We start from the raw sequence: 144,179 nt of genomic DNA on the forward strand, positions 1-144,179 counted from the left end.
AGCTTGGGGCATTTTCCTACGTCACTACCAACCAATTTCAGCTATGGTTTTCTATGGGTCACATGTTTTAAAAATGCAACATTATCCGTGGTGCAAATATGTATACAATGGAAATAGATCCTTTGCGTTCGAAAAGGGGATAATAGTAAAAACCCACTGGTCACGGTCGGAAAATAGAACCTACTTATAGAACCATCCTTTCCCAATACGTTTTAAAAATAAGAATAAGCCTATATACATTATGTACAATATTTGATCTTTAATTTTGATATTATAAATTATCATAACATTACTCTAGAAGAAAGGGTTGCGAGAATCCTGATGAATTATCGTTGCACACCAAATAATTCTAGAAAATCACCAGCATAGATATTTGCAATACAAACTTATTTCCTTTAAAAGACACGGTAGATAAGGATAAAAACAAAACCTACTACAAGGCAGATGATCCTGTATAGCTGTTAGAAATTTAGGAAATGAACCCAAATCGATTGAAGGTGTTGTACGAAATACAATCGGCAACATCATGTTTTAAGTAAACAAAAAGAAAGTAATTCTCAGAAGACATCGCAACCAAATGAGACCGTTACGGAACAGTCCAGATAAACCAATAAACACAAGGATTCAGACGAGAGTTATCACTGTGCCAGTTCCTACCATTACAAAAACGAATACGACAGTAGTTACAGTACCGCAACCAACGGGTCCACAAGCTAGAGCCAATCTATTAACAATCGCAAATCCACCAGAAGTTAGTCAACCACAAGCGAGAGTTCAGTTCCAGTGCAGAAGCTACAGAAGCGGAGAGACCCAGGAGAAACAGAAAACCCCCGTCAAAGTTACAAGATTATGTTGTAAAATAAATGTGAAACAATTAATGCTTGAAATATTGTATAGACAGCTGTCTAGTGAATTTCCTCATACATGTATAGTATTATGTAAATTTTATGGGGAAGGTATTCCTACCGCTGGGGAATGGGAGGAAGGGGTTAGCTGGGATTGAGCCGGCACCAGGCGCGGTTCTAAAACATTATTCTTAGGTAGGCCCATACTTCAGGAAACAATAGGGGGTGGGGGAGGAAATCGTATGGAAGTTTATATAAATCTTAAAGTTTTGGGTGGGCACGGGCAGTGGCGGCGCCAGGAATTTTCGCGAGGGTAGGCAAACCAAATAAATGGGCCCCCGACCCGGGACCCCACTTTTCTCAACGAAATGCTTCAATAAAATAAAGTAGTGATGTATATGACGAACAAAAAGTTCTAACAACAGTAAAACGAGTCCAAATATAACAGAACTGGTTTTATTTACTAGGAGATACCTAAAAAATTTCTAAATTCATTATCGACAATTGTTTCATTGTTATTTATAAATAATTTTATCTCGTGGGACAATTTTGAGACCCTTTCTAGATCAATTTGGGGCCCCTTATAGGGTGATTTTGGGGCCCCTCAAAATTTTAAGGTAGGCAGTGGCCTACCTGGCCTACCCCCTAGCGCCGCCACTGGGCACGGGCCAACTGGGCCACCCCCTAGAACCGCGCCTGTTTGGCACCCATCATGTAAACATATGTAGTCGGAGTACGTAATAAATATTATTGTACATTTAACTAACGAGTTATTCTAAGTAACAATTAAACATAACGATAATATGTAAAAATATTTCCACATTATCTTTCGTGGAATTCATTCCAAAATTTGGGGTCTCTGGAACACAGTGTAATGGTGTCACGCAGTGGCGGCGATCCCCGTGCAGTAAAAACAAACGGAGCAGAGCCCCCACAGAAATAAAATTGAGGATAAATAGCATTTTAAGTAAATGCCATTATTAATAGAAACAATAGGTCGGGCCCCCACCGCAATTTTTCCGATCGCCGCCGCGGAGTGTCGGTGTAAAACTCTGGACTTAATGAATCCAACAATCCGCCTTCAAGTCATGGTGGAACTGTGAGAAAGTGGATAACATCAACGGTCGTATATCTACTATAAACTCATTTTAGCCCAGTGCATTACTTCAAGTTCTTACACAGACTTATATCAAATACGAACTTTTTTTAGACTAGTCAGTGTTTAACTTTAGCACAGCAGTTTATATCAGTTTTGAGTGGGTGGACATAGGTTCTATAATCTAATGGTTAGAACTCCTGTCTTAAAATCCAGACTATTGATACATTTCGTTTGTCTACTAAGGATTTTTCTAAACATGATAAATAACACAGTAATTTATAAGTTTGCCAGGTTCCATGGTGTAATGGTTAGAACTTTGGACTTTGAACCTACCAATCCCATTGAGCTTGAATAATAGTTGATTGGCTAGATCCAGTATCAGTAGGAGTTGAAGAGGTAGAGTTACTTAATTTTCATTCATATTATTCTAACACAATTGCCACCTTTTAAACATTTATGGAAGTAACAAGATAATAAATTTTTTCTTGTTATGATTCTTTGATTTAAAAATGTTTTTTTATTACCTTCAGTTAAAATTTCCCGATATTGGTTGTATCACACATTTTTTGGATTTGGTCACAAGACTTAAAATATTGAATTACAAATTTAATACAAAAATATTTAACAGCACAATGCACAATATATTAAAATTTCACCAACTTAAATAAAATGAACATAGCTATTCAGAATCCGAAAAATCTGGCATAGATATTTCAATGAATTGTTGCTGTATGTCACTTATATGAGGTAATATGGATGTTTCGAAATTGAGTTTAACTTCACATAGTTGACGGATTGGAGATTCCGGGATTAGGGCAATGGTAGGACTATTAGGAGGACTACGTTCAAATTTTTCCGCAGTCCTTGAAAAAAATCTCAAGTCCCAATCATCGTCTTCTAGAAAAAAGCATAGCATAGTTAAAAGTCAAAAAATTACATAAGTGGAAAGGTTAAACTCCCAACATTACGAACAATAACATCTATGCTTCCACTGCACCATGGAATCAAAGCTAAAAATTATTGTTTTATTAAAGCATTCTGTTCTCGCTAAAGATTCTACAGGGCTTTGGTTAACCTTTCCATCGTAGTAATAGTCTATACCTTCTTCTATCCTATTACAGCTGTCAATCCATTCTGGGTCATCATTAAATTTGAGAGTTTCTTTTTCAAATTGTGATACGGCCTCGTGAAGCGATAGAACCTGTGGAATAAGAGTATGTAGTTTGTTTATGATTTCATTAAAACTTGTACTTTGTAATAATCAGCTACTTTAGAGTTGTTGCCAATATTTAAACAATTAAACGGTTTTCTTCGTCGGTCTGGAGATTTTAGTTCTTTGGTGATTATCTTTTGAGTTTCGATGCTTTGAACTGCTATTAAATAGAATAATCCATTTAAGACTAATTTCAACTTCATTTCACCATAAATATAAATACCATTTTCTTTTTCCTTCATGGAATCAGTTACGGATACGATTGATTTTGCCGGATGCCCAAAAGATGGTTTAACTACGCTGGTAGTAAAATTGGTGCTTCTTAGACCTTAAAGAAATATAAATCAATCCATTAAACATACTTTACATATCAGATTAAAAAAATGACAGACATACCAAGTCCTTGTCTGGTTCCACCAGAAGCCATGATGATTATTTATAAAATATGCTTTTACTTTATGATTAGTTATGACAGCGCTTTCTAAAATAAACTACTTTTAGGGTTTCTAAAATTCAAAATATTGATTTTAACGATAATTCAACTGTTTAAATACTGGCGCTCGTGGGCATTTAAGAAAGCTCTAAGCAGCCACCATTGTTTTTAATTTAATATTTTTTAAAGCTTCGAAAAATGGCCAACTTCATTTTCAAAGAAATTATTTACGCCGTGATGCGTAATAAAAGTTGGCAGTTTTTGTGCCGGCCTCTGTAACGTAGCGCTCTCGGTGGCGGTTATTTAAAACTGAGGAAAATAAAAATAAGGAATATAAACTATATTGCGAAGAAGTTAAGTTTTAAAGTTAGTGGTGGCTATGAAACAACATTTTATCCTTTCCCTTGAGGATATTTAATATTATTTATCAACCAATATGTAGACATATTATCACATAATTAACGTAAATATACTCATACGATTTTAAAGGTAATTACTTTTTAGCTTCAAGCTTTAAACTCGTGTTGTTTGGGATTTCTAGGCGTTGATTTAAAATGATAGCATATGTAACATAATTTCTCATAAGTATGCCACTAGCTCTATTTCTTCACTAACGGTTTGTTTCACAGATTTTGCGTCATCCATATCGCTCGTAATATTTGACGTCATATTTGATATTATATTTGACGTCATCGAATCTCAAATGCCGATTATGCCGTTGCACAATTAGCTCTACGTCTGATAAACCGACGGCCATTATTTTAGTAAAAAACCTGTTTTAATAACCAAAGAGCTAAAACGAATGAACTACAATATAGTGTCAAAAGCTGTTAATGCAATTAATTTGAAAATTAATTAAGTTTTCGGAGACTCAGGTTCAGCGCCGTAACCAGCCTTAAAATTTGAGTAGGGCACTAGTAGGGCACTGTTTTCAGTGGCGTAGTATGAGCGAGCGAGGCGCTCCGCAATGTATATTTTTAAATAGACCTTTCCTAATGTTCGTTACGGGGAAGGAAAACTGTTTTTGCAAGGATATTTTAGATCAACGTTATATATATTACTCCTTGTTTTTACCCTCGCTCGATTCTTGAGCTCGGTATGTCGTCTGCTGCCGAGTGTAAGTATTTACAAAACAGGGCGGATTAAAATTAATCCCAGTAATTTTAATAAATTTGTTATATCAAATGTTTAAAGTATAAAATATTTCGTTTACTTCACTAGTCATAATAGGAGGGGATTTAAATATTTAAAATAACGAAAAATTTTACATGGTTTCGATGATGTTTAACAATTATGTTTATAGTCTTGTGAACTAAGGCTTAACATTTCATTGACAGCCACAGTAGTGTATCGGGTTAAGATTAATTGTTGTTTATCATAAAATATTAGCTAATAAATATATTAACAATACTTTCACAGAGTTGATATAAGTATTGCAATAATAATTCATTCAATTAGTATCAAAATAAATTAAAATCAGTTTGAATTCCGAAGTCACTAAGCCTAACCCGAGCTCCGCGTAAAATGTTTGGGGACATTTTTACCGGAAAATGCAAAAAGTACAGCCAACTTTTTGTTTAGTTTGAGCGAAATTGGTGGTGTGTGACGTAGAAAAACAGTGAAAGCACGTAGAAAAAATTGATGGAAAGGCCTATTGATGAAAATTATAATGTTTTAACTGTCATCCAATGTGCGATGGGCAGTCAATCAGAGACTGTAACCAAAGCTGAACGGGCTCGTCTCACACTTAGAGCCCGAGCTCGATTTGAGACTGAGCCCAAGCTTTATTAAGAAAATTATTCGAGACCGAGATGAGACCAAAACGTTTTGTTCATTTAATGTGAGACCGAGATGAGACCATTTTAATATAGCGTATTTTTGTGATCTCGAGATGAGACCATTCAAATATAGTAAATTGCTGTGAGCCTGAGCAGAGTAATATTATAAAGTCCAACTGATAGCATATTTTTGTAACGAGCCCGATATGAGACCTTCTAATTTTTAAGAGACGCTTATGTGGCCGTTTTTCCACGATTATGTTTCCCTTGGCCACTAGGGAGTGCTGCGGCGCATAGCAACACGTGCCGTAACCGTACCACTTTGGTTCTCTCCGATACGACCAACTTTGATTACGTGCTGTTTGCGCTATAGTTTGGCGTGACATTTTATAGCTAAAGCTCGAACAGCGCGTGAGCACAGTTGGCCGTGTGAAGAGAGCTCTGGCCTACAGGGTTAATTCGGAGTTTACGTAAAAGACGCTTCAATAAATAATCCTCCCAGGAAATCACCTAGAAGGAATATTTCGGAATATTTCTGAGAGCCAGGACCTGCAAGTCACTGTTTATATAGTGCTTGTTAAAAAAAATTGACACTTTTTACCTTTACAAGCCACAAGCGTTCCCCATGGCGTTATATTTTAACCCGTTAGCTTTTTCGACTTAATAAGGCTTGGCAAAAACACGACGTTCTGTTTACAGGTGAAAACTTTCCATTATTTCCACAAGCACTATATAAACAAAAACCTTGCGGGTCCTGGCTCTCGGAAATATATCTTCTTGGCGATTTCCTAGGAGGATGATTTATTTAAGCGCCTATTGGCTATTTCGGATAACGTGACTTAGCCCAGTCGTTTTCTGATTGGTCCAAAGTAGTATACCTTCTGGTATTTTCGAAGATTGTTGTAGTGAAGAGAGTACCAAGCCTGGTCGCCCGGCGGTTTCGTTTGACTTCCTATTTTTCATATTGATAAATAAATCATAAGAATTAAAAGAGATATTAAGAGACTGGAATGAGAACCGCGAGTTATGCAAATTATTATTAACTTGACTGATACGAGCCCTTGTTAGTAACAGAAATAAGTATGAGCCCGATACAAAGCACTAATGTTTATGGAGAGGAATGAGTTCGAGACGAGCTCTCGTAGTTAAGAAAAAACTATGATCCCGAGACGAACTCTCGTAGTTAGGAAAAAAAACTATGAGCCCGAGACGAGTTCTCGTAGTTAGGAAAAAAAAAACTATGAGCCCGAGACGAGTTCTCGTAGTTAGGAAAAAAACTATGAGCCCGAGACGAGTTCTCGTAGTTAGGAAAAAAAAACTATGAGCCCGAGACGAGTTCTCGTAGTTAGGAAAAAAAAACTATGAGCCCGAGACGAGTTCTCGTAGTTAGGAAAAAAACTATGAGCCCGAGACGAGCTCTTGTAGTTAGGTAAATATCTATGGGCCCGAGACGAGCTCTCGTATTTCGGAAAACAAACTTATGAGCCCGAGACGAGCTCTCGTGTTTTTGGGGAAATTCTTATGAGACCGAGACGAGACTAAGGCCAAACAAAACGTTTGGTGACACTGAGCGCGAGACCAAGTCTTGGTGTGCAGCTATGCCTGTAACGAGTGACGGGCGCCCCGTTTGTATTAGATTTACTGCAAGTTCATAATCTTAACTTTTCGAGTGGGGTAGGTACACACCGTTTAACTCACACGATAGAAATATCTTTGTATATCAGGTGTAATGACGAAGAGAGATATATAGACTATGGAAAATTTTAGTTTATATTTTTTTTATAATTTTATTTGTTTATATTAATAATTATAATAATAAATAAAAGAAAAAAAGAAAAAGAAAAATGCGTACAACTGAAAAACTTTAATGATCTCCAAAATATCTGGGTAGGGCACTTTCCTCAGATTTCAATTTCATCTCAAAATTCTAGGTAGGGCACTTCAAATTCCAGGTAGGGCACGGCCCGTGTGGCACCCCCCCTGGTTACGGCCCTGCTCAGGTTCTAAAATAAATTTGCATTGTCAAATAAAAGAAGCAGGTTTATTGGGAAAAATAGTTGAAATTCAGGTTGAGCTTTTCTGGGGCATCTACAAGATACAGATTCTTTTGAGCCTAGGCCTAAATCTTCTACGATGGTGGAATATCCCACTTCGACGACTTGTTCCATTTTCGGAAAGCGATCTCTGAACTGAACCGTATTGGTCATTTTCCCCAACCTTTTCTTTTTCTAAACTACTCATTATTTAACTTCATTCGCCCAAACCGAGCGAGTTTATGAATTACAATAAAGCTACATTTAGCTGACTAAAATTCCGACACAAAAAATTCTTTCTCAATTTAGAGGGTTTTCCATTGGCTTAAATACATATGTTAGTAGCCAATAGTGTGACTTCCAAATTTACTAGGATGAATAAAAAGGTTAAAATCTAACGTAGTCCACCTTTTTACTGATTCGTGGTGAAACAAATCGTTAGTGAAGATTTTTGCATGGAATAAAGGTACAGTGGCATACTTATCAGTAATTGACGGATTTTGAAATGACGTTTTAGCGCGCGACACTACCCGTACATGTCTTGGGCACACAGCCTTCTTTGCGTGCTTTTTTGACCATAACATGTAGAGGTATTTTCACGCGCAAAATGAATTTTAAAAGCCGTCAATTATGTTACATATGCTGATAGTAGTAGACAGTTTCAGCTAGGAGCAACAAACACAAGGAGAACGCAGCTAGCCTTTAAACACGCTAACGAAGGGTTGTGTACGAATTTCATTGGACGAGCGTCACTAGCCTTTACGCTGAACGTTTTACGGGCGGGGGGAAGACAATTTCCGAATTTTCCCCTTCCGATGGCAGCAGGCGCTAAAGCGTCTAGCCAATGAAAAACGTACACCAGAAAATCCACGAATTTTGACGGGTTGCGTTCTCCTTGTGTGGGGTGTGGTGTTTGTTGCTCCTAGGTTTCAGCAACTCATGACAATGACGGTTACGCGAACTTCAATGAATCTCGACACCGTTGTAAATGTTCGAGTAAACGTTATTTCATGAGCTTCTAAAACTGTACATTTTTTTTCTGGTGATACTGTCCTATGGCGAAACAATTAATATCTTATCTTATCTTAATGGACAATGCCGTCGATATGGGGCCAAATGCGAGACCGTAATTTATGGGGACCTTATTTGATGGGCCCATCGTTGGACACATAAGCTAGATTTTTATTATTGATCTTATTGACCTCCCTCTTAAATAAATTCGTTTAGTTGGTGAAATGAGTTCCAGTTGGCAGAATTAAGTTTTTTGACGTTCTTTTTTTATGGAAGATTTAATTAGTTTATAGTTGGCCAACTCCGCTCTACACCCCCCCCCCCGATTCAATCCCTACGGTACGCCCCTGTATATTGCCTATTGCTTAATACGCCTCTGGGGAGATGAGTTATTACTGGGTACTTAAGTAAACACCAACAATCAGCTCTACTCGCTGAATACAATGACTACAGTATTCCGATCTGGAAAAGGTGGAGCTTGCGAAGGTACACGTTTCATTTAGTGGCGTGCGTAGATGGATACTTCCTTCACAATAAAATTTTATGTACTATTAGGGATGTTTTTGTATAAAATTTGTCAACTACATTTACTATTTTATTGCATTATTGTAAAAACCATACTGGTATTACCAAAAACATAATGAAATAAATACCATGCTTTTTCTCGTGGAAATCCAATATCCATTCTTTCAAATTCCTGTCCTTATTGGCCATAGATACATTTCCATCCGTATATGGCCCATAGTAAATAATATACGGATGGAAATGTATATCATCTTTTTTCACAGAGTCTCTGGGGTTAATAACTATGTTTATTAGCTGCCAAGGAAAGACTATTTATTTGGGCTGCAATACAGATACAAAATAAATATTTTTTACAGTTTAGCTCCATTTATCTTTTTAAGCCAGCCGTTGAAAATTACGCCATTAATAATTAACATTACGCACCTTATATCATAATATTGTTGTATATTTAAACATAATTCTGGCATTATTTTAGTAATTCTCTTTACGAATATTTACATATAAATTAATTGAAAATTTATTTAGCATTGATGCCTATTATAGTTGGGATATATATTTTTCAAACATTTTACAATAATTAGGCACTTTGTCAAAATGTTTACAATTTTGAATTATTTTTTATTTCAAACTTTGAATGGGCTAACATCAGTACCATTAAACGCCTTTAATTTTTCAATAATGAAAATAGCCTAAAATTAATCAACAATTTCACTTGTCTTTTTTTCACACTAGATTTACTTGGTTTTAATGAGACTATTTATTGCCATATAAACTCCGCTAGATAGCAGCAACCTCTGTTCGGCTCTTAATGCACCCTATCGGATTTGTGTGAAAATAAATAGCATCAATATATTTTGAATGGTTATCAAATACTATAATTACTTTATTTTGTTTATTTATTTATAAAAGAAAATGACGCGTCATATTAATTGAAATTTAAACTTCATTTAATATAATTTAATAGCGCTAAAATTAAAAATTCATAAATAGTTCTATCGATTTAAATTTTAATAAAAATTTGAAACTTCACAATCGTATAAATTGATTCTTGGTTCTTGGGTTTCCAAACTACTTCGGATATATCTAAAAAACACAAATATCACGATTAAAGAAAAAATTAAAATTAGACAGGTTAATTAAGCCAGCGTTAGAAAACGTGAACGGGGAACTTGTAGCTGAGGGTAGACGTACCTTTATTCTGTACAATCTACATTCCTACACGTTCTCCCGTTCACGTTTTCGAAGGGTGGCTTAAAAGATTAGGATTTCTTCTGCCTGTTTTCCTTTAAGTTTTCTTCCCGCCGCACAAATATCCTGGTGGTAGGCCAACCACAGAACACGTTGGCCTACCACCAGAAGATTTGCACGGTGGGAAGAAATCTTAAAGGAAAACAGGCAGAAGAAATCCTAGGCCTTTAACAGGGACGTCATTTGGGTGGGTCAAGCCCTCCCCCCTCTGAATTTTTATGAGCTTAAAAATTCAAAAATTTTTCTAATATGAACTCAGAATCGGATGCAGGGTCGTATTAAGGCATTTACACAGGGGCCCCCGTCTTCAAAATTAATGTTTAATATATTTATTTTATTCGTAAAATTTATTTATTTTTAGGGACCCCAATTCTACTTGGCACAGGGCCCCCAATAGTGCTAATCCAGCCCTGATTGGATGAAGTACAAAGAATATCTTGGGAAAATGTATTGTTCTGTCTATTATCCTGAAAATACATAGTAATTATCTAATAACTATTTAGAATAAAAATCAAAATAATATTAAATTTGATAATTTTTTGCCTTTTAAAAAAACTGTTTCCCGGGGCTCAAATTCTGTCCCTTACTGAAAAATCCTGAAATGACGTCCCTGTGGCTCACTCTGTCTATTAATATTTAATAGTTTAAAATTTTATTAGTATGAGAAGTCTTATAAAAATCCATCTACAAAAAAAAGGTAACTAAGTAAGAGCTTCTTTAGGATTGCTGAGAACGTATAAGTCAACCATTTTCAGTGTACCTTATCACGAATTTATTTAAATACATAAAATTTATATAAATACTCCCATGACAATAATTTTTATGATATTTATAATAACATTTAATATTAATAATGATATTTATATCAAAAGAATAAAAACTAAGTAAGCCAATTAGAAAACAAAAATTCTGAAACCAACGAACTAAATTGGGGAATTGAGTATTGAGTGACATTCTCCCTGATGTTACTAGGCAAATTACACTAAACAGGATGTTTCAAAAGGTTATGCAAAATGTTTTAAGGAGTTGTAGGGGTGAGTTGAGAAGTATGCCTGTTTTTTCCCCATTTTCCTACGATGAGTGAAAAGAGCGCCAGAGAGCTTCAAAGTGTGGCCTACTAGACCTTGGAAGTAGGCTGCAACAAGCGCAAAACCAAGCAGCAGGGACTTTAAATACTGACAAATTTTACCTTTTTACGCTGGTTACCTCGATTTGTTTACAAAGTCATTTTTTATCTATCACACGAACCCAAACCTTAATGTCCGCGTTTCCCTGCTGCTTGGATTTGCGCTTGTTGCAGCCCACTTCCAGGGGGTAGTAGGCCACACTTTGAAGCTCTCTGGCGCTCTTTTAACTCATCGTAGGAAAATGGGAAAAATACAGGCATACTTCTCAACTCATCTCCTACAACTCTTTAAAATTTTTGCATAACCCTTTGAAACACCCTGTATTTTTAACACCCTTATGAAGCTACCCTTTGTAGCCCATTAGTACTATCTCCTACCTAAGTCCTTCATTGAAATGAAAATATTCCTGACGTCGCGTCGTAGTGAACTAACATCCTATCAAATATCTATCCAATTTTCAGGGCAGTGAAGAACACACGTTTTTATCTCAGCGGACCTAAGCTATTTTCTATAATATATATTTGAATAGTAAAGCTCGGGTAGTCCCTCTTTTACTGAAAAGGCTCGATTTGTAAGCTCTCAGTAATCCTATAAAGTCTCACATTAATGCGTACACGTTAATAAGGTTTAGTAGACTTACCGGATAAACCCGTTCCTCTTTTGGAAAAATCAGCGAATCAATAAGAGTCAGTTCGTCGCGAGAACATTTTTCAGTCCATCGAAATAACGAAATTACATATGAACGTAACGCGAGTCTTTCCAAGTGACGATATAGTTTCATCTACAAAATCCAACTTAGAAACGAAACGAGGAAAGTGAATGTCAATATCGAATGAATGGCGGATACGACGCTTGGAGGAGAGCAGAGAAGGTATCGAGAAAAATTCTAAATTGGTGGTTAGGTGGTGGTAGTAACGTATCCGGGGGTTGATCGGATAAAAGATCTTGGTGGGTGGTGGTTTTCAGCAGCCATTGGAACTGGCCGGACGAATTCCAAAAACATTGAGCTCGCCCACAGTCAAAAAACCATTTTGCGAGATGGGATTAGAAGGGCTCGGAAGAATATGGCCTTTTTATCCGCCATTCATTTTCAAAAAGGTGCCAAGGTGGCTCGCTTCTTTTTCGAGTTGACGCGCGGCGCTTTGGCCTTGCACGCGCAGTCGTACTTCTCGAGGATCGTGACGTCCGAGGCCCGGTGGTCGCGGGGGTCTTTGCGAAGGCTTCCTCCTCCTCCTTGCTTGTTGGCGGAGGACCTTCCGGCGCCACCACAGCGCAACAAGTTCCGGAAAGCGCGTTTGAACTCCCGGCTGGAACAGGCGTAGATGATCGGGTTAAGGCAGCTGTTGCAGTAGCCAGTCCAGAAACATATGTCGAACAACAGGGGCGGCACGTAGCACCACTCGCACAGGGTACCTGTGACGGAGAAGCGGAAACAAAGTAATATTAGCGCATCGCTATAATAATAATCTAAGGTCAAAACACTCGAATAAGAGTTGTACCAATTCTTAATGTGACTTTATCTGGTTGTATCATCTATGATAAGACCTCGTGGAATAAACAGGTCCCGAAGATTAAATGGCCCAAAACAATTTCACAAAAACACTGTTCCTCATGACCAGAACGGGCCTCAAAACAAATTTTGCTGGCGGCTCATGGACACCGTAATTACGCCACTACTTCTACAATACATCCCTTTATTAGAACTTTATGTAAAATTTCCTTTATTCATCCTTAGCTAATTTGTTTCTTAAGCATAATCAGCGAGAGCAAATTATAAATAGCCGCGTTAGCTTTAGTTTCAATTACATTATTTAATTCACAGACTTATTCCACCTAGATTTGATGTTTTGTAAGTTACAGTTACCCTCAAACTCTACAGGGTGTTCCAATCCAGCCATTTTTCGCATTAAAATACAACGTAGAATTCTGATTGTATACATCCAAAAGACATCTTTCTATTTGGTTAATTTCAGAAAATTAGAATAATTTTTCACGGTTTTGAAAATATTCATTTTTCACCGACTATAGGTGGTAGCCTAAGACTAGCAAGGCCTAATTGATAGTCTTTTTATGGTAGACTCTAAATTAGAAAGTTTGTACGCCACTCAAAACGTGAAGTAAAATTTATTCGAACGAAAATGGTCGTTTTTCACTAGAAAAAAAAACAACAAACACAACGAGAACGCAGCTAGCCTTTATAAACGCTAACGCGGTGTTGTGTACAAATTTCATTGGACGAACCTTTACGCAGAACGTTTTACGGGCGGGGGGGGGACAATTTCCGAATTTCCCCCTTCCGACGGCAGCAGGCGCTATAGCGTCTAACCAATGAAAACTGTACACAAGAAAATCCACGACTTTTGACGGTTTGCGTTCTCCTCGTGTGGGGTGCTGTCTTTGTTGCTCGTAGGTGATACTATCCAAAATAACATTTTGGGGTGATGACAACAAAAAATACAGCCTCACATGAACCCTGAATCATGTGGTAACTCTTCAAGGCTCGTCTAGACGAATGCTACACTAGGCTCTTTATGAAGCCCCAGAAGAAAACGTTCATCGGTGTTAGGACTGGAAACCTTTGCGGCCATGAAACGGTTCCGTTCCGTTTAATCCAACACTAACAAGGAGACGACCCGAGATGTAAAGCACCAATTTTCTTCAAACTCGGGGGTTTGGTAGACCTTCATGTAACTTGAAAAACCCTAAAGGGAATTTATTCAATGTGCAACCGTTTTGCCATGGAAACCAAAAATGTTTTTGACAACACAAAATGGAAATTTTCCAATTGAAAATAACATGAGAATCTGACCAATTTTAAATTTTTGAAAATTCTTAAAATAGAAAATATAAATAAAAAATAATGAAAAAGTTCGAAATTAATTAAAATTTTTGGTCAGATTCCCATGTTATATTCAATAGGAAAATTTACATTTTGTGTTGTCAAAAACAATTTTGGTTGCCATGGCAAAATGGTTGCCCATTGAATAAATTCCCTTTAGGGTTTTTCAAGTTATATGAAGGTCTACCAAACAACCGAGTTTGAACTAAATCGGTGCGTTACACCTCGGGTCGTCTCCTTGTAAGAGATATCAGCGTTTAGAGGTCCTACAGCTAGAAGTTGATGTAGTGGCGTACTGTCATGTTGAAATCCCCTCTTAAAATTCACATACTTCGACCCCCCCTTGACGAATTTCTGGCTACGCCACTGTTCGCGGCTTAAAGATTTTTAAGTCATGTAACTTGGTTGTTGTTGATAAATAAAGATTCATTTTAAAACTAAAATTATACCCCTTGAATTCTTTGTAGCGTAGATGATACAATTAAAATAATCAATATATTGAAATCACGCGATTTTTGTTGCAATCAACTCTCATGAAAGTTCGGAAAATATGCACGTAATATAATTTATTCTGATACAATATGTATGTTGGTCCATACCAAACTTACTCTGTTCGGCCAAATAAAGGTATTAACTAATTCTTAGTTCAATATCGTGAACTTAAATCAGGAGTTAATTTTTTTTAATATTGACGCGGGTAAAGCTTAAATTCCGAATAAATCATTCGTGGATTTTCCAATAATCTACTCCTTTAGCTTTTAGTTCAATATAAACGTCCCTTTAATAAGTCAAAGTAATCTTAACGAATTTGCGCGTCGCCAATATTTCCAGAGATCGTGATGGTTTCCCTCCGCGCTCCTGTCGCCAAAGGGGGGTTACCGATTCGTTCGAAGAAAGAAAAATTCCCGAAGATGTCGCTATTAGGAAAAGCTTACAAATCTTCGTCTTCGTGTGCTAAGTCGGAGGAAATCACTCCATTAATGAAGTTGTATATATTTGACGTCTTTCTTTTTCCAGTATTTGACCCTGGGGCCCTCTTAAACAGCGAGTCATCCCCGCATACATCGCGTGGCAACGATGGTTGTCGGAAAATCAATTCATTCCCACATCGAGCCCGTGGCGCCACCAACCTCTGAACAAAAATAGCGCTCGAAGTTATTTGTTCGCTTTCCCTCCGGTATATTTTGAGAAAACATCCCGCAATTTATCCTTTTTCCTTTTTCAGTATTTTTTGTTTTCCAATATGGTTCCCACAGTTGAGTTATCCGTTTCTCCGAGCGTTCTGACCACCCGTCATCATTATAAATTTAGATGTTTACTAGTGGTGATATTGACATTTCATCCCGAGGGTTCAGACACGAACGATTGTATGGCGGCATACGTAGGCGTTGCCCCGAACACCGTCTGTCCACGTATCGCGCATCTTCTAAAAATAACTTCAACCTTTCATATTTTGAGCCTAAGGGTTCCGAGGTTTTTTAAAGGGTTTGATTTCAATACCGCCTTCTTCCCACCAATAACCAGGCTACCAAACGCGCTCAACGAAGAAAGTTTAAATCGCAGTTTTGGGGGGATTGGAAAAAAGCTTAATCCTTTTTGGCTTCGAAAGTTTAATGTAGAATTCCTTTTAACGGTAACAGAGGGCTCAGTTCGATCAGAGCGCTCTGCTAATGTAATCTGAATAAGAATTGGAACGAGGAATGTTATCCGAAAAAAGTTACAAGATATACTACAAGCTCCTTTGAAATAACGCTGAAACTACGGAAGGTCTATGAAAAGTGCTTAGCGATATAGTCGCTATACTGACCTTAAACCATAAAATCCACGTCAGAACCTTGTTTATCAGAGCCTTGCTAACAACAACAACAACAACAACAATCAGCTAGGCTATTACCCAAGGCACCACCTTAGGCCCAAGTCATCTAGCGACTTATAATGCCTTTAAACAGGTGGCCGGGTTACAATGCTTCGTCAAATAACCAAAATTCGCTTTTACAGACAATCCCAATTGAGGATTTGTATGTAATACTTTCACGTACCATGTAACTAACCTCCGTATAGGAGATAACTTCAAACGTTAAAGTGAAAATGGTAATGGTAGCGTAATAACCATAAGTATGTCAATTATTAAAAATTATAACCGAACTGATTTTCAGAGCTATCACGCAATCTATTTTTAGTTCTCAGTACAGATTCCCCTAGAGTCTAAATATGCCTAAAGCGAAATATACTGCCAAGGACGATTACACGCTACTCAGTTCGAGTCCAAGTCGGAGCTTGACCGAAAATTACAATGCTTTAATGTCGCCATATTAAATATTGGCCCATATTTGTGATTTACAAAACTCTTCTACCAATATGGCTAGAAGAGTCAATGACATGTGTACTTAACCCATGGGTTAAGCATACTTGGAATTGGATTGTGTGCTCTCAGATGTCCGTGACATTTTGTTATATAATATGGTCAAACCATTAGATAAAACTAACCGACTCCGTTGACTTCTTCTTATCCACTTACGCGAAGTATTTATGATTTTCACTTTGAAGTTTTAAAATAATTAGTAAAGAACTAATCAAAGTTTTTGGATGAAATATACGGTCAAAGATATTCATTATAAAATACGACGATTAATAAACGACTTCATTCATACCTTGATTCTAATATTTGATTTCAAACAATAAAGTTGTAGTGACGTTAGTATTTGGAATGGTACAAGCATTAATATTATGACTCGAAGTGAGGTTGACCGCACGAGAAAGGTTCTCTAATTTGGTATATTTGCGCGCAGTCGTAAGCGATAATGTGTATTTAACCACTTCCCCTGCAAGCAAATTTCGGGCTTTCCCACTGAGGTTCCTGAATTAAAGCTTATAGGTTGATTAGGCTAGGATGGGAGGTCAGTGGATTTAACTCTTAGGGAATGACCATTTCTTGATTTATAGAATATTGTGTACGATACACGTACATCATAAGTACACTGTTAAAAAAATTCGTTCAGAAGACGTTCAACTTAGAACAGTCTGTTCAAAAATGAACGATAGCGTTCTAAAGGTATGTAACAGAGAACGGTGTGTTCAAGATATTTTTTTCGTTCAATAAAGAACGAATGCTCTTTCGCCCTCTGGAGGAAGGCTTGTAAACTACACAATAGAATAGATTCGTTCCCCTTAGAACAGGTTTTACACACAATCCTATATGGATTTCTTTGTATTGTCTTCATGTACATGTACTAACATATAAGAGTGACACTTTCAACATATGACCAAAAGTAACAAATAAGTGTGACACTATTTTGCGGAAAACGTCGTAAGGCCAAAAGTAACAAATTAGTGCGACACTATTTTGCGGAAAACTTCGTATGGCCAAAAGTAACAAACAAGTATAACATACATATAGTAATAAATGAGTGGTTTAGAGTGCGCTTTGTTATATGTAGTTTTTTCGTACATTATTATGTTGTTTTAAGTTAGTGTACTGGTTGATTAAACTATTACTCGTAGTTATTTATTTACAGTGTGAGTAAGAACATGTTGTAATGAAGTTGTTTTTGTAGTTGTATGTACAGTGTGTTTGGAAATTTACTGAAGTTTCAATTTCATTGTTAGAGCGTAGCTCCTTCACTAGCGACTCAAATGGCGTTGGGTCTGTAACGCCTTTTCTCAGAAACTACCCCACCTATTGAAAAGAAACTTCACACAAATAACCTCCGTGTCCCAACGAAAAAGGGTTGTGAAAGGTCCGAATTTATAGGACACGCACCGTTTTTTTTAAGTATATTTTTATTTGATTGGCAAGGTAGACGAAATTCGTTCGGAAATGTAATTGCCCAAGTTCCAGAATTAAAATTTACAGAAAATATTTCGTAATATACTGCAATTTGGTTTGACGTTTTCAGCATAGAAATAAATTCTAACATCGTTTGTTACCAGGTCTCGGCCTGTAGATTGAGAATAGGATGTAATATCGTTTGGGCTATGAAAAGGTTTTATTTATTTTACGCGTATAACTTACGTGGTAGATATTTTAAGCTTAATAAGATGGTTGTAGTTGAGGAAACTTGAGGTTGGAACTAAATTCAAATAATCTAGTTTTAGGCCTGGTTTTTATATTCGGTGGGCATTGGGATAGGTTAGGTTATTTTTATTAATTTAGCATGATGAACTGCCGGCAGGAACATGAGCCATAATATAGAAAGCAATAACGATAAAGCATTAAAAGTCGAACGAGAAAATGATCCACGGCGAACGACAAAGCGTTCTACCGCAAACGGCAAAGTGTTCCACCGCGAACGACAAAACGTTCTAATTTGAACAAAGAAGGTTTGTTCAATATAGAACATCTAAGTTCAATATTGAACCATCAACCATCGTTCTTTATCGAACGAATATTTTTTGTTCATATTAGAACAAAATGGCGTTCTGTTACAGGGACAACCTTCTGAACGGCGATTTGTTCAAATTAGAACAATTTTTTTTAACAGTGTAACATAATAACGATCGTAAAGGTTAAAATTCTTGAACATGGTTAAATATAATCATTATTTTAACCATGAATGAACGGTTTGGGTCCACTTGCGCAGTTTTCATTTGCGCAGTTTTCGTTTGCGCACGTTCCCAATTGCGCGTTTCCCATTTGCGGAATTGCTATTTGCGCAGTTTGTCATTTGCGCAATTTACCATTTGCGCGCTTTTTCCCGATTGCGCAGTTTCCCGCTTGCGCGGTTTTCTCGTTTGCACAGTTTCCTGTTTGCGCGATTTTCCTGTTGCGCAGATTTGTTATTTGAACGGTTTTCCCATTTGCGGGGATTTTTATGACTTAAATATTCACTATTAATCCTTTTTCCTAGAAAAAGGGTTATTTCTAGCCGGTAAACTTTAACATTACCTTGTTTACCATCCAGCTGCGCTGCTAGTGTTTGTTTTATGTCCGGTTGGGCTGTAAATACCAAAAAAAATTAGGTTTTTCTTAGTTAAAATAGCATTCGTTGAATTAGTCTCTTGGGAAAATATATATAGTCCAACAGCGACCCGATCCTTCTCGGCCTTTAGGCTAAGATCATAGTGTAATAACTGTTTACTGACAATTCCAGCTTTAAGGACGATTTTAATGATGGCCATACCTCTTAAACAATTGTAGGCGGCACAATAAAAACGATACAATAAAAAATGATAAAAAATAAAAACGATGTTTAAAATCTAAAATTAACAGGAATTAAAATATGTTTCAATTTCAGATAAAAATGCTGCTAATACCTTAGCACCACTTTTAAAATGGCTTATGTCGTAGGACAATATACGTCCTCTGTAGTAGAACCTAGGAGGATGGAAATTATGGAGAGGAAATGAAGGGGTTGACTGGTTAGGTAGGTTTGGCAGCGTTAAACCATTGAACCTAATACCGTATAGACATCTAACGGAAATAGTTTGAACTGAAGAAAATATTTTCGTCTGCTAGATGTTGGCACGCCACGTGTTTTTAGAGTTTTTAGAATGAAACAAGGAAAAGCAATCTATTTAATTTTCCAAGAGCACAATTATACTGTTTTTTCCAAAAGTAAAAAAGAGACCAATAATGGTAAATATATATTGTTTAATTAGGTATTACAATATTGGTAATAGCTATTGAATAGCTATTGTTTCCAGTCTTGTTCACGTTTATGGAAAATAATGGGCCACGCACTTCTTTTGTGAGTTGTGAAGGGAAATTACAAACGTAATGATGTTGTTTTAAAGTGGTCACAGTTATAGTTTCACGGTTAATTGCTTCTATCCATTTTTGACATGCTTTTAAATTTTTCCCATTCCTTCCAGGTTTAGGAATTGGATAAAAAATAATGTTATTATGGAACCTAGCGTCACTGCGACAATTGTCAAAGCAACAATATTTTCCCATGACTAAATTTTTCTACCTTAAACCAAACATTCAGCTTTCTCCACTAATTAAAATCATTTTCTACTACTAAGCAAAAGAAAAACCGTTTACTACATTGTATTTAAAACGTCAAGCAGACGAAATTATGTGTACACGCATATATGTTAATCTAGTAACACTGCCTGTCGTCAGATGGCGCTACAGGCTTAGGTTAAAGTTTTTTCTTGAGATACGTTACCGTAGGTGTGACGGGGAGCCCGTATTGGGGGAATACAATTTTCATTTCCAGGATACGGGTCATTCATATTCCTAGGTAGAACACCTATATGAAAACGGTGCCTACGCGCCTGCGGCGCCACCGGCTAACCTAACCGTTAAACAATATTCTTTCTGACCGCCAGGAAACATGCAGTGCAATAAAAAAGGTGCATTTTTGGTAGAGGCACTAAATTTAAATAGCAGCCAATATACTATCCTCAGTGTTATAGATACTACATTTTCTTTTAGCCTAAAGGCTGAGAAGCTACGATTCACTTGTCGACCGAAGATTTATTCCCAACAAAATAATTCAACAACCGATATGTCAACTTCAAACAACTTTAAATTATTGGTATGGACAGCGCGACCGGTAATTAAAAATACACCAGCAGCACAGTTGGATGGTAAACAAGGTTACGTTAAAAATAAACTACCTGAAAAAATCTTATTTCAAGGAAAATTGCTTAATATAGAATATTCAGGTCGTGAGAAGCCGCGCAAATGGAAAATCTGCGCAAGCGGAAAACCACGCAAATGACAAACCTGCGCAAATGAAAAACCGCGCAAATGAAAAACCTGCGCAAATGATAAACCGCGCAAATGGAAAATATCTCCGCAAGTGGAAAACTGCGCTTACGGAAAAAGCGAAAATGAAAAACGCGCTAATGGAAAACTGCGGAAATGGGATACTGCGCAAATGAAAACTGCGCAAATGGAAAACCGCGAAATTGCATTTGCGGAAATGGGAACTGCGCAATTGGCCCATTACCGAATTAACATAATGAATGAAAATTATCATAGTTATCACCGAACTGATTTTCCAAGTAATTGCGCAATCACGGTTTAATTCAGCACAGATGCCCTAGTGTCTAACTAAGCCCAAGGTGATGATAATATTATACTCAGTTCGTTTCTGAGTCCGAGTCATAGCTTGACGAGAGTGTCAGTGTCAGTCGCGTTGCAAAGATTTCCCCTAGAAACTCTTACCGGTATCTTTAGCCATAAGGCGAAAACTATTCGCTAGTTTTGGAGTAATTTTTTAGGAAATAACGAGCAACTTCAAAATACAGTTTGGCTGTTATAGTATGGAAGAAGTTGGTAGTTTGGGGTAAAAGGTGTACTCTTTTCGTCCCAAAGCGAGCGAATAGTTTTGGCCTAGTATGTAGCCCACATATTGAAAGAAATTAAGGAGCCTATGAAGCTGGTCCTATTTACGCCACTGGTCAGTGTCGATGAAATATTCGGTAAGAAAATTAGCATTAAAACCATTGAAAGTGTCATACTTATTCTTATTATGTTATTTATGGTGACATTATATTGTTTCATTACAAGTCCAAAGAAGTGATTTATTTAATTCAGTGGCATAGCCAAAAATCCTTCAAGGGAGGGGTTCAAATACCTCAGAGGGGTTGAGAAGGGGGGATTATTTTAGTACAGGCAAAGCTACGCCCAAAGGGGAAGGGGTGGACACGGAAACCCTCCCCTAATCTACGCCACTGATTTAATTAGAAATATTAATAATATTAAGGTAAAGCGAGTGAAACATCGCGAACAAGAGACCGAACATTTTCGTTAGCATTTATTCCGTAAAAATTCTTGTCAACAAGGTATATTTGTAGGGTGGATTAGATGACGCTGTAAGCGAGGAAATGGATTTCAAGAACATCTGCTCTTAGAAGAACGACCGAAGATCTTTTCAGTCGGAAAGGGAAGAATTGGAGGGAAAATGGCGTGACTGCAGTCGCGTAGAAATCTTTCCTTTTCGCCCTTACTCGAGACAGGGAGTCGCGTGAATCGTGGTTGACCGTTCCGCGAAAAGTGCTCTCGAGCGAGTGGACAACCTCAATCCCCACTCCAATCCAAGATTGCCGGCCGGTTGACCTCGCTGACCATTACTCTGGCAGTCACGCACTCGCCGATCCTTCCATGATAAAGATAAAAATGTCTAGAATCGGGACAAATCGATTCTCATAAATTCGTATTCATTTTCGATTACAAGGGGTCCGTCATTCGGTGAAAATGATCAAGGTCAAAAGTCAATCTCCTCGAAAGAGCTCCTCCGATGACATTTCGCGTTTCATTTCTAATTCATAGTGTAGGACGTGAGACATCAAAGCGATCTAAGAGCGGTAAAAGGAATTCCACATTAGGAAGTGAAAATGCGAATACCATTAACGGAAGTCGAATAAATACCGGGCTCTGTCAAATATCTGTTTAATATTATTAATGATGGCTCGTTCATTTCTAAGCTTTGAGATTTTCTCCATTTACTGAACAAGTTCTTAATGTAATCCTAAGTAGCGTAATAACCATAAGTATGTCAATTATTAAAAATTATCACCGAACTGATTTTCAGAGCTATCGCGCAATCTATTTTTAGTTATCAGTACAGATTCCCCTAGAGTCTAAATATTCCTAAAGCGAAATATACTACTGCCAAGGACGATAACACGCTACTCAGTTCGAGTCCAAGTCGGAGCTGGCTGAGAATGTCAGTGTCAAAAAAGGTTGGACTGTGACACGGCTCTGTACAAGGACCTAGCGAGTAAAGTTTCGTAGGCGCGTGCAGAGGACCATGTTCTGAGAAAAATACTAAGCGCTTTTGGTTGAAAAATTACTTCGTTCTGTTAAAGGATTTTTGACTAATCAAAATTTGTAGGCGGTTAAAGGGCAGGAGTTATATACAATGTCAGCAAGTTCTGTTTATCGCTACAAATGATATGTATACTGCTCTGAAATTAGCAAGAACTAATTTAGAAAATTAAAATGTGAACAGCCGGAATTATTTTTATAGTTTCTTCATTTTTAGTTTGGTCGTTTACTTAAAATTTTAAGACATTTTAAGAAATTAATAACAGAGATAACTTTTATTGTGTATGGTCTCAAGGAGGATAGCAAGGGAGGCGAAGTCGGAGGGATGAACGCGCCAGCATCCTTGTAAGAAGTTTAGCGCGAACTCGGCTGGAAAATTATGGAAAAATGGCGGCAACACGTAGCGTAGCGGCCGCAATCCCTCCTACTTCGCCTCCCTTCCTATCCTCCTTGATGGCCTGGATTACAGTTACATAAAACTAAGCCTTTTTGGGGTTTTTTTAAGAAAACCCCTCCCGCATTCTACGCGTGGTCATATTTTTATTCTTCCAAGCGCGTGCGCGTTAATTTTGAAGTTTAAAATAGTAATCCGTTAATATAAAGGATATTACACGCCAAAGGGGAGAATAGAGCTAGGACAGCGTAATGGACGTGTTCCGACCCCCCGTTGGGTACAGGTAGCCAATTCGTTTTCATTTTCGGTTACAAGGGGTCCGTCATTCGGTTAAAATGATCGCTACTCCTACAAGGTCAAAAGTCAATCTACTGAGTTTTCCTCGAAACAGCTCCTCCGATGACATTTCGCGTTCAACTGCGCGTTACGATCACTGGGGAATTTCTGTATCACATTGAATTCTTCAAAAAAGTATTGGGATGGAAAGTCTGGTACCTTTCAATGACCCTTGCGATTGCGCAATGCTAACTTCTGTCAGAGTGTTAAGTCCCTTTTTAATAGTACCGAGCAGCTTCAAAGTGCAAATGAAAAGAAGAGCTACTACTAAGGAAAAGCTGTGTCTCCCCATCCCCTGGTACGACACAAATGAAGGACTTAAAAGTACTCCTAACTTTCAACCGATGACATTCTTCAATTAGCTTAATCTGTTAACATAAATTAAACTCTTCCTCATTCTTTCCCCTCCGAGTTCGTTCTGCGGATGAGATAGCGAGTCTGATTGGAATCCAGAGTATCACTTGATTAATTAAAGTTGAAAGTCTTGTTATGATTCCAACTGCCTCTCCCGTATAATTAAGCAGATCCCCCAGTTGAAACGTAGTGGCGCATTTGAAGTATTAAAATCTATTGATTCGACTAAGCAGCAGCTTCACTTTAAAACGAAGACGGGGATATGCTCTCATCGGATGCGACCTTTTCCACCAGAATATAATTATTCAAGCCATTATTCCCGTCCAAATGCCTAATTAATTCTCCCTTTCCCCGTAAAAGTTGACGCGATAGCTGTTCTAGTTGCATTCACGGATTTAAATTTTAGCTTTGACTCTCGTTTATGTAGAAATACAAATACTATTTATAATATACCACTGTTTACAACTTATCCGGGAGTCAATTTTTAAAAAACCTAGAAATGTAAAGTGCTAACTTTTCCGTTGCATAGTTTTTGGTTACCAATATTTATAAAATTTTAAGCTTTAATTTTTACAGTGATGAGATAAAACCCACGTACCATGATTACCTTATTTTTATGTTTAATGGTCAGGAAAGACTTTGGACCCGACAGTGAAACGTGTTTTAGGGCCCCTTCTTATCAAGATTTACAACTCTGGTCATAGAAACTACGGAATTACAGCGGTAATGGGTGATTTTCAGAACCATATCTTTTATTGGTAATGGATGGAAAGTAAAATATCAGGTTAGGATTTGTGTTAGTTAATTTTACGATGAAAATTATGGATAACGGATTTTAGATTTTCTGAAAGTACTTGTTTTGGAAAATTACCGAATGTTAACCGATGGGAGTAAAGCATTGGACGGGAAAAGGATGGGAATGGTAATACTGTTTCGTAAATAGCATGGGAATGGTAATACTGTATCGTAAATAGCATGGGAATGGTAATACTGTTTCGTAAATAGCATGGGAATGGTAATACTGTACCGTAAATAGCATGGGAATGGTAATACTGTACCGTAAATAGCATGGGAATGGTAATACTGTTTCGTAAATAGCATGGGAATGGTAATACTGTATCGTAAATAGCATGGGAATGGTAATACTGTTTCGTAAATAGCATGGGAATGGTAATACTGTACCGTAAATAGCATGGGAATGGTAATACTATACCGTAAATAGCATGGGAATGGTAATACTGTACCGTAAATAGCATGGAAATTGTAATACTGTACCGTAAATAGCATGGGAATTCTAATACTTTATCGTAAATAGCATGGGAATTTTAATACTGTACCGTAAATAGCATGGGAATGGTAATACTATACCGTAAATAGCATGGGAATGGTAATACTATACCGTAAATAGCATGGGAATTGTAATACTGTACCGTAAATAGTATGGGAATTGTAATACTGTATCGTAAATAGTATGGGAATGGTAATACTATACCGCAAATAGCATGGGAATGGTAATACTATACCGTAATAATTCTACGGAAATGGGATGAAATATGTAAAATTTCTACTGCGGATTCGATTCACTAGACGAGGCGTTTCATAGTATAAGCGTAAGCTATCGATAATTATTACTGATTATCTAAAATATTAATATCATGCAGTGTATATATAGACTGAATAAAAAAAGTAAAGAAATCCATTGAAGTCTGCATTGCATAACCGTACGTTGTTTAAATGCTTAAACGCCAATAAAATCTAGGCGAATATGCTGTAATTTTTGCTGACCCTTAAAGGGTTCCATCAGCCTCGTAAGGGGAGAAACTTGCGCCCCCCCCTAGCCAGTCATGTTTTTGATTTCGATTAGCGGAACTATAGGGCGCACGTAACGCGCAGGGAATGTACGATGACCGCGTAGTATTCCTCCGCGAGTTCGCCAGTCTGTTTTTAAATTTTCGGGTTTAGCAATGTCAAGCAATGAAATTAATGGTAATAATAAAATACATGATAAACGAAAACAAAATCAATCACTAAGACAATTCGTTGAACAAGAACAACCTTCCGTATTAATTCTAATTAAATTCCAATACAAGCAAATTAGGCCAAGGTGAAAAAAAAACTCCGTCCGTTGCGACCGATATCGAAATCCGAATTTCCGCGAATTGACCACGCGTTTTGTAAAGTTTCGTATTACCAAACATTTGTCTCCTTCCGCGTTAAAAAAAATAGTGCTATTTCACCCCCCACTGTCATCCCCCTACGACGCTGATGGAACCCTTTCGTATACTCTTATGCTTAGTTCTTCAAGTCCATTAACCGTTGTTGAATTACTTATGTCGAAACTCAACAAATATTCGATTAATTAGGCTTTGGGATCAGTATTTTCTGTGGTAGGTTGTGTTACGGAAAAGGCTCTCGAGATTGTTTCTTCAATACATAAGTATATGTATTTGTACCCCGCTGCTCCGCTTTAAGCACTACAGCGGCCACCTTAAACAACCAGCCCTGGACAAAAGTGCTCTTTGCGAAACAACGTTCGGCCAGTGAGACAGCCATCTTGACTGCCTCCCATATAGCAAACAAACGCCCTCATCATGGCCCAACAAAAGGCGACACCATGGGCTGCCCGAGACCCACCCTCGCACAGCTGAGGACTAGAGTGGCTTCCTCTTCCACTGCAAACTACCCTCCTTAGTAGGTTACAGAATGACGAGTGTGGAACACCCATGAGGTTCCAGTGACCCAGCGCCCCGATCAAATGACCTTGAGAGCCGGGTATGGAGCCCCCCACAGGCTCCAGTGACCCCATCACACCACTAGATAGGGACATAAAGTTATGTATTTGTACCCCGCCGTTCCGCTAGGCACTACGGCGGCCCACAACACTCAACCAGGTCCGGACAAAAATGCGCTTTGCGAAACAAACGTTCGGCCAGTGAGACAGCTATAAAAACCGGCTCACAGATAGGGACAGTTGAATGTCGAGAATAATGGATTTAATTCTGCTAATTCCAATCAATATAATAGATGTTGGAAAGAACCGTAAATGCTTTCAGTCGCCTATTTAATACTGCAATCGTAAACTCGCTCGAAGTCGCAACCTCCCATTATCAGCAATTCAATTTCCAACTGAAAAATAACAATATTTAATTTTCGTTCTCTTATGTAGAAATTTAATTTTAAATCTCCAACCGAAAATCACTTCCGGTCGTCTGGTTTTCATTAACGCCCTTCTATAAAACGATAAATAAACATAAGAAATCTTTTCTTGAAGAATAGTCTTAGTCGATAATTCAAAATAACGGTCAAAAACGCCGCCGATCAGTTTAGTAAAATATTTTCGGCGGCGTAATCGTCGGCCATTTTCGGTATGGAGATACAGGCCATAGAAATCGGATAACAAACTAGAACGCTTAATCGAATGGCTGGCAGACCACCGATTAGAGTCTTGGCTAAAACGACAGTAACACCATCTACACCGCGCGCACGAAACGTATTTTAACTAGTGATCAGGTCTACTATGTGAATAACGTAGGCACTGATGCAAATAACCATTTACAAGTGTTGTTGATTCATTAGTGGTCTTTTCCACTTTCTTTAACGGTTTTAGCTGTAAGTACAAAGCAAGATGTGGTTTTCGGATTCATATTTTTCGAAAGGTATATACAGTATTTCTTTGATATGTTACGAGATGATAGATTATCTTTTGAATAATTGTTGTAACTTATCTTTATTATTAAAAAAATAGTTTATGGTATTTAGGGCTAGTTAGGCTTAGCCTTTGCTATCTAATTCTGTCACTCTTGTAAACTAATGTTATGCAATTATGTAATTATATGCTAGCTCATATCCAAAAGTAAAATTTTTCTTCTCTGTTTGTTGGGGAATTTTACCTTGGTCGCATAGGCCTAACTATTTATAATACTTAGTTTATAGTAGGTTTTCAGTTGGCTTCTGTTAAAATTAGACGTACTTTTGTTTAGAGAAACTGTCTTTGCTAAAGGATTATATAAGGTATTAACCAAGTATATTCTTGCTGGCTCTGAGGTCTACATTTAGCGTTGAAATAATAGGCAATGTATGTACTAATTTAAAGTATTAAATATAATTTATTATACGTTTGATTCGTTCGCGTTCTACATGTTGAACAGTCTCATCGGTGTCGTGTTTTCTTTTCAAAGCATTGATACTGATCTTGTGAATATAATCCTTACGGCAGTAAATATGAACTTAAATTGAAGTGACCCATTATTCCGACTTTCCCATCATTTTATCTCACACAACCTTCACAATAGCTTCATTTTAAAGAGATTTATTCATAAATAACAAGAGTTAGCTGGGTGGTAAATTTTAAACGCGGTTACATGAAGAGCGGCAGGCGCGTTTTAAGTCAACGAAGGCGCCAAATTGTAAGACGCGTTTCGGGTACAACGTTAAAACCGCGAATACGGTTCATAGAATATTTTTTGTAGGAGATAGCTGGGCCCTAATGTTCGTAATTGGGTTTAAAGCCGTACATACACTACTAACGAAGATATTCGCGATAAACAATTACTGTGCACCGGTTTCCCTCATAATCATTGCGGGTAAAACAACTATTTCTAACAGTAACCTGTGAAAAGATATGTTTTGTTTGAGTAATTACTCCTAAAATATTTAATTGACCATTCTACATTTTTTATTTAAACAAAACTAGCTTTCTATGATTTGAAAGAACCGCGTTTTCTAGTGCGTTCTTAGCGATTGGAAATTATGGTAAAAAGAAAACTATTTATAACACTAACCTGTGAAAAGATGTTTTCTTTTGTGTATTTACTCTTACCCGATTTTTCAACTTTAATTAAACATAAGTCGCCTTAAAGATGTAAAAAAACCGCGTTAGCTTCGAGTTAAAGTCGGCCATTTAATCTTAGGCAAAATAGAGTGTTAGTTCACCTGTGTGGCGCAGATGGCGTAACTTTCGTTGCCAGCCAAACGAAAAGTATTGGCCAAAGGCTTGGTTTTTTAAAAGTTCTAATCGGACCTCGCGACAAATTTAAAAAATCGTTCTAGTTTGTTATCCGATTTCTATGATACAGGCCAGAAGGCAGGCAAGGCTGCCAGATTTCGATAGACCGAAAACGGCCAACTCTCTCAAATGTTTTCGTTTTCAAAACGAAAATTTTACGGCGTAGCTATCGACTAAGACTATTTAAAATGTTTTTCACAACATAGGCCTAGTTCTTTTTATAAAGTAACGTGAATTTCTTATTTAAATATTGCTCTTACTTTTACAAGTCTACGAGGGCGTACTACCTAGGAGCAACAAACACAAGGAGAACGTAGCAAGCCTTTAAACACGCTAACGAAGGGTTGTGTACGAATTTCATTGGACGAGCGTCACGAGCCTTTACGCTGAACGTTTTACGGGCGGGGGGGAAGACAATTTCCGAATTTTCCCCTTCCGACGGCAGCAGGCGCTAAAGCGTCTAGCCAATGAAAAACGTACACAAGAAAATCCACGACTTTTGACGGGTTACGTTCTCCTTGTGTGGGGTGTTGTGTTTGTTGCTCCTAGGTGCTACAGTCGCCAGAGAAATATAGATTTTTCTAGCATGCGTGCAAATCGCTCGTGCGAAGAGCATACTAATAAACTTGTGCCGTAAGAGCAACATTTTAACAAATTGGGCAAGACCACTTTTTATTTAAAAAAAAACAAGTATTGTTCCCGTTTCGCATAAGTTCACGTAAATAAATGGTTAAGTCAGGGAGGTATGTGAATTCTAATTCAAACGAAGGCTTAATCTCAAATAGAGATTAGCACATCACGGTGGAAGCGAAAATCTGGACTCAAAACCCCGCCATTTCTATGGAAACCACCTCAATCTATCTCATACATAAAAAAATTATAAATTCAATTTGTGAAAATTTGCGCAGAATTAAAACCGTGATTATGTTATAAAATAAATAATTTTATTAAAATGAAGATAAAAAATTTACTTTTAATACTAATAAGCTACTAATTACGGTAATTTAGCAGTTACGTTTCCAGTTTTTTTACAATTAAAAAAAATCAGGATACTCCAATCTAAAATTCTAATCGAATGTTTCTTTATTTTCGCTAAAGTCTTTAAGTTTCTGGTAAATTTAACGCTCCAAGAGTAAAAATACAAAAGCGCTTAGCTGGGCAGTTAGTCTACTTCGTTGGAGAAAATTGTCACTATCCGCTATTTTATCGCTCCCCCGTCCGCCTCTGATCCCCACCTTTGGACCCAAAATCTCCCGTCATGCATTGCGCCAATTATATTCTCATTAAACGCGTGGAGAGGAGGTGGGGGTTAAGGCGGGGAACAAAGCTTTGATTATGCAATGCACGGGCTCCAAAAAGGGGGAGCGGGAGGCAGCTCACTTCTCGAAAAGACGAGTGATTTAATTAGTCGATAACGGGACAAACATTCCAGCAACCGAGCGAGAAGACTCAGAAGAGAGAATATAGACGACAACTTTTTGTTTCATAATTTACTTTGACACGCTAGGCGGAATCACAAAAACCTTTCTTTCTTCTCTCTTTTGACACGTTTGGACGGAAAACAGCGATGGGGATGAGGCCGCAGAATTCTCAATGTTTTTATGACCCAATTTAGTTTTTTTTTAATGTAGACACTTTTTCTTATGCGAGGGAAGAACCAGACCTATCGCAAACTTATACCGTTCCACAATGAATTTATTTAATTTCATTAATATATATCATGAATAACCAATAGCAGGAATCTATACCTCGCGGCAGATTAATAATAATAAAAAATAATCAGCTATGGCTAATACCCTAAGTCATCAAGCGACTTTATTTAAGCCATTAATTCAGGTGGCCGGGTTATAATGCATATGAGGGTGGTGGAAAGCCCTTCATGCCACGTGAGCCAACAGCTCCTTACAGGATGTGGCTGACGTTTTTTTTTTGACGTGACTATGTTAACTTAACAAACAAATAAGTGGGAGGGGAGCGCGCGCAAAGGGGATTTTTTTATCTCGTTGACGGGGCCAAACCCGTCAGAGTGATCTTACCATACGCGATACGGCAGGATAAGCATTCCAAGTAGAGGTATGGATTCCTGCCAATAGGTTATAGACAATAGGCGGAGCATATTCATAACGTAAAAATTCGGTGATTTACAATACGTGTCAAGTGTAACAATGGTTAAAGCCAACGAAAGTTAAAATAATTTGATATTTCCAAGAATATATTTATTCATACTTGGGGTTAATGACCATATTGAGACGTGTTGGAAGACAAGTCATTTATAGAACAAGTAAGAAACCCGGCTGAATGGAATTTTATAGAAAGGCTTACTGTTAGGACGTGAGGGGATTGGGAGTAACGATAACCATATAGTCATTCTTCCGACAGTATAAATAAATACATTCTTGGTATTTTATATTTCTAATTCCGAAATTCACTGGGCTAAAAATTCCCTTCCGCCAATCTAGCGATGATTCGCTACGTCTACATCAAAACGTCTTCCCTCTCACTCTCCCAAGGAGAGAGTCTTCATCTAATTCGGGAATGGAATTTTAGGAATTGATCTAGTTATTCCAATTTTCATTTAACGTATCATTACGAAGCCCACATTTATCTCGTGCTTTGTTTCCGTTTTGTTTATTGAATGCCGTTATCATTTGAGCACCCTTTTGTAACTGATTAGGGGATACATTGTACCCTGTACCCCGTTTCTAATTACGTGGCTTGTTACATGTTTTCATAAATACATTTTATGGTTTTTCAGATTTATCCTTTTATATATATTACTAGCTGGGAAGCGTGTCCTTCGGCCGGACCCCAGCTAGAACTAAAATCCCGTGGAGACGGAGTCAGGGCATAAACAAAACTCTATTCCCCCCCCCCCCAGCGCAGCGCAGCGCAGCAACTAAATTGACTGAGGCAGAAAAATATTGGTTGTATAGGTGTATGTAGGTTGCAGGATTCACGGCACCTTTCCAGGGGCAATAATACATAGATGTCGACTCGCTTTTTAACATTATTTAATTAATTAACTTCACCCAAATTGGAAATCGATGAAAATAGCGCGACTCGCTGCCTTTGAGCCATGAGAATAGCGGTGATAAATTTGGAGGTCCTAGGTTGAACGGCTCGGACGTCTATAGAGAAACAGACGCGAAACAGACTTAGGAATATAGTATAAGACGATGTGTATGTATGCCCACAATTTCAGAGGTAGACTGTCGAGGCCTTAGTCTGGTGGGCATAGTAACCTCGTGGCCTCACTTTTTAAAAAGCTTAACCGATGGGGTTAACTTATCAGAGTTAAACAACCGACCTCCAAAGCTAAATTTAGTCGTTTGTGATTTTGCTTACCTGGCCAAGTTTCCAGTCCGTCTCTGACCAATTTACTGTTACATATGCGGTCTAATTGGTTACTAAAGTATTAAAAATGATATCTCCACATATTTTACACTAACAGTATATATCTTTTCCAATCCGAGAAGCGATAAATTCCATAGAAACTTTCTATCGAGACGAAGTCTATGCGTAATTCCGTTAAACTTCCTGACAGCCAAGTCTTCTGCCGAATCAAAAACATTCACGATCACCTCAACATCCAAGTAACGGTATTTTCAGTAATCTAGATAATTGGCTAACAGTTCTAGCGTTGCAATGAGTATAAACGTTTAATGAGGTGGTGATATGCCGGTATCCATTACGAATAGCCAATTAAGTATTTGCTAACGTAGATATACAGTTGCTGTATTTACTACAGTAGCAACACCAATAAAGAGCCAGAGATAGCGCGATTGGCTGTAATTTATGTATACGCGCCTCGAATGCGTCCTCGAATTTCGGCGAATGTCTCTGCCGATGGATTAGCGCCTAATTTTTATTGACCGTATATCACTATAAATCCGTGTGAGGTATCGTGGTTGGACAGGGAAAGGCTGGTATCATTGAGGAATGCTACTATTACAGGCCGGCTCCAAACCCCTACGCGTTTGATGAATTTGGAAAGGTCGCCAGGGCACGCCAGATCCTTCGAGAATCTGTCGCGGCCACCGCCCTCAAGACCGTCTTCCTCTCTGGCCCCCTCCCGCCTTTATTATCGTTTTAGACCAATCCTATAAACGTTGCAAATTAACAATTATCTAATTAACTAATTGAACGCAACCAGCCGTTGCCACTTTACGCTATCTCTCCGCGAATCTCTCAAACGTAGACGAACAAAATCCGCTGGGAACAATTGGTTAAATACGTTGCTTATCTGTTGGTTGCTCATCTCCTCCTACTCCTCATCTATATAAAATCAATAAGTGGGAACCCTTTCTGCTATTAAACTAAATGACATTTAGTTATTCCCTCGTCAGGTTCTGGTCGTACCCTGTAGATCCATCGCTATAGATCTAAATTAACGTTAACTGACATTTGGGTATTAGCCTAGCTGAGTTCTTAAAAATGGTAGTTTCCTAAGAGCGCATTCTGCCATTAATAATGTAGAACACTTCCACCGTCACTTCCGTATAGATGGCGTTAGTAGGCGAAAGCCCTGTAAATTAGCTTCACCCCGAACACCAACGCGCTGCGGGTGGAACACTTCTACAGGCGACTGGCCTATTTTCAACCAACGCAATTTCGAGTATTTCAGTAAAAAATGATATAAAACTTGATAATTTAGGTGGCGCAATATGGCGTAACTCTGGCTGCGGCGATAAAATAAATGGAATGTGACGGCGGATTCCAAACCATATAAAAAGAAAGAAAGCGTAGCTTAGCTTTGACCGCGGTAGCTGGCGCCAGTCACGGCGTAAAACAAAAGGTTCGCGCGTCACTTTTCGTATAAGAATGCCCGCGATTTTCGGCTCAACGTCGGCTTGTAATGAAAGGAACAAGAGAGAACGGGAGAGAGAAATAGAGAGAAGTCCAGATGGGAAAAGAATGGACGGAGAAGATTGACGCCGACTGTTTGGCGAATCGGACAAAGTTACTGGCTTATTCTAAAGAAACGTCGGGGAATTGAGGCGATCCGGGGCCTTATTGCGTAAGCTCGGCCTCAAAGGCGCTTCTACACGGGCACCCCGTATCTCCGAGCGGTTCTTAAATCCTATACGGAACTCGCGCGCCACGAAAATTATCTCGCCAGCGCGTCTTTAAATGGTTGCCTTTTTTTCGCATCGCTCCCGTTGACCCTCGTTAAGTTACAGTTCCGTCTAAAAGGCTATGACAAAAACTGGAGCCCTTTGAGATAACGCGGCCTGGAATGCGAGGTGATATCTCTTTCAGCGGGCTCTTTTATATCTTTTACGCCACCCGGGGGAGGTCATTTCTCTTCCTGTATACGGTTTTTACGCCTCGTGTTTCCTCTCCACTCGTTCGTTTCTCTACCGGGCCGATTTTCACGGAGAACACACACTCGGAATTTTTATATTTCTCCTTTAGTTTTTCTTCGCGCGACTTCGAAACTCTTGGATACCTTTGTTGGCTACCAGAGAGAGTTATAGGGTTTTATTTTCTTCGTGGGATTCTTTTAATATAACCCGTTGTTGCTCCGCCTTCGCCGTGTAGCGTCTCTTCGACTTTTATGGTCGCGCTTCTCCCTTTACGAGCCCGCGAATGTTTGACCCCGCAATTATTGATAACTTCTCTCCACGACAACAATTCGGAAAAGGTACTTTTATAGCGCCCGTTTTTTTATACGTACCGTCTTGTGGACAGTTCATTGAAATGAAAGAGCCACTCGAAACGGTAACCCACCCAAAGATGTCGGGTTACATTTTATTTTACAATTTACGTCTAGAAAGAATCCCAAATGAAAATTTATAACGCTTTTAACTTTATTATAAGTTAATATGCTTTTAAAACTCAGTTAACCATTGACGACAAATCAAAATAATAATATTTAATTTTAAATAAAATAATATCCATTATTACACAATTTAAAATCTTTATTATAAAGCGACGAACGTTTCGTCTCAGGCTAGGCGCCCACTGGCTCTCCGTTTCGTATCCGTTAGGAAGCAAAGGCTTGTGAAAGGTAGGACGGAGACGTTACGAAGAGCAGTGAGCACCTGACCTCAGTCACATAACGTTCGTGAGGTTATAATAAAGGTTTTAAACCACGCAATGGTGGTTTTTCTTTAAGTGCTAACCCTTACCAAAATGTGAGTCTTACTTTAGTCGCTAATTAGTCTCAATGAAGGATCAAGGATTTTTAAGTATTATGTAAGCATAAAAAACTGAGACCCGAATTTTGGGTCCTAAATAAAATCTATTTTAGTCTCACTAAAAGAATTTTATTAATATATATTTAGATGAAACTCATTATAGTCTCATTTTGGAAGACCCAATTCTGGAGACTTGAGAGAAGCTTAATTGAGAGTTAATTGTGGGTTACAATATTAGATTAGAATAAGAGTTATTTAAGACTTCACTTTAGTCTCATATGGGGAGACCCATTTTTAAGGACTTGAAAGAGACTTAATTGAGAGTTGCTTAGAGGTTACAATATTAGATTAGAATAAGGGTTATTTAAGACTTCGTTTAGTCTCATATTGGGAGACTAAATTTTGGGGACTTGAAAAAGGCTTAAATGAGAGTAGATAATGGGTTACAATATTAGATTAGAATAAGGGTTATTTAAGATTACACTTTAGTCTCATATGGGGAGATTCATTTCTGGGGACTTGAAAGAGACTTAATTGAGAGTTGCTTAGAGGTTACAATATTAGATTAGAATAAGGGTTATTTAAGACTTCACTTTAGTCTCATATTGGGAGACTCAATTTTGGGTACTTGAAAAGGGCTTAAATGAGATTTGATTAAGGGTTACAATATTAGATTAGAATAAGGGTTATTTAAGACTTCACTTTAGTCTCATATTGGGAGACTCAATTTTGGGGACTTGAAAAAGGCTTAAATGAGAGTTGATTATGGGTTACAATATTTGATTAGAATAAGGGTTATTTAAACTTCACTTTAGTCTCATATTGGGATACTCAATTTTGGGGACTTGAAAAAGGCTTAAATGAGAGTTGATTATGGGTTACAATTTTAGATTAAAATAAGAGTCATTTAAGACTTCATTTTAGTCTCATATGGGGAGATTCATTTCTGGGGACTTAAAAGTTGCTTAGAGGTTACAATTTGAAGTTAAAATAAAAGTAATCGTAAATATAATGGCCACTTAAGTTTGATATTAAACAGGTTATTAAAAGCTTATTGTTCAACTGTCATGATGGATTGCAACTTGAATCTTGGTTACAAAATGGTCATAAGGGATGGGCTGGCTAATTTTGGTTAAGCTCAACTCACTTGAAACCCTAAAAGTTTTGTAATAAAATAACTGTTTAAAATTTTTAAGTATACTAAATAATATAAATATATATAAATTTTTAAACTAGGATATTTCCTTTCAAGTAAAATTTATTCCGTATGAGTGTGTAAATAAACTGCGCTGAGTTAAAAGTAGCCTAGCATCTAGAGCCAGCCATGAAGTCTGGAGATTTTAGAACTTGCAATCCAGCATGGCAGCTGAACATAGTAGTCATTTTTGATTCAGTGTTTAATAATTATTTTAACGTTGGATTTGAACGGACGCCCGACCGTGAAAGTGGTCTGCTGTATAGCGACCGCCATGCAATAACTGGTGAAGAATTTAACTATAAATCACAGTGGACTGCTCACATATAGGGCACCCTGGTTGTACTCATATCGGCAGATTTACCAGTATATCCAGAGTTTAGATCGAGTCTCCTAAAAATCGCATTATAAAAGTCTTAGTAGTCTCCTACAAATAGTAAAACGCAGGTATAAATAGAGTCTCCTACAAATAGTAAAACGCAGGTATAAATAGAGTCTCCTACAAATAGTAAAACGCAGGTATAAATAGAGTCTCCTACAAATAGTAAAACGCAGGTATAAATAGAGTCTCCTACAAATAGTAAAACGCAGGTATAAATAGAGTCTCCTACAAATAGTAAAACGCAGGTATAAATAGAGTCTCCTACAAATAGTAAAACGCAGGTATAAATAGAGTCTCCTACAAATAGTAAAACGCAGGTATAAATAGAGTCTCCTACAAATAGTAAAACGCAGGTATAAATAGAGTCTCCTACAAATAGTAAAACGCAGGTATAAATAGAGTCTCCTACAAATAGTAAAACGCAGGTATAAATAGAGTCTCCTACAAATAGTAAAACGCAGGTATAAATAGAGTCTCCTACAAATAGTAAAACGCAGGTATAAATAGAGTCTCCTACAAATAGTAAAACGCAGGTATAAATAGAGTCTCCTACAAATAGTAAAACGCAGGTATAAATAGAGTCTCCTACAAATAGTAAAACGCAGGTATAAATAGAGTCTCCTACAAATAGTAAAACGCAGGTATAAATAGAGTCTCCTACAAATAGTAAAACGCAGGTATAAATAGAGTCTCCTACAAATAGTAAAACGCAGGTATAAATAGAGTCTCCTACAAATAGTAAAACGCAGGTATAAATAGAGTCTCCTACAAATAGTAAAACGCAGGTATAAATAGAGTCTCCTACAAATAGTAAAACGCAGGTATACATAGAGTCTCCTACAAATAGTAAAACGCAGGTATAAATAGAGTCTCCTACAAATAGTAAAACGCAGGTATACATAGAGTCTCCTACAAATAGTAAAACGCAGGTATAAATAGAGTCTCCTACAAATAGTAAAACGCAGGTATAAATAGAGTCTCCTACAAATAGTAAAACGCAGGTATAAATAGAGTCTCCTACAAATAGTAAAACGCAGGTATAAATAGAGTCTCCTACAAATAGTAAAACGCAGGTATAAATAGAGTCTCCTACAAATAGTAAAACGCAGGTATAAATAGAGTCTCCTACAAATAGTAAAACGCAGGTATAAATAGAGTCTCCTACAAATAGTAAAACGCAGGTATAAATAGAGTCTCCTACAAATAGTAAAACGCAGGTATAAATAGAGTCTCCTACAAATAGTAAAACGCAGGTATACATAGAGTCTCCTACAAATAGTAAAAAGCAGGTATAAATAGAGTCTCCTACAAATAGTAAAACGCAGGTATAAATAGAGTCTCCTACAAATAGTAAAACGCAGGTATAAATAGAGTCTCCTACAAATAGTAAAACGCAGGTATAAATAGAGTCTCCTACAAATAGTAAAACGCAGGTATAAAAAGAGTCTCCTACAAATAGTAAAACGCAGGTATAAATAGAGTCTCCTACAAATAGTAAAACGCAGGTATAAATAGAGTCTCCTACAAATAGTAAAACGCAGGTATACATAGAGTCTCCTACAAATAGTAAAACGCAGGTATAAATAGAGTCTCCTACAAATAGTAATTCGCAGGTATAAATAGAGTCTCCTACAAATAGTAAAACGCAGGTATAAATAGAGTCTCCTACAAATAGTAAAACGCAGGTATAAATAGAGTCTCCTACAAATAGTAAAACGCAGGTATAAATAGAGTCTCCTACAAATAGTAAAACGCAGGTATAAATAGAGTCTCCTACAAATAGTAAAATACAGGTCTTAATTGAGGCTCCTACAGAAAGCGAATTTTAATGCAGTGTCTTTCAAATCGCAAAAATCATGTCTAAATTGAGTTTCATAAAAATTAAAAAATATGGGTTTAAACCGAATCTCCTAGAAATCACGGAAATAGTGTTTAAATCAAGTCTCAAACAAATCGCAAAAAACAAGTTTAAATTAAGTCTCCCACAAATAGTAAAACGCGGGACTAAATTGGGTCCCTACAAATAAAAAATCTGGGTTTAAATCAAATCTCCCAGAAATCACGGAAAAAGGGGTTTAAATCAAGTGTCAAACAAATCGCAAAAAACAAATCTAAATTAGGTCTCATAGCAAGATCTTAAATAGAGCTAAAAACGAGTCTTCTTTAAGGCTAGCTTAAAGAAACGTAAATAAAACTTGATTGTATCTAGATTTAAGTATTTTTCTAGTCTGAGTTTTGGACTGTGGGAGACTTATTCATGATTTATTATGGGCTTTGAATAAGTCTTTTTTAAGGTTTTATTTTCGAAACATAATTTTGGTAAGGGTAGCCAGTGTTCTTATAGGTCATAATATTTGTTTCAACAATATTTAAGAAAAGTTCCAATGTGAAATAACTTGACCTAGCAGAAACGTAAGGCAAAAACAAAGCTTATAATGAACTATAAAATTAATAAATATTGATTTATGAACGTAAAATTGGTTCAAATTAAGCATTTTATCTTAATCGTGAGTTAGGTTTTTGACCCTTAAGGGATGTAAGTGGCAGCTAGAGACATAACATTAGTGCGCTTAAATTATCTGTGTAGTAGACAAACTCGGGGAAATTGAACGGAAGGAAGCGCGGAACAATGGAGCAACGACATCAGAGACGCAAACACAATAAACCAGAACAGGAAATATACACGTAATTGGATTTCAATGTTATTTTTCTCTATACGGAAACAAATCTAACATTTAGTCCCTCTTAATGAAAAATAACGTTTCCATCGCAACCCATTGAGTGTTTATTGATGGATAATAAGAGAACACGCTGACGTCTCAAGGTTATAGTCGTTGTTGCGGTGGATATTTTTTATCATAGAAATTTTTACGGAACGATTTTGTCCTTGTCCCTCGATCGTATTATAGCCGGGGTAAAAGAACCGCGATGGTTGAGGATAGGATGACCGGCGCCTTTTTAATCCGCCCCTTCTGGTTCCCTCCCTGGCCCTCTGGCGTCGAACTTCAACCTCCGACGAATAAAGTTCCAGCGAATATTTGTCCTCGTCTCGGATGACGAAACTCTCTTAATCTGTCATCGGGCTCCGACTGAGCCAGAGATTTCTGAGAAAACCCCAGCCGCTCTTCTCATTTCTCTCTTTTCGACGAGTGTAATAAGACGACTAGCTAAAAGCCAAGAAGGACGTCGCGGGACGGAGAAGCTTATTAAAATAAAGAGCCTTCATTCGCCCTCTCTCTTCGTGCCACCATTTTTATCTAGTTGGCTATTTTTAAGTAATGGACTTTTCTTGTATTAAGTACCGGCCGGGCTCAAATTTTCTTGTCGTCCACGTCGTTCTATGATGAACGCGTTCATTGCCGCGAAAATGTTATTGATTAATTTTCACTGAAGACGTAATTTTGACAGAGTGTTGTTTGACATAAACGTATTACGTAATGGACTTGAAGTCGTATAGCTTCCATATACGCCATAAACGTAACTTTATCTCCGAAACCAAAGACTTAACGAAGGAAAATTTTTAGCGCAACGGTAGTTAGAGTTGGATTTCTTTTTTTCACCACCCACATATTTAAAAAAAAATATTTAGTTAAGTTTATTTCATGGATAAATAAATTTTACCTACTCCAATAGAAACGTACTAAATTTATGGAATATTTTCCAAGTTGAATATAGAGTCGACCTTGTGTATTTGCGTTACAAATGGTCTCCAAATTTTCAGAGAAGCTAGCGTTATTGAAAGCCAATTGACACCAATAACACTTTATAACGTCGTGGATGTTTTTGGATGAGATTTATTCTTCGGAATCATCAATTTTAAATCAACCACTCTCAACTTCAATTCGCAGTTATTTGGTGGTCATGAAATAATAAGATCTTAAAAATCTTCTAAGTATATCTATTGCATTGTTAATATTCTATAGATTTCAATTCGGGGCTTATTTATTGTTCAAACCTCAGCACCGGTACGCGCAGTAAATTGTAATATTTTGGTATTCCATTTTTACCTCTCCGAGGGGACAAAGTCCCCTAGGAGGGGTTATACAACGACCGTGTCTGTCTGTGGGTGGGTCTGTGGGTGTGTCTGTCTGTCAGGACTGCGAACGCGTTCGCATTTTCGGTGCAAAGTGTAATCACTGCGTACGCAGTTTCTCAAAGGGTTGGCAAAACCACCGTGTGACGGTGAGTGTTAACGGATGCATTTGCGGTTTGGTTTGGATGGTGTTTTTTCGCTCACCGTCGTGACGGTTTGGTGTATTACGGTTTTTGTAATGTTTATGCGTAGGTTGTGAGTGTTGAATTTGTTGTGTTTGTGTTCTGATGGATGTGCATGTTGAGTCTGTTGTGTTTATATGGGCGTTTTCTCTCCAACTTCTTCTTAATGACTTTGGGACGGACCGAGTGCTGAGTGTAATGCTACCTCTCAACGTCCAATGGCAGGGTTTCCACCAGTTGTACACGGTATTCGTCTTAGTATCAATTTGCGATCGCATCGGGCGGGATTTGAACCCGAGACCTCCTGATTGACAGGCGGACGTTCTACCACAGAACCACCGACACTTGTTACGCCTTATTGAAAATTAGACCTTCAGCTTTATCGGAAGCGTATTTAATAGAGTACGAAATTTTGGTTTAATTGAAATAGAATTGAAATTGAAATTATTGCATCGAAGAAATTCTAATTTAGCGTTTCTCTATTGATTAAAAACAAATGCGCCACCCAGGTTTCGAACCCAGACCATTCGGCTTGGCAGTCGAGCGCTCTACCACAGAACCACCGATAGCTGCTTAGATTCACTGAAATTAAGACAGGCATCGTAAGCATAATAGGTAATAAAGTCTTTTTTTATTAATGAATTTATGAAGGCCTAATCTGGTATTTTTTAAAGGTTAAATCTTGTTTTAGCGCAGTCAGCCGAGATTAGAGGGTTAAAGGGTAGACCCTGTGGGTGGTCCACTTTCTTAACGACCTATATATAGTTCTGTTAATTCAAAGGAGATAATTTAACGTTAATTGCTTTAAAAGCTGGCGGTTAGTCAAGTGGTTCTCTGTGCTTTGTTGATGGTAAGGTTTTTGCTTCTTGTAAATACATTTGGTGTGGATATTTGGATATCTACGATTTCTAACGCAGTCAATGATTTCTTGGGTGTGCGAGTCATTATATGATATTGGAAATTGGACGGCATTGGTCTTTTTCATGTGGTATGCGTCACAACGTCAACAGGAAGTGAACGAGTCGTCCACTACCAGATATCTACGGTATCTTCATCAAGGGCGAGTGTTGAAATAAAATGAGCGTTAAAGATGCGGCAAGTATTTCGTAAGCGAGTAATTCCAAAAAGCCTCTGTAGATATTTCATTAAAATTTGCTTCGTATTATATTTAACTGATAAACTTGTTCTGTAAAAGGGTTTAATTCAATTGTGCATTGTTATAGTACGTCTAACTTACTGTTGTAACTACTTAACTTATGATATTCTGAATAAATTAAAATTGGTCGTTTCGTCTCAATTATTTTAATTATAATTAAAATTTTATACCGGGCGGGATAGAAATGGGTTAATATGTTTAACAAATAACTCTAAATTGCGGAGATATATCTTTAAGGGTTATCTCGAGAAATTAATACCACTAGGGACAATTCTTCCGAGGAGAGGTATATTTTGGCTTGCCAACTTGTTTTATCATACAACGCGGATATTGCTCTTAACGTTGTTATTTGCCTTTGTTTTGGGCATTAAATTTATATTTTTTGATCTTTTTCTTAAAACAATTTTTTTAAATAAACAGGTATAAAAATGTATATAAATTCGTTATTTATTACTTATACATTGTAAATTCAAATTACAATTCCCATTTTGTCTTAGGGTCACAAACTGGTGTATACTTTTATTTTATCATTTTCGTAACTCATTTTTCCCAAACACAAACTGGTAAACATCATAAATCCGCGTAAATCGCATCGATAATTTGTTTTGAATTGATTTCGCAATTTCAGGCTCGAGTGAGACGAATGGACACCAACATTTCTTTATTTTTTACGGGAGTTTTAAGATCAAAGTTCACTGATTTCAAGGTGTTCAATTGATTTTTGATATTCCGGCAATAATGCTACTGCTGGTTTGGGATTTTAATATTTTACGAAATGAGTATTCCATATTTTTGTGAATGTCACTGTTTTGGTCATTTTGGGATAACTTTCCCTGCCGTCTGCTTTTTGAGAGTATAATTGTTTTGGACATAAAACTATGATAGGTATTGTAGAATTTGTTCAAGTAATTGTATAGTTATTTAAAAAATATTTCTCGGACCAACTCAAAACCATAGATTTTGATAATTTTAAAGAATAATTTTATGGGAATGGCCTAAGATATGAATAGGTGTTTCTATAAAATAAATCAATAAAAAAATTAAACGTATAAAATGTTTTTTTCCCGCGTCACGAGCTTAAGCTTTTTAGCGCTTTATTGGCACGCGCGTTTCGAACGTCGACTTCAAATACCAAAATCTTTATCGACTCGAGCGCGCACTCTCTATCTTCAATAACTTTAGCTAGTGACGTGGAAAAAACATTTACACGTGACCTCACGTATTTTATAGAAACACCTACTGTTTTATTTTGTTAAATAGGTAATAATAGTTCTTTTTATAAACTAACGTGGCCTTCTTGTTGAAATGTTGCTCTTACGTCACAGTCTCTTACTTTCACAAGCCTACTAGCGCGCGCTACAGTCGCGAGGAATATAGGTTTCTTTAGCGCGCGTGCAAATCGCTCGTACGCAAAATATACTAATAAAGCTGTGACGTAAGAGCAACATGTTAACAAGTTGGGCAAGACCACTTTTTATTTTATAAAATCAACTATTTAAAATATGTTAAGAACGAAATTTCAATTTAGATCCTTCATTATTTTATAAAAATTGTTTAAAGTTGGCGTCTCCGGTTAGAGACAAATTATTTGAGGGTTACTCTAACAATACAGTGCGATTCTGACGAAGTCTTTTTCCCGTTGTTCTCGTTTGTGTTAATAAGAATGTTCGACCACTCGAACCGCAGTATAACGATGAAGTGCTTCGAATGAGAGATTTGAAAGAAAGTGAAACAATGTCTCGTGCGCGACCCACTTTAGGCGTCAGCGACAAATATCCTTCCTTTCTTCTCCGATTTTCATTGATAAAGCGCAAAACCAACAATAACTGTAGCGCAATTTGAACTCTAACCCCGGGCGAAGGAGCTGCTACATTTCAGTCGACTTAATGGAAGAAGATGCGGGGGGGGGGGGGCGTAGGCGTGAAGGAGGACCGCGATAAAATTTCGTTTGGGAAAGAGCGAGGGCGTATTGGGTAACTTTTTAGTTTGATTCCGAGCAAAGGGAAAAGGACGCGAAAAATATTTTTGGTGGTTTTTGAAAGACAGTGTTTACTTTAGCAAAAAAAAACGATTTGGTGAGCGGAGAGGGTCCCGCCGAAAACCCCTTCAAGCGATTTTTATAGATAGTATATATTGGTTAAAAAAGTTATTTTCGGTGGCTCGGTAAGGCAAGAAGGCAATGGCAGAAGCTGTTATAAATTATTTATGAGGGCGCCTCAACCAGCAAAATGGGAAATTATTAACGACATATTGACGTCATATCAACAAAACTCGAGAGTGGTACGAAGACTAAGAATGATTCCCCTTTTATTTTTCCCTGGATTTTTTTGGGAACCGGCGAAAATATGAGCCAATTTTGATGACGTATAAAGTGGTGAAAAGTGGCATTTTAATATTAACGCTTTACTTTAGTTACGAATTGGATTTAAGGCTGTTTAAACTGATCTATTTGGTCTATTTGTCACGTGTGGCTTTTAACCTTATCCCGTAATAGATTAAATAAAAAAGGCTTTTATCAAAGCAGATGGAAGGTTGATTTAAGGGGGAGTAGTTGGGATCTATGAAGGCACAGGTATTGGAAATGTTTTAGAATTGAAGAGTTATTTTTTGGAATTATTTTAAAAAGCAAAATATATTTCTAAAATAATTTCCATCGATTTTCCTCACCTTTTATATATTTTAAAACCCTTTCCTTAAATTTGAGCCTTCAAACTGTAACAGTAAACCGAGAAACTTTTAAATTGTAAAGGAATTGTATCGTTGAATCTTAATATACTAACCTGCCTTTTGGTCCGGAACAAGTCCAAGGGGTCAATTGAAAATCGGTATATCTTTCTGATGTATCGAAATCAATCGTTTGGGGGTGTATCATCGTATCGCTGCGTCGTTGTAGATTGGTTAGCACTCCTTTCTTGCCGGAAGAGGAGCCCGGGTTCGATCCCAATTGGTGGCGCTAGTTAAAATACCTGGTACCCAGACCTTCCACTTTCATTTCCCCCGAGAACCTCGGTTTCCTCTTTTCCATAGACTTTAAAAGTTTCGAAATAATTCGAAAAAGAACACGACACTAACTAAGCTCCGCAATCTCGACAGGGATTCATGGTATCTAGAAGCGTGCAGAAAAAACATAAAAACCGCTTCCGGTAATAGCTATTGTGAGATTTAAAAGCTAGGCTAAGTAGCGGAAAATTGAAACAGATCGAAATGAAAAATGAAAATTCTGTCAGAGGAAGCGGATTTTAACTATTTTTTTCCGCTGAAAATTGGGCTTAAGAAAGGGAAAGTAAGAGGAATTTATCGTTAAATCTTCCGCTTTCTTGAGCTGTGTCGTTATGCGTTAAAACTTTAGGCATTGTAACCCGGCTACCTGTTTCAAGTCGCTCTATGACTTGGGCCTAAGGTGGTACCTTGGGTATTAGCCTAGCTGATTATTATTATTATAATTATTATGATTAAAATGGACGTTAAAATTATTAAACAATTTAAAAAAGACTGCCACTTCATGAAAAAACCATGGAACAGAATTTTAAAATTTATAATGTACGTTAAAATCATGAACCTATTTATTTAGTTGCGTTCCATTTTATTGAATGAAAGAAGAACATTATTGCTGGTGATCTAGCATCTCACTCTATTCTATTTATCTTAGTGATAATCACGAGCGCATCAAACCCAACTTTGCCAACGACTTTTCATCTGAATTAAAATAATCTTTGTCGTGGATAATGAGGAAAGAATTAAAGCAAGAGCAATGCCTCGGAGTGAGTTCTGTTTATGACCAGGATTTGGTAATGAATGATGTAACCAGGACGAGGTTCCCTTGTAATTACTAGTTCCGTTTATTGTCAAAGCGCCCCGGAGGGGAGGGGAAGCACTCGCGGGAAACCGGAAGCGTGGTACATTTGTAAAAAGACGCCCCACCCTTTTTTCTTCCTTTTTTCATTTTGGTCGAATTTCTGAAGGCGGCCTGTAAGAGACAACTATCCTTAAGCCATCATTTTTATTTCAAGGAAAAAACCCGACGATAGAAAAATGGGTAAGGACAGCGAGCCCCACGGGGGACAAATGGAAAACCTCGCCTCTAGGTTAAGTTGGCAGTGATGCGGGAACAAGCACTGCTGCGAGAGTGGTGTAAAGACAATCGGGGCAATAATGTTGTAACTCAATTTTTTTTAAATCCAATAATAATTTAAGTTACACTCGCTAGGTATGCGCCATGGAACGTTTAAGCTTCAAGCGTGTCGTACTAAATTGCTCGTTTTCTAATTTTGGTGTAATCAAGAACGTGTTTAGGTTACCAAGAACGTAGAATCCACTTTCTAGGCGCGCTAGCGTGAAATATTACCTAAGCAAACGGAAACTTCATTTTCGCAATTGTTTTCGGTGTTAGCGCGCTGCGTCTTAGGATCTACATGACGTTATTTAACGCCACATGCCATGCAAATAATCACGTGACCATCATAGGCGTCTAGCCATCATGGCAAACCTAAAAACATTACCATTGAAACTAGTTAGCTAGTTTCGTCGTATCTTTCGATAAAACGCGTATAACTAGTTAAGGATAATTTTACAGATAATTTAGTTCATGCACCTTTAATTAAAGCTGAATTTAACTATATATATTTTTTAATACATCATAAGTAATAAATTAGTCGTAAGATTGTGTCAAGAACAATATTTGAAAGTTCCCGACAGATGGCGCTACGGTTTCAATTTGAATCGCGATTTTCAGTCAGACCTAGGTAGTATTTCCCTAAACGGTTGGACTCACACGTCCTCTGTAACTTAGATATATTCTTAGTACCAAAATCTAAATTCAACTCGCTAAAATTGAAGGGCCTTAATTTAAATTTGCATTAATTTAATTTTGGACAAAAATTGCTTAAAAATAAATCAATTTATAATTGTTTTATAAATAGTTTTTGCTTGTTAAGTATCCCAAAACGCTGTCAGAGTACTGTTATTGATCAAATGCAACTATAATTATAAGGGATTCCATTGTCTAGTTCATAAGTGATCGATTTTATAGCCATTGAAATTACGTAGAGTAGAAAAATCGACGCTACTCGTTCTGGTTGATTTAAAACATCCCATCGATTAATTATCGCGAGAGAGATACTTGATTTTCCTTCCGAGAGTTATTCTAGTGGAGCCTTTGTCGAGAGTATCGAGTTAGCCCGTGGGGAAGTAAATTCCCGAAGTCTCTTATAAAATGTAGGCACTTCACTTTTACAGAAGGCAGTGTCCTGGGTTGCCAGTGAGCCGACATAGGTCGAAAGTACGTTTTCCAGGTTTTCGTTGGCGGGGGTGGGGCGAAGTATGATTGTTCGGTGTCGGATTCGAGTCCCCTTCCATATTGAAGGAACTTGATGCAGGGACGCTGTCTTTCGGTTTGAATTTAATCAACCGTTTTCGTACAGTAATATACTGCGCAGAAATGACAACCTATTGAACAATGACCGATTGCCTCCCGGGGAGAAACGCGATTGCCAAATTGTTGGCCCGACACTCTCTATTGTTAACGTCTTCGCCATATGACCCCCCCTCCTTTCCTAAAATATGGCAACTGAAATAAAAGAAAATATAGCTACAAAACCTCATTGATTTCAAATTAAAAAAGCCTAAAGCTCTACGAATAAAGACGTTTGATTTTTTTTGAGCAAACTTATGGTGTCGGCCAAAGACCTTAGGCACCAATAAAGACGTTTGATTAGAAAGACTGAATCCATACGCGTATATAATCTACAACATGAATTACATATACACACACGTATCTAATACTCCGTTGGGAATGTACCCGGAAAAACGGGCGAGGCTTAAAGTAGGTTATTTTAAAATTCATTGACTGACTGCCTTCGCTAAGATGCTAGCGCCGCGGAAAAAATGGAAGACGTTCACAAGGAAAATGAACTTACCAGAAAATGGTTTTAATAAATCCGATACATTCTCGCAGTGAAGCGGTTGAAATATGTATAATTACCTTTACGAAAATGATCTTATTATGCTTATATTGACTAATTAGAATGGTTAGCCGAGTTTAGCGGTGCGAGCGAAAATCTCGACGATAAATATAGGAATCATAGAATCATCTTCTTTAGATATATGTCTATTATTTCTTTGTTACAGAGTTATATAAATGTTTATTTTGAATACAGGTACCAACAGATACATACATCAATTTATTTTTGATAAAAAGTATCTAATGGTGATTAACGCTCGCAGAGCGTTCTCTGATGTCTTTCGGTGCTCCATTGCCTAACGAGATCAATCTGGAACGTCCCTCAAAAATCTACATAGTTTAAATAATTTATTAAATAACCGAAACGGGATTTCTTACCTCGTGTTTTTATATTTTAAAGTTATAAACCTGTTTATAACTTATTAAAAAAATAAACCGAACGGAATTGAGCAAAGAGTAAGTAAGTACTTTTCCAACTTAAAATTAACTTGATGTTTCTAAAACGAAGCGCAGCAGTTTAGATTTAGATTTTGAGTTTCTCAACGAAGTAAATACTTCAAAACGGTAATATAATAATAATAATAAACAGCTAGGCTAATATCCAAGGTACCGCCTAAGGCCTAAGTCTTCAAGCGACTTTTAAAGCCATTAATGCAGGTGGCCGGGTTACAATGCGTAGGAGGGTGGTGGCAAGCGTTTCATGCCACGCGAGCCAACAACTCCCTACACTCACTATTAGAATAACGCACCTGAGTTTCCTAGGTATTTATTGTAAAAATATAGCGGTAAGCCTTTAAAATTCCAAGACCATCTATAATTTATACGATAGACTTTATTTTGTATTTGTAAATATTAGATTAGAGTCCTGGATCCCCCTTTTTTTTGGAAAATGGTCCAAGTTGGTCACCAGTCGAAAGTTAATAATAGACGTAAAGCTGGCTGCCAAACGATAGTGGAAGCTGATAGATAAATATTACCCTTTAATACACAACTCGGGTCTTATCGTGTCGCTCGAGATATCATTACGCCTGAAGGGACCAGCTTATCGCGGCAATAAGGCAACAGGAACGGAGCCCAGATGATACGTTGGTCGGTTGCCGTGGAAACGGAATCTCGAGATCGGACCCCTTGCCCCCCCTAAGTCCCTTTAACTCGGCCGCAATTTTGAGTTTTTGCCACGAGCGAAGACGGTCGAACTCTAAACTTCAAATGCGGAATGAAGGAAACAAATACAAAGTTATCGAATAGAAAAACAAAAGCTCTATTTTTGCGTCCACTTTTTCCAAACGGTGCTAATCCTCGCCAAAAAGGTTTCGGAACTGGACCCTAATGCGTCGTGACAGCCCCGGATTTGCTCCAACTGACGCCAATTCTCAGCTGATAGTTTTGTAGAAAGGCGCGTTTCTATTACCCAACTACCGGCTGGTATGTCAGCTAATTCATTATTCAAGTAGTCTGGCAACAAGTTTACTCTGAAGTCTGCTCGAGTCACAAATGAGGCTTTGCATATTATACGAAAATGGAAAAGCGTGTCTGCCATCTAGCCGCAGGAATCTATACCAAATCTTGATGATTTTTATTAAATTTTCGTCTCAGATCTTTCCTTTTTTATGTTCAATTTCGTTTTGTTTTATTTTGATGTTTGAAAAACGAAATAATATAATTTCTTTTGATGGTTTTTCACTGGATTCTGTAGTTGTCAAAACGCCGCTCAGATTTAAGACAGACGTTGTTTAATAATTATTTTCTTTTGAGTTTCGCAGAATCAGTTAAATTTTTTATTTAATTTATTTCAATTTTGGGGGGGTGTTTAATTTTTTGCGAGTTTTCGTTTCTGGACCTTTAGGCAATTCGTAGTTTTTTTTCTTTTTGTAACAGAAGGCGTGAGATATTTTTGGACGCTTATAAAATAAAGTGGTTCACGTTATAAGCTTTAAGTGACTTAAGCTTTGTCAAGAACCTTAGTAATCACGTCGAAATTATTAAATGAAAGATACGGTAATTAGGTTCCGTTTCTAGAATATTTCGATGATATTTTAAGGAGAATTAATTAAACTGGGAATTTATTTAGTAAATTAGAAACCGAAATGTTGGAGGCACTTCTGAGCTATCTGTTTATAGATTGAATGTCCTGTTTTATAGGATGGGGTTTGTTTAGACAGGCTTAGAAAGTAGAATTTCTACATCGGGATTTTATGAAATTCCATTTCGATCATTGTTATGGTATCGTAGTAGTCGAAAATTCTAAGGCAGTTCTTTTACTTATCTATTTCATTTATCCTGGAAATGTTTTATCGTAATGTACTGAATTAGCAAATCTAAATAGAAACAGATATGACATTGTTTGGATTCATTTGGGACTGTATTTACTCAAATATGACTGTATATGCATTTGAAATCTTAGAAAAGGAAAAATTGTTTTAAAATTTGGGCATAAATATTTGAAGAATTTCGAATTTCAGTTGAAGTTCTTGTTCTTCAGTATACATGTTCGTGATTTCTTATTTTGGATAAATAAAGTCCACTACGGATTATTTTAATAGATCAAACTGATTTAAATCACGATTTTAAAAATCCATTGATGTAAATCACCTATTACACTTCTATGTATTTATGAAAATGTACAAAAATGGTTGCAATAGCAGATAATTACAAATACTAATTAAATTTAATTGCGAGTAAAATATATGCAAATTATTCATACATTTTCAGAGGAAAATAGATGTATATAAAATGTTTAAATTTATATAAAATAAAAAATAACTTAAAATACCGATTATAAAAACAACAGCCCCGTCGAAGTCAACATCATAAGTGGAAATCAACATGAAATCGAAATCTAAAATGTCAAAATCAATTTGGGGTCTCCGAAATAACTTTGACATTCTGAATCTTGTACGCAAAATTGCGGGTGTCCTACCCCTAGAAATAGATTACCTTATCAATCACATCACCATCTCCATTCTTAAAGTGGATAATCGTCTTTGCTGTTAAATAAAACCTTCAAACGGGACATAAATCGCTATAACTTCTCTATTCACCTAATAAGTTCAATAAATTTGCCTAGTGAGGACGTGAAAAGCTGGTTTCACACTCGACGGAAAATTAGCAGCGGAAAGTTGAACGTTAGCGGTAAATGTAATGGGAATCAATTTTCAGCTCGGCGTTTATTATCGTCTTTCCGTCATATTTTCGGTCGAGTGAGAAACCAGCTAACTACGAAGCCCAAATGATGTTTCCCCCCTAACTGTTACTTTCCCTGCCGAAGCTAATCCACTAATTCTGTTTTTTACTGGTTAAAAAAATCTAAATTTTCTCGGGGTTTTTTTTTTAATACGTGACCACATTTTGAAATTGAATAGTGCCAGCGCTTTAGCCATATTAGCTAGCCTTAAATATCACACGCATATGCTATTCGGGGGTGCTACAAAAAACTAGCTTCTTTATAAATGGATATAAAATCTTCCCCCCACCTCTTACCTAGCCCAAACCTTTAAGCTAAAACAGCCAAAAGCTCGCGCTAAAAATCTAAAATGTCTCTTAGTAATTTTATGCTTGGGTGCCCTTGTAAAAAGAAAATAGATGTTGTATTACGCTATTAATCATGCTTTCTGGGCTTAAAAACACGGCGGACAGCAAACTCGGCCCGCTTTTATGATGGAGTTACAGACGCTTACTCAACTCAGCAGACAAAAACATCCTCCCCCCCCCCATTACCTTCCCCGAGTGTATTTTTTTTTCTTTATTTTTTCCGTACCGCAAAACTTTTTGTTTCGCGCGACGGAATCGATATTTTAAGGGACTCTCCGAAAAATCTTTCCCCGTTACTGTTTTTTTCTTTCGCTTTTACCATCACATCAACCCATTTTATTTTTGCTTTTTCCCCGATTGGGTTCTACAATCTGGGGCCTATAGTTTCTCTCTGTTGGAATTGGGGAAAAGGGGAGGAAAGGACTCAAATTTGACAGCTTAATTGGACCTTCCGGTCTTTTGAATTCGACAATAAAAATTATTTCCGTTACAATTGAAGCGAAAACACGGAAGAGCGTACGACGGGAATTTCTGTTTCTCAGAATGTATTTACATTTCTTTCAAATGGCACTAGTCGGGAGAGATCGTTTTAAAATCAGTAGATTCCGTTTCGTCTGAAAATCGGGACAGTTTCAATAACGCATTGGTATTATTAACTGGGTCTGGAATTGTTGATTGAAGTATTTATAACTGTAATAATAATTAATTTCTTTTAAATTTTACGTTTTTCGAGGGGCTTCCTTAAATTCGTTACACCGATTACAGCGAGTACAACCTTTGTTAGTGCTAAATCTGTAATCGATTACGTAATAACTCAGTCAAAGCTACTGTCTTGTACAGCGATTATGGATAGTTGTTTATGTTCCAATACTCTGACTTTCCGAGGATATGTTTGTCTAAAATGTTAAACCAGTTTTCTTATCTATGGTATTTCTTCGTGTTCAAACCCAATGCTGCCAAACAATCAACAAAAAATAAATAAAAAATTGTAGACTAATTTCTAAATAACTAAACGAACAAATAAACAACGAGTGGGACCTGGCAGGGACCCGGGAATTTTCCCAGACTCGCTGCCTCAAAGCGAAGTCTAGTTTTCCAATGACGTCACTGAAGTAATTACTATTAGCATTCGCGTCATCGTTGTCTTTAGGTAACGGTAGCACTCAACGTTGAATAAGTACAGCTTATAAAATCCTTCAGGATATATTTATATTTAAATAGAAACTCAGACCTGATATTTTAACTGAGAAAGTACTCGCCACTTTTACATACGACTGAAATGGAAACAAATTCAGCTGGCTTTTCCTCGTACAAAATCTAATACGTATAAGGTTTTCTAGACAAAAGCTTTTAGCAAAGTCCCTCGAAAGATATTAAAATAGAAATTTCCTTCCGCTAGCGAAATGGGGAAAATATTCTTTTTTGTAAATATTTTTTTTGTAAATGGAATATGGTCCTGTCCCTCGGGGTACATTTTTGTGATATCTACGACTTCAGAGACAAATATTCGTCGATTTATAATTTTAGCTTTTTGTTGAGTAAAATCTCCGCAGTGCGGACTGCGTTTGCCTCTCACTCTCTTCCATAGTCTGTCATTCTTCGCAAGAACTTCCGAAAGAAGAGAGTGACTCGAAGGGGGATATTCATTTTCATTAAAGCTAATTAGAAGCGATGCCAGTCGCGCATTCTTTTCCGGGTATCAGCTTGCATTTTCCGAATTGCTCGGATTGTTTGAATACCGTTATTTGTCTCGAAAGTTTAGCTTTTTTCTTTCTTTTATCAATTTTAGTTCACCGCAATTTAGGATTATTAATAACCGTTATTATAAAAATATTTATAGGCTTATTAAAACTAAATTAAATTTAGTGTTTTATGAGAATATCCGATCCTATAAAAAAAGAGGGATCCACGGCGGTCTCCGTTTTGAGATCTAAAGAGTATTAATCAAATTTGAAGCGTTAATTCTTGATTCGCGGGCCCAGAGCAACTGATCGCGACAGTGTTCGTGGGTTGCAGATAAATATTCATTTATCCGAAATGTGATTACGTACCCCTAATTAAAGTAGATGCGGTGGTCTGACTCAGAAAAGTCCATTTAAACCAGATGCACTTTTAAACTGGAAGTTGAACTTCCTAACGTAAACTTTCGCGGGTGTATCGTCGAGAGAATAGTTTATCACGTCGGTAGTGTAAGTACGTGAGCCCACTTGCCAGTTGCGAAGGACTGGTAATTTATCGCGTCCTGGAATAGGATCTTTAAGTTGTAAATCGCGTAACGAAACTTCACGAGCTCTCTCGAGTTATGCATTTACAAATAATAGTTATCTTTTAAGCTCGTCTTGATTATAGAACAGTAACTCCTCCGTTGGATGGAAATAAAATCATTGCCATAAAACCCATTTTTTCAGTCTATATCATTCTGTTTTATTCATATTTTGTTGTTTATAAAAGAATAATACTAACATTAAGCCTCGGATTCAGCGATGTAAAATGAAACGAGTACGATAAAAGTTATGATTTTTTACCGATTACTTTGTTGTTTAGCATCCAGTGAAAACAATTCACATTAAAAGTTAAATTGAACGACACAAATCTCTCAAATGTATCCAAAATAGATTGCTAATAGCGTATGATTGCGCAAGAAATCGGGAAAAAATTACTTTGGTTTCGCGTCTGATTCTCATCAACTGATTTTCATACAACAGAAATGTTTTTAATTCACAGAAGTGTTTTTGATTAACAGAAGTGGTTTTAGTTCACAGAAGTGTTTTTAATTAACAGAAGTGATTTTAGTTCACAAAAGTTGTTTTTATTTCTGAAACAAGAAAATTACTTACTCGGTTGCTATTGGTTTGATAAAGCTTGAAATTTAATAAAAGAAAAAGTGAGATACTAAGGAGAATTACGTATACTCTCCAATAACAGATAAAAATTCTATAATTTTTTTTAATTCTTCTTAGGGATAATCAGTAGCGGCGCCAGCAACAGGCCTGGGCCTACTTGAAATTTTGGTAGGGGCCTCCAAAAGTCGTCTTAAGGGGCCTCCAAAATTTAATATATGGGCCTCCAAATTATTTCATATCAGAAAATTATTTAATTTGTTTGCGAAATAATTTATTTATTTAATAATTTTTCAATATTTAATGCGAGTGATTCGCTAAACGACACTGCTGTTTTTATTCCTTTCAAAGGTACGAGTAACTTTTATTTGACAGTAGTTTTTTTTAGTTTTAATTTTTGGCGAGCGATATACAAATTGTATCTTTAATTTTATATTTACAAATAAATGGTTTTTTAACTTACTTTACTTACGAGGAGACGACCCGAGGTGGTTCTCCCCGATTTGGTTCAAATTTGGGGGATTGTTAGACCTAGATGTAACATGAAACTCGTTAAAGGGAAAAGTTACGCTGGGATTCCGTTTTACCATGGCAACCAAAAATGTTTTTGACAACATGTAAAATAACATGCGAAAATGACAAATTCCAAACTTCAATAAATCAAAAAAGAAAAATAATAAAAAAAATAGTAAATTTAACATTTTTGGATTACTTTGGAATAAAAACCATTTTGGGTGAACTCGAGCTAATTTGAATAAATAGGTCGAAATTTTAGGTATAATACAAAATATTTGTAAAACTTATGCCGTGATAACTGCCATATATTTTCGCCGATAAATCTTAAAATTTATACATTAAATTATTTCGACGATGTAAACAGATTTTTAGATTTCGATAGATAATGAAACGTAGAAAATTTCTGATTAATCGACGAATATTTACGGAACTTATCGCACGATGAGTTTTATTGATATCCGCCATTTTCCAAAATGGTGTCGGATTTCTATAAAAATCTATAGTACGAATTATTGCACCATGATTTATATTTGTATCCGCCATTTTATAAAATGGCGTCATTTTTATATCGAAATCTAAAAATCTGTTTATTACCTAAAATTTCGACCTATTTATTCAAATTAGCTCGAGTTCACCCAAAATGGTTTTTATTCCAAAGTAATCCAAAAATGTTAAATTTACTATTTTTTTATTATTATTTTTTTTGATTTATTGAAGTTTGGAATTTGTCATTTTCGCAAAAACATTTTTGGTTGCCATGGCAAAGCGGAAGCCCAGCGTAACTTTTCCCTTTAACGGGTTTCATGTTACATCTAGGTCTAACAATCACCCAACTTTGAACCAAATCGGTGAGAACCACCTCGGGTAGTCTCCTCGTTAGTGTACCTATGTATATATTCATTTTCGTAAAGTTGGAAGTTCTGATGCAAGGGATGTACATGCGACATACCGAAGTAGTGAATGTGAATTGATAGACTTGAATTCAGTCGTAGAAATAAGTAAATAACCACTCATTTGTTAAGTGTTATTAGTTCTAATTTTTTTTGTCGCGTACCCATTTTACCCAAAAATTTCACCACTCGCTTAAAAAAAAATAACTGACGGATTTGAAAAAATTGTGGTGGGGGAACCTCCATATGGTTGGCCTACCTCCCCAATAATCCTGGCGCCGCTACTGGGGATAATGATTATGTTGATGCGATTTTTGCGTTGTTCCCAATCTACCCCATACTCGAAAAGTAAGAGCCTAATTCCCCCTAAAAAATCAATTTGGTTTCCTAAATTGTACGTCTTCCGCCGCGATTGAAGTGCCCGCCAGTGACGTTTTTCCTCCCTCTCTCGTAAGCTATATCATTTTAAAAATAGCCGCCATCTTATTTTTTTACGATTTTCCCCAATTATTGGTCAAACCGTATGTGTGTCTGTTTTTTTTTGTTGAAAAGCAAAGTCATAGAGCGCTTAATTTCCAACATAATGGCGAAAAATATGTAAAGGTGCGTCGTATACTCTGGCGCCACCTATAGGTGAAGTATATTCGTTTTCCTCTGCCCCCAAATTTAAAAACGCGAATTTTGATCCTGAATCGATATGAGGCAAATCTCAATAAAGAATAAAATCGGGTCTTTTTTATTAGATCCGAAATCGCGATGATGATAAGAAAGGTTGAAAAAATGGATACATTCCATATTACATATTTTCCCCCAAACCTTCATCTTCATCTTAGGACTATCATCTATTGAAAGAGCAAAAAGTGACACCAGATTTTTCCCCTATCGAGTTTTTGGCCTATAGAAATCTACAGTAAAAAATATATCGAATCGTGGGAGTCGATGTAGATCTGTCTCTCGCTTTTAAAAAAACGCCGTTAGAAATATGAATAGACGCAATTTTGTCCCCATTGACGGAGCTTGTACGTAACTCTCTTCCTATAGTTACTTGTCAGCTCTTAAAAGTGTCATATATGTCGGTAGGAATGCGAATAAATCTGACGGGTCGCGTTCGACAAATTGGAAAGCATTCTTTTCAAATTTAAAAGATCGGAACGAATAAAAAAATATAAAAATCGAAAGAAATTGAAAAAAAAGAAATGATAATATATTACGTTAATGCTTGAATTGCCGGCTCGAAAAATATTATAAATAATGAGAACATTTATTTATAAACGGTATATACTCTTTTCATTTTAGGTGCAATTGAAATTCGAATGCTTTCCTCAAATTAACAGGATAACCCTTTCATTTAGATTAATAGCACTTCACTTTTGGTTTTCAAATTATCTTTAACTAAATCATAAATACGAAAGTTTGGAATGAAATATTACGTCTAATATTACGTAATTAAGTGTTGTGAAGTAGGATATTATGTTTAGGCACTTTTTCTGATAGTAGATGGCGCGATAGTCACGTACTTACGCGGACCATATTACCGAAGTGGAGTAATACTAATAGAGACTAGAGTGATTTTAATCGCGTGCTGGTATGGCGTTAAGTTGTTCGCTCAACAACTTTTCTTAAAGAAAACATCGTATCGATTTAAGCGATGACGTGTCCCTGGGATGGAGCGCGGCCAGACTTTCCTCGAATATTTTGAAGGACATCCATCACGGATGATTACTTTCGGAGAACACTGGATGGACTCGAGCAAAAAGAACTTTCCCCGTCAGCGCTCTTTTCGCAAACCGTATTGCCAATCACGGAATGACGTAAGAGGCTGACTCCGCCCTTTTATTTCCGTTAAGTTCCCCGGACACGCGCGAATAGTTTCGCGTCCAGCCTAATCGTTTCGGGGTCTCGTCCTAAGCCACCCTTTTTGCTACTTAGTCCTAGGCTTAACGAATAAGCGCCTAAGCCTCGGCGTCACCGTGACAACGAGCGCCATTTAACGCGAAACAAACTATTAGGGCAAGTCGTCCGGGAGAAGAATTTGCTTCCAGGATTAGGTAACGGGTTCGAGCACGCTGCCAGCTTGAAACCGTCTTTTACTAGCAAATCCCGCGATTCTTGACGATGTAAGAGCGAACCGATAGTAGGATTACTTTGACTAATTTTCGTTCTTGGAATAGTTCCGCCAAGTACTTCGTTATTAATGTCCGTGACTCAACAGCGTTTCGAACGCGGAAATTAGTTTTGAAATTATCTAGCCAAGAAGGGATGGATGGATGGATGGATGGATATGAGGCGTATATTTAATGGGCGGACTGTGTTTACCGAAAACCTAATGAAGCCCGGCCGCTCCTCAATGGCCCCTAAGACCTTCTCCCGAAAATAAGTTAAGCGCCTTTTATTATTAATTCGCTTCTCTCGCGAAATTAGCCGTTCTTCGTCCCTTTCTTGATTAGACTATTCATATTTGGCTGAAGCGGCTTAATTGAGTATTGTGGGGGAGCTCTCACCCTCGCCTTAATTATGTTTATAACGAAATGGGCCGTCGTGCCAGGCTCAACTGCCATTTATAAACCGCTCGGAGCAGCTCATCACCCATCTTTTCACGCCAGAGCTATTTCGAGCGGGCGGACGCAGCCTCCTTGTAATCCTCCCGGAACGGGACCTTATTTCTCCTTTCTAGCCGTATACTGTTTCGACCAAATATTACGCAAATTCTACGGGAATTGGATATTTTTTCAACCCATTTTCGTATTAGGTTTCAATTACATATTCTTATTACGAAAACGTCTCAGCTCTCAAAATTTACTTAGCTTTGAAACTTCTATTAGATACTCGTAGATTTCTGGGCATACTCCGAAAGCGACACACTGCATGGAATTTGTCAAAATCTGGGTTAAAATCTAGTTGCCAATCATGTTCTATGCTTTTTGGAACCACATTTACGGAGCCCACGCGGAAGTCTTTTAAAATTCAAATGCCGGTGTGGACATTATTTCAAATACTACGATGAAAAGTTGGCGTTCCGTGTTGCGTGGGTTTCGGTTTACTGCGCCTTTTCACTGGACGTTTGCTGGCTGCTAGATACATATGCCAACCAACTTCCAGTTAAACCGAAGAACTGTGTGGCATCCTTTAAGCAAGCGCTCTTTCAAAGTATTCTATGTCCTTTATTTTGATCAACCTCTTTAATGAGATAGTATACATATTGCCATTTATCAATAACGAAACATTTTTGAATTTAAAAAGCTCGGAACCCTTTAGAAATGTTAGAAAATTCTGAAATTCCAGATACGTAAATCCAATTCAGAAAATGTAATTGGGATGACTGTGACACTCTTCTCTTATAAATTGAATAATCGAAGATACTTTATTTACAGGTATTTCGCAATTTTGCCACAAGGAAAAATTTCAACAATCTAGCTGTCCAAAATTAATGTGTTTAGTATATACTTAAACGAAATACAATCTTTTGTTTAATATTATGGTATTTAACGTTCAATTTGGATCTTGTTTTATTACTTTGATGCTTTATTCCTTATGCAAGTTTTACCCGATCTAATGAATGACTTTTGAATTATACCGCGAACACACTGCTTAAATTTAGTTCGAGTTTTGATTTCGCTAGATAACTCGGACCTATAACTCGCAGCCAGCGGTAGAGCATTTTCACTTGGTAATTTTTGTATTTGCAAATATTGAACGGGTTCGAATAATTTTAATAACACTCCACATTTTAAAGAACCTAAGCTTAATATAATATGTATGATTTACTTTAAGTTTGGTTGTTTATATAAGTACCGCTGTCCTGAACATTAATTAAATGTTAATTACTTTTATTCTAATAATGTTTTGTTCTTAATAACATTATATTAAATCATTATTATTAAAATTAATATCAATATAACAGTAATAATTACTAAAATGAATTATTCATTGAAAAAACGTATAGCAATTATCCTAACTAGTGTTTAACCGAGAGCCCTGGTAAAACTTCCTAATTAATTAATTTAGATATAAAAATAAGAAAAAAATAATTAACATAACGTTATTAATTTGGAACGCATTAAATATATTATACCATGGCTATTAATTTGATATAAACTAATTAAAGGAGCATTAAAATTTCGATATCAGTGAGCGAAATCGTCCAACTCAGCGGAAAAAATAGAAATCAAAACCGCGACACAAAACCGGAAACCGACTGACTTTACACCCGCCGTCGACGGAAAATATCGCCAATTTTCCGTCGACGCCGAAGTTTTCCGCACAAAAACCGACAAGTGAAAACCAGGCTTAATTCTTACGTACATTCACACTTGAAAAGGCACTATCGGTTTTAAACGTAAAAGAAAATTGCGCATCATTTGGTAGTAATTAAAAGGAAAAATCTATGGTAGTTCTCTGGAACCTTTTAGAGTTGAGAGATCACCTTCGCTCCGGTTTACTAAGGTTATAAAATTCAAAGCAGCTTAAACTGCCATAAAATAGCGAAGTTCCTTTCAAGAAGGTCTTTTTATTACGGCACTTAACATTGAACGTACGCTTTGCGGGTAAGCCATATATACCTTCGTACCACTATAGAACAGATAACGGTTTCTTAAAGAAAACCACCAACGTCTTTAAAGAACCTTAAAAGACCATTCCACGAATGTAAGGTAAAAGCGAGGAATTTTAGGAATAGCTGGATGCGTTGTAATTTCCGCCGTGTTAAACACGAAGAACGGCAGGAACAGCAATTTTCGCTCTTACTCAGTCCTCGAGGAGAGTCTTCTAACTCGTGTCCCGCGGTTCTTCTCGCTTTTTGTTCGTTTTGGCGAAAAACTCAACGACTGCGGAGTTAAGTCGCGGAGGTACCCAAGCGTAGCCAAAAAACAGTTTCCTAATTCCAGTCCCTTAAGCCAAAAACTATTTTGCTACGTATAGTGAAACATTCGCTCTTTGATTAAAATAGTTTTGTTAACTTAAATAATCTTACCACCCAAGCCCATTTTCAAATGAATCGAGCTGAAAAAACCCTCTTTATTTCCAAATGGGAGGTTGTCTCGTAATCAGGCTTCCACAATTGATATCTAAAATTTCCCTCTTGGCCCTTGGGATAATTTCATCAATTCTAAAAATCCCTTTTTTCCCCGTTTTCGACTTCGAAATTCCCATTTTTTATCCCTCGCTATATTTTGGAGCTTTTAATACTAATTTATATAGATATTCAGTTTAATTCGGAAAATAATTCAAAATGTAAGGTTTTATTTAATACAAAATTATTTACATTGGAATAATTTGGCAAAAATATATCCTCAAAAGTCGCAAATGGATTATTATCAATGACATTCATTACTAGGAACGTATTAAAAAATAATTTTTACATCTATGACTCATAACATAGACTAAATATACAAGTACAGCTAAAAATTCCCTTTCTTCCCGTGCAAAGACCACTTTTCACTCATTTCCCCCTGCAAAGGCCGTTTTCCCTCACTTTTCCCGTTTTCGCTCTTAAATTGCATTATTCCCTTTTAGCCGTTAGTAAGGACGAAACATCCCGGAAAAGGGAAAAATTCCCCGCATGCGGAAGCACTGGTCTCATTATGTTGTAAATATCAGAGGCTAAAATAAGGAATTTTTAGAACTGCCCAAAAAAAATATAAAAACTATATAAAAAACTAAACCCCAAAACATAATTTCAATGAGCTATAAAAGCAGTTGGAATTCAGAATTTGAAGCAGACGAATATTTTAACAAAATTATGAGATAAAAAAGGGCTGTAAATAAGTTCAGCAAAGTAAGCTGCGTTTGTCGAGATGTACCGGAAAGACCCGTTTATCGCGACATCTCCCATGAGGTCATCAGCTATTTTACATTTTTCATACTTTTTAGCGATAAATTCACGATGAAACCTAAGCTTCACTTTCGGTTTCATATTATCTGTTATCGAAAATTAGTTTTCCTCGTGATAAATTACAAGAAAGTAGCGCTATATTTAGCCTATTTCCCTTTGCATTTTTCATGATCAGTCCTGGTTCTCGCCGGGGGGGGGGGGGGGATGATGGGGGCGGGAAGGGGTCGCTCTTTAACTTTGTAATTAAGAAAGAAAGGAGGTAAAAATTTGTAGCCCCGTAGTTTTAATTATGTTGATAATTTGAGTGGATTTTATTCTTCTAGTTGCTCGCTTTTAAAGACAGCCCTTAATTCCCTCGGCTGCCAAATTAGGCCCTCTCTTTTTGCTTCGCAGAATCTCTTCTCTTTCGTCCGGTCTTAGCGGCCTCCTTTCCTCTGTCTCGCGATCCTCGCTTCTTTGCGTCTTCCAAGGCTTAGCGGTTACTGTTTGCGAATTCAAATATTCCTTCGATTGTTTCGAGTCTTCGGTAAGCTCCCTTTAAGCCTTCCCCCGAGCTCTTCGGTTTCCCCTTCCATAAAAACTGGTTGAGGTTGAAGGTAATAATAGTTAGTGTAGGGAGCTGTTGGCTCGCGTGGCACGAAGGGCTTGCCACCACCCTCGTACGCATTGTAACCCGGCCACCCGAATTCATGGCTTTAAAAGTCGCTTAATGACTTAGACCTAAGGTGGTGCCTTGGGTATTAGCCTAGCTTATTATTATTATTATTATTGTAAAATACTTGATTTTATTTGGAACGACATTAGAAATCAAAAGCGTAATACGATTTGCTCGAAAGGTCCTTGGTTTTCTGCACACGAATAAAATAGTCTACTTGGTCATTTGTGGAAGTGGGCCACGTCAATGAAAGTTTTGTTCGTCGGTCTGAGAAATTTACTCAAAGAATAATTGAATTTTTATTTTTATTTGGTTGTTAGAGGCGTCTGAGTTTTTGAAATTAACGTTAAAGAAATTAGGGGTCTGCTCATCCTTTAAGTAAGCACATCATAGTGTCTAGACGGAATAATAACCCCTTTTGAAATTTTTAAATGGCAAATACCAGTAATTCTAAATACTTTTCTCGAATATAACCTATATCAAACGGGTCATTACGGTAGATTCCAATGCTGTTTAATTATCACAATCTACGATAAACCACCAAAAGCGTATCTTGACAAATAGGGCTCGTTTGCCAATAAATCAGAGTTACTATAGATACGCCATAAGTTTGGGGGGGGGGCTGCTAAATTATTCAAGCGCGTCAAAATGGACTTTCCATATATTTACCGTTAATATTTTCCTTCGAGATAGTAGATACGAGGCCCGTATCATCTCGCGGTCAATGTCGGAACGTTATCCGTATTAATTCATGGTCGAAGAAATACCATTAATTAAACCTAATCAATGGGGTTTTTCACCCCGTTAATCTCTAGGATACAAAGCCCCGAAGGAACGGGAACACATGAATAATGGAATGAGAAGCTAGAAAGCTCCCGTTTTTCTCATCGCAATGAACCTCCGATTTGGCCGTCAGTGTCTCGATAAACCCTCGGAGCCGCGTTTCTGAAAACGGTGGCCAACTTTTTATTTGGTGGAACAGAACGAAGAAAAGAATGAGCGGGAAGGAAGGAAAAAGAGAAGTCAAATTTCCTTCGACGAGATGAGAAACGGGATGGGCTGGATCCAAGATGCCCCCGTATCTTGCTTCATTCCTCCCCACTTCACCTACACGCCGAAGTGCTTAAAACGGATGAGATCTCTTTAATAGAAATGAAAGCGGACTTTTTGTCTTTTGTTTCCCCATAGTCATGTATTCCGTTTGTAGCTCTCCCGGGACGGAGACGGAGATTTCTCTCCTTAACCTCGTTCGTCTTTGGGAAAAGCTCACAATTGGGATTCCAAGTCAAGCTTTCATTTAGTAACGGTAAATTGGAATGCATCAACGCCATTCACTCAAAGCGGATTTGCAAACGTTTTTGGCAATTCGTTCAGTAGATTTAGTTGGGTTTGACCTAGAACCAATAATAATAATAATAATAATAATAATAATAATCAGCTAGGCTAATACCCAAGGCACCACCTAAGGCCTAAGTCATCGAGCGACTTTTCAAGCCTTTAATTCAGGTGGCCGGGTTACAATGCGTAGGAGGGTGGTGGCAAGCCCTGCAAGCCACGCGAGCCAACAGCTCCCTACACTAACTATTACTAATAGATATGTTTCTATAAAATAAAATGAATAAAAAGTAAAAAATAGAAAACGTTGCCCGTTACGTCACATCACCTTACTTTTACCATGGCCAACTTTGATCTCGCGCTATAAAGGCCAACCCATTCGCCGAAACTCCGTGAACGACGATTTTCCCGCTATTCGAGCGTGGCGGTGAACTCTTACAGTTTTTTATATTGGCTTCAATGCAAAAACTATTCTAAAAATAATATTCCGCTAGGGGCACTCAACTCATACAGATACCTTTGCTCGTACGTTAACATAGAAACTTCAACGAATGGGTTGACCGCTATAGCGTGAGATCAAAGTTGGCCGTGCTTTTACAAGTCTACGAGTGGGCGCTACAGTCGCAAATTGAGCGAGAGAAGAATATACTAATAAAGCCGCGTTTTGTGACGTAAGAGCAACATATTCAATTTTTTTTTACTTTTTATTCATTTTATTTTATAGAAACACCTATTGTCAAAGAATGTATTTCTTTAGCAGGGTCTCCGTAAAAATCCCCAAGGAATAATTGGTCAAAACTTGATAAAACTTGGTCACCATTAAATCCATTCTTCCGAAAGTAGGAGATGAAAACTTTAAAGCTGCCACCCCCCCCCCGGGTAAATATATTAAGTTAGTGGACTGAGACTTGTCCAAAGGGATAATATAGGTCACATATTTTTTCTTGAATATGGTGTACGGAAGCTGCGAATGTATCGGTACTTAAATGTCCCTCCAGTCCCCCTGTTGGGAAATTAAAAGGACCATTACAATAAACGAAACAAATAGCTAGGTCACACGCAGTCTCTCTGTTGGAATATTAAATGGACCATTAGAATAAGTGAAACAAATATTGGCCACTTGACCCAATTCGGGTGGAAATTGGACGCTATTTTTGTAACGTCTGCAAGGCAAACATTACCTATACGAATTTAACAAATGGCAAATCGTTCTACCTACCATACCTAACTCTGCATTTATACGAACGCAGTTATTGCCAAAAGGTCAAATGTTATAGATAAATATATTAACACTACCATACAAAATGGCATTAAAAATTAAGTTATACACAAAAAATATTAAAACCTAATAAAAGATTTAGCTTTCGCTAGCAAATGCGTATTTCACCAAAAATAGTGGAAGGTGATATTGTGAAAAATGTCCTTTTTATATTTTATCAAAAAATAAACGTAAGACAGAAGTAGAAAAATATTATTTGCTTCTTTATTAAAATTATTGCTGAGAAAGCTTTCAAAAGAGTACACATATACCCGTGTAAGTTATTTTATACAATATTATATTTATTAAGTATTACACCTTGGATTTTCCATAAAAGTATTTGAGGCGAACCAAATATACAACCAAATTCGATAGATACTTATAACAAGACCGATGTATCAGGGATTTAAGATGACGCTCCGGGTCGATTTTAGGGTTTGGCCATTTTAAAAAGTATTAAATCGTAGATTTTAGGGCGTCAACATTTTGAAAACGTATTAAAGCTTAGATTAGGGTGTGGACGTTTTGAATAGTATTAAAGCGTAGATTTTAAGGCGTGGTCATTTTGAAAAGGATTAGAGCGTTGATTTTAGGGAAGTGGCTATTTCAATACGGATTAGAGCGTTGATTTTAGGGAAGTGGCCATTTCAATACGGATTAGAGCGTTGATTTTAGGGAAGTGGCCATTTCAATACGGATTAGAGCGTTGATTTTAGGGAAGTGGCTATTTCAATACGGATTAGAGCGTTGATTTTAGGGAAGTGGCCATTTCAATACGGATTAGAGCGTTGATTTTAGGGAAGTGGCCATTTCAATACGGATTAGAGCGTTGATTTTAGGGAAGTGGCCATTTCAAAACGGATTAGAGCGTTGATTTTAGGGACGTAGCCATTTCAAAATGGATTAGAGCGTTGATTTTAGGGAAGTGGCCATTTCAAAATGGATTAGAGCGTTGATTTTTGGGAAGTGGCCATTTCAAAATGGATTAGAGCGTTGATTTTAGGTAAGTGGCCATTTCAATACGGATTAGAGCGTTGATTTTAGGGAAGTGGCCATTTCAAAACGGATTAGAGCGTTGATTTTAGGGACGTAGCCATTTCAAAATGGATTAGATCGTTGATTTTAGGGAAGTGGCCATTTCAAAATGGATTAGAGCGTTGATTTTAGGGCGTGGCTATTTCAAAATGGATTAGAGCGTGGATTTTAGGGACGTGGCTATTTCAAAAAGGATTAGAGCTTTGATTTTAGGGAAGTGGCCATTTCAAAAAGGATTAGAACGTTGATTTTAGGGCGTGGCTATTTTGAAAAGTATTAGAGCGTGGATTTTAGGGACGTAGCTATTTCAAAAAGGATTAGAGCGTTGATTTTAGGGAAGTGGCCATTTCAAAAAGGATTAGAACGTTGATTTTAGGGCGTGGCTATTTTGAAAAGTATTAGAGCGTGGATTTTAGGGACGTAGCTATTTCAAAAAGGATTAGAGCGTTGATTTTAGGGAAGTGGCCATTTCAAAAAGGATTAGAACGTTGATTTTAGGGCGTGGCTATTTTGAAAAGTATTAGAGTGTAGATTTTAGGGCGTAGCAATTCTGAAATGCCAGAAGCAGGAATCAGCGTTAATATAGAAAGTTCTTAGGGACAAAAATATGTCAATTGCCTTTTTCTCATAAGATATATAAAATCTGCCCCACATCAGCTCGCTTAACCATTAATTGTATATTCTTAATAAACCTCCCAATTTTCCCCAAACTATTTTAGGAATTATCTTCCCAACAAGCCACTAGGCTGCGCCAAAGAGTCTACAAAAAGGTTTATCTTTCTCGTTTTTCACGGTCTTGTTTTCTTATCTATCACATTTTTTAGAAATTTTTCTAACGCTTCACTCTGATTAACGTCAAATTTCATTATTTAAAATTTGAGATGTAATATTTTCGGAATAAATTTCATTCTTTTGAAAGCATTTTGATAAGTAATTTTAGTCAAGGTACCAATAATATTTTCAGACTGTCTTACGATTATTTGGGGATTAAATAAGGAAAATTCCGGGTTCATAAAGACCTGTAAAACCTGGAAATATCAGGTAATTCGAATTTCGACAGAGAAGTCCGGGAAATTCCAATTTGTTTGTAAAAATCGGGGAAATTTATGAGGGTTCAGAAAGTTTGGTCTACTCAATACAAATTTGCACCAATAGATTTTTCTTATTAAATATTTGACTTTATTTCTTCATTTATATTATAATATTGAACCAATTTAACTTAAATGATAACCATGAAATGAGTTACTCTGTAAATCTTAGTAAATCTTGCACCTGGAAAAATCAGGGAGATATTCGTGGGAAAACCTGGAGATATCAGTTGTATGAACCCTGGAAGTGTTTGTCTCGATACTTTACACTATTGGAAATAGTATTTAAATTACGACGGTATTGTAAAACGAGTAAAACAAAACTTGGTATCATTTCCGTTTTGATTTCGAATAATCTTTTTCGGAAAAACACCCAAAGTGTATCTGAGTTTTTTAATATTATCCGTTCCGAAGCGCTTTTTCGAAAACGACCAACCTTGGGAAAATCCATTTGAAATAAATATCTATAAGTTGATCTAACTTTATTTTCGCCTGTAAAATGTTTTCCAATTCGAAAACATAAATTATTTTTTCATCCCGAATTTTACGCGTAAAACGGACGCAAAACATCCTAGCGAAATATAAAAATATAAAATAAACGGGGAAGTGAATGCGAAATAAAAAATATCGTAAATTTATGCCAGTATATTAGTCGTACGGTTTGGAGATTTCACTCGGAGATATAATAACGGCGGTTGTACCGGAAAACCATTTTTTTTTCTCAAGGAAGAGTTTCGGTTGGAGTTTTTCAGACCAACACAACTGGCTATACAAAATTCATATATGTACATACGTACAAAACAGTCTAACCCTAGAAAGAAATAAAAAAAATAGTAATAATTTAAAAAAACGCGTTTGAAATTTTACGCTTTGCCATCCGTATAGATTCGTTTGTTTCTTTTATCTGGCTTTGAGCGGAGTTCTTTTTCGGGAGCAGCAAAGAGTTCTATACGAAGCTGCGAAAGAGCTCTTTCGGGGTCGGCCGATACAGGCGAGTCACCCCACCAGGGAGCCACAAGTTACAACGCTTCGCGATAGAGCCACTCCTCGCTATCTTTTTGAGTTCTGGCATTGTCGCGTTCTCTCTTCTTAGATCTCGTGGAATGTATTAATAAAGCGTGGGGAGTCCCGTTTTTAGCCTTCGGTAATGGCGCGCATTCCCTTAGGTCTTATTGTAATAGATCTAGGCATCATATAAGAAACCTCTCAAGACGAATCCACGCGCCGACACTATATATATGTGTGTGACCAGCCTCGCAACCCATTCCACCGCCGACGGAATACCGGGAAATTTATCGACGGCTACGAGTCCCTATTTCATTATACGCGTATATTGCTCTAGGCTCAACATTTCGAATGTTTCGGTTCTTCCATAAAGCCTCAGGAATTCCAAAATTTAATATATCCGTTCCTGTTTTAGAGTTTCGAATCTCTCTCTCTCTCTCTCTCTTTACGTCGAATTTACTTTAGAGGTTTGAAGCATTTACGTGGGATGTTTAATGTACTTTTCCTTCGGGTTAATTGTTAAATTTTTAACATTTAAATACATTCAGTGGTATTACGGGTATTATTGCTAGTCCCCTAGGACGCGCGGGCTTTTAATTCGAAAAGTGATTCGTCGCATTCAGCCCATCAAAGCGGAAGTAAATATTAATTGGCCGGCGGTAGTAATAAAAAGAAACGCTTTTCCTTTACGAAAGAAAATTCAATTAAAGCTCTTCGTTTAAAAAGAATCGGAGGTTTTGATCCCGTTAGTCTCTTTGAAATAAGAGAAGAATTCCCGTTTCGAACCGTTGCTTCGCGGCCCGGCTCAAAAGGATCCTCTTTTATTTATAAAATCGACAGTAGATAATGGACCTACTTTCTAGTCCTATTAAAAGTAGATTTCCCTAAAATGAAAGACTGACCGACGCTTCTATTTGGCGCCGTATGGCTACCGCAATCGATGTAAGGCGGAGAATGCTTGCGTTCGATAGATGTCGAATCGTTGACATACGTCCGGTTCGGGAGTCTTCCGCCCCAAATCATATCCCCGAGTGACTTTGCCTACCGTTCCTTCCTCAACTTCGTGATTAATTTACCTTGGGATTCGATGTCAATAGTGACATATATGATTTCTTATATGACGCGCTGTCTTTTACGAGGACCAAAATAGGTCTTTTAACTACTAATAACAGCGACTGTTTAGATCTGAAAAGAAATTGATTTGAACATGGACCATGAATCCAAGATGACTCACTGTTCAGGCTTTAAAAAGTACGCGTTAATACTGAGAATAGGAAAATCACGGTTACTTTTAGTTCAATGTGGACAAACTTGGCGTCGCTGAAATCGATTTCCGCCGTGGTTTGTAGGAGCGTTCAAGTTCAATTTTGACAAAATGGCGCCGTTGTTTTCGGTTAAATGATTGGGCTTACTAACAATTGTAAGTCTTAGACCTTTTATTTTTGAAATTGGTTCTTTAAAATTTTAAGTATTGGTAATTACCATTGTGTTAAATTAAAATAAAAAGTTAGCCGCATATGGCTAAGGTTTTTAAATAAAATTCACTGGAATCCATTTCATTTTTAAACTTGGTGAACTAAGCCTAACCTAACTTTGTCGCACGTACTGCACCTATAAGCCCAGACTAACAAGGAGACATCCCGAAGTGTAACCCACCGATTTTGTTCAAACTCGGGGGATTGGTAGACCTTCATGTAACTTGAAAAATCCTAAAAGGAATTTTTTCAATGGGCAACCGTTTTGCTTTGGCAACGAAAAACGTTTTTGACAACAACAAATGGAAATTTTCCCATTGAAAATAACATGGGATTCTGACCGATTCCTAGGACCGGGGGGGCCCTGTGAAAAATTTTAACAAATTTCAAAATTTCGAAAATGCCAAAAATAGAAAAACTAGATAAAAATTGACAAAAAAACATCAAAATTGATCAACTTTTGATCAGTTTGAGGTCAAAATCCCATATTATTTTCAATGGGAAAATTTAATATTTTGGGTTGTCAAAAACATTTTTCGTTGCCATGGCAAAACGGTTGCCCATTGAATAAATTCCCTTTACGATTTTTCATGATACATGAAGGTCTACCAATCCCCCGAGTTTGAACAAAATCGGTTGGTTACACTTCGGGATTGTAAGATTATCGTAGTGATAGTTGAACGGAATTCTTGAGGCGCTTTAAGGCGGCTGATGTACTTCAGTAAGCCTTCAGACTTAGACCACACCTTCCGTGTCAAATTATCCGGAACAGAGAGTCTAATTTGATACTTGGTCCATGATTTGAAAAACATCAACGGTTCATTGTATAAATTGGCAGATAAATATTGCTAAACCCACGTGATTCGATTTTATGATTAGAATAAATAATAACAGCTAGATAAATATAAATAAAGTAAAAACCACTGTTTGTAAAAAAAAAAAAATTAAAAATTAGACGACTAGCTTCGCGTCCCATTCGGGAGCTTCATCAGGTCGTACCGCTGGAGAACGTCATACACCAATATATACAGCCAAACTTCGATAAAATAGACATACCCTATAAAACTGATCATATCATTTAAAATTAAATGTAAGAGAATCTCTAAGCAACCTCATTGGCCAATGTTGAATACGTAATTGTTTATCAAAAGTTATTTTTAAAAGTGTTCACATTATTTTTAAAGCTTAATTTGTGCATATATATTTTTATATACCTCTTGATACGTCTGTATGTAGTTTTTTACCAACGGAACTGATTTTCCGTATTAATAATTAATATTATTCTATAAGTTTGCCACTTTGGGGAATATTTATTGAGAGCTAGTAACGGAATGATGTCATCCATAGATGAAAATCTCTCCCTAGCGAGGCGTTGTCAAAGGCTACTTGTGACACGTTAGCAAGCGGACGCAAAACGGTGACGAAGCCCGTAATGTGGTCTGTCTTGTGAATAGCTTTCAGTGAAACTTTTGCATGTGAAGAAAAGGAAGTGTCACACTTATGTAAATTATTATACACTTATGATCAGATCTAATGAAGCTCCCGAATAGTATGCAAAACTAGTCGTCTAGTTTCTTACTTAATTTATTTTTATCTAGCTATTAGAGTCTAATAGCTGTGTGTCTAATAATTAGACACACAGACGGTCGTCTGTGTGTATATATAGGTAGTCTCGAGTTTAACATTAAAACCTCTTCCTTCCCCCACCGTAACGCTATGGAAAAATTAACCCGTTTTTACATACACTATTGGGGGAAAATATTGTTAAAGGGCAACGCAAGCTCTGTGGCAATATAAAGAAAAAACAACGTGCTTTTTAACCCCCTACACCCCCACTCGGTACTGGCGAGACCACGCAGAGTTTACCGTAAATTTCGCACTTTGCATACATATTCACGCAAATGACAGCTCACTTGCTTTGCCCTTTAACCATTCTGGATTAACGAGAGCCGTTAGAAGTTGCGCAGTTTATTTGCCTCTTCCCTTCACTGAAAGTGTGGAAATGAATCCTAAACATTTACCTACTGATCATCAATTATTTATTATAGTGAATGGGCTGCCTACCAAGAATAAAACTGTTTCGCAATCAGTGGTGGATATAAATTTAGTTAGGAATGCTTTACTAAAATTAAAAACGATTCACCCACTCTATAATAATCTAAATATTCCAAGAAATTATTTTGGTCAGAAAATTTGCGTAGATGTAGACTGTGCACATATTAAATATACATTTTCATTATACAATTCCAAAACTAATCCTGATAAAGTTGTTTAGAAAACACAGTGATCACTAGGAGGGGATCACAAATTTTAATTTAAAATAGGGATTTTGGATAATGCTTAATTTCATTGTGTAACTAAAAAATGTAGAACAACATTACTAGCTGTATTGTACTCACGCGAAAATGTTTTTGAAAAATATATATAGGCTGAAAAGGAAAACAGCAATATATAAGATGACATTTGTACATTGGTGTTGTACACTTTGTTAAAATTTCAACGTTTATTTATTAATCAAATACGCGGTTTACGGGTAGTAAACAATTGTGGTTGCCATTACGGTTATGTAGTTTTTAATGTGTTTTGATATATAAATACAGCATCGGTCACTAGAAGGCGATATTCCAAAACTACACAATTTTAAAGGTATACGGTAGCCTCGTAAATTACGTATGTGTGTAACACCAAAAATAAAATTTATTGGAATTAATTTACATTTAAAACAATTTATTAACCTCTCAAATACCTGTCCCTTCTTGGCCGCAACGAATGACTCAGGTCTACGTATATATCATATCTATACTCAGCGTAGCTGAGCTTTTTCCTATAATAATAATTTACAACGCCTTAACCTTTAAATTTATAAATAATTACACTTGTAAATGCGCGCTATCATCGAGATTCACACGTTTTTAATTTTAAAACCTTTCCTTTAAACGGTTTTTATTTGCAAGCTAATAATTTATTTTAGCGTCTATTCGTCATTTCTACATGAAATTACTTTTAAGGGTTTTCAATATTTTATGCATTATATTAATTTTTCTTTGTAAGTTGTATTAACAATCGTTGACGAAATTATCCTATGTATGGCTAATTTACACGAGTAACTACTTTTTTCACAGTTCCCATCCAAATCTTCGTGCAAATCTATGTTCGAATTAAATTTAAAACCCGTGAACTAGATACAAGCTACTTTTTCACATGGCATACCGCCCATGGCTACAAGATTCCCGACAGTTAACGACGAGGAAAATGTGGTTGAAAATTAGCGGGGGGGGGGGGTCAAGTAACTGCTTTTCTAACTCACGTTCGCGTCGGGGGAGAAGAATTGCACTTTCCTTTTTGCGGGAGAGAGTTAGGCATGGAAATATAAATTCAAAGCCCAGAAGAGCTCCCAGTAAAAGTTAAAGAACAATTTGCTTAACGAGGTGTTCATTGGCAATCCTAGCAACCACTTTCCCTCTCTTTCGGCGCCGGACAACGGCGGCGGCCACATTTTCATTTCGATCTTTCCTCACTTTAGGAAACAGCAGCTCCCCCTCTCGGAGAATTTGTTTCTCTTTATACGTAGAAAAGGGGGGGTGGCAGTGTAAATGTGGAAACGAACCCCCTTTTGTAACCATTTCTAAAGAAAACCGAGTCCCTTTGTGTTGGTTTAGTTAAAAAGCCGGGCCTAGAAATGTCAACATATATACCTGAGGGGAATCTACCAATTTACCGACGCAATTTCTCAATTTGTTTTTCTTTTTACTTCACTCCACGACACACGCCGTTATGAAAAAATTTAATTTGACATATTTTCAAAGTGTATATTAACAAAAAATGGGTAAAGTTTTCATTACTCGCTATACCTTCGTCAAACGCGCGTACGAGTTTGCGTCCATGCATCATCCGAAACAAGTATCGTCGGCTTCTTTGTATCTTCAATCACCGAGATAGGCCTAATATGCAAAAAGCCTTCCTCGGGAGCCACGCTTTTTAGGCGAGTTAGATTTCCCCTTATAGTCGAGTGGCGCGTCACGCAACCGCCGTAGCAAAGCCTTCAAACTACTCTCGGTACGAAAGACGAGTAACTCCTTCTGGAAAGTGTGAAGACTCTTTTCAACACCTTTCCGCGACTCGGCACTTCTTCGTCATCCGGAGATTCATTTTCTGACTCTCCCTCTCTCTTTTTTTGACCTACTTGAGGAAGGTTTTCCCGAGACGAGCAGAGGCAGCTTGGAAAGATGGAGATGAGGAGGAGAGGCTGAGTTTATGGCCTTTCCCATATTTCAATAGTCTTCCTCCGTCCCATCCCCACCGCGTTGCCTCTCGAAACGAAAGTAATATTCAGATTTATGAATATTGACTGCGAATTACTCGGCTTATTTTTTCTATACTGCCTCCGAAACCGTCGTTTTTCAGGAAACTTGCCTCCGCGGAATTAATGGTAGCGTGGAAGTTTCCGAGTAACCCGTAAATTTGTCCAGGGTAGAATTATGATGGATTTGCCAGATGGGAAAACTATTTTATACATTTATCATCTCAGAAAATTTTTATTGGGTTCATCATCCTTAAATTTACGTTTATAAGTTTAGTTAAAAATAAAAAGTCTTTGTATTTACTATATTTAAGAGAATCATATTGTTATTTTTGATTTTACATTATAAATCTTAGGGTCGATTTAAACAGGGAAGTGCTATCCGTTTCCACTTGAGATAAATTATTTGCGGATTAGTGACTTAAAAGCCTGGTTCAAACAAACGGAGTATCTTTCGCGTCTAACAGCATTGCAGAATTTAAAGTGGCAAATGCGTAGAACGAGAAAAATCGACCTTTAGAGGAAAACTAAGTAAGTTTATGGCATTTGCAAAATTCTACTGACAAAGTTATAATTTAGACATTGTACACCAGACCTCTACAACTAGGAAAGTTAGCTGTTTATATAAGTTCTGAATGTTATTTTATTTTATCCTTTTATGTTTAGTCATTATTTATATAAGAAATGAAAGTTCTGTCTTTTCAGCTTTTTAATTTTAATTGATTCTTGGGTTCTTAATTATTATAACGATGAATTTTACGCAATGAGACATCACGTATTCAAAGACTATAAATCTATTTTTAGCTTAAAAACAATGGAGTTCGAAAGAAATTTAAAATTAGCGGTACTCACTGAGCGGAAGTAGAAAAAAGAAGGGAAACCAGCAAATGATGAAGACCCCGACGACAATTCCCAGCGTCTTGGCCGCTTTCTTCTGCCGCTTGAATTTGATGATTCGTCCTTGCAAAGCCGAATGCAAGCCACCTCCCTTCGAGTCCAAGGCGCCGTTGTTGCCCGGAGTCGACATGGACCTTCCAGAGTGGGAGTTGTTTCCCGCGGAGGCCAAAGACGAACCACCACCCGCGTGCACTCTCAGCGTCAACTCCTCGGCGTCATGATGGCTACCAGATGGTTTGATCGTCTTGATTCCCGTCTCTAAGAACTTCGTCTGAAATAAAGTATACCCGCGCTGTTAACTTACATTATGTCGAAAGAAATGGTTAGTCTGGAAACGTACCTGTCTAACGGCTGCCTTGTATATTCTTTGGTAGACGAAAAGGATAATGAGGGTTGGGATGTAGAAGGAGAAACAGACCGAAAATATGACGTATCCAGTCTGTTTGGTCACTTCGCACGTGTAAGGGTCCGTTTTGGGAGGGTCCTTCCAGCCCAGTAGCGGTCCTACGGAAATTGCGAAAGCTAATCCCCAGACGAAGACGCACACGACGATGGCTCTCTTCTCCGTCACGATTGACGAATAGGTCAAAGGTCGACTAACACCTATGTACCTGAGAATACCGAATTCGACGATTGAAGTCTGTTATCTTCTTTCAGTTGTTGTGAGAAATGTAACGGGACAACAATGAACTCACCTATCAACGCTGATGACGCAGAGGCTGATGATGGAGGCGCTGCAACAGAGGACGTCAGTCGCGGCCCAAACGGAGCAAAAGATCTCACCGAAGAACCATCGTTTCCTCAACAGTTCCAGAGTCGCCGAGAATGGTAAGACGCTGAGGCCTAATAGGAGGTCCGCCAATGCTAGATTGACCAAGAAACAGTTGGTAGCGCTGCGAAGAGAAGACTCCAGACATACGGCCAAAAGCACCAACAGATTGCCAACGATGGTCAACAGAATTATGACGAAAAGTATCAGACCTAGAGCGAAACGCGGCTGTAAAGCTAAAGACAGTTAAGTCAAAAAATAGAGACTTTACCTTTGGTGACTAGGAGGGCCAACTGGGCCGAATTAATGCTAGGCTCCATCCATGATTCGATGCCGTTCACGTCGCCCCACTCGCGACCGGAAGTCACGGTGCTCACATTTCCGGCCGAGATGTTCTCCGCCATGACCGCTCTTAAGCGACTAACGTCGATCGTTCTCTAATGACACTTTGACCCATGACGTTGTACCTCGCCGCGTAATCTAGAAAAGAAATTCGGGAAAACTATTTAAAACCCAAATATGGCCGTCAATTCTTTATCTTTTCAAAGTGTTTCTTAGACCCCGGGCACGAAGCAAAGTTTCTAAACTAATTAGTTCTTAAAGACTCCTTCAACGGCCGAAAAAAAGTTCAAACAGTAGGTTAGACCACGGCGGTGGCGATGGCACCCGTCTGTAACTAAAATGTCTTTTAGGATACGGAGGGTCCAAATTTCTAAGTCATTAAACTTTAGAAAGAAGAAACGGATGGAAGAAGGCGATTTTGAAAGATTTTTTTCCGGTTTCTCTCGGCTGCCTTTCTCGGCCAGTGTGGTTCTCCACTCGTCCATCATGTCGTCCGCCGAAGGATCTAATGAATCGTGTAAGCGCCAGCGATTCGACGCTCTCGGCTTTGTTAGTTCTTTCGACGAGTCTCCAGCTATGGTTGGCGAAAGCCGGGGGACGGGGTAAAGTCTGCGAATTAAGTTTACCTTCTTCGAGGAAGCGACGTATATAGCGCTCGGGACTCTTTAAAAGCGTGTAAGAATCCTGCTCCGTAGTCAGCAGCCGTCGGTTGACATTAAATCCATCCGCCCACTTCTTGTCCGATAGCGTCCCTTTCCCGCACTCTAGATACGCCACTACTCTTTTAGATCTATCTTCGAATAGTAGTCCTATAGCCTGTTTTATTTCTCGTTCTCTTTCTTGACATTCTTGGAACAGTGGTAAGCCTTCGAGTTAACGAAAACAAAATTCAACGACGGAATCGCGCGCCGTTGGGAGGAGGCATAAACGACGTTTTTTTCTCCAATTTCCTTTTGTATTTTTTTCCATAAATAATACAAAGGGGATATTGCTTCGTTTTTCTTTTACGTTTTGTTACTTTTTAGGGTCTTTTGAGATATCACTCGCCCTTCAAAGTTCAAGGATATTTTCCGTTTGATGTTGTTGAATTTGTCGCGGGTTTTCGGGAAACGTTTGCTAGCTTGACGTGTAATGATGACTCGTGATTCTATCCACGTTTTCATTTTCGGACAAGTTCGCTCTTTGATGACGCAAGAAAGAACGTCTTGGTCGTTATGCCAAAATACGTGTTTTTCGACGGCTGTTTTTCTATATTTTTAAACTAACTTAAACGTCGGAAATCGGTTAAATTTAATTTGCGGAATTGCATCTAGTGGCCTATATTAAATTGTATAAAATGCTAGAACTTTTAATTCGTTATCAGTCTATAGTCTTGGTTCGATCATTCCTACAAAATAGTTGTTGTTACTTCGTTTTTAATATTATTATTTTATTATTACTTTAACATTTTTCTTTATAACATACGAACGAAACAATGATCGATCCCTCGTCGTAACAATAAATTTTCCAGACATTAGAAGTTTATTAATATTTAAAAGGATCGTAAACTTCGTGAATTTTTAAGACTGGTGTTTTTACACACAATCCCTAGGGATTCGTGTGTATTAGTTTCCGTACTGTGTCCACCGCCGCCGCTGCTGCCGCCAGTGTTCGCACAATTACTCATGATACGTCCATCGATTGGAAATATCATGCCCTCGCCGGCATTGTTAACAGGTAACGCGAATATTTTGGTTTCTCTAAAAATTAATTTAAATTAACGTGTTGGTGTTTCGCTACCATATTTCCGAAACCAGGTAACTCGAATATTTCTGTTTGTCTAAAAATTAATTTAAATTAACGTGTTCGTGTTTCGCTACCATATTTCCGAAACCAGGTAACGCGAATATTTTGGTTTCTCTAAAAAATAATTTAAATTAACGTGTTCGTGTTTCGCTACCACATTTCAGAAACCAGGTAACTCGAATATTTTGGTTTCTCTAAAAATTAATTTAAATTAACGTGTTGGTGTTTCGCTACCATATTTCCGAAACCAGGTAACTCGAATATTTTGGTTTCTCTAAAAATTAATTTAAATTAAAGTGTTGGTGTTTCGCTACCATATTTCCGAAACCAGGTAACGCGAATATTTTGGTTTCTCTAAAAATTAATTTAAATTAACGTGTTAGTGTTTCGCTACCATATTTCCGAAACCAGGTAACTCGAATATTTCTGTTTGTCTAAAAATTAATTTAAATTAACGTGTTCGTGTTTCGCTACCATATTTCCGAAACCAGGTAACGCGAATATTTTGGTTTCTCTAAAAAATAATTTAAATTAACGTGTTCGTGTTTCGCTACCACATTTCAGAAACCAGGTAACTCGAATATTTTGGTTTCCCTAAAAATTAATTTAAATTAAAGTGTTGGTGTTTCGCTACCATATTTCCGAAATCAGGTAACGAATATTTTGGTTTCTCTAAAAATTAATTTAAATTAACGTGTTAGTGTTTCGCTACCATATTTCCGAAACCAGGTAACGCGAATAATTTGGTTTCTCTAAAAATTAATTTAAATTAACGTGTTAGTGTTTCGCTACCATATTTCCGAAACCAGGTAACTCGAATATTTTGGTTTCTCTGAAAATTAATTTAAATTAAAGTGTTGGTGTTTCGCTACCATATTTCCGAAATCAGGTAACGCGAATATTTTGGTTTCTCTAAAAATTAATTTAAATTAACGTGTTAGTGTTTCGCTACCATATTTCCGAAACCAGGTAACGCGAATAATTTGGTTTCTCTAAAAATTAATTTAAATTAACGTGTTAGTGTTTCGCTACCATATTTCCGAAACCAGGTAACTCGAATATTTTGGTTTCTCTAAAAATTAATTTAAATTAACGTGTTGGTGTTTCGCTACCATATTTCCGAAACCAGGTAACGCGAATATTTTGGTTTCTCTAAAAATTAATTTAAATTAACGTGTTAGTGTTTCGCTACCATATTTCCGAAACCAGGTAACGCGAATAATTTGGTTTCTCTAAAAATTAATTTAAATTAACGTGTTAGTGTTTCGCTACCATATTTCCGAAACCAGGTAACTCGAATATTTTGGTTTCTCTAAAAATTAATTTAAATTAAAGTGTTGGTGTTTCGCTGCCATATTTCCGAAACCAGGTAACGCGAATATTTTGGTTTCTCTAAAAATTAATTTAAATTAACGTGTTCGTGTTTCGCTACCACATTTCAGAAACCAGGTAACTCGAATATTTTGGTTTCTCTAAAAATTAATTTAAATTAAAGTGTTGGTGTTTCGCTACCATATTTCCGAAACCAGGTAACTCGAATATTTTGGTTTCTCTAAAAATTAATTTAAATTAAAGTGTTGGTGTTTCGCTACCATATTTCCGAAATCAGGTAACGCGAATATTTTGGTTTCTCTAAAAATTAATTTAAATTAACGTGTTAGTGTTTCGCTACCATATTTCCGAAACCAGGTAACGCGAATATTTTTGTTTCTCTAAAAATTAATTTAAATTAACGTGTTAGTGTTTCGCTACCATATTTCCGAAACCAGGTAACTCGAATATTTCTGTTTGTCTAAAAATTAATTTAAATTAACGTGTTCGTGTTTCGCTACCATATTTCCGAAACCAGGTAACGCGAATATTTTGGTTTCTCTAAAAAATAATTTAAATTAACGTGTTCGTGTTTCGCTACCACATTTCAGAAACCAGGTAACTCGAATATTTTGGTTTCTCTAAAAATTAATTTAAATTAACGTGTTAGTGTTTCGCTACCATATTTCCGAAACCAGGTAACTCGAATATTTCTGTTTGTCTAAAAATTAATTTAAATTAACGTGTTCGTGTTTCGCTACCATATTTCCGAAACCAGGTAACGCGAATATTTTGGTTTCTCTAAAAATTAATTTAAATTAACGTGTTCGTGTTTCGCTACTTTATTTCCAAAACCAGGTAAAAATTCATTTTTGAAGTTAATAATAATAATAAATAATAATAATTATCAGCTAGGCTAACCCCTTAGGCCTAAGTCCTCAAACGACTTTTAAAGCCATTAATGTACAAGATGATTGGAAATTTGTTCAAATTTAAGTTTAATATTTAAAATATAGTTAATACATTGGGGGGATTGTGTGCACTTAAATGTCCGTGACATCTTGTATTTAATAAACAATCCACGAAGTTTACATTATTTTTAAAAATTATCAACGTCTTAAATATTTTAATAACATCCGACTAATAAAGGTTCACGAGTCTTATGTAGTCCCTATATTTTCCCGAAAGACAAATTCGCATCCGATTGCAACACATTAAGATTACCTTTTAAGATTGGACGAACAGGAAAATATTAGAAAATTAGATTATTAATTATTTTGAGTCGATTCCAAAATCCCGATGGACAGCTCGGAATACATTTATTTAGTTTACCGAATACGTTTAATTAGTTTACAGAAATGGCTTTTGAATTATGGAAATTAAAAATTATAATATCTCCACTTATCCTAATAAATTAATAATAATATAATACTATAATAATATTAAAAATATAATAATATAGGGATATATATGGTGAAATTTCCCCAAACACGAGAAGGGAGGAAATATTTCACCACCGTGTGCTTCAATCGCGTTGGAGGACGTCAGTTTTTGGTGAACCAATGAGATATGTTAAGTTAAAAGGAACCACCTATGGACTGCATTTCAAAGGAAGATAAAATTAGCGAATATGTAGATTAGTCCATTAAAAAAGGGATAATAAAACTAAACCCTAAACAAATTTGAAGAAATAAATTAAAAAAACTTACAAATAGCTCGTACCGATAGGTCTTCGAGCAAACAAAAAGACGCGAAACTCGGACCAAATAGATCTTCGAGTGAAAAACTAAATAAAATAAAATAGCCATAAATAACAACGGTAGACCGGTTTCGTCACATTTGGGACTCCTCAGTACCGTGCGGGAAATCTGGCTCGCGACTCTTACACCGAAAAGAGAAACTAAGCCTAAACATTAAAATTTTCATGAGATAATCAATTCTAAATATCGTCCCAACATATTATCCTTAAGTAGAAATAAATTCTTGATATAATATAACAATAGAATTAAAATAAAATATTATAAAATAATACAATAATCATTTCGCTGCTATTGCTATACAAGTATATAAAATGTGCAATATGAGTGTAGAAATTGGAAGATAAAATACGCGAAAAAGTAGATTAGTCCATAATTAAAAGGGATAATATAGCTAAATCCTAAACAAATTTGAACCGGTTTCGTTCTATTTGGAACTCATCAGTACCGTGCGGGAAATCTGGCTGGCGACTGTTAAATCTAAAAGAGAAACTAAGCCTAAACATTAAAAATTTCAAAACGCGTTGCATATAGCAACAGAAAGCCGAAAAGGGGGGAGTGTGGTGGAGCATAGTATATACGATAAGTTAAGTTAGAAGAAACCACCTATGGACTGTGAGAAGGATTATAAAATGATTTATTTTTAATTTAATTTATTATTCGAAGATCTATTTGATCCGAGTTTCACGTTTTTTGTTTGCTCGAAGACCTATTGGTACGAGTTATTAGTTTTTTAATTTCTTCAAATTTGTTTAGGATTTAGCTATATTATCCCTTTTAATTATGGACTAATCTACTTTTTAGCGTATTTTATCATCATTCTCACAGTCCATAGGTGGTTTCTTCTAACTTAGAAATTGGAAGGTCGACTAGCCTTTGAGAGCAGTCACAGTTTATTTCTAGAATTTTTTTTTCCTTTCACCGTAGTGGTATTTTGGAAATTAAAATTTCCAAATTCGAGATTCGACAGTATTTGGAAATAAAATCTTGCGAATCCCCGAAGGAATACGTAGATCGTAGTTTGATGGCGGTTGTGCGAATGCTCTTAAAATATTATTTCTAATTGGATTAAACTTCCTTCGGTTAGTCTTCCAGATGACCCTCATTCGCTCCCTGACACTCCTAACTACGGGCTAGAGTCCCTCGGCTCTTCAATATTTAATATTTACAAATGTATCGCCTAACTGCGGAGCACCGAATAAAAACTTTTTTTTCCGAAGTTGGCCTCTCTTTAAACTTCATTGCGCTTCGTGCGTGGACGATATTTAGTCTTATAGTAGCGCTCGCTCTAAAGGTAAATTTCATCAGCGGACTTCGGCGACTTCAGCCCGTCCTAAATCTACCCTTTCCAAAGGTTTTGTCGCCTTCCGGTGAAAACCGCGAGTATATTCTCGGAGAAGGCGATACAATGCCAGTTCTAAAGTTTCGCTCAGATGAGAGACGGAGTGACTCCGTTTCGGAGGGCAGATCAAATTAAAGGACAAGGGTGGGGGAAGGGTTAAATTCCCACACGGACCACCCAACGAGAATTTTTGAACCTCTCTTTTAATGGAATTTTTAATGCCTTAGCCCTAGTTACGACGGCGCTGTCACCCCACTTCATTTCGTATAATCTCTGGAAGGGGTCGACCACGACGCCCTCCCCACGCTAGAACGCGTCTTGATGGTTTAATTTAAATTGGTCGATGTTGATACCGACCGATGTACCGCTACCAAGTTTTCTAATGTAAGAGAAAAAGAACAAAAGTTTGAAATAAGACTATTTAAGGTTTTGTCCAAAAAGCTAATTTCATATCTGTTCCGTAGATGGCACTATTAAGATATTAAACCACGTACCAATTTTATTCTAAACTGCGGTTGATCAGTAACCCATCTGTACACGTTTTGTTTATTCCCGAGGCCAAATAATCTTTCAATTCTAGTAAGCGCAAAGTGAAAATTTGAGGTAGATAGATGTAGCTATACCGCGTAGAAACTTCACAATTTTTGACTTGACCTTTTGCACAGAGAAACGGGTTTCTAGTTTCAGTTATCCACATTTATAATTCATTAAATTTATTCTCTGAACGAATAGATAACACTTTCCTCTTTAGAGCGAGTGAAGTCTACTGCCTACCCTAAAATGGCGGATTAAAGAAAATCATAGCTATACATTCAATACCCGCTTTCACATAAGCTATAGTTAAGTTGAAAACAAACCGTAATTTTAGCAGGTGATTTTTCGAATTAGTTCTTATAAATGAAAATAAATAATCAGCGACCTTTATTGCCTTTAATTCATCAGGTGGCCGGGTTAAAATGCGTAGCCAACAGCTCCCTACACTTACTAGCCGATTTCGTTGACAGTTTCTTTGTTGATTGGTCGTACCCAACAGATATTAGCCGTTATTTTGGATAATGGTTGACCCCATATGCAATAGCTGCGATTTAGTTGTAATTCTAAGGCATTCAAGATTAAACAGAAACTGATTGAGTTTCACCGTTCCCAATAGCCGTATCGCAGATTCAAGTAAATCCTATTTAATACGAATTATTCAAGGCTATTTTTCTGCAAATCCAGTATTTTACGAGTAGTTCCCTACTTAATATAAATTTTTAAAAGGTATTTACTGTCAAGAATTACACGACATTAAGATGGTTTTAAAAATCTTTAAAGCTCTAATATTCCATGTGCAGCCCTTGCGAAACCTTTATATAGAAAACATTTAGAAAGGCTCTATCAAAGTTTCTTCGAATATTCTTTATAAAAAAGTTTTGGGTTTTTAGAATATTTTAAGAACGGTTGATCAATTTTCTAAGGATTTTTCAATATAATATCTTTAGAGCTCTCATGATAATTTGAATAAATATATGTTGTTTCTTTAGAATACTTTTAGATGTCTTCTATGATTATTATATATATATATATATATATATGATAGTTTTCAATTCCAATTTATGATAGAAATACTTTAGAATTGATTTTAGAAAACGTTTAAGAGTTTAATAGAATACTCTATAGGCTGTAGAATCACTGTGATCTATAAGATTTCAAATCTTTAGAATTTTTTCGTAAGGGCGAACATCCAATTTAATAGATTTAATTGTAAAATCATTTTAAATACTATTATCAAAATGTTTTCTGGTTAACATATAATATATTATTCCTAACAGGTCCATAATATTTTTATCACGGTAAAATTATATAAAAGTTAAAGTGTAGATGTTTGCAAAAATGGATACCCGTGATTGAAAATGTCGATAAAAATAAAAATATTTATATTGAAACAATTTGATTATAATAATATATTATAAAAACCACGCCCCTCCACCTTTCCTGGTATAATCTTTCCCTCCTTTCTCCAGGTAAGGGGGTAAATATTCCGGTGCGGTCCCGGAGTAGGCGAATAATATCTTCCAGGAATCAATGAAAACAGAGGCTGTACACTCTAAGAAAATGGGGTGTTGTTTCAAACCGTTTGAACATTATTTGTACACTTTTTCATGAGTCAAAATTTGACACTGTTAGGGGTGTTGTATTACCCACTTTTCGGTGCTATCAAACCACGTATTATTATTTCTTAAAAATACGGTGTAAAAAATGAGATTTAAAATTCCTTTTCCACACTATTTCAACACTTTTTAAACATTCTTCCCAGTTTGTGATACAAAATATTTCCAAAAACCGTGTAATAAACACACCTTTAAAGAATCATTTTGCACCTTGAAAGCGTCCAATCACACCTTTTATGGTGTTAATACACCCATTTCAAGAGTAAAATCACACCCGTGAAGGAGTTCCAAGCCCTTTCAAAGCGTTATATAACACCTTTAAGTATTAAAATTACATTTTTAAAGGTGTAAATGCGCACTTTAAAAGATAAAAATTGCACCTGATGAGAGTTGAATCACACTTTTAAAGGTATAAATGCACTTGGTAAGAGAAAATAACACCTAAAAAGGTGACAAAATGCCTTTACGAAATGTACATTGCACCTATAAGAGCTCGATAACAATTTTAATGGTGTTACTATGCTATTTTTGAAGAGTTAAAAAAAACTTTTATTAGTTAAAAAAACCATTGAACAAAGTGTATATTTAACTATTAAAAAGGGCGTATTAACATTTTTAAAGGGGTGATTTAACTCTTAAAAAGGGCTTATTGACACTTATAAAGGTGTGATTTAACTCTTAATAAAGGGCGTATTAACACTTTTAAAGGTGTGATTTAACTCTTAATAAAGGGCGTATTAACACTTTTAAAGGTGTGATTTCACTCTAACAAAAGGGCGTATTAACACTTTTAAAGGTGTGATTTAACTCTTACAAAAGGGCGTATTAACACTTTTAAAGGTGTGATTTCACTCTTACAAAAGGGCTTATTGACACTTATAAAGGTGTGATTTAACTATTAATAATGGGCGTATTAACAATTTTAAAGGTGTGATTTAACTCTTAATAAAGGGCGTATTAACACTTTTAAAGGTGCGATTTAACTCTAACAAAAGGGCTTATTGACACTTATAAAGGTGTGATTTAATTTTAACAAAAGGGCTTATTGACACTTATAAAGGTGTGATTTAACTCTAACAAAAGGGCTTATTGACACTTATAAAGGTGTGATTTAACTCTAACAAAAGGGCTTATTAACACTTATAAAGGTGTGATTTAACGCTTTAAGGGTGCGTCATAACTGATTAAAGGTGCGTTTACATGTTATTGGATATATTGTTTCACAAACTGTGGAGAGTGCTTAAAACGGGATTTATTGTTTGGTTAAGGTGTTGAATCTGGTTTCGATATTTTTACAAATTTATAAAGTAACTTTTACGTGTTAAAATGGTGTGAACGAGGTGTAACACTTTCTAAACACCTTTTAAACACCCCTATTTCTTAGAGTTGCGGCTTCAGATTATCTGTTGCGTGCTATTATTTTGGTAAGTAAGAACGTGAACGGTTATGCAACAATTAATTTGGTGCTTTAAAAAATGTTTTATCGATAGATAGTAATTATACGCATTTCATAATACCAAAAATAATAGTAATGAAAATGTTCACCATAGACATCAGGAATCGAACCCTGGTTTTCCGCCTGATAAGCGATTATTATAATTCCATGTTTTGTGGTCGTTTCATTCCACGGGAGAGCAAGGAAAATACTGTTTAGATAGCTCAAGTCCCGTTTTCTTAATATATATTTTATCCTCTTTATATTTAATTAAAAATGTATTTAAAGTTTATTGGTAATGCTAATATATTTTTTTGAATTAGGAATCTACAAAATATGATTATTTAGGCTTTAATTATCAATTTCATTCCGAAAGAAGTTTGAGTGGATTCGTCGCGTGTCAGAAGGGTTTTGAGCAATTTTTTTGTTTCGATAAATACTTCGCGAGATTTTGAGAGCGACTTCTAATTATCTTTAGCAAATTTTGTTCAACCGAAAAGTAACAAAATCGAGTGATATCCGATATTTTTCGGAAACGCCTACTGACTTCTCGATAATTTTACCAACTTCCCCAGCGTACAATTAAAATCCAAACAAATTCCGTGGAATACACGGGGCCATCTTCGTAGTATGACATCAATGCTTGCGGAAGAAAATGTCGTGGAATCTTGTTTATTTCGGAAAGATTGACAGCAACCCTTTTCATCGCTTAATCTTTGCAGGCATCAAGTTATTGCCCCGAAAAGATGGATGAATCTCCCCGGTGGAATGCATTAGCTGGTAAAATTGACGGCGAGCGGGTGGACTGACCTTTCCGCGTGCCTATCACCTCTGACCCTTACACCCACGTCCCTTCTACCTCCGAGATGCTCTTATCAGCAAACTGACAGTAGCCATCGGTTTGTATGCCGCGGAAAGTTTCATTTACTTCTCATACCAAACATTTTTATTACCTTAACGTGTATATATATTTCCTCTATCTACGACGAGTGATATATCCACATTCTTTGGACACCCTGACTTTTTTCTGGCTACTTGTAGTATAGCCTATAGATGGCGCCAGTAAGGTAGGCCCTGTAAATCCACTCCACCCGGAACACCAGTGCGCTGCGGGCAGTGTATTTCTACAGGCGTTATCGCGTATTTTAAATTATCAGGGAAGGTTTATTAAAGGTAGCTTAGCTACTCAGCTTCAGCATTTATTTTTTAATTGTTGTTAAGGAATATCCAATTGTAGCTCAAAAATAAGCAAATTTAACATAGTGGAAATAAATTAAATCCAATAATAATAATTGATTTATTTTTTTGAGAAGTAAAATAGGTAACTACGTAGAAAAAGTGCCTAATAGGTTAAGTAGTATATTTGCCTAACGCCAGCTCGCTCTCAAAGCATTCTGAAGGTACAATTAAAAACTTAACGGGATTTTCTAAATTTGCTTAACTACTCTAATAAGAAAAAATCTCAGATCTCAATAAAGCCCAAGAAAAAGTAGGTTAGGAATGTAGAAACACTACCTTATAGAGTCATTTTAAGTGTATTATATCATTGTTTCACCTTGGATTAACAATATTAGTGCCTACCTGGATATATCACTATAGCTTTCCGCGTGCATTTCCGAAGTGTTTGTTACGGGTTCTTTCTTGTAGAAGGCTACGTGTTACGGGAGTTTCGGAAATTATCCGTTAACTTCGCCGAAGCGGCGCTGCTGTCGCAAAAGTCATTGGCTGGTCAGGGTTTTTCCAAGTGATATATCCAGGTAGACACTACTATTGTTAGTCCAAGGTTTCACTTTACAGGCGAAGAATACGTTTAATCCACACAAGTTTGGTAAAAATAAACTAGAGATTCATTCAAATTACTGTAAATTTAAGTCGAAGCAGGTTAAATTGTGTCATTGCATTAGCGCCATCTGCTATTATATAACTGGAATTTCGAAGCGTTGTAAATTAATGTTAATAAATAGTTCAACAATGAATCTAGGGATAGGGATAAATTTTGCAGCAGACGCTCGCTAGTTGCCACGATATAGTCCTTGCTCATCATTGGCGGAAGCAAACTGTGTTACAGCTAGTAGTTACAAACACACCAGCCCACACAAGGAGAACGCAGGAAGCCTTTAAACACGCTAACGCAGTATTGCGTACGAATTTCATTGGACGAGCTTTTACGCTGCACGTTTTACGGGAAGGTGGAAGACAATTTACAAATTTTCCTATTATGAACATATTATTAAGAAAATGCACGACTTTTGACGGGTTGCGTTCTCCTTGTGTGGGGTGCTGTGTTTGTTGCTCCTAGGTTACAGCTAGGAGCAACAAACACAGCACCCCACACAAGGAGAACGCAACCCGTCAAAAGTCGTGGATTTTCTTGTGTACGTTTTTCATTGGCTAGACGCTTTAGCGCCTGCTGCCGTCGGAAGGGGAAAATTCAGAAATTGTCTTCCCCCCGCCCGCAAAACGTTCAGCGTAAAGGCTCGTGACGCTCGTCCAATGAAATTCGTACACAACCCTTCGTTAGCGTGTTTAAAGGCTAGCTGCGTTCTCCTTGTGTTTGTTGCTCCTAGGTTACAGTAACTAACATCTACGCTTAGCTAGAGGCTCAAGGCAAAATTAAGGAAAGATAATTTAAAGCCCTGAGAGAGACGTACTTACCGGAAATAATAATACGCTTTAAGAAAGGGTCAAACCTAGGGCCCACAGACTGTTTTTTTTTTTTTTTTTCAAATTTGTTTCGCAAATGTTACCAAGGATGTACTTATTTATTCTGTGGGGATAGTAAATAACAATAATCAGCCAGGCTAATACCCAAGGCACCACCATAGGCCTATGTCATCAAGCGACGTTATTTAAGCCATTAATTCCGGTGGCCGAGTTACAATGCATATGAGGGTGGTTGCAAGCCCTTCATGACCGCGCGAGCCAACAGCCCCCTATACAGTAACTATTACCGTTAACCTCAACAAGTTTTTTTGGAAAGGGAAACCGAAGAGCTTGGTAGAAAACCCCTTAAACCAGTGGGGAGAGTGCCACAAGTTGGGATCGAACCCGGCTCCTCTTGTTGCGAGTCGAAAGTGCTAACCACTCCGCCACCCCACATAACAATAAGTTATCATGGTGGAATTTTAGTAGCTTGAAAACACTCACCACGAAAAGATACGATCGGCTATGGTTTTGTCATGGCAACCGAATATGGTTTTGACAGCCCAAAATAAAAAAATCTATACGATTTAACAAGGGAAAAATCGAAGACTTTAAAACTAAATTATAAAAAATGGATAATTTTAGTATTTTTCGGTAAGTTAGACTATTTAGGGTAAGGTTGGTTCAAGGTAAATGACATTAAATGAAGGTAAGCTCAAGTGAATGCGTATAAATTCTATTAAAATTAGCTAAATCCAAGTAAATTAATAAAATTTACGATTTGAATGTGCATTGAAGCAATTGAAAGCTATTATTAATTAATATCACCAGGGCTTTATTAGTTATTCCTAAATTAGATAGATTAAGCAATTTTAATGGCGATGGTAGAAGCCATTGTCTCGGATAAAATGTGGATGAAGAATATTTAATTTCATTTTAAAGTTTTGAATTCGAGTAGCGTAGCCTTATTCTCGGAAACGAGAGTATAGGTATTGCATTTTTAAACACTACCCGCGCAACACGCAGAAATGTAATGTAATCATTGTTACACGTATAGCAACATAGACTCGCGTAGTATAGTTAAACTGACAGAAACGGAAATAGCTCCGACTATAATGCCAAAGTTCGGAGCTCATGAATAATTCCAGGCGCTACCTACGCCGAGCAGCCGTTGTAAATAAATTAAATTGTTCCTAGTGTTTGATGTATCGTCAGAAGAAAATTATCCACGGTTATCGAACGAAAAGCATTTTCGTTGTCCTTTTGGGTGGGAACTGAAAACCTTTGTCATCTTTTACAGTCACCTTTTCCTCCAAAAAATTGCGTATCACTTGCAACTCGGTTGGATGAAAAATACAGAATGAAGGAAGAAAATTTTGTGAGGGGATATCTAAGACGGACTGGTCAGATGGTCATTGTAGTCTCGCGGCCAAAAACCACTATTCAAACCACGGGTCCCCTGCCGTAAATTTCCCCTTTATCATAATTTATTCAGATTATTTTTAATATATGATGCATATTTCCTTTTACATTTTCAGTAATCATTTGACAAAATACTCAAATATAATTTGGATGGAATTTTGCCCTTCCAATTCATCCATTTCCGATTAACACGTATCAACTAATGACTAATAACTAAATTTGATATCGCCGACTCAACTAATTGGTTGAGAATGTTAGAGGTTGGGGATGGTTAACTTTTATTCAATAGATAAAGCTCTCAAAATTATTCGTAAAATTTTTTGATCAAGTAATATTTCTGTATTATCCGATTAATTTTTTGATAAATTTGTAAAATTAATCGTAAAAACGACGTTTTTTTCGATAAAAAGCTAAAATTTTACGAATAATACATTTTTTTAAATCATTTTCCGAAATATTAACCGGTAAATTTCTTTGTTTAAATTTTTTTCCCGAAAAAATCAATTTAAACATGGCTAATGATTAACCGTCCCCGACCTCTAGAGAATGTTATACCTTGTGCTTTTCTGGCTCTGAAGTTTTCACATTATCTAAGGGAATTGCCAAAAATCCTATAACTTAATGTCATAAGTAGCGTCTTTGTAAAATAGCTGCTGATTTACGCTTAGCTTTTTTTAGTCACGTAAAGAATTTGCCTCTTCAGTTTCAGAGAACGCTCTTGCGATCGAAGCAGCACTCCTTTGGTCGAAGTGACCTAGAATGCAATCTGATCACCGCTTTCCAGAGATTTTTTCGTCCAAGATTATCCGTATTTTTCAGAAGTACTTAATATATCCTAAAAGACCAGTTTTAATGTTATTCGCTTAAAACACGTACGAGAGAAATTACTGTACTTTCTACAGAGATTTTTTACAGTTTACCACTGTTTATATGCTTTACAATGTATTTCTGTATGTGTTTAAAATTTTACCAAAGGGATTGTTCATTTCACTAATAACAGTAAAAATTACAAAACTATTTCTGTGATAAACGTTTTCCACTCTAAATATCACAGAAATTAATTTATTAGGGGAACTGTTTTTTTACTACTAACTGGAAACATTACACTCTAATATGTATTACAGTACTTTTTACAGAAATATATTATAGTACTTTTTACAGAAATATATTACAGTACTTTTTACAGAAATATATTACAATTTCGAAATGTTTTAAACTATTTTAATATTACTATTAAATTTGATAGAAAACTATTTATTTGGGAGATATTTGAAGAAAGAAAAGTTTCGAAATAAAAAATCGTCTGGGGTGAAATACATCATATAACGAGTTTATAAAACTATTACATCGATAAAATATGGTTTATAAATAAGTATATCCCTACGCGGTGTAATTTCTTCATCGTAAGACGAAATAATACACTCACTAAATTCCGAGCCTGCGATGGTACATGTTTTGCTTAAATAGCTGATATCGATACCTCTCTTAAAAGGTATATTATAAGCTTCTGGTATTACGATCCTTTCCCGTGAGTCACTAAGAGTCTAAGCCTTTAATAAAGTTGAAGTATACCATTTTATTACTATCATATAACGCTATAATATGTCGTAAACTTTTAATTGCTTGGCCCATATGTTTGGCACTCTCGAGTCAAACTAGGCCAAACTTAGCTGTAAGTGACGTATATCGAATGGTTCCAGTCTTCTTACGCGGCTAAAGGCTATAGCGACAGTGCGGAGACAATGCGTTCCGAAGTAGTCGCGATCGCCTGGTTGGTTTTACGCGAAGCTCATAGTGACACTGTTTGTTTTCAGAGAAGCCAACGAGTACATTGATTCCTTTTTTTTCCACGGGCTCCATCTGGTTTTTTTTAAGGGATTTCGGTCGGCGAAACTTCCTTACACGAACTACGCTTTCCACCGGAGAATTCTGTTTTTAAGGAGAGCTCGCGTCAGAAATGACAATAGCCGTGAACGCCAGCGTATCGACTAGTAAGGGCGTATCTGGGAACCACGTTCGGAGGGAATTTTCCGAGCCTATACCGTCACTCCGACCAATGTCCAGTCGTAGAGAGAAAAGTAAAGAATTCGTTGTCCCACTTGGCTCCTTCTTTTCGTTTTATTTTTGGCGCGAAAAGATGGGAGAACGATAAACGGTAAACAGTGGTCTGTCAGCGAAATTAGAAATAGCTTCCGAGTGTGAGGCTCTCGTGTCCGGTCGATAAAAACGATCCAGCGTGCTATTGTCAATATATCGCCAAACAAATATTTGTTTAATATCGATAGTTTCGTTATTTAAAATATGTCAGTGAAATAAGGAATGGTAAAATATACAAAATAAAACGGGAAAGGTAATAATGCTGAATCTTTAAATATGGTCCCGGTTTCAGGGCACATAAAGATCGCGTAAACAAACAATCCTTAAACTCAAGTTCTGGCTTGTAGAACTGTGAAGATGGTAATATTTTTTATAGGTTAGCTCAAAATAGTCGAGTCAAAGATGAATGAATTCTTGAGTCTAAAAATTTGGATCTGTTGGGATTCTAACTACACCTAAAGCGTACTGTTAAGCGAATCTTTTTAAACCCTTTAAATATGACCATATCAAGAAGTTAAATACCTTTAAAAAAACCGCACGCGATTATGTAAAAAACATTTGTTAATTGTAATACCTATAAAACTTTGTTTATTTCTATAACCTTTTTTTTGTATAAGTTAAATTAATATTACTCCTGTGTTAAAATGGGCTTAAAAGTCTACTGTAGACTTCGCCCCGCACATAATGTTTGTAAAATCGAAAAGGAAAATAAAATTTATTATTATTATTAAAAGTTCAACCCGTTTTTCATTTTTCGTGACAGAGACCAACGATATTACCCCATATGGGGTAGCGGAGTGGTTAGCACTTTCGCCTCGCAGCAAGAGGAGCGGGGTTCAATTTCAACTTGTGGCACTGGGTGAAAACTCTGAACCACTCCTTCCACGTAGAGTTTGCATGTTATCTTCCCACTGGTTAAAGGGGTTTTCCCCCTAGTTCTTCGTTTTCCTCTTTCCATAAAAATTTGGCTGTTGGCTCACGTGGTGACAAGGGCTTGCCACCACCCTCCTACGCGTTGTAACCCGGCCACCTATTTAAGGAATTGTAAGGCGCTAGATGACTTGGGCCTAAAGTCGTGCCTTAGGTATTAGCCTAGCTGATTATTATTATTTATTCGTAGTACCTGAAAAATTATTGGTTTAATTATATACATCTAATAGTAATAAAAATGAACGTATGTATTTAATTAAAAAGTAGCCTTAAAGAACGCCTAACGGTGCTATGAAATTTTGAATTTTAGTATAAATAGTTATTTCGCTTTTAAACGAAAGCGTCTGACAAGGAGACATCCCGAAGTATAACCCACCGATTTTGTTGAAAAATCCTAAAGGGAATTTATTCAATGGGCAACCATTTTGCTTTGGCAACGAAAAACGTTTTTGACAACAAATTATTTTAATTTTCCCATTGATATTAACATGGGATTCTGACCGATTCCTAAAAAATTTCACAAATTTCAAAATTTCGAAAATGCCAAAAATTGAAAAAACAGATAAAAATGGACAAAAAAACATCAAAACTGATCAACTTTTGATCAATTTGAGTTCTACATCCCATGTTATTTTCAATGGGAAAATTTAATAATTTGTGTTGTCAAAAACATTTTACGATGCCATGGCAAAACGGTTGCTCATTGAATAAATTCCCTTTAGTATTTTTCATGATACATGAAGGTCTACCAATCCACCGAGTTTGAACAAAATCGGTGGGTTACACTTCGGGATGTCTCCTTGTGAGTGAATAAGTTGCCAAATTTGGAAAGTGTTTCGGAATCCTTTACAATTTGTTTGTTTTAATAAATGGACTTATAATGAATGAGCCTTTAGAGAATGAGGGCTTTCGTTTTGACAGTAACCCTATATTCTTATTACGACGAAATGAGTCGCGTAATAGCCGTTTTCGAACCCTCTTACGGTAATTAGGCGGGCAATTTTCCGGCTCTTTACATTCTTTAGAGCGTCAAATCCCTCTTGGTCGAGTGGTACGCGCTCGACAATAACTAGTTCATTGTCATCTTCGGTCAGAAGCGCGCCTCACTTTCGTCTTCCGACCCAATTCCTTCTCGACCAAATTGGGGCCCGTTTCAAGGAGTTATTCGCAAATACAAAAGGTACTCCCTCAAAACAGCGATATTCAAGTTTAATTGAGCGCGTTATTTATCAGTTGTTCCGTGACAAAACCAAGCAAATGCAACGTTTTCAAACTTCAAATTATTGAGTTTTTCTTCTTATTGGGTAATTTATTGCCTGTAATATTGCAAATACGTTTTGGGTGATATTGTGATGACGCTATTAAAACCTTTTATATCTAAATCAAGCGAGTAACGCCATACGTATATTATTTTTTCCTGTGATCTATAAAAATTACATCTATTTAGGGTTATAACCATGGACACTGTATCTCTAACCGGACGGGAAAAGCTGTAGCTTCCACCATACAAAATCAGCTGCCGCCGCTACCGTCTCTCTGTAAAGGGGGGGAAGTTCAAGAATTTTGAAAGTTTCGGGCTGTGAAGGCCATATAATTCGTCACGTGGTCGACAAAATGTTCCGTTTGAAATGGGGGTTTACATTCTTTCGAATGACCTTGACGGCCCTGCGAATCGAGTACGGCTGACTATTTCAGCTAATACGAAGTAGGACGCAAACGGACAGTGAGGGGATACCTCTTTTAGGCTGCTTTTCCCGTCCATGTTATAACCCCTAAAAGAGACTCGTCACCCCTCAGATGCCATTATTAATTAGTTCTGTGTCTCGCTATCTTACGGACTATTTATTTTTGCTATTTTAGAGATAATATAACCTTTAGTAGTTCTATCGCCCCTATAAGGTTCTGATATTGGGCACTACCTCCTATACTCTTAACAAAAATTAATTAATGGTATATTAAGGGTTACAAATACACCCTTAAGGATTTTTTCTTGTCCCAAATTTAAAACTTGAAAAGGTGTATAAATGGTGTTATATTACACCGTAAGTAGAGTTATTTAATACCCGCTAGGGTGTAGCTCCCTAAAGGCGGTAGTTTAGTACCCGAAAGGGAGTAGTTTAAGACTTTAAAGGGAATAGTTTAAGATTTTAAAGGGAGTAGTTTAACAGTTTAAAGGGAGTATTGTAGAAAACTTAAGGCAGTAGTTTAGTACCCTAAAGGAAGTAGTTTAACACTTTAAAGGGAGTATCGTAGAACCCTTAAGGGAATAGTGTAACACCCTGAAGGGAGTTTAGTACCCTAAAGGAAGTAGTTTAACACTTTAAAGGGAGTATCGTAGAACCCTTAAGGGAGTAGTGTAACACCCTGAAGGGAGTTTAGTACCCTAAAGGGAGTAGCTAAAAACCCTGAATCGTGTAGTTTTATACCACAAACGGTGTAATAAAGGTATCAAAACGGAGGGCAAAAGCACCCTAAACAGTGTTACCATCCTTTATAAACCTGTTAAGGTGTTCAATATGAGACAAGAAAAACCATAAAAGGTTTGAAAATAAACCTTTTTTAAGACTGTAAAACTTTGGACATTTTCAGCGTCGTTTAGTAATCCCTAAAATTATTGAGGTTTTCCACAAATAAATCTTTGCGTGTTATATTCCCTTTAAGGATTATACTATATTTACTTGTTTTATACAGGGTGTTTCAAAAGGTTATGCAAGTTAAGTTGTAGGGGGTGAGTTGAGAAGTATGCCTGTTTTCTCCCATTTTCCTACGATGAGTTAAAAGAGAGCTTCAAAGTGTGGCCTACTAGCCCCTGGAAGTAGGCTGCAACAAGCTCAAACCAACTAACGTCAAGCTCGGCTGTTTCTCTGGACGCCATATTGTTTAAGTAACTTTAGGCCTTATTCAGACGGCTACTCACGATCATTACTCTAAATATAATTAAAATGTACAACGACGAATCGTTATCGCTAACGAACCAGCTAGAAACAGACACCAGGGAGACCGGATTTCGAGGTGGTTATCCCACTGACACTCAAAACACATTAATTGACACAATTCCACACAAAAGGTAAAGAATGGTAGAATTTTTCTTCAGGGAGGTTCATTTATTACATCCATTTTAGAATTATATGCATTTTCATTTGGTATTGTCTATGCCAAAATAAAGAATACATTTACAAATATTATATCACTTCCATGCGTAGAGCTTCATGCTTATAACATTTAGAAAAATATATATAACACTTTCATTATTTGCATGAGTAAAGTTTAATTAAAATTTATTTAAAAGGATTTCGCGTATAAAATACGACGTCAAAAAATCCGACTATAGTTTCGAAATGACCATCGTTCCATTCTCAAGGATAAATAAGCTTTACTCATGCAAATAATGAAAGTCTTATATATTTTTCTAAATGTTATTTACAAATATTATTATTATTATTTACGTTTATACTTTAAATTGTAACTAGTACCAGAAGTATATAAATTGCTCTTACTAGAGAAGTATCCAGCTAATGTTATTCGTTTGAAACATGTAAATTCGCAGGTTACGGGTGATTTTTGGGGCGAGGCGAAGACCTTCATATATTGATTTTCTAATACTATTTCATATGGTCTATATCCCTAAATAGTGTAATTTTTACATTTCACACATTTTAGCGAAGTACTATAGACTAATACATTTTTAAACCATCCGCGATTTAGAGGGAAATTCACGCCCAACGGAAATGACGTCGATCCTGCTAAGGTACAGTCCTAATCAAAAGTTTCTGGCCGTTTTTGTTTGGCAGTCAATTTGTTTCTATTTTAGGAAGAGAGCCGAGTGAGGGCTTCACGGAAAGAATACCCTCACGAAAATATTATGCCGGTTACGATAATGCGCTACCACTAGTAGGGCACAACCCATACCGGAAATAGTAAAACCCCTCCGAAATGGCGTCACGAAACAATTAGTATAATTTGTCGTGTTTACGCTCGTTCGACGCGTTATCCTATTTAAAAACCAAATCTGGGTTCACTTTTCTAATCGGAATTGTGGTTGAAAAGTTATTGAAGAAATAGTGACGACGTAAAACACGAAAATTAACCCTAATTTGGTTTTCAAGTGAAACAAAAGCAAACGTTAAAGTAGTAATATTTGAAATAATATCGCGCGAGACCATTTATTAAAATTTATAATTAAAATTTATTAAATAAATGGTCTCGCGCGATATTATTTCAAATATTACTACTTACACGTTTGCTTTTGTTTCACTTGAAAACCAAATTACGGTTAATTTTCGTGTTTTACGTCGTCACTATTTCTTCAATAACTTTTCAACCACAATTCCGATTAGAAAAGTGAACCCAGATTTGGTTTTTAAATGGGATAACGCGTCGAACGAGCGTAAACACGACAAATTATACTAATTGTTTTCGTGACGCCATTTCGGAGGGGTTTTACTATTTCCGGTATGGGTTGTGCCCTACTAGTGGTAGCGCATTATCGTAACCGGCATAATATTTTCGTGAGGGTATTCTTTCCGTGAAGCCCTCACTCGGCTCTCTTCCTAAAATAGAAACAAATTGACTGCCAAACAAAAACGGCCAGAAACTTTTGATCAGGACTGTACATGTTTAATTTAATAGTCTACCTCTTGTAGTACTAAACCTCGAATTCACTACCAACTCAAAATTTTGAAAAATGGCATTTACTAGGTTTTACCATTGGGTAGCCTTAGTGTTTCGGAAGGAGAGTTAAAAATTAGCAAAGTGACATGTCCGCTAAACTATAGGCTCGTTTCCTTTTCGACGTTAACGTGGCGTTAAATCATAGGCGGCGTTGCGGTGTTTTAATTTATAAAACGTCTACTCGAGCGCCCCCTTTCATTAAGAAGGAAACTTTGTTACTAATGGAGGCGTTGGTCCGAACCAGGGATGACCGAAATACATAAATCAATTCTGTTTGGCAACGTGTACGTGGTAAAAGACAAGGCGGCCACGGCTTTTATAGCAGCGGTTGGAACATAATTGAAACGAGGATTTTATTGCGTTTTGAGCGCCGCTATTTGGCAGACTCGCGGAATAATACCCAACCGGGCCATTTCGTAGATTATGGTTGACTGATGACTGAATTATTCTATTTAGCGATATAACAGAGGTGGGAACCGTCTAGCTTAGAGCCAGATTTCGGGTGCGAGAGCTTCTCGAATGGTTTTGAAAATCAATATCTGTCAAAGACAAATTACACGAAGCTTCGATTTGATGGACAGTACACAACGCGTCTTGATTTTTCAATATTATTCTTTCGATGGATATCAAATAATCATATTGATTTAATAAACCATTAGCTCTGAATAATCCGTTAATTATTTACTCGCATCCCCGGATGACAATTCCGCGAAAAGCTCTTTCCAAATATTTTCCTAGCTTTTCGTTTTGATAAAAGGCGCTCTACAAATTTGAAAAGCACCTTTTAAAAAGATTAGAAGATTCGAAACTCACATTTCCCTCGAAGCGCAATGCGGAAACTTTTGAAACATATTATTTTATAAAATGTTACAGCGCTATTAGATAATATAATCTCTAGATAGGACCAAGAAGGTATTTATTTATCGGGGGGCAAGCACGTAGATATAGGAAGTCTAAGGGGGGGGGGGACGAGTTATAACAACCAGATGAAATCGTGAGCGCAGCGAGCGCGAAATTTTTCGTTAGCAATAACGCATATTTAAAGTACTGGCTAGACTCGGGAGGAGTGACAATGACATTTCCGCACGTGTATCAAACGAAGTTTTTTAATATTTCAATTCATTTTTACGTCTTACGGTTTATTTCTTAACGTTGCGCACATTTCGTAAGAAAGGAATCGAGTCTTAAGGGGGGGTTGAACCCCCTGACCCCCCCCCCTTATATACGTCCTTGTCGGGGGGAGGGGGAGACTATAAGGAGACGGGCAACTTAGTCTAGTTTGCCCCCGCCACGAGAGAGGAAAGCAAGAGCATCACCAGCTTGTGTTTCAATCGCGTCGGAAGACAAGACAGTTTTAGGGAACCAATAAAATACCTGGCCGATTTGTTTGACTTTGAAAGGGAGGTAGAGCGTGCGGAGGTGGATTGGCTGCAGCTCTAAAAATCGCCTCAAGATAGTCATTCTCGTTCGGTATATCATACATTCTTGTGAGATATATAAATACATTATTATTATTATTATTATTATTATTATTATAAAAATATAACTCGATCTTTTATGACAAACTAAACGAAAAAGCTCAATGATTCAAATAGGCCATTACGGTTGACCAAGTATTTTCAACTGCTCCCAATATTGTGAGAGTCATAGACTGTTCAAATCGGAAGTAAAACTTGTACCGTGTTATTCTAAGCCTGGGGAAGACGGGAAGAGTACTAAAAAACCTTTTCCATTCTTTTACCATAACTATTTTTCAGTCAACAATTTTTCTTTCCACTTCAGCTCAAAATTTATAAACTTTGAAAATTAATTCTTGTGGTAAAAGGTAAACCGTAAAAATTCTAGTATGTGATTTGAAATAGGTTTTTTTTATAAAATAAGCTACGCTTGCTGAACTGGTTTTTATGTCTCTCATTTGTCACGAAATACGTAGAAGTTCAGTTCAGTTTATGCTTAAAAACAGGGTGCCTTGTCGAATTTACTCTTTTGTCCTGGGCTTTTCGTAGTAAAACGTCATCGATACGTCACCCATTACGCAGCAGCAACATCAAAACCCAAAGGTTAATGTTACTTTATAGAAAGGCCTTTTCCCGGAGAAGATTAATCACAACTCCTTTAATTTCAAGAGATGGCGCTGGCAAAACGTTTTCTCCGTATCCTATCGTCCTCGTGTTAAATTGAGAACCATTTCTAGAATGACCACACATTTTTAGTGAATTTCAGACCAAGTCATTAGTCCTAACAGGCGTTCTTTGCCACGTCGTCATTAGTGAGAGTGTGCGCAAAGCCGTTTCGAGGTGTTGGACTGAAGACTGATCATTTGTTTTTAAGTGGCGTATTGTTCTCGCTGGAGTAGTTTATTTCTTTGGACCTCTACACATAGCTATCAATAATTCTATCGACTAATTACACACTTATTGGGCATATTTATAGACTGAAAACATTTTACACGATTTCTTTTTATCGATCTTGCCCGTGTGTGTTATAGGGGTCGTTCAGAAATTATGAAAAGCAGTAAGAGGAGGGGTTTTAAACAAATTTTACTAAATGTTGTACAGGGGAATGAGAGGGGTAACTCAAATATTTCGTCACACATCATAATTACATACCGTAAAATAAATTATCAATTATTTTAAGATACACTACCAATTTAATAGTTTTTTTTTCATTTATAAATGTATTTCTTTTTGGAGTTAAAACAATAAATAATTTTGAAATAAGTTTCTCAATTTGAAGATTTATGATGCTTTTGCAATTTAGTATTTGTTTCGTAATTTGGGGGTGTGGTTCATACTAAATGGTACTCTTCGTTACGAGAAGAGAGGATGTTGAAAAAAAAATTGTTTTATTTTGTAAACAGTTCCATATTAATAGCGACAATAATTTTAATTGAGTTTCTGATAAATATGATGTCAAATAACCTTTCCTGATTCCCCTAATAACCCATACTTTTTGTGAACCTTTTTAAGGGATTTAATTAATAATAAATTAGTTTTTTTCGTTAAAGTTGTCTAGGGGTAGGATTTAGTAAGTCTAAGAGAAAAGTGTCGACATTCTAAGGTTATTAAAAACTCAATTTAATGGAAATCGTGGATTTTTATAAGAACAGATAAATCACGAACGACTCAAATAGTAAAACGTAATCATTAAACGACGGGGAAAATATAATTAGCATGGCTCTCTCGTACCCAGTGAATTAAAACGTTCTTACGTAAGTTGTAATTTTAAAGTTTTTTGACAAGATTGATTGAAGCCCGAAAGACTCTTCTAAAGGCACCACACGGTTCATTTTCGCCAAGTTTCCATGGGCATTCTTAAATAGTTAAAGTAACAATTTATTGTTACATTTTGACGGACGAATGGTCCTCGATTCAATAACGTATAAAATGTCAACTATAAATATTGCTTTGCTACCTCCTGGCTAACGTCATTTCGAGTTTAATTGCCTACCAAATCCCGCATTGACCCCAAACTAGTTTATATAGAATATTGTGGAAAGGTGACTGAAAGGCTTAGTTGGCGTGACAGCCGTGACAGTGAAGTCTTCCTCTTTCTCTCGTTCAAACTTTACTTTCAATCACTCAGTGGCTAAAATACTTGATACAGCGAGTGCATTCGCGTGTAATCTTAGTCGATCATTCAAAATAACGGTCGAAATAGCCTACGAAGTAAAAGCTAGGATACATTTTCGTATGATCATTTTCTGTGTGTGCCGAAACAGGGCTACTAGGGAAAGGTTTCTCGGTCGGTCAAAAAAATAAAGCAGTGGTGCCAGATTCAAATTATTTGTTTAATGACGTTTTTGCTTTGAGTTGCTCCGACTGCCCCGAAAATCGTTGCGAGCCCATTTGGGCATTAGAAAATATTGAGACGTTGAGAGATCAGTTAATTTCTCGCTCTCTGTTGCTCCGAAATCAGTGATCAGAAGCTTGTTTTGATTTAAAAAATAATTTTTAAGAGAAAATGGAAGCGTTAGGTAAGAAGAATTGAAAATTATTAATGTTCTATTATATTAATATCACTAATGTTCTATTATATTAAAATCATTATTGTTCTGTTATATTGAAATCATTAATGTTCTATTATATTAAAATTATTAATGTTCTATTATATTAAAATCATTAATGTTCTATTATATTAAAATCATTAATGTTCTATTATATTAAAATCATTAATGTTCTATTGTATTAAAATCATCATCATCATTCTGTCACCCAGTTGATAGATTTTCGGATGAAGTATTACCATAAGTGTATAATATTTTTACAAAAGTGTGACACTTCCTATTCTTCACATGCAAAAGTTTTACTGAGAGCTATTCACAAGACGCACTGCATTACGGGCTTCGTCGCCATTTTGCGTCCGTTTGCTCCCACGTCACACGTAGCCTTTGACAGTGCCTCGCTTAGGGGGAGATTTTATTCTTGTGATGACGTCACTTCGTTACTAGCTCTCAGTAAAATATTCCCCAAAGTAACAAATTTATGGCTCAATATTATAGACTTATGGTATTACGTATTGGAAATATCTTCTTTAATCGTTAGGAAAAGATTATAGCACCTTTTTATATATTAAAATTAGTTTAAAATTTATGCTAAAATTGCAATACTACTTTCTCTCGCTCTATTGGGGAACGCTGACGTCACGCCTCAAATATTGCTTGATCCGAGCGGGAATTGAGAGCAGTTTCGGAGCAGACTGCAGACAAACTCCATAAAATACACAGAAAATGTCCAACTTTAATTTTTCCATCAAGGAATGAATATTTTGGGGCGTTGTGTCAACTACATTCTCCGCGAGAGAAAAACGTCACGCCTTAGAACATCTTAACATTCGGCTAGCGCGAGAGCGACCAAATAAGAAGAAATAAACTTGACCAAAAACCTGGTTTTATTTTTAGGTTCGCAGTCATACGAAATAGATCGTTTAGCATTTTGATCGAGCCCGCAAATATTCAAAATGCGCCCCATACATATCTATTTTTTTTAACAAATTTCGTATATTCCGCGCGTTTGTATGTCTACCCGGGTGAAAAATAAAATGTACAAAGCCTTGTGCAGGGAGGCTGCGGGAAGATCAAAGCCTCCTTTTATAGTAGTTTATTCCGGGCGAAATTTTCAGATAGGATAAAGAAGCGCGGAGGAAAAAGGATCTCCGTATGTACTGCGTGGTGGCGAATAAAAGCGATAGAGGCGAGAGCGAACGGAAAGATAGCGAAGGAATATATCTTTGGAAAAGCACACCCGGCCCCGAGAATACCAAATTGACGCCGCTGGAGACGCTTAAATCCTAAAGCGCATATATACACTCACTCTTTTTGGCCACCGTCGAAGAGAAGGTCCCGATTGGAAGAGGAGACCCCAATAGCCCAAAGCCTCTCGCCGTCACTATTATTAGCCCCGCGTCTCTCAGACGATCACGGAAACTCCGCGACCCATCTCGGCATATCCTTTCTGGTTGATCCGACTCGGACGGTAGGGATTTGCCGCTGACCGGGGATTCGCTAGTTTCGGAGACTTAGCGAGGTGAAACCTGTAGCCTCGAGGCACCCGTTATGAACAATGAGAGTGTCCTTAAAGGGGGGGTTTTTCCGCTAACGAGGAGGACCCCCAAAAGGACGCTATTGCGGGTTCAAATTTCCACCATTTTGAGAAGCGTTACTTAATTTGGCGACTGTCAACAAATCACGATACGCAAATACCGGTTGCGTTTTCACTTCTCCGAAGCTTTGTTTAGAGAAAGTGTCGAAGGAGAAGTACGTAAGCTATTACGCTGTTAGAAAAAAACTGGTTGAAATGGGTTATGGGTTCAGAGGCTCAGAGCCGTATCTATGGTTCAAAAAGCTTATGGAGAAGGGAAGGCTGCGTAAAAATAGTACAAGTTGAACTGGGACTAGTTCAGCCTAAACCCGATTTGAAATTAATTTCAAAAAGGGGACCCACTTTTGGTAAGAAAAGGAAAACAAGCCCACACCTCCCTGAGGGTCTGCGTTTTGAACGTGTGAATACGCTCTTTTTTTAGAGGTAAATAGCACCTTTAAAAGTGTTAATACACCCTTTTTAAGAGTTAAATCACACCTTTAAAAGTGTTAATACACCCTTTTTAAGAGTTCAATCACACCTTAAAAAGTGTTAATACGCCCTTTTAAGAGTTAAATAGCACCTTTGAAGGTGTTAATAAGCCCTTTTGTTACAGTTAAATAACAATTTCAAAAGTGTTAATACGCTCTTTTGTAGAGTTAATAGCACCTTTATAATTTTTAATATGTCCTTTTAAGAGTTAAATCCCACACGTTTAAGCACACCGTTAACTAGGGATTTTTCATAACTGTTTATTAACTAAAACATTATCCAAAAAATTAAATTTTAGTATGGCATTAACAAATTTCTAGGTTTTTTTCTATTTATAAATTTTTAAACCAAATTTTCTGTAATTGTTTACCATTTTACATGGTTAGGTGCTGTTAATCCCAAGAAGGATTTTCCTAGAAAGAGAACGTTTCTGTCAAAAGGGATTAAATGACAATCAAAAATTGAATATAATATAAAATTAAAACACCTTACGCTAATTGATTAAAATAATAAACAAGAAAAACACGTTCATATTGCGTAAGTAAAAGTAAGTAATACTTTTACTTACGCAATATGAACGTGTTTTTCTCGTTTATTATTTTAAAAAATTGAATAACTGCACATATAACTATCTACAGATTTTATTATGTGTTCTTATTCATTAACCCATACCTTGCCAAATTTTTAATTGCATGTTTAAAATATATGTATTTTATTTAAATATACATATTTTTTAACTATTTGTGAATATTTTTCTTTTGTAAATGTTTTTGGAGTTTCAATTTATCTTATTGTTTAATTTGCTTATTGTTTTAAACAGGAAGTGTTAAATTTCTATAAAATGTTAATTAAAGAATAAATAATAACTAATATAATGTTTCTGATTAATAGTGACACCTATTGTAACGTTAAGTCGAAAGCGTTAAGTCAAACCTGGTCTTTAATGACAATTTTTGGGTTCTTATTTTGAAAATCTACAACGCCTGGGTCAATGAAATGATCCATAACCCCAGATTTCCCAATCGCGCGAAGCGTATCATCATCCCTGAGTTCTATAAAAACAGAGCTGGCCCGAGACGATCATCCACTACGCCTCAAGTAATATCTTCATCGAGGGTGATTAGTTAAGAAAAAATAGGATAAAGGTATTTTTTGTGCATAAACTATCAATAATAATATACATATTTTATCTCTCGATCAGACTATTTTTTTAACAGGTAAGAATACTTATTGTCGCGCTTGGTTTTCGGTATAAAATCAAAACGCCCTGGCATTCTTGTTAGTGTAGGGAGCTGTTGGCTCGCGTGGCATGAAGGGCTTGCCACCACCCTCCTACGCATTGTAACCCGGCCACCTGAATTAATGGCTTAAAAAGTCACTTGATGACTTAGGCCTAAGGTGGTGCCTTGGGTAATGGCCTAGCTGATTATTATTATTATGTTCCTTGTCGCAGTTATATTTACGTCTTAGGCTAGGCGCCCACTGGCTGTCCGTTTCGTATCCGTCCTGCCTTCCACAAGGCATTGTCTCCGACACGAAGCAAAGGCTTGTTAAAGGTAGGAAGGAGACGTTACGAAGAGCAGTGAGCGCCTGGCTTTAGGCGTAGCCGGTTCATTGTTGTGATGCTTTAATTATACTTCACATTTAAAAAAATTGTCTCGATCATTTTACCGTTGCGCCCGGTTTGCCGTGCTGTGAACTTCAACACTGGTTTCATTGAAAAAACACTCCTTCAAATTAATTTAATTGAAACCATGCAAAATGAAAAAAAGTTTTTTAATTGTTGCTCTGAGAAACGAAGTTAATTTGTATTTAATTAGACTAGTTTTTGTATTTTCACTGTCTTATTCGTATAAAAGTATTTATAAGAAACACAATTCCTTGAATACTCTTTCAATTGTGTTTTTAACTAATAAAAGGTGTTATTGAACATTTTAAAAAGACATAATAACACCATTAAAATTGTTATTGAGCTCTTATAGGGCATTTTAACACTTTTAAAGGTGTAATTTAATCATTTAACTGCTAATTGGTTTATTAAAAAACTGATTTTTCGCTTTAAATAGGAATATTTACAGCTTTAAAACTGTGATTTTACTCCTTAAAAGGGTGTATTTGTACATCTAAATGTGCGATTGAAGTCTTACCAGGGGCAACTCAACTGTTTTAAATTGCGCATTAACATTTTGTGTCACAAACTGGAAAGAATGTTTAAAAAATGTTTAAATAATGTGGAAAAGGAGTTTCAAATCTCATTTCTTACACGGTATGTTTAAGAAATATATTATAAAGGTGTTATTACGGGATTTGATAGCAAGGGGGTACTAAAACACCCTTAACAGTGTCAAATTTAGACTCATCTAAAAGTGTACCAATGGTGTTAAAACGGTTTGAAACAACACCTCAATTTCTTAGAGTGTTATAATAAAAGATTAAGATATGCATTTGTGGTATCTTAATTTAACGCTACACTGTTAAAAATTACGGTAGCTTCCTGTTCAATTACCGTCAACTTTTTACAGCGAGGATGCCCGAAACAGCACATCAGTTGCCCATAACGGCAAAATTTTTGCTGAATATTTGGTATATGAATCTTTTTAAGTGAGTCCAAAACGTCACACTTATCTTTATCCGAAAAGGCACATTTTCTTAATAGATTTAATTTATTGGTATGCGGTAGACGTGCTTAAATGGATTTTAAATTCATAGCCAGTAATAAGGGCGGTTGTTGTCTTGTATTTGATGACTATAAATTTAGGTCGTTTCGCTCGCTGAAGAAAAGGGGTGATATAGTGTGGCGGGGTTCTGAAAAGAATTGTAATGCAACGATAACGACCGGCAAAAACAAAACTATAATACAAGGAAAGAACCAGGCGGAACATGACCATGACAGATTAACGGCCAACCAAATACAGCGCCAGGAACTACGACTGTGACGAATACTTGTGCGATGGTACGTTTACATATTGCCCCAAACGATTTTACCAACCAGTAAAGTCTTCCATTTTCCACTAGTGTCTTGTTTTTTGCCTTCTAAGACGCGGGAGTGTTATCGGAATATGTGGACGTTTTTAGTAAATGTATGCCTCAAATATCGACTGACTCTAAACCCTGAGATCTGAATGTTTGACTATAAACTTGCCGCTCACTTAGCAGCCAAAGAAATTTTCCCGGACGCAATTCTTAAAGGACGCAGATTCCATCAAATTGGAATAAAAAAAACATACTTCATAAAAAATGTGCCATTTTGGGTTATCTAGATATGTACCGTTTTAGACAATTCTAATTTTGATGGGGGGGAAATGAAGTGTGCTGTTTTGAACGACCTCCTTTTACAGGTTAATTCCAATACCAACTTTTACCGTAATAGTAACTAGATATTTAATGTACATAACAGCTTTAGTCCTGTTATTCGATTTACCGTAATATTTACAGTAAATTTTCAGTAATTAACAATCATCCTGCGGTGAGGCTGCGCGATTTGGAATTTTCTCGAAGTGCAAAGGTCGACTTTTGCGTTTAGTTTTACTTTTGGTTTTGAGCGTCACTTTGGCTTTTTTACTTTGTATAGCGGTTTCTGACGGCGTTAGAGCTATAGTAGTCGTAGGTAGTCATTGTCAATACGCTTAAAGTAAGTAAGCCTAATATTAATAAATTATCCAATAGTGAAATCTAAATAGTTTAATTATGATTTGATAAAAGCTAAACTGAAACTACTCCAAGTTCGAACCCGCTCCAAATTTCCTCATTATCTTCTTGGATGGCGGTCTTTGGCGGCGTTAGTGCTAGTTGTAGTAGGAATTTAATACATCTAAAGTAAGTTAACGTAAATTTAAATTAATCGGCTTGTTGTAGTAGGAAGTCAATACGTCCAAAGTAAGTTAACCTTAATTTCAATTAATTGATTAATGGCGAAATATAATATTTATTTTTATGATTTTATAAAGGCTAAAACTGAAACTCCTCCAACCCAAATGGCCTCACTATTTTATCGGATGGCGGCTTTAGGGATAGTTGTAGTTGGAAGTCAATATATCTTAAAAGTAAGCCTTAATTTCAATTAATAAATAGCGAAACTATTTTTTTTATTATAATTTGATAAAGGCCAGAACTGAAACTGGTCAAGTTGACGAATTCATTTATTCAAAAGGAAATCAATACACATAAATAAGTAAACCGATATTTTAATTATTTAATGTAGGGCAAAATTTAATATTTATTATGATTATATAAAAACCGAAACTGATACACCTGAAACCCAAATAGCCTCATCATCTAACTTATTTATCCAGAACGATGATGATGAAGAACTACCCAGCCGAACTCAGGAAAAAGAAAATCCAAAGCCATTACATAATAGCATTGGCAGTGGTGTACAGGGTTCGTACAAAATTTCAGGAATGAAATTGCCTGACATTTCCAGGTTTTCCCTGACCAAATTTCCAAATTTCCCTGACCATTTTTGTAGAATAAATTAATGTTTTGAGGTAAAATCTTCAAAAATATTTATTATATATCTTCAATACGTCTTTCAAAAATTTATTTTCTGGATTTGTTTAGGGTCATTTTAAAATTCCCTTACTTTTTTGGACCATTTTATAATTCCCTGTTTATTCAGTAACCATTTGGAATCATTTTCGAACTCCCTGACTTTTCCCTGACCTTTTGGAAACATTTTCAAATTCCCTGACTTTTCCAGGTATTCCAGGTCGTGTACGAACCCTGGCGTACCAAAAGGTGGAACTATTGCCAGCTTCTTTAAGCAGACTAGTGAAGATTCCTTTTATATCGTTTTTGATTAAATAATTACTCTTAATAAAACACATTTCTGAAACATAGACTCGTGATTGTTTTTCTTAACTACACGATTTAAAGACTTAAAAAACGCAATCAACTACCTGCTGTCACAACAGGATATTAAGGTTATATTTGAAAATTACCGTAAAAGCAATTAGAAGTTTCATGTTGGAAAAACAGTAACTTCAAATATAATGTTAATTATACTTTATATATTTCATGGATGAGATAATTAGCGAATTAGTAGATAAGTCCATTATAAAAAGGGATAAAAAAAGCTAAACCCTAAACGAATTTGAAGAAAATTTAAAAACTTACATAGCTCGTACCGATAGGTCTTCGAGCAAACAAAAAGACGCGAAACTCGGACGAAATAGATCTTGCCTAGAACAGGGAATTTTCTGCCAGATATATTCCTGTAAAATTAACAGCAATTTTTAACAGTGTATGGGCTTTTTCCCTTGGAAATTCGCGCCCAATTGATGGAATCCACGTCGATCCTGCGAAGGTACACGTTGCATTTTGATGGCCTAGATGGGTGCTCCTCTCACAAGTAAGACACTTTTGTTGCCACTATTTTGTAGCTCCAAAATATTTATAATTAATACCAAAGCAATCTTTAGCGATCAACGCGGCTCAAACACTCGAAAGTAATGTCCGTAAAATATTTCACTGTGGGACGTATCTAGTTCTACGTTAACATTTGCGCACGATTTAAACCTAAATCAAACATTTCCAACTAATGGATTGAGATATGACGAAAGTGAGATAAACTAAAGCCGAATTGTTGCAATGTAAATATAGGTCCCGATTCATTATACGCACGTAGGCCTATTAAAACGGGTCATTTGAATGAACGTAGTTGCGGACCAGAATTGACAAGTAGACAGTTTTATTCCTTATCGATCATAGCTCGACATGCCGCCATTCAGCCACTTTATAAAAAGGCTGGGGAGCCAAAAAACGGGATTCTTCGACTTCTTCTTTCATTTGAAATGATCGCGAATAGCATTTAGTCTTAGTGGAATCCGCTCTTTTCCCTCGCCGGCGAGGTAAAGGCTTTTTGACCCAAGACTTAATGCTCTTAAGACTTTCCTAATCCTTCCTCGAATAGAAGGTTTTCTCGAAAACTCCTCGCTACCGGATGAATAGGCGCGTAGGAAAGTTTTGGATGAAGAGGGGTACAGCTTGGATTCTAAATTTGGCGCCCTCCTCGTCGGCAGGCTTTTTGCGCCCTTTCTAAAACAATTTTGCGCCCTTTTCAAACCAATTTTCCACCCCTTTCCAATTTGAAGGGGGGTACATTGTGCCCCTGTATTCCCCGTTCCTACGGCACTGTGAACGATCAGCTTATTTTTCGCGTAATTTCTCGGTGGGGCGTGCTGACATCAACGAGTGACCTATCGGTGAAACGAGGACCCTTAAAATTGGCCAAGGCCCTTTTTAGTTCAATTAGGGAGAGTATAAATATAGGACGCGGAAGCCGGTGTTAGTTGCTAATGGTCGGGTCCGAGACGCTGGTTTTCGGCAGCGTCTCCTAATTGTAACTCGGCCAGACGGAATGCCGAGGACGGACTCCGAACGGAGTCTCCAGCCCGGAGACGAGAAAATGAAATAGAAGCGAAAAAAACTATCGTTTTCGTCCGATTGGAACTTATATTCTTATTTCCTGCCATGCTCTCCGCCTGTCCTTCCTTTACAATGGTACTTTCTGGTGCGGGCGAAGGGGACAATTGAAATGGGAAATAAGAGCGGGGGTGTTCCTCCTTCCTTATACGAGGAGAATTTGGCACCCGGCCCACTATGCCAAAAATTTCTTTTCGAGTTCGGCTTTCTGAGACAAAAAAAAGATCTGGTAGGGCACTCTGCCGGAAAAAGAGACTGAAAACCCGATCAGACGGAGGAGCCGGGTTTTGCATCTTTCGTCGCCGCTGCCAGCATCTGCCTGGCCGCTCTGCCCGCGCGTGTCGTTGAAATCAAACTCTCGAGGAATGGCTCACGGGACAAGCCTCACTGATTTTCTTGTTATGGCGAGGGGGGGGGGGCATAAAAGGGGTTCGGTGGCTTGGAAGGAGCTAATTTATTTATCCCCACTCTCTCGTGGTGGAGACCCTAGAAGAGGCTTTTTATGTCACTGGATCATGCCCGGATTGGATTGACCTTGCCCCAATTTTCCGTTCTTTGCTGGATCTTGAGCGATGCGAAGGTTTCCCCCATAAAAGTAACTACTACAGTTATTTCGGCTGACTTGTTACGGTTAATCTCGACTTTTTATTGTTCGGAATTTACGGGCGTCCTATTCACGGGACGGATTTTCGTACCATATATTCCACTTCGAACTAGTTCAGAGAAACGCCAACCTTTAGGGTTACGGCTTCTTACGCCAGTCAAGTTGCCATCTTTTATATAACAAAATATCTCCTGATATTTCATAAAAATAATCTCGACTCGAATATTATTTTTCGTCAAGGATGGGATATTGTCTGGGCTTCTTTTCAATCTCCGATCTTTAAAATTATCGAACAAAATATATCTATTCCATTTGGATTAGGACCGTGTGAAACTGATAAAAATGGCCAAATATATTTGCTGATTCTTACAGCTGACTCGTGTTTTGGATAAATTAACCTAATGATTCGTAATTTATGGATTTATAATGAAATAATTTACAATTATAAAATTATAAGATTCGCGTGAAATTTTATTTTATGCTGAAAGTTATTTTAAGTCCCTAAATCACGTCAAAGTTTATTTGTTTTATCGCTATTTCCCTTAATACGTTATTTCTCTCAAGGTACATTTTAAAAACTTTATTCGCAATAGCTCTAGCGAGTTTTTCAACTTGGCCCTCTAACATCAATGACAAACAAAGAAAAATAATAATAAATAATTGAATTTATTGAATTGATCAGTCGCATTTCATACAGAATTAATCAATCGCCAAGTTGAATGCTATAGGTTTCCAAAGGCGGTTTTAAATTGAAAAAAACCGGCCGTTTACTTTCTATTTTCTAGAACAACGTTTTCCTATTTCAAGCCTCGCAATGAAACCTAGCTTAAGCCGAAAAGATAGTACCCGTAAAGTGTGATAAAATTTATAAAACAAAAACTTCGTGGACATCGTTAATTTAAAACAATTGTATTGGGAGCTTTCGCATTCTGTATCTTTTTAAAATATCAGTAGTTGAGATTTAACCGCGGAAAGAAATTTTACAATATAGGTACCAAAATACGTTGAAGGAAATTTAAATTTACAATATAACAATACTTTTTTTATGTATAGAGTAAAAAGAAAGTTATTTCAAATAAAAATAGGCTACTCACCTCAACCTGTCAAAGTCATTAATCCACATATTAATGTAGTCAGAAGTTTTGTTTCAGATTTAAATATTCCGAAAAAGTCATAGGAGTATCTCCATATATAATCAGAACAAAAATCTAAATGAAGAATCGAACAGTTTCGTCTCATTTCATCCTTTTCGTATCAACTCTTCATTCCATCTCATTTATATCACTCGCAAGTAATTTATTTAAAACCCGAATTATGACTTTATTTGAATGGAATTTATCGGGATTAAAGAGATTCCGTGGTCACCGCGAGACTCGGAGTGTCGAAAGTGGTGTTGTCTCAGTTGTTGCTCCCTGGCAAAAGGAAACTCAAAGCGAAAGGGTTCCCTCCGAACCCGTCGCCAACGCCGTCTCGCAATTCAGCAGAGCCACCCTCGGAACTATCGCCCTCTCGCAGGCGAGCAGGCGGGGGGACGAAAAGCCTCTCGAGTGCGCATGTCACAAAGAGTTAGCTTTGTAAATTTTCAGAACCCTTCATTTTCGGCAATATTCCACACGGTGACATAGCCATTTTTAGTCCCCTTGTTCTCCTCCCTTCTTTGATATTTGTATTACTTTTGAGATTTTAGATCGTCGAATGTTATACTCTTATGAGGTCTGCTGGGTGTCAGGGTAATTTCATACCAATATAAATCATTTTATTTTAAAAATAGGCCTTTCTATAAATGAACGTTGCCCTCTTGTTTACTGTTTTTCTCTCTAACTTCTACAATGCTTCCCAGCTCTCCCACTAAAGAGAGCTAATGAACTCGTCCATAGGTTTGATTGCACAATTTCAAGAACAAGCTGGGCAGTCATAGCGAATTTACGGAAAGGCCTATTAAATACGTATAGTTTTATATATAAAACTAAATTATATAAATTAATAATATTTCAAATATGGATCAAACTCAGTAGTTGCTACTCAAAATTCCAGAATGATATTTGGTGATTTCCTGTACTTCGTATCAGTTCACTCTGGCCGAATACGGAATATTTAGCTTATCACATTTAGGTTTATTAACATAAATGATGTAGTCAGAAACTTAAATTCAGCGTTTTGAGCTGTTTTGCCTAGATTTTAAAATTTGGTACTAGTTTTTTTCCGAACGTTTAAGGGGTATTTGTGTTTTTATTTTGCTAAGGTACGAAATATCCATTTTCAAATTGATAGATCGTCAGTTCGTGGTAGCTATTTTTCTTAAAAGTTTTTGTATAATTCTGAGTTAATCATTTTAAAGGTCGAAATTGACATTTTGAAGGACATCATCATTTTTAAAGTGGAGGCCGCCATTTACTATAGATTGTCCAATGAGGCATATTTTAACTCCGACTATGCATAAGATAGAACTAGGGACTTTATCTTTTCTATTTAATAAAGGCGCGCTACTCATACTCCGTGGCACGTTCCAGTTAACACGTTAATAGAAGCGGGAAAGAACCCTAGTGTTGTGAGGCGCCATCTGGAATATAAATCGTCCTCATTGAAGTAATGCACACATGAAGTATGCATTTTTTTGGTACGCCTATCTTTTCAAAGCTAAATATAAATAAACCCAAAGCGAAATTACAGGCAGAGTGTAAATTGAACTGAAAAACGCTTGGTTTACAGTTTTCGAGAAACGAATTTGTTTAAGATTGGACTTCGATCTTCTTATGCCTGTTTACAGGAAATTTATTAAAATGTTTAGTCTGCCGTGATAAAAAAAGGCTTTTGAGCAACGCAGTTGTTTTAAGAAAAGGGCACGAGCTCGGAGAAATTCTATTGGTTCTTTAAGTTGAAATCGTGTTCTGGAGCGCACTTAATAACATGTCCACGGCAATGGAAACAGGGGCGGCGTTTGGGGTAGGCGAGACAGGTTACGTTTGTTTTCACTTAGGGGCCCACAAATCGACTTGAGGGGGCCACTCAAGTCGATTTGAAGTGCCTAAAATTAAATTAAATATTTGATAATAGTTAATACAGTAAAGGTTTAAACACCGCAATAATAATAATAAAATAAGTTACCCGACAAAAAACGAAATAAATTACCTTTTAGCTTTCACAAATCCGGAAATTTACATATATTTTTAATTCTGCCGTCGTCAGTTTCGAGTTAGTAGACAGCGTACCGTTTTCGAATTTACTAACATAGACTGTCGCAAAATTAGATGTACAAATCCTGAAGATTTTAATGTTGTCAGTAAGTAGGCAGGTTTAATTTTTGTAAATTCTGCTAGCAACGACGGATCGAAAAGTTATGATTGTCGTGAAATTAGTCCGAAGGTATTATTTATGAAGTCAATATCCACTGGTTGAAGTGCACGAATGGGCATATCTCTTGCCCTTCTCCTCACTCATTAATATGTCACCCCTCAATGGAAAACAAAATATGCGATCAGTCCCAGACCTTTTCCAAAATTTATTTTTGCCAACAATCTAAGATCCTAAATGTTCAGAACCACGTTTCAACCGAGGAAAAAAAGGTATTTGCCTAGATATTCCAATTTCGGAGGGAGTTGAATTCGTTGTTTGGTTAACTGGTGCTATCTTATTTTAAGAGAAATTCACCAAATTCGTGTTTCTTTATCATCAAATCCCAAAACGTAGAATACACTTTCACGTGGATAGCCACAGAAAACCACGCAGAATGGGCCCTATTTGAATTCAGGTTTTTAACTTCGGTTTACATAAATCTAAAATGTTTAAATAAACGTTCTCATTTCTACCGTAAGTTAACCATTTAAAATAATCGATAAGAAGGGTTTTAGTCTTTTAATCTCAAAAGTATAATTTAGGGTTGCTCCACTTGTTTGGCGTAGAAACGTGCAAGGAGAGAGAAAAATGATCGAATTATCTGAGTAGGCTGCTTCCCTCCCTTCTTTAACTTCTATTATTTTCTTGGGTAACTTGTCTCAGTTGTCTGACGCCCTGTCGATTTTGTCAAATGGGCCTTTTAAGGATTCCACTCTTTTACGCGTATAAAGATACTCTTCTTTTTTGAGTAAACTATTCAGAAATCCTTCTTTATACTTATATTACTAATCTGCTTTCAGTACGAATAACAATCTCTCATAAATTTAGCTGGTGTCAGCTAGTCCCCAATAACAATACCGAATATCCAAAGGAAATTATGTTTTTGTTTTTTTTACGGTAATCCATACCTGCTAAATATGTCAATAACAAGAACGTGTGTAGGATTTGATGTTTTTCCTTTATGACATAAATGTATATTCTTCGACGAAACCTTAAGATATGACGTCTCTTTCAAAACGTGACGAAACTCCCGTCATCAATTTTACAGGGTGTCTCAACTTGCTACATCAGGTCATTTTTCATAAAAGGTATATTACCTAGAATTACAAAATTTTCAGAGGATATTTTTCAATAAGGAATTTTCTAATATGAAAAATTCGGAGAAATTGAGAAAATTTCACCGTTTTGGAATTTTCCCGGTATGGTGTTGGAAAAAACATTTCAAGGAGAAAGTTGTAGAGCATATTGAAAAAATTCCCAATGGAAATTATTGGGTCGAAAATGGTCTATTTTTCACAAAGCTATGAGTTTATGAGGTCGAAACCAAAGACGTCTGTAATCGACCAAGGGAATGTCATCTAGCTCATTTGCTATTTCGTTTAGAAGAAATTTTAACTAATTCTGCCTATCAACAGAATTGGAGGGGAAATGGACCATACGTGTTGTCTACATTGTACGTGATGTGATTGGCTTCATTTAAACATGTGTGTTGGCTAGGATATTAAATAGCCCATCTGTTAATTAAGCAGTTACAGTTGCAAAAGTCAAAAGCCGTTGTTTACTTCCATGCCTGTTGTAGTGTCGTAAGGTACGGATGAATGTTATGACGATTTAGGACAGCGGTTCCCAAATTTATTTTGCTATGGAACCCTAAATTATCCACCTAATTCTGGTGGAACCCCAACTAATTTTTTTACTTATCTTAAAAGACTCTTGACACAAACAAAGATGGCCGCGCTGCGAATTCTCGGAACCCCTGTGATCCTTCCACGGAACCCTAGGGTTCCGTGGAACACCTTTTGGGAACCGCTGATTTAGGACACTCAGACACAGGCCTTAGGCAAACCTAAATCTTCGCTTGCGGTTGTTACGCTAGATCAAGGGTGTGCAATAAAATGGGCAAGGACAGCCTCTTCCCTGTCGATGCTATGACGCTAGAGGTCGGGGATGGTTAACTTTTATTCAATAGATGAAGCTCTCAAAATTATTCGTAAAACGTTTTGATCAAGTAATTTATATTTCTGTATTATCCGATTAATTTTTTGATAAATTTGTAAAATTAATCGGAAAAACGACGTTTTTTTCGATAAAAAGCTTAAATTTTACGAATAATGCATGTTTTTAATAATTTTCCGAAATATTAACCCGTAAATTTCTTTGTTTAAATTTTTTTCCCGAAAAAATTCAATTTAAACATGGATAATGATTAACCGTCCCCGACCTCTATAAGACGCCTTGCCCACGGAACCTTGGAGCGATGTTTTCAGTATTGTTCAAACCACGAAAGAATTTAAGAACGGTGGTCTGAATCGGTCTAATATAATTCGGACAGCTTATACAATTGCTATACAATTACATTCACCTAAATTCTGGATTATCATAAACACACGCTGTTAATGGGAAAAGGCCATAATTAAGTACAATGGTTTCTATTAAGTGTAACGTTAAATATCAAAGTCATCGCTAACCTTTGAGTCTATGCGTTGTCTCAAAAATGTGTTTTAATTATTCTAGGTCTATTTGAACATGAAATATTATTCCAACTGCTTTGCAGCAGTGAAAGATACCATACATTTACTAAATAATTATGATTAAATAAACTCTTTAAACCATTGAATTAAAAAAACACACATTTTGGTGAATTAGTGAATTCCCTAAAATATAGGCTGAAAATTTTGATGTTCTAGATAATGTACTTTTTGAGAAGCATTTGTCTGTTCATGTAAATTGATAACCTAATGCGTTTTTAAAAAGTATTAAAAGGATTATAACCGTTTTGCTCTTTCCAGGCCAATTAATATATGTTACATAAGAGCCAATGAGTTTTTCACGGAGATGTTATACACAGGCAAATTTCCGTGTAAGTATGTTACATAGCTCACTACCCTTCATTTAGACTTCGGTTGGAACTTAATTAATTAAAATTGATGGTTAAATTTTCTTTTCATCAATATAAAATATTTTAAATTTTGTTCTAAAGTAGACATGGCTTCAATTGTTTCGTACCTCATGAATTTATAAAACAGGGGAATCACGTAAAGAATACGCCCAAAAGCCAGGGCTATCAATTCATTCTTGGTATAGTTACAGGGATACCTATAGTTGTCAAGCTTTCTACTTTAGTATGATTCAGAAAACATATATAGAGTTCAATCATGAAATTTAACATTATAACTTATATAAATGAAGAAAGTGATTTAATTAAATACTGAAATAGTTAATATTTACGATTAGTATCATTTTAATATACGTGTAAGAAATCAATACAGCTTACTGTTTACATGCCGTCACGATCTTTTACATGCAAGAGATACTGCAGCTACAGAAGAGCTACGTAACGTATACCCATAGACATAATAATGAAATAGACACCTTACGCGGAGTTTGATTTGCCAAAAATATACGGGAGCGATAACTAGCAGACAGCCGGCAGTTGTTCCGTATTCCTGGGGTACTACGTGTAAAGCGCCACTTAAGTTTAGTGGCGCTTTAGACTAGGCGCCCACTGGCTCTCTGTTTCGTATCCGTCCTGCCTTCCACAAGGCATTGTCTCCGTTGCGTAGCAAAGGCTTGTGGAAGCTAGGACGGAGACGTTACGAGGAGCAGTGGGCGCTTGGCCTAGGCCATGTAGTACCTAACGCTTAGGAATATTTATCCGGTTTAAAATCAGACGCAAAAACTTTAGGGGTGAATTTGATAAACGGGTAGTACTTTTATGTTAGCTAACATGTTTCATAATTCGTTTTGGTGATTTGTTTTATTAAAAAGTTATAGAAAAAATGTTTTCTACTAAAAATCTATTTTTATTTGGTAAAAAAGGTTAATATTAGTGTTTTTACGCATTGCAATAACAAGTAAAGCAATACCGGAAAAGGTTTCATTCCATAAGTAGGATTAAATTATCATATTATTTCAATGAATATTCATTCTTATTTAAAATCATTGTATAACTATAGGTTTCCCTTATCTAAACCTACAATACTTTATCAATGGACAATTGCTGTAAATCGTGGCACATTCAATTCATGATATAATTTGTAATTATCACTTTTTAGAACGGGATATACAAATTGTAAATGGCAAAAGGTGGGTCACACCAAAAGCCATTCCAACTCTGGTTTGGTTTCCATAGAATTAAAACAAGTAAAAATAGTCTAAATAATTTTTTTATTAAATTTAAAGAAATTACATCCAGTTGAAAGTGAAATAGAAAAAACCGGTGATGCTAACTTCTCACCTTTAAATTTTGTAAGTTTAATTATGTTATTATAATTTGAGCAAGATCTCTTTTGTTTTTAGCCAATTTTGTTTAGTTGTTATGAAGAGATATTCCTCTCTCTATAAAAGAAATGTAGTCTAAGAACTAGAACTTGCTGTATTACGAAATATTGTTGGCATGGACATCTTCCCAGATCACCATGAACATGTTTGATGCTGAAGTTGGAATCGAACATCATCATTAAGAAAGTTATTAATTTATATTGCAAGCTCAGACTCCAAAAATTAGCGAAGGACAAAAATCTAGAAATGAAGGGTCAAGCCATCAGACCTAAATTGTCAAACCTAATTTTATTTCAAGGACAAAGGCTTTAGTAGAATCATCCATTTCATCGAAATTCCATTTACTTTTGTTTACCATTTAGAATCTCAGAATATTCCCATAACAAGCCATAACAACAACACACCGGATTGTCGTGAACAGCGAAATAAAAGACGCGAACTTTTCCGACATAAAAACCGGTAAACCTTTTTCCTCTTATTTCAAAACAGAACTGGCCGTTAATTTATTTTTACACGCGAAAAATAACACCTTTTTTAACAGCAACCAAAAACTCACTTTCACGCGCGCGTGCGCTATATAAACATTTGAAAACGAATATAGGTAGATGTACTATACAAAATTACGATGTGTACAACCGAACATTCCGCCCGCCTTGAAATAACGAATTTCAAATGAGATAGTAAAAGTCCGAAAAGTTACATTTGCATACATAAATAACCCTTAGTAAACAGTTTGAATACAATTAAAATCAGTCTAGTGGTAACTGGCATAATTTAACTACGGGTCTTTTCAGTGATTTGTCAGAGGTTCTGACAGTTACGACGCGAACTTGATTGTCTTGTCCTGGATGAAGTTCAGTGATTCTTGCCATTCTCCACTTGGTTGGAGGTAAATCTTCATCTTTGAGCAAGACCAAGTCGCCGACTCGTAGATTCGGTTTTGGTGTAGTCCACTTTGGACGTTGTTGAAGGCGAGAGAGGAATTCATTTCGCCAACGGTTCCAAAAGTGCTGCAGTACTTGTTGGCCCAATTGCCAACGTGACAGGCGGTTGACGTTTTCAGAAGTGAGATCTGGTTCGGGTATTGCGGTGAGCGCATCTCCGATTAGGAAATGTCCAGGTGTCAACGCATTGAAGTCGTTTGGATCCGAGCTTAACGCCGTTAAAGGACGTGAATTTAAGCAAGCTTCGATTTGGCAAAGAAGCGTTTGCATTTCTTCAAAGTTTAGAACCATGGTGCCAAGAACTCGTTTCAGATGATACTTGACGGACTTCACCCCGGCTTCCCAGAGGCCTCCAAAATGTGGCGCTGCAGGCGGGTTGAAGTGCCAATTAATTCCTTCGTCTGCGAGCCATCGTGACACTTGATCGTTGTTGTTTGTAGAGACTATGAATTTGATGAATGTTTTCATCTCTCGATCGGCTCCTGTAAAGTTGGTTCCACAGTCGCTGTAAATGTCGGCGCATTTTCCTCGTCGAGCAACAAAGCGTTTCAATGCTGCCAGAAATGCTTCGGTGGTCATGTCACTGACAAGTTCAAGATGAATTGATCTTGTGGTAAAGCAAGCGAAGACGGCAATGTATCCCTTAAACCTGAGGTGACTTCGTCCCTTCATTAGTTTAAGGGTAAATGGCCCTGCGTAGTCGACTCCACACTTCAAAAATGGCCGAGCAGGATTTACTCTCGCTGGTGGTAAACCGCCCATAAGTTGCTTTACAGTGACTGCCTGCTGTCGTACACATGAAACACATCTTCTGATATGGAAACGTATGGCATCACGAAGACCGACGATCCAATAACGTTTCTGTAAGACAGAAGTTAGTAGTTGAGCACCTCCGTGAAAATGTTTTTCGTGCTCGTGTTGTATTAGAAGTTCTGTTAATTTGCTCTGTCTCGGTAACAGTGCCGGATGCCTTTGTTCGTATGGTAAGTTGGAGTGGCAAAGTCTGCCACCAACTCTAAGAATCCCATCTTGATCGATGTACGGACGCATCGAAAGGATTTTACTTTTCCGTGGTAATTCCTTGTTTTGTTTAAGGCAAGCTATCTCTTCGTTAAAACTGTTGCTTTGGACGACCCGAATCCAATGGGATAGCGCCTTTTCGTTCTCTTCCTTCGATAAAGGTCCAGTAATCCTCAATTCTGTCGCATTTCGCGAATTGAAGACAAAACGTAGAATGTAGGCGGTGATATGAATGAGTTTTTTAAGCGCTGAAAATTTGGAAACGAGCGTGAAATCCATTTGATGATGTGTTACTAAAGAAATAATTCGTCTTTCCTCGGATAAACATTCATTTGGCTCTGAGAGTTCATGTAGTTCTTGCGTTGTTGCGGCGAAAATAAGGCACTGCGGTCCATGCCACCAGAGACCATGATTTCCCAGTTCGCTAGCGGATATTCCTCGAGAAGCGCAATCTGCAGGGTTGCTGTCTCCTGAAATGTGATGCCATTGCGCTCTCGGTAGTTTCTCGTGGATTTCTGACACTCGATTGGCTACGAACGTTTTCCAACGTTGCGGTGGAGCTTTCAACCAAGCTAGGACGATTGTTGAGTCCGACCAGCAATGAACATCAGCTATATCCAATCTCAATGACTCCCTGATCAGTTGAATCAGAGAAGCCAAAAGTAATGCACCAGATAATTCCAGTCTCGGAAGTGTGATTTGTTTGAGCGGAGCGACTCTTGTTTTCGCAGCGATCAGTTGTATTTTGATTTGTCCGTTGTTATTCACCGTCTTCAGGTATACGGCAGCTGCGTACGCTTTCTCCGATGCGTCACAAAATCCATGCAGGCTAATGTCCGTAGCATTAGCTTGCGAAATGTGCCGTTGAACCGTAATGTTTTCAATTTCTGGTAAATCGGTTCGAAACGACCTCCATTTAGCTTCAAGTGGTTGGGGAAGTTGCTCATCCCAATTCAATTTTAGCTGCCACATTTCCTGTAACATCAGTTTCGCTCGAACGGTTACTGGTGCCAACAGTCCCAGAGGATCGAATATCCTTGCTGTATCCGAAAGAATCGTACGTTTAGTGATTGAACTTCTTGACGCTGGAGAAGTAACCATAAACGAGAAATTATCAGCCGAAGGAGTCCAATATAGGCCAAGAGTCTTGACTGATTCGTCGTTCTCGATGCATAGTGGCTTTTGTAAATCCTTCATGTTGGCTGGTAGTGTATCCAATAATGCAGCTTCATTCGACGCCCATTTCCTTATTTCAAATCCTGCTTGAGATGTAGCTTGAATGATTTCTGACTGAAGTCTTAAAACGTTCTCAATCGTTTCGTCTCCTGTCATTAGATCGTCCATGTAGAAGTCATTTTGTAAAGCCGAAGATGCCAACGGAAGTGTCTCTTTCACGTCATGGCCGAGTTGCTTCAAGACTTTAGTTGCTAGGTATGGCGTTGATGCGGTTCCATATGTAACCGTTAGCAAACGGTATTCGAGCAAGGGTTCGTGTGAGTTGTTTCGCCAAACAATTCTTTGAAGATCGGAGTCGTCTGGATGTACTCTAATTTGACGAAACATTTTGGCAAGGTCTGCTTTCATTACAATGCGATGTTGACGAAAGCGAATAAGGAGGTTGACCAAATCATCTTGAAGTTTTGGCCCCACTAGCAGATTATCGTTTAGGGAAACTCCAGTTGTAGATTTGGCAGAGGCGTCGAACACCACACGAACTCTCGTGGTGGTACTGTCTTCTTTGAATACCGCATGATGACGCACGTAGTAAGATGGATTGGTTTCGATTTTTATTTCATTCGAGGGAATGAGTTCCATATGTCCAAGGGCAATGTATTCCCCCATGAACTTGCGGTACTCCTCATAGAGATTCGGGTTAACACGTAGACGTCGTTCTAAGTGAGAGAATCGACGGATTGCCATTTGTTTAGAATCTCCAAGTTTTGGTGCATCGTTTATCTTTGGTAGTCGTACAGTGAATCTTCCTGTAGAGTCACGTGTATGTGATTCTTCAAAGTTCTTTTCACATTGAATTTCTGTTGGAGATAGTATTCTTCGAGGCTGGATGTCTTCTAGCTCCCAAAGATGTTTCAAATCTGCTTCCAATGTACAATGGTGGACCTTTATTTTCGAACTTCTTCCGGCCATCAGCAATGGACCGGAAACTGCCCATCCGAAAAGAGTATTAAAGGCACCTGGAAGACCTTCTTTCCCCTTGCAAATGCCATCTTGTAAGAGCTCTAGATACACGTCAGCACCTAGTAAAATATCCACTTGTCCAGGGCTATGAAAAGTTGGATCAGCAAGTGTTAAGCCTTTCAAGTGTAGACAATTTCCAGGATCGAACGGACTGTTAGGTAAATAATCCGTGACCTTTTTCAGGACGATTGCCTCGACGATGACCTCCGACGTGTTAATGATATTTAACTGAATATTCACCATGACACTGCCTTGAGAGGTGTTCATTCCGGTTGCTCCAATTCCGTCAACTGAGACGTTGAAACGTGTTCGCTTCAATCTTAGTTTCCTCGTGAATTGTTCCGTGATGAAACTGGCTTGAGAACCCGAGTCCAGAAGCGCTCGGGCTGGATAAAGTTGCTCGTCAAGTCCCTTGACTTGGACCATTGCGGTTGCCAAGATAACTTGGGTTGATCCAATTATTTCACGAGATGGGCATGAAACTACACCGGAGGTTGCCTTCGTCTTCGTTAATTCCTTCTCTTGATGTAGAAGTGTGTTATGTCGTGCGTTGCATTTCCTACAATGACCAGATTTGCAGTCATTGCTTTGATGACCGGTTCGTAAGCAATTGAAACACATGGCACTCCTCTTGACCATGTTCCAACGCTCGTCCGAAGATGCATTCAGAAAATTGGTACATTTGTATACAGAGTGTGTTTCGTTGCAAAAGTGACACGTCTCGCTCAGAGCACCATGATGAGCCTTTGTACTCGGTCTCTGATGTAATGGAGGCTTCGACTTGATTGCAGTAGTTGTAGGCGGAGCTGCTGCTAAGGCTCTGGCCCGTTGTTCAAGAAATGTAACGAGATCCTCGAAAGTTGGTCTTTCGGTCCCCCTCAGGGAAAGTTCCCATTGTCGGCGAGATTCTGAATCCAGTTTTTCCTTTACAAGATGAAGTAGTATGGAGTCCCAATGTTGTACTGGTTCTTTGAGAACCTTGAGCGCCCTTATGCATTCGGCGGTGGTATCGATGAGCGTTCGTAAAGCGGATGAAGATTCTTGGATGACATTAGGTTGACTGAAGAGACGTTTTACGTGTGCATCGATGATTTCCCGGGTATTGTTGAACCGATTGTTTAAGATATCCCAAGCTTCCAGATAATTAGCGTCAGTTACCGGAATAGATTGAACTAGGAGCGCTGCTTCGTTTCGTAATGATGACTTCAAATACTGAAACTTCTGAGCTCCGGTGAGCGATTCGTTGTTGTGTACGGTGGCCGTGAAGAGATCGTGAAATGGAAGCCAATCGACGTAACCACCGCTGAATGATGGAAGTTCCAGCTTAGGTAAACGTACATCACTAGCTGGTCTGACTTGTCTCACTGGAATGTTTGCTGCTCTTTCATTTGATTCAGTGACGAGTAGGATTGTCAGATCTTCGAGTCGAGCGACTAGAGGGTTGTATTCATCTTCGTGATCCGCGAAGTCGTCGTCGTCGGGATCGATATTTGCAACTACGGCATCGTGAACCTCATCCAAGTCTTTCGATAGTTTTTCCACCTTGTCTACATACAGCTTCAAGGCGACGTCAGATAGATTCGTTGCTGTTTGACCCACCGCATTTTCAATCCTGGTGATCTGTCCCTTGATAGCTGCTCTTCTTCTCACCAGAACATCCATGATGACTTATGTTGATTCGTTTACGATCGGGATATGATCGATGGTTTAAACGGTTTCCAACGGAGAATCCACGCTAATTTTCACTGTCTCTCACGGAAAGATAGCCGATTCGATGATTAGTTGAGGAACATAATCAAGTTGACGAATGTATCCGGCTCGACGGACCAAAAAATGTCGTGAACAGCGAAATAAAAGACGCGAACTTTTCCGACATAAAAACCGGAAAACCTTTTTCCTCTTATTTCAAAACAGAACTGGCCGTTAATTTATTTTTACACGCGCAAAAAATAACACCTTTTTTAACAGCAACCAAAAACTCACTTTCACGCGCGCGTGCGCTATATAAACATTTGAAAACGAATATAGGTAGATGTACTATTCAAAATTACGATGTGTACAACCGAACAGGATAGTACACGAGTTACTTAAGCCTTTGACAAAATATCATTTCGCAATTAGAATTTTTTTGTTTTTAATTAAAAGATTATCTGCTGCTTTTTATTTGGGTTTGAAAGAATTAATTGACTTATTTAAAAATTATAATAAAAATTAACCTTATTTTAAATTCTCACAGCCGAAATATTCGCGAGTCACGTCAGAGTGCCTAAAAGATTACAAACACGAACATGTGTGACGTGTCACGTGATGATTTTTTATTTTATCACCTAATCGACAGGCGTCGCTTAAACGTGGTACCACAGGAATACGGAAAAATACCGGTTGTCTGCTTGGCGTCGCCTCCGTATTAACCGTCCGTAGAATCAAAGATAATTTAAACTTCGTACCCTAGATTCGAATACTGAGAGCTTTCCCATTCACGGTTTTGTTACGAAGCGTTTACCCTCTTCCGGCACGTGACCTCAGAAAAATCGGCTCCATCGGTTGCGGTAAGGCGCTATATTTAGGCCTAGGTTTGTTTTATTTAAAACAAGAGTATTTATAGAAACACGCTTAATTGTAAATCATATATTTCCAATAAAAACTTACTTCAACAAATGGTAATTCTGGTTCTTGAATATCTTCTTTCGGTAATGATGCCAATCTTGAAGAATTTTCTAAAATTTCATGCAAATATTCCTTAAGAATGTCGATGTTAAACACGAACCCTATTAAAATGGTAAATGAAATTGAATGAACTATTAAGTTTAGTCAAATTATGCTTGAATCGCTTGTAAGATTATATTACTCACCTTTAGTAAGTCTAGGTTTTTTCTTTCGATTTGAAACTTTTTTAGTGCTATAATTGTGGTCCATCATGTTTTAAAACTTCCGAGTTGAACGCATAACGCGTCCAAAAAAATTAGTTTCTATCCCTAGATGGCAGTAGTGCGCCACCATTGGAGCGAATTTTTTCTGAGTTCCGGCGGGAAGTGGGTAAACGCTATCGGCAACGCGCGAGAGAGTGATTTCGAATCTAGGGTACGAAGTTTAAATTATCTTTGGTAGAATCTTGGGTCTAATACCTGCTGAGATAAATTTGCCAGAGCTTTAACAGCGGAACTTCGACCGTCACCTATATGCTAAAGTTCTTGCAGCTGCAGGCCGAGTCACTGACTCACTTCTGGAAAATCGAGACCCGTATTCGGAGATAAATTTCAAGGCCGCGGCAGCTGCAGCGCTTAACGGCGAGGCGTTGACGGCCGTTTCCATTCCTTCTTCTAGAGGAGGCAAGAGCGCGAGCCCGGCCAATGGAAAATGTACGATACATTGTGGTTTTTTTATTAAACTTCAGGAAGTGTTATTGTTTATAACTACACAAAAACCTCGTTTTTGTCACTGCTTCAACTTGTTTGGGTGCACGTTTGCGATTATGGTAAGTCACAAGTATCTTAGTGATAAAATTATTTTAGTAAAACTATTTATGAAATAACGGTTGTAGTGCAACCGTTCAACGATGGCGTCGTAATTTTCGTTGAACCTAAACCTAGTTTATATAAGGGACAAACGATAAGTTTTATGCGAACTTAAGAATATCAAATGCAAGTGCTTTCTTCTCACCTTTAAATTTTGACCAAGGATCATTTCGTGTAGGTTTAATTAGGTTTAATTTGAATTTGAAACCGGCGCGAGCGGTCGCATTATTTTTTTCTCGTGACACCTTTTTAATTTTAATTTGAGTTTTATTGTTAGGGTTAACAAAAATTTTCTTTTTCGTAATACTTTTAGGGTTAGTCTGTAGTTTTCGGACATTTATATTTTTTCTAAATTAGCTGAGTGGTCTGGATTGTGCAAATGCAGCCTCCTTTTGGAGGCTTAGTGGCGCCTATTTCCAGTACTTTAGTTTTATTTCTCCCGTTGGAATCTATGGACTGTACCTGGGTATAACGTTGGTTTATGTCGCTGTCATCCTTGGTGAAGGAACTTGCGTTCGGTGCTCCGGCTTACCCGTTTTGGATGAGACTTTCCGCAACACTTCATGGTCGGATTGCTCCTCGGTTCGCGCAGACTTTGAACTTGAAGATTGCCGCCGTTTTCGTTCTCTACCATGTACGATACTCTTTAATGCTGACTATACAATGTCGCCATTGATTGCTGTACGGTTTACGACCCTTCCTTGTTGCGGGGACGTTGAAACTAATCCTGGACCAGCTTTAAATGTGAAATGGCCGTGTGGAAATTGTGGAAAACCGGTTGCCAAGAACCAAATGGGACTATTCTGCGTTGGAGATCATTGCCAAAGGTGGTTTCATGTCAAATGCGTTAATATGGAGCGCCATGAATATCAGCGTATACGTTCCACGAATGAAGAATTTGTCTGTGGAAAGTGCGCGTTACCTGCGTTCAGTGATTCGTTCTTCACTGTTACTGACTCTACGCTTTCGACTTCTATGCGCGTGAATGATTCCCCATCGCTAACACGTCCAAAACGATCTCGAAATGTAAAATTTCTACTTTCAAACGTTCGGAGCTTACGCAACAAGATCAAGGACTTAACAGTTTTTAACTCTGACCATTTCGAAATTTTTGGACTCACTGAAACGTGGCTTGACTCATCGGTACTAGACTCTGAAATCTTCCCTCAAGATTACGTTACCTTTCGTTATGACCGTTCTACGCGTGGTGGTGGTGTTCTGCTTGCCATTCATGACTCACTACATCCTCTTCCGGTTATAATTCCTGATGAGCTTCTCACGACTGATGATGGAGTTCCTATAGAGGCAGTTTCCTCGACGTTTACGTGTGGTTCCCGAACTGCTGTGGCCGGCTGCGTATATTGCCCACCTCGCTCTTCTGTCGCTTCCATGGTCGTACTGTGTGACCTTCTGGGCTATCTGCACGAGACGCTACCTCCTCACGATGTGTTCTTTTTACTCCCCAGGAGCAGCTTTTTAACGATACTATGTTGGGATTTGGTCTTCAATAAACAGTGACTTCCCCGACTCGAGGAGAAAATTTACTTTACCTGGTTTTTATAAATGATCACCGATTTCTCAATGGAGTTCACACTAGAGATAATCTACCTGGCTGTGATCACTTTGCTGTTTCTGGCACCCTCAACTTCCCACGTCCATTTGTTCAGAGAATTAATCGTATTGTTCTCAAGTACAAGGATCTGTCTCCGGAAGACCTAGTTGCGACTGTACACTATGCTCCTTGGGACATTGCGTTTTCTTCGTGCACTATTGATGAGACTTGGGAGCTTTGGCTTGATATCTTTTGGGCGTGCGTTAAGGACAATATTCCTTCTGTTGACATTCGAGGAAAGATGCGTTCGCCCTGGATTACGGGTGAACTCGTTCACGATAGCCACGTTAAGAACTCGCTGTTTATGAAAGCTAAGAAAACCGGGAAAGATTCTGATTGGAAACGATATAAAGACTTTAACAATGCCTTACGAAGAAAGACTACACTCTTAGAAAAAAGGGTGTTTGGAGGGTTTTTCCTAGAGCTCCCGGGTTCTTTGTAGATCTCTAATGAGTTTTTAGTCATCGAAGAGGTTGTTTATACAACCTTAGGGTTTTATTTTTATCCTTTAGGCCTAGCATATAACCTTGGCTACAAAGGGTTTTATGTGGACCAGGTAGGGTTTTTTTTAACACGTAGGGTTTTTGTTTGACCATGTAGGGTTTTCGTTTGACCGCGCACGGTGTTTGTTGACCGCGGAAGGGGGTGTTTGTTGACCAATAATGGGTTTATTCTAGATCTTCAAATATTTGAACCTTTGGGTATCTCAACAACTTAATGCTATTTATTGTTGAAGTTTAATATAGATCTTAATCAAGTTTTCATTTGACCCTTAAAGGGGAATTGTCACCACCCTAAAATTGGTTAAAACCATTTAAATGGATAGAGGACTTCCGAAAATGTTCATACAAATATTTCATGTTAATATTTCCAGTATTTGATTTATTATTAACAACCAAATTTCGTGTTTTATCCCCCCCGACTCGAGAATCTCAGAACCGCTTGGTTGAACCTACCCGCAGCGCCATCTCGTGAACGAAATATAATTTTCCCCGGTTTTATCGTTTTTCGGTCGGAACTGTCGTCTGCTACGACATTCTCCTTGGCTATTTAACCGAGTTATATTCGTAGATTGTAGTTTATCATGTTTTTAAAATGCCTTACACGCCGCACTTTCTCAAATTTTTTGCCGCTTCAATGGGTGGTAGATAAAACCTAGTTAAGATATGAGACCAACCTTTGAGGCTACTAGATGGAACCTTGAAGGGTTTTAACGAAAGCCCCACGCGGAGGTAGTGAAATTTGTGGATGGATTGAAATAGAACCCATGGCGGGGCTAGGTAAAACCTTAAAGGTGCTACGGAGGATTAACTTAGCACCTAGGTTGGAGTTACATAGAACCTTCTATAGTTCCAATATAACCTAAAAGGGGTTGTTGATAAAACCGAAAGAAGATGTATGAAAAACTCCTGACGGTACAAGATAAAAACCTTAAATGGAAGATAATCAAACCCCTGGCTGTGCCAAATGAAACCTCAAAACAAGGGCCATACATAACACCTTTACGGGTTGAAAATAAGGGACATCGATAAAAAACCCTTTTTCCGGTTACATAACACCAATTTTTCTAAGAGTGTAGAGAAGCTTATGACGGTTCTGTGTCACTTCTACATGATACTATCATTGCTTATCCAAAACGGTTTTGGAGTTTCGTTCGCTCGAAGTCCCAGCTTCCACCTCCGTCATCTTTTAAGGCCCAGGACAGACAACTATCATGTCCATTGGCCATAGCGACGGCTTTTTGGTGATTTCTTCTATCGCAGCTTTACAAAACCGGACCCAGATCTGACTCTTCCCAGTCTTGGACCGAGTGCGAATACTTTCTCTCTTACTTCTATTGACTCTTCAGAAGTTGGCACGGCTTTAAAACGTATGAAGTCGGGATCTGCCTGACGGTATAACACCCAGGCTTCTCAAAATAATGTCTCCGGCTATAATTGACCCGTTGGTAAAATTGTTCAATTTGTCACTCGCAACGTCGTCTCTCCCTTCGGCCTGGAAACTGGCTAACGTCGTTCCTGTCTACAAAAGATCGGGAAAGCGAAATGATATATCAAATTACCGTCCTATATCTCTGACCTCTGTTGTTGGCAAATTACTTGAGTCGGTAATTTATGAGAAACTGAATAAGTACGTTGATGATAATTCAGCTATACGTGCCTCGCAGTATGGTTTCCGACAGGGTCTGTCGTGTACGCATCAACATTTGCACTCTTTCCACGAATGGTCGACATTACTAGATGAACGTAACCCTCCCGACATTCACGTGGTTTCGTTTGACTGGTCAAAGGCATTTGACTCTGTTTGCCACAAACGGCTGTTGTTTAAACTTGAAAGAGCTGGTATCAGTGGAGTGCTTTTGAAGTGGATTCAAGATTTTTTACACAACCGCTTCCAGCGTGTTGTGTATCGCGGTGAATTCAGCTCTTACTGACCAGTTCTTTCTGGCGTGCCTCAGGGACCCTTACTTTTCAACGTTTTTGTCTCTGAGCTACCATCGGTTCTGGCTCACGATTGTTCTCTTTACCAATATGCTGATGATAGCTACATCTCTCTCGCGATTCGTTCTGCGGCTGACCGTTTATCGCTGCAGGATAATGTAACTTGTGTCTTCCAATGGGGTGTTGCCAATAACATTTCCCTAAATATCAAGAAATGTAACTTCATGATAATTAGCAGAAGGAATTCTAACGTAGATGTCTCCTATGAGATAAATGGTGTGGCTATTGCTCCCGTTTTTACTATGAGGATCCTCGGTGTTTTCATTTCGAGGGACCTAAAATGTGCGTCTCATGTGGACTTATTCGCCGCACTACTGGTTATACCCGGGCCTCCGTCACGCTCTTTCGTTCGCTGTGCTTACCAGTACTTGAATACGCCTCTCCGGTTTGGAATCCTTCAATTAAAAAGGACATTGCTTCTCTGGAACGTGTTCAGCGGACGTTCACTCGATTTTACTTGAAGTCTCCGCGTGCTAACTTACCTGGATATGTCTCGTACAGTCAAAGACTAGCTGACATTCATCTACTACCACTAACTGTTCGCAGAGACGTTTGTGATATGATCACACTCTTGAAATTGACCAGGTCAGCGACATTCAATCTTTGCGATTACATGACATATAGTACCCGGCAGTCAAGCCCTACGTACTACGTAAAGTTTGCCCGATGCTTGGCCTTGGAAAATTCATTTTTCATCCGGAGTGCTCGTACATGGAACTCGTTGCCCGCCGACATCAGGGAGAATTCCACTCAGTTTTCTATCCCCAAATTTCGTTCCTTAGTAACGGAATTTCTTTTTGGCATTTGGCTTTCACAAAATTCTTAATTTTCTCTCTCTTACGTTTAATTTAATAATTTTTTATTTTGATTTTATTTATTTAACTTTTTTTTGCGTTCTGTAATCTAATTTATTTGTTTGTATTGTCCCGGTAACCACCACGTATAGGCTTTGCCTCTGTGGTTGCCTGCAAAGTTTGTTTCTTTGCGAAATAAATATTATTATTATTATTATTATTATTTCTTTTTAAAATATTCTAAAAATGTCTAAAAAGCTTTATAGAGTTTTATGGTTTTATAGAATGCCTATGGTGCACTAATACCTACAGTGACATGGGTGGTCTCTCTTTACCTAAATCAAGGCCCAGTATTCCTCTGGCCCCTACACCACTTTTCTAGTACTGTAAGTAGTATTACGGTGCATGGGTATACAAATCCACAAGTGTCTGTTTTTTACGTCTTGAAAAAATATTTGTCTGGAACCGCCCCTGTTAGACTTCTTATTTGCTAAACACAGATCTATTGTCGTGAAAATCACTAGCAAATATGCCATATACATTTAGAATAACAACCCGAAATCATCAAAGTTTTTTGATGAAGAAAAAACAATTTTCTCGGAGTGCTGTGATTTGCCCGCCAAATATTTTCCTTCCGCCACCACTGTGTGTAAATATACAGTAGCGCCCTCTACAGTTAGGTGGGTACTGACGAATAAATTAATTACATCTAATCCATGGTTTATTAATTTCTAATTTCGATACTGATTTATCATCTAACGGAAAAAATAGCTGTAAATTTTGTGATCACAATTATCACGTAATTATTTTTCTTTATTAAACTTAAAATAAGTATTAAGGAAATAAATCGCGATTGACGTAAATAATGGTCAAAATATGTCTATTTGAAATCTGAAAGTGGTGGTGGCAGGGGTATGGAGGCCAACATTTAAAATGATCAATCTACGCGATTATCACCCATACGACGTCCTAAGGGCCAGACGAAATTGACACCGTAAAATGATAAATTTCAAAACGAGTTTTAACTTTAAACTGAAATAAATTAAAACTTTAGTACTATTTTATATATGAAATCACCCTTGGTTCAGTATTAACGATTTCATGTGGAAGTATGAATTTTATTTGCTCCTGGTTGCAAGCGTATTTTGAGTACTTTATAATGGACTGTAAACAGCGTGAAATTAATGATGCGACCATAGAAATAAATTAGCTCTTCTCAACTTTCGACAAACAGAGACGAGTGAATGGTAATTAGTCTCAAAACCGGGCTATAAAATGTATTATTTTCTGTTGATTTTTATATTATTTTGGTAGTTCTAGAATTTATTTAGTTAATTAAATAGGTAATAATTATATTTTGGAATTATTTTGAGACCTGGCTCAGCGGAATATATACATTTTTTTGTTATTAGGCGGAGCTCGAGAAATGAATCAAAAAAGTAACATAAGTCACGTCTTCCCATTTTGAAAAAAAAATTATTTATAAGTCTACAGCATTAATTTGTACAAGTATATCATATCTTTGATAGTACATAGGCTAGAGCTATCTTAAAAAGAGTATACTCTTTATAGGAAACTATGTATACACCATATTATGAATAGTTTATTTGTCCCCAGGGAAAATAAAACACAGTTTATATAGTTTATTTATCTTCGGGGAAAAACAAAAGATAGGTGGTATTGACTTCATTACGACCAACTACATCTACAAGGTCATTGCGCTAAGACAATATAACTTATTATCAGGGGCGTTCTTAAGCAGTTTGCATTAGGAGGAATAAGAATTTGGTTAAATCTAGAAAAAATGTTCAGTGGTGTAGCACGTAGAAACTTACTTTTTAGATAGGTGATCTCCAACGAGTTCAAGTGAATTCCTGGGTGGTTCGATTAATTCGTGTTGTATATTTTAATCGAAAATAAAGTTATGGAATTTACCAGTTTTGGAAAATCCAGGCATTATATACATTCACAGACCGCAATGAAATATTTCAACATCATAAAGTTTAAATAAAGAAAAATTAAAAACCACTTTGTTTACGTAATACAAATTTTAATTAAAAACAAATTAAAATCGACGACTAGTTTCGCTCTCTATACAGAGGCATCATCAGGACCTGATGATGCCTCTGTATAGAGAGCGAAAGGATGTAATTAATGACTTTGTACTTTTAGTAGTCTTAATCAATTGCTGTAAAGCTTGAAATTAATCCCAATGAAAACCCCCTACCATCGGTTATCGATCTAGTTATCGCTCAAAACCAAACAATAAATGAAAATAAAAAGACTGATAACTCTTTCTAACAACTAATTATACGCAAAATAGCGGTATATATATTTAATCCATAGATTAACCGCATTTATCTCGAGTCTTAGATTACACAGAAAGCGCTTCAAGCGCAATAGAGCGGGAAATGAGCTGCTCCCACATCAAGACAATAGCGCGAGCCGCGAATATCATCCTCTCAAGATTCAAAACTACCTTATTGCGTCCTGGAAAATCTCTAGCATACGGAGAATTACCCAGGTTGCATCCCGGCTGAGGTTTCCACCTTGTGTTACGGTTGGGTAATCTTAAAACGATCTGAAAAACAGAACTACATTTGATTTTGAAAAAAGCTTTCGCAAAATCTTAAAAATAAATCCAAGAAAATATATTTAGAATTAATATTTGGAATAGAATCAATTTTGCGAAATCTGTACCTTTTACTCGCTGAACGGGTCAAACTTTCGTAGTCATTGGAGTTATGTTTCGGTACGATACATATTAATCAGTAGTTTGTTCTTAAAATAATTTTACACTTAATTTTTTTTTTTTTAAATTATTCTCATTTCACTTGTTCCATCGTCATTTTATTTAATGTGGTGTAATCGCTAAATACACGAAAACAAACTACTTACCATACGCCAAATAGCAGCTTAATACCGTATGATTTAATGTAATTTAAACTTAATAAGCGCATTGTATAATTGGTAAGTAATTTAACACTTAAAAATTGTGAAACACGTGCGAACTGGTGACATGATCAATGTTTACCAAACGTGTTTTTGCACGTTTTAGAAACACGTATTACGTACGAGTTGTTAATACCTGGAAACGGCCGAAACCTACTAACGAATATGCGAAATGTTTTCTTTAAAAGGTAAAAACTTTATCTTTAAATTTCATTTTTAAATGATATTTGCAGTGACATAGCCAGAAACGCGTCCAAGGTCGTGTCAGACTATGAAAAAGTTAAGAGGGGGTAAGGAAGGGGATACAAATTTTGCATAGTCAAAGATACGCCCAAGGGCATATATCTACGTGAGCACAACGTAACGCTTAACACTTTTCCAACATAGTTATTTATCTACTATTTATATAGAGTAATGGCAGTGCTACGTCACACGACGTCACCCATGCTTTTTCCTATTCATAAAAAATTCGCGCCCACAATGGCGGCCATGGCCAAAGCTACAGAGTGCTACTACTCTATACGAAAAAACTACCTATCTGCCAATCTAGTGATATATATACCATATCTATACGTAAGAAACACGTGAAGTGAAACGCATGACTGAATAAGTGTCTTATATACTAACTTAACACTTTAAACGACGTATATATTTTACTCGACACGGAATATAAATATCAACCTAATATACACGTGCTCGTGCTACCTGGGGCAAATAGTAATTCGTGTCCATAATAAAAAGCTATAATAAAATTTTTCGGTACCTAAATTCGCCAGATAACTGTATTGAAAGAGAAGAAAAAATTATTGAAATCTCTGGATAACTTAATTTCGGTAAGACGATATTTCCGGACAAGAAAAGTGAGAAAGTCTCGATTCAATATTGACCCTAATAGCTTAAAAAAGATGTTTTTCGTCTATCTCTTCCCCGTCAATTTAGTTAAAAGCCTGAACACTCGAGCCTAAAATACCCTTAAGGCTCTTAACTTAATACTGCAAGAGTACCCCTAGTTTCTATTGAATGGTGCCCATTTTTTGCTATCTGTGAAATACCGTTAAAATCATCTCTACGGAGTCAAAGTGTCAAAGGCAATAAATGTTTGACGAATGACGGAAGCCAAGTCATTCAAGATTCAGGCCCACGCAATCGCATTCCTTCGCTCTTGATTTTTTTCTCTCGAAATTTACATTTGCAAATTGAATAATATTTTCAAACTTTATTTAGCCTTTTCGATAAATATTATTTTAAATATTATATATATAATATGTATATAATTTGTACCTAATATGCATTATAAGTAAATTCTTGTTTAATTTTTCTAATTTTAATTGTTATTTTCTATGTTTTAAATTGTTAAAATTAATTAATATAATATCCATCTAATATGTATCTAATATGTATCTAATATTTATCTAATATTTATCTAATATGTATCTAATATGTACATAATAGGCATCTAATATTTATCTAATATGTATCTAATATGTATTTAATATTTATCTAATATGTATCTAAATATGTATCTAATATATATATGTATCTAATATGTATATAATATATATCTAATATGTATCTAATATGTATTTAATATGTATATAATATGTATCTAATATGTATTTAATATTTATCTAATATGTATCTAAATATGTATCTAATATGTATATAATATATATCTAATATGTATCTAATATGTATTTAATATTTATCTAATATTTATCTAATATGTATCTAAATGTGTATCTAATATGTATCTAATATGTATATAATATATATCTAATATGTATCTAATATGTATCTAATATGTATTTAATATTTACCTAATATTTATCTAATATGTATCTAATATGTACATAATATGCATCTAATATGTACATAATATGCATCTAATATGTACATAATATGCATCTAATATGTACTTAATATGCATCTAATATGTATCTAATATGTATCTAATATTTATCTAATATTATCTAAAATGTATCTAATATATAATATTATTTATGTTTTAAAATATACATATATATATTTTTTTTTAGTATATAAGTGATTCTGTTGCATAAGGAATATCCCCTTTAACTTGTCTGTCCGGTTTAAAGATGGTCTATTTAAGTTGCGTGGCGTTGGCTAGCCCACTCGTCACTAGTGTCCCAACCGCTTGCTATTTCCTTTAACCTCTGTGAGATTTTATTGTATGGGGAAGCCAAAGTACTCGGAGGAAAATCCCTTTGATAGGTTAGCAGAGAAGATAATTAGCTCACAAACTCTATTAAGAAGGGCTTAATTCCCACTTTTCATCCGGTAAATCGTAACCCTCACAAATTTAGGAAATCGGATAAATGTTCAAAATCAGAAGTTACCTGAAACTGAACCAAGATTTTCAAACGTCTGTGTGAACCTAATCAGTTAAAATACATAAATTTATGTCGGTGTCTTGTTACTCATCACGTAAAGGCAGACGGTATAAGCATAGTCAACAGACGGGTTAAGTCCGAGCTGGAAACTCGAAGAGAGAACGTGTTTAGAAAACAGTCTGTGCCTGACAAGATTGCGTCTACGCGTTCTCTTTGAGCATTTCCTAGCGCGATCTTAACCTTTGCATTATTATCCCGCCTTTATATTTTATCGATTCACCGGGTACTACTTATTCATTTACGAGTAGCAAGCCGTAATATATTAACCTATAAGGTTCTACGAACGGCTGGGTCAACAACCGAATACCTTGAAATTGCAACGGTTGCGTTACCCTGATGTTATGAATATACTTCGACCCAACAATAAGTGTATTATTTTTAAACAAACTTAGTTTAGTACTCTTAAAAGGTTATCAAATGAACCAAGTCTTGACAATGGCTAGCTCACTAAAATTATATATCAAGACCCCTTATCCCGTTAAAGACTTACTTAAACAATCATAACTGTCTCGAAAAACGGTTAGATCTAAAATAAGTTCAACCAGAAGCCTCTAACTCGCCCAAAATCGTGAAACGCCTCGTTTTCGAACTAGAGGTATTCGGAGGGATACAAATTTGTTAAGGCGATATGTGGCCAGGAAATATAGTCCTCTCGATATATTCATACCGAGGGACTTCAGGTGTACAAATCAGCTGTGAAATCACTTGAAATCACGTAAATTTAGTAGCTTTAATAACTTTAATCAATTCAATATTGAAATTACTTGAAAGCTAAAATCAGACGTACAAAATTTCTAATATTGGAATGATTGGATAGCCCCTCAATACGCTTTGAAAAACGGAGGTCCTTTCGCGTTTAAAGTTTTAAACCAAGGATGATCTATACCTACGTTTCAGGTTTGCCAACCGACGTTTTGGAGAGCAAACAACTTTTACGCTACAAAGACTAAATATAGCGCTCACTAGATTCGCTAGTCTTAGGCCGCGTTAATTACTTCTTTGCTCCGTGTCGAAAACAAGACGAACGTTTCAAAAGTTTTACGTTGGCGGTATAGGGAGTTAGAGGCTTCTCTTATTATAGGCTTCCGGTTCAACCATTTTCAAATTTAAATTTATCCATACTAAAACATGACGCGTGGTATCATTTTTTAACGGTAAAATAAAAAATGGTAACCACAACAGAAATGTCGGACCCTTAGCGGCTTAAGTTAGTATGGTGTAATTCGTGGGTTTAATTGAGTTTGCGAGTAATGTTATCGGGAGAAGTTGACCCGGAACGCGCTTCTCTTAAGCCCAACGAATTCGGAATATTGGTGATCCAAGAGGGAACAATAAAAGCTGGGGTCTTTGCTCTTGGAGTTTAATAGGACCTCTAGGAACCACGGAGTACTTTTTTTATGGGTCCCAAAAAGTAAATCGGCTTACTCCCTTCCCCCGAAAATCCCGGGAAGGGATTTTCGGGCCTTCTCTATCGTAAGCATTTGCATAAAATCGATATACGAGCTGTACGACGGAGAGAATACGAAATTCTACAGGTTTCTCTGCGCGAGTGCGATTTTCGGCGCGGCCCACTGCGCCCATTCCGTCAAGTTTCGAGACGCGTCTTTGTGTATGAAGAAACGGAAAAGCATCTCCTTCCTATATTTAGTGGGATGAAAACATATCGTTTGTGTCAGTCAAATCTATGAATAAACGGAATATTTTTAGGCCTAATTGTTTCTATCTTTGAATACAATTGAATAACTACAGGATGTTCTTACATCGTGACGTCACCAATGTTATTCGACAAAAGTGAAAGATAATCTCATGGTTACTGAAGTGTTTGTATATAATTCTTGAACCTTATGACAGATGGCGCTAGCATCTGCTTATTAGTATCTACTCTTAATTTAAAATAGGAAATATAATGTGCACGAGTTGGCAGCACTAAAAAAAGAGAGGGAGTTACTCCACCGAATATAAAGTTAAAATGTACGGGTTTGGTGTGTTAATTAAAATAATGTTTTGTTGTTTACAAGAAAGTTATTCTTTAGTTAAACAGTAATTTCAAAATATAACAGTTACCGATCCCGTTTTGGGATAAATTTCCTTCCTATGACTTTCCAATCTATAGCTGCGATTGCAGATCTTAGTGCTGTTTAACCAAGAATGTATTCAGGTTAGCGGATAATATGTGGTTGCAAATCTCCTGTTTTCATGATTACCGGAAACTATTCGTAGCTTGCACGTGGGTGTGGACTGTGGCCTATTTTCGTTGCCATGGTAACGAGTTTTGGTCGGCCATGACATTAGAACGCCTATGGTAGTCACGGTATTATTTTATCGCTGTCAATATGGTCACGTGGTGTTTACCTCGTGATTTGTGGCGTAGTTAAATGTCATGGCGGTCGTTTTAAAGCGGAGCGTAGCTATGACGTATGCCAATGACGCGACGAGCAAGGATATAATTATACGCCTAAATTTTTTGCAGTTTGTCGCTGCAAAATGCAGGCTCGTAGCCAGCGAGGGGCCTGAGTGGGCCCGGTCACCTCCAAAATTTGTGCCCCCTCAAAAAATCTGAGAGTGCCCCCTCAAAAGGTCTCTGTGCCACTAGAAAAATATCAAAGTAAGTAAACAAAATCAATAAAGAATATCCTATTCACATATTATATTTAGTTAAGCCCAACTGTCCAAACTATATTATTTACTTCCGTGTACCTTGCTTTACTATATTATTTACTTCCGTGTACCTTGCTTTACTATATTATTTACTTCCGTGTACCTTGCTTTACTATATTATTTACTTCCGTGTACCTTGCTTTACGATTTATTTTAGTAAAGTTCATATATTAACTATATTTTTGTTATTTTAGGCCTTTCTTACTTGAATGAGGGTCAGAGGTTAAATTAATAATCATTAACCCAAGGATATTTCTTGGATAAATAATTGGTATAGTATTAATCCAAGTATATGTCTTTGGCTATCTTCTGCTTGAATATTTTAGTTTGCATATGTTTTCAAATCCGCTACTTGAACCATTTTGTTCGACTTTGTCTCAATATTAGCTTTAGTAGCCTGCTGAATTTCAATTGTAGGAATTTCCACTGATAAAGAAAATCATGTTAAAATTTAATAGAGTTGTTTCATATTAAACTGTTTACAATCAAGTTCTGTAGATATATTTTTCTGGAACTTGCTCCTTTTTGGAGGTCTATTGTTGCGCTCTTCCACCATTTTAACAGACCGTTCACTAGATTCTATTTGAAATTTGAGTTTTAACTTATGACCCCTTTACCAGCTCCTGCTGTTACTAATATATAAATTTCATCGTACCAGTTGTTTTATGACAGTCCTTGATATCATTTTCTACTAAGTTCTACGGAACCTTTAAGTTTGAGCAACTAGCTAAATTATCATTTCCTTTATAAATATGTTTCATTTAAATTAACTTATAAATAAACAATACTTAAAACTCAATTTTTACTTGTTGGCCTAAATTCATATGAAAATATTGTTGGAATTGCGTTTGATGTCAATCTGTTTTTTGTTTTACTATTCATAAAACAAGAATCCTCAAAATGTAGGGTGCATATTTTATTATGATGTAATTGTATAGCATCTTTCAAATAAAGATCGCTTCTTCCGACATCTATCAGCCATTTCTCAGAGGTAAGTTTATTGAAAAACCACATATTAAAGATAGGCCTAACAAAAGCTATTAATGAAATTTTCCCACAGTTCTTTCTCTTTTGGAAACTTAAACAAGGAGATCCTTGGCTTTTCTTTAGAACTATTACATAATTTTGCAGAACAATTACTTCCAGGCTAAATTCTTTATTGCTACAAACACTCAAGATAATAATTTCTGAGACGAAACGCGTAAATATATTTTTGCGTCTGAAATCCGCTGTTTGGGATTTCGAAAAATGCGCTTTCTTCCGGCCGTTAGGCGTCGCTCCGCTCAGGATTTTTTTAAAATTCCGGGGGTCGATTTTCAGGTGGTGTTTCTGGTATTACTGTAGTATATATGCTATTGTACGGTGTGGTCGTTTATTCATTTTTACCCGGAAGTATACTAACTGCGGCTTATTTGACTATATTCCCTCCGTGTAGTGACAGAATAATAGACCGTTCTCAATTGGCTTTATTCCTATTTCTCTCTAGCGGCGGTTTTCGGAAGCTTTCGTGTGAAACATTGTGAAGCAGGCTATTTTAATAGGGTTGCCATGCATTTTTCGTTCTAAATTATTCATTTCACACCGAAAATGTATCGCGACCCTAGAGATAGGCAAAAACTAAATTTCCGATCTCGCGCTCTTCTCTTTCACAGTGAGTAGTTCGAGCCCCGCTCGGGCTCTTCTCTTTTAGTACAAGAGGGGAAGCCCGCGCTCGCGCTCTTCTCTTTTAGTACAAGAGCGCGAGCCCGCGCTCGCGCTCTTCTCTTTTAGTACAAGAGGGGGAGCCCGCGCTCGCGCTCTTCTCTTTTAATACAAAAGGGGGAGCCCGCGCTCGCACTCTTTTAAGAGGAAGAGCTACAGCTCGCGGTCTGCTCGTAATGAGAAGCGCCCTCTCTCAGAGACCGATAGATTCTGGGAAATTCACATTCAGAAAAAGCACCACGTGATGTGATTCGTGAAGAAAAGCGAGAATCAATTGTTTTAAATTTCGCTCTCCTCTTTAAGGGCGAAATGCGTTACTTTTCGGTCGTAGCACTGGGCTTTTAAACGACTGTATTATAAATACCAAATATCCATTTGACTTTTTTGCGCTTGCTGGGCAAGAGTAAATAGAGTAAACTGATAAAATCGTCTGCTTATCCAAATCCAAAATTTATCTGCCAAATTGGTCACGGGCAGCCATTTTTTTTAAATATTTGCCCCCGACTCGAACAATCCCCACCACAGAATCGGAGTAAAATGACGTCCTACTCCGAAATCCCAGAACAGCCGAAAATCAATTGCATTTACACAGGTTATTGTCTCCGGTAAGTATAAGGTTTCAGTGAGAATCTTTGAAGTGCAAACTCGAAAACGTAAAAAATAGGTTGGTTCGTTGAAACGCGTTTATTTTCGCCAATTATGATACGAGGGCATGAAACCAATCAGTCAAGAAGGCGAAAATATTATTTCGTTGCCCGTGTACTATTTAAACATGCAATATAATCATATGTCTTAAATTTGAACTATATTTTCCGTTCCAGAGCGACCCTTAATGAATAGCTGGAACGTAGACTTCTAGGTTCTCAGTCACAAATACGTAACTTAAAAGAGATGTTTGCGTTGGATAAAACAAACCGTGAAAGTGATTATCAACTACCAAATACACTTTTATCTAAAGCGCTCCAAAAACTTTAATTCGAACACACGTATCTTTAACCAAAGCGACACGATTTCTAATAGTAACAAATCGGTGATGCTTCACACAGTAAGGCGGGCGTTATAAACCGCGCTGTTAGACGTACCATAATTATGGTACAAATCAATAATTTTAGGTAGAAATTTGGGTTGTGCCATAATTTTAGCGATGTACCATATAGTATGCTTATTTACAATAATTTTGATAGGCTGTACTATAATTTCCATATTTTTTTAAATAGTATCATATTCTCAAAAAATTTCGATATCGATAACAAATTCATTGCACGATTTCACTTTCTGGTGTTATGAACACCGTGTTCAGCCCCGCTTTCTCATAACGGCTGCGGTAGCACTGCGCTAGGCAGGTTTGCAACTTAGTCCTCTCTTGAGTCTTCTCTTTCAACCTACGGCAGTCTCAGACTTGGTCGTAGAATAAAACACTGATCTGGCAGCCAGCACAGAGGAGCGTTCAAGCCAATTGTATGAACCTAGCGTTCAAGCGTCCGTAGCGTCGCGTGGTCTGTCACTGTTGCCGGCAGTTATTTATAAAAGTGATTTACTATGGTCGAATGACAGGTCAAGTATTTCAAGAACATGTAAATCTTTGAGGAAAACACTTAAAACGACTACAGCATTACTTTAAGATTTGAAATTCCCGCCAAACTAGCTAAATACGTCATAAATGGGAGGTGCAATAATTTTGAGAAGAATTCAATAATTTTTTATCATCGATACCATAATTTCCGTTTTAAAATCTGACAGCGCTGGTTATAAACGAAACTAACTTATAAATAGAAACAGATGGGAGAAGGAAATAACACCAGAGTTTCCAGGTAATTTTGACGCCCCATCACACAAATGAAAATAGCTCAAAAATTCACCCGACAAATCTTAACTGTGATTCTAGCAAGAAATCAAGAATAAATGTATTCTCGAAACTGAAAAGGATATAACTGTAATTTTTATTTAATTTATGTTAGCTACCCAATTAGGCGGTAAAACATCCTAACGACTCTGTGATCGCCGAAGCCTAATGAACAGTCCCTCTGCTTGTAACCCACCCCCCCCCCCCCCCCCAGAATATCCTTTTTCGATATTGAGGTCTGTCGTCATAAACCGCACCCCCTACAAAACATTTATCTTTCACTCACTCCCTCTCCCGCCACTATTCCTACTCACAGAATTTTTTACTCGCACTGTGGCGGCGGCGGCGGCGGTAGCAGACGACAGAGATACCCTGTACCATATTTCGCCCCAAAGGGGGCGTATCGACAGATCCAACTGAATTCAGAACATCACAGTTACCAACGGATGGTATGGCGATAAGAACTCTTCAAAGAATATCACTTGACAACAGTAACCTACGGGACAGCCTCAGCTTCATGTCTTGCGATCAAGGTTCTAAACCCGCTTTGCGTTGATGAGAGCACGGCCAACTTTGATCACACGCCACAGCGGCCAACCCATTCGTTGAAGTTTCTATGTTAACCTATGAGCAAAAGATATGTGTATGGTTTGAGCGCCCCTAGCGAAATATTATTTTTAGAATAGTTTTTGCATTGAAGTCAATATTTTTTGCTCACGGAATTTCGACGAATGGGTTGGCCGCTGTAACGCGAGAGATCAAAGTTGGCCGTGACGAGAGCGACCGATTTCCGTTGGTGGCTGCTGTCCTCAAAGATGATTTCTATATAAACGACTGCATATCTGGGGCGTCCGATGTCGCGTCGGCTCTCGAAATTCCAAAACAGCTCATCCAGCTCCTGAATGCCGATGGGTTTCAGCTCCCAAAATCGTCGTCGAACAGCAGTCCCGGCGGAAGATCGAGAATATCAACTGCCGCTGGAGATCACGAACGAAGATAGTGTCAAAGCACTTGGGCTATGGTGGTATCCTGCGACTGATGATTTCCGTTTCTCCGTCTCACTTCCACCAGGCGTTGACGCCGTAACGAAAAGAGGACTTCTGGCAGATGTTGCTCGCCACTTTGAACCCTTGTGATGGTTGGCTCCAACTATCATCACGGGCCAAGGTCATGTTCCAACAGCTCTGATTGAGAAAAATGGCCTGGGATGAATTCTTGCCAGAAGATATTCAACGAATCTGGACCAAATACAGAAATGAATTACCCTTGTTTCACGAAATTAAAATAAATCGATGGGTCGGTTTCCAACCTGATGGAAGCTATCAGCTACACCTATTCTGCGACGCCTCACAAACAGTTAATGCAGCGGTCGCTTATCTTCGAGTCACGTCTGGCGACCGTCCCTGGGTTAGTCTTCTATTAGCAAAAACAAAAGTGGCACCGATCAAACATGTCTCTCCTGCTATCGGAACTACTGGTGAAGATTAAGGAAGCCTTACCACGTAAGAACATCCCTACGTACGCCTGGTCTGAGCTGGATATCGGCACCGTCATCACGATGGACAACATTCATAGGCAACCGTGTTGCGAAGATTCAAGAAAAACTACCCGAGATACACTGGCGCTATGTTAGCACAATGGACAACCCAGCTGAATGTGCTACGAGAGGGGATTTCAGTGGAGGAGTTATCTAAGCATTCCCTTTGGTGTTCCGGGCCACAATGGCTGAAGGAAGACGAAAATCAATGACCAAAGACCAAGGACACATCGGTAGAAGAAAAATCAATCCGCACGTTTCACATACATCCGGTAGAAGAGTTTGACTTATAATTACGCTTTTCTTCGTTAACTAAATTGCAAAATTAAGAGAGAAGGTACCATAACTCAACCGCTAAGGAAAGTTGGACAACTTACTACCGTGGGATTAAAAGACGCGTTTATCAAACGGATCCATTCGGCGCAATCAACGTCCTTCACCCAAGAATTAGTAGACTTACATGTA

The 144,179-nt window shown here is 37.1% G+C and overlaps 2 protein-coding genes across 4 annotated transcripts; both read right to left on the reverse strand.

The window, feature by feature from the left end:
• Positions 1-2,412: 2,412 nt before the first annotated feature.
• LOC149947252 (uncharacterized) lies at positions 2,413-3,725 on the reverse strand. Of its 3 annotated transcripts, none has more exons than XM_090172002.1 (5): positions 3,554-3,725; positions 3,381-3,485; positions 3,214-3,314; positions 3,046-3,145; positions 2,413-2,841 (listed from the first exon to the last, which is right to left on the reverse strand). In XM_090172002.1, exons 1-5 carry the CDS (start codon positions 3,582-3,584, stop codon positions 2,624-2,626), a joined length of 555 nt encoding a protein of 184 aa, XP_090028128.1. In that variant the 5' UTR covers positions 3,585-3,725; the 3' UTR covers positions 2,413-2,623. The 3 variants fall into 3 exon arrangements, with proteins under 3 accessions (XP_090028128.1, XP_090028127.1, XP_090028126.1); XM_090172001.1 differs by having other exon boundaries at positions 2,417-2,838; positions 3,214-3,317; positions 3,554-3,723; XM_090172000.1 differs by having other exon boundaries at positions 2,417-2,841; positions 3,214-3,317; positions 3,554-3,723.
• A 6,260-nt stretch (positions 3,726-9,985) lies between these two features.
• LOC149947253 (alpha-1A adrenergic receptor-like) lies at positions 9,986-111,818 on the reverse strand. The gene is made up of 7 exons (XM_090171714.1): positions 111,511-111,818; positions 75,705-75,913; positions 75,360-75,645; positions 75,005-75,275; positions 74,620-74,935; positions 11,953-12,725; positions 9,986-10,020 (listed from the first exon to the last, which is right to left on the reverse strand). The coding sequence occupies exons 2-6, from the start codon at positions 75,835-75,837 to the stop codon at positions 12,403-12,405; spliced, it is 1,329 nt and encodes a 442-aa protein (XP_090027840.1). The 5' UTR covers positions 75,838-75,913; positions 111,511-111,818; the 3' UTR covers positions 9,986-10,020; positions 11,953-12,402.
• Between the last annotated feature and the right edge of the window lie 32,361 nt (positions 111,819-144,179).

This window comes from Leiobunum rupestre, chromosome 4 (assembly GCF_980474605.1).
Source record: "Leiobunum rupestre chromosome 4, qqLeiRupe1.1.hap1, whole genome shotgun sequence".
Lineage (NCBI taxonomy): Eukaryota > Metazoa > Arthropoda > Arachnida > Opiliones > Sclerosomatidae > Leiobunum > Leiobunum rupestre.

Excerpts from the sequence above, each read along its gene's own strand:
- LOC149947252 (XM_090172000.1), bottom strand. The coding sequence starts at position 3,584 with ATGGCTTCTGGTGGAACCAGACAAGGACTTG. Across the intron at positions 3,318-3,380 it reads CATGAAGGAAAAAGAAAATG|CAGTTCAAAGCATCGAAACT; the intron begins GTATTTATATTT and ends TCTATTTAATAG. Across the intron at positions 2,842-3,045 it reads CTGTAATAGGATAGAAGAAG|AAGACGATGATTGGGACTTG; the intron begins GTATAGACTATT and ends GCTTTTTTCTAG.
- LOC149947253 (XM_090171714.1), bottom strand. The coding sequence starts at position 75,837 with ATGGCGGAGAACATCTCGGCCGGAAATGTGAGCACCGTGACTTCCGGT. Across the intron at positions 75,646-75,704 it reads GGCCCTCCTAGTCACCAAAG|GTCTGATACTTTTCGTCATA; the intron begins GTAAAGTCTCTA and ends GTTTCGCTCTAG. Across the intron at positions 74,936-75,004 it reads ACAAGGCAGCCGTTAGACAG|ACGAAGTTCTTAGAGACGGG; the intron begins GTACGTTTCCAG and ends ACTTTATTTCAG.